This window comes from Schistosoma haematobium, chromosome 2 (genome assembly GCF_000699445.3).
Source record: "Schistosoma haematobium chromosome 2, whole genome shotgun sequence".
NCBI lineage: Eukaryota > Metazoa > Platyhelminthes > Trematoda > Strigeidida > Schistosomatidae > Schistosoma > Schistosoma haematobium.
The window spans coordinates 45,987,540-46,131,718 of record NC_067197.1 but is presented as its reverse complement, the minus strand read 5'-3'; the positions used below and the strand labels follow the sequence as shown (position 1 = coordinate 46,131,718).

The following is a 144,179-nucleotide window of genomic DNA, read 5'->3' as shown; positions in this document are numbered from 1 at the left end:
AAAATATCAAATTATGAAATACTGATATCATTATGAAAAGAAAGGATTGAAGAGATGGGTTACCAAACAGACGTTTCGTGCTCAGTATTCAACCATTATTAAAACAACTAACAGTAACATGTGATTATCAGGAGGGAGTTTTGTGGAGATCTTAGTAGTTTAATGATTGAATTCATGAGTCAATGAAAGCTAGACCACCATGGTCAACTTGGAAGCGCTGGATGGCCGTTTCGTCTTAGTATGGAACTCCTCAGTGGTGCATACCCAAGATCTGTTCACTAGTGACTATCTTTAAGAGGTATTTCCTGGAGTTCTATTGAGAAGTCGTGACCAGTGGAGTTCAATCAGGTCTATTGTGAGGCGGTGACGCACTGAAGACAATGGTAGACGGTGGCGCCATTTCGTAGACGTTGACAACGTTGGATGCCGGCCGGTTCAGTGTTTTAAAGGTGAAGCATTTGCACGCGAGACCGATATGTCCCAGGTTCGAGTCCCACGAGCAGTATCGTGGGTACACACTGTTGAGGAGTTCCATGCTAGGACGAAACGGCCATCCAGTGTTTCCAGGTTTTCCATGGTGGCCTAGCTTTAATCGGCGCATGAACTCAAATATTAAATAATAGGGAAAACTTGGAAGCACTGAACAGCCGTTTCGTCCCAGTATGCGACTCCTCAGCGGTGCGCATCCACTATCCCGCCCCCCTGCGAGATTTGAACCCAGGACCTAACAATCTCGAACGCGATATTAACTAACATATATTGTCCATCTTAAGTCATCTAAATTTAATGATGAAAATCTGCGACTGTTCATATTCGGTGAACAGTCTACCTATACAGAAAAATATGATCGTATAGTTCATATATCTATTGTATAACATAAAGTGACAATTGAATTAAATCACATAATTGATGAACAAATAACTAAAGAATCCCTATTCACAATAGTAAATACTTCATATTTATTTCTATATAATATACATTGTACTTTTAATAAATCATCTGGTTAGTTATTCAATTCATGATTGTATGTATATGTAATTTGAGATCATTGAATTTTGCAACAAACAAAATTAAACATCTTTATATAAATATCATTCAAGTCAGATAAATAATAATAAACGAATGACCTTGAACCTATTTACAACAAAAAGTACATTTAAATGTTTTAAATGTCTGAATGTGCAATAAGAAAGAAATTTACATATTTACAAAGATGGATAGTGACTAGTAGTGGATTCCAGGACACAAGTTTTGTCCTATTTGATACTCGTCAACATAATATACCTGCATCTCAGAGTTGATGTTCACTCTGGAATAACGCGATGGAGTTTGGAGCTGACAGTACTGTGTTCAAGCTCCTGAGTGAACGTCAAATTTGAGATGAAGGTACATCCGTTTGATGAGTTCCAAATAGGACGAAACGTGCGTCAAACTGGATTCCACTGCTAGTCACTATCCATCTTTGCTTATGAAGCTTGTGACTTCAAGCAATATCGAGGCAGACAGCACTGGATGCAAATATGGCAACAGGAAACTGATCAAATGCAATTCTAAACAACAAAGGAAAGATGAAAGCAAACAACACCAAATGAATTTAATCCTTAATTTTGTTTAAACAAAAATTATAATTTGGATTATACACATTCCCATCTGAGAATATTCAAATTTCTCCACATGTGGTTCACATCCTGTCCTGTAGAACTTGATGTTGATTGGTTCTTATTGACCTTAAATATTAAACAATGATAGGTTTAAGATCAGTAAGAACCAATCATGATTGAGGTCTACTGGACAAGCTATGAACCATATGTGGAGAAATTCGAACACTTTACTTCTACCTGAAGTTTGTACTGATGATGTCATTCAGAAGAACGATGAAAGCTCTACGATCAAATCATCCATTTCAGAGAACAAAACTTCATTAATAACTATCAATTAGTAATTTACTTTATGGAAGATAGAAAAGATTACTCTACTTACTTAGATAGTTAGTTATAAACAATATAGAGTTTAGTGGATATATTCATCAGAGAAGATAAATAAGATTCACAGTTGATTGATCACTGGATGGTGATCAACGTCATGTATGCCAAGTCCTTCTAAGTGCAGATCAAATCCTTTCGACCAAGTTGAAATGTGGACACTAGACTAGATGACTCGACATTGCTACATCGCGGTCCTACAGGAGGTCTGTCGCGGCCCGTATAGCCCAGTGGTGACGTCTCTATCTGTGAAGCTTTATGACACGGGATCGAATCCGTCAAGGAGCACCAGCTCCCTCAAGACTACAGGTACACCTTGTTGACGAGTGTCAAATAGCACGAAACCCGGGTCCAGGGTTTCCTGTCGACTGCCTCCAAACACCATCTTATCTCAAAATTAATCTCAACCTTCACGATATGAATTCTGTATTTCAAATATACTGGGTTAATATACAAACTAAACAGATTACATCATATCATAAAATAGGAAACAACATTTGTACAAGATCAAGCCAAAAGTGGCCGTGAATGTGGTAGACTGTAACGAATAGACTGGGCAGAACTTAAGAATGGTAAATCGTATAATAACAGACTGTAGGTCAAAATAAAGCTTATAATAAGAGGAACATGAATATGCATAGTTTACTTACTTAACGATGATACGGTAGAAATATATGTATCGTATTGTCTCATAAATAGATCCCATCAGTTACCATTCATTATTCTCATCGGGATATAACACAATCAGATACTGGTTAGCTAACTTTGAAATCCAATACACATGTCTAATCCCATTTAGAACTTACCAGTGGCAACATTTAAAATAATCCTTACAGATTCATTAAGAGTAACATGGTTAATAAAAACACCACAACATCAAAAATATTGGTTGATGATCAGAATTCATTGAGAGCGTGGTGTGTGCTAAGGATACTACCCCTAACTCAGGGTCTGAAAAGTCGGAAAAATGAAAATTTCGCATATGTGATAAAAATGATCTTGATGGTCTAGTTATAGTATTCCGACACCAGACAATGGATTTTAAGCGTTATTTAAGCCCTAAAGCTTCAGGTTGGGCTATTTCGCTTACTACCCTATATATGTATTGTATGAAGTACAAGCTATAAGCTAAGTTAATATGGCTATGTAGAGCTGAAGGTCTCATATGAGACTGGAGGTTCGCCATTGATATTGTGGATGGTTCGGCATTGCTTTGACAAGTTTTGCTGAACGTTCATGCACAAAATTGGTTTGCTGGTTAACCGATTTCATTCATACTGGTGGTTGATTTTCAGTGTTCTTAAGCGCCATTGTCATTGGGACATTGTAAGGCATGTCACCATTGCTAACATTAATGAGTTTGACTGTTCTGTAAGCGAAATAGGTCAAGTTTGACCTGTTCATGCAGTGCATAAATGATTCACGCGATCATTGATCGGGATAACTATACATGTGACGTGAATGTATATATGAATGGTGCGAATGGTCCACCAGGTTGCTTGGTACCTGTGTGGTTGCGCCACAGGATTGAGCTGTACTATTCTGACTGTAGCGTTAAAGTCTATATTGTATCTGGTTCTCTTGTGAAGTGGGATTGAGCTGTACTGTTTGGGTTATCACGTGAAAGTCTGGATGGTGTCTGGTTTTCCTGAAAACCAATGTAAAATTACCCTGGCCCACAAGGGTATATTGTATAACTATAACTATGTGGTGCGTGCTACTGATGTCGGCAGACATAATTAGTATGTATCCTCAATCGAAGATGAAATACCTAGAGGTAAAAGGTTAAGAAGATCAAAGAGAAGAGAACGAGAAAATAGAGTGATTGGTGTGGAAACGAAGGAACAGTGAAGCCTGACACCATTGATTGACATATTGCAGAATCAGCTGTCAAGTTTAATACAATTGATTGAAATTTTGATATATTCTTGGCGACCACGATTTCCATGTCAGAATAACAAAATATAAAATGAACTATGTGCTCAGATTTAAAATGGAAGAATGTATTTACATATGAATAGTGAAGTAAAACTATGAGGATTGTTAATTTTGTAGACTTGGTGCAATTATTCCATTCTAACAACGATTCTTATCAATATAGCTGATATACTAGATCAAATATGACAAGTATATGTCAGTTTTATCTATTTATTGATTTAAACACATAAACATTAGTATAAGGAGACATTAAGCAGATATGAGTCACATAAATCATTTGATTTTTGTGACGGCTGGGATATTGCCGGGGTGCTCAAACCGAAACAGGTGGTTTGCATAGGAGGCCATACCCCGAGACCTTGACCTAGAGGTTTAATCCATAAGGCAGTGGAGTAACGTCAGGAGATGCAGTCCATGGTAGATGGTGACCAATAATAGGTTCATACGCCATTTGTTTCTCAGTATCCTGGAGCCCACGTACACCAGTTAGATTGTATAAATTCTAATGTAGTTGTGCATAACTCCGCCTGGAGTCCCTCCGAGGGCTACTGCCGGTCCCAAGCCCGGATAAAGGAGGAGGGTTGGGCATGAGGTTAGCGTCCCCATCCCGTAGAAAACCACCTCGCTAAAAAAACGCTAACCAGAATAAATTATTCAAACCTTTTAAACTCTGCCCTGGGAGTCAGAAGGTCTTCATTTAGAAGAATTATGATGCCTCATGATGAAAGCCGAATTCCTTCGGAAGTTACGAGGCCAATGCCCCTTCTGACAACTAGAGCGACCATTTATTAAGTTACATGAAATGTTCGTACAATGTGGGACACCGGGAGAGCCTTCCAAATTGCTGCAGAAATGAGGAGATACAACCTAGAGGTACTTGGGATCAGGGAAACACATTGGACACAAGTTGGACAACAACGACTAACTACAGGAGAGCGTGGACAGAACAACACTATGGAAGCTTCTTCGACACTACGGCGTGCCTCAGAAGATAGTCAATATCATACGGAATTCCTATGATGGATTAAACTGTAAAATTATGCATGGACGACAGTTGACAAAGTCGTTCGAAGTGAAGACCGGTGTCAGGCAAGGTTGCTTAGTCTCATCCTTTCTCTTTCTCCTGGTGATCGACTGGATCATGAAGACATCAACATCTGAAGGGAAGCACGAGATACAATGGACATCTAGGATGCAGTTGGACGATCTGGACTTCACAGATGATCTGGCCCTTCTATCCCAAATGCAACAACAGATGCAGGAGAAGACGACCAGTGTGGCAGCAGCCTCAGCAGCAACAGGTCTCAATATACACAAAGGGAAAAGCAGGATTCTCCGATACAACACAGCATGCAACAATCCAATCAAAATTGACGGAGAAGATTTGCAAGATGTGAAAACCTTTACGTATTTGGGCAGCATCATTGATGAACATGGTGGGTCTGATGCAGATGTGAAGGCGCGGATCGGCAAAGCAAGAGCAGCATATTTACAACTGAGGAACATCTGGAACTCAAAGCAACTGTCAACCAACACCAAGGTCAGGATTTTCAATACAAATGTCGAGACAATTCTACTGTATGGGGCAGAAACCTGGAGAACTACAAAAGCCATCATCCAGAAAATACAGGTGTTTATTAACAGTTGTCTACGCACAATACTTCAGATCCGTTGGCCGGACACTATTAGCAGCAACGTACTGTGGGAGAGAACAAACCAGATCCCAGCGGAGGAAGAAATCAGGAAGAAGCGCTGGAAGTGGATAGGACACACATTGAGGAAAGCACCCAACTGCGTCACAAGACAAGCCCTCACATGGAATCCTGAAGGTCAAAGGAAAAGAGGAAGACCAAAGAACAAATTACGCCGGGAAATGGAAACAGACATGAGAAAAATGAACAAGAATTGGATGGAACTAGAAAAGAAGGCCGAGGACAGAGTGGGTTGGAGAATGCTGGTCAGCGGCCTATGCTCCATTGGGAGTAACAGGTGTAAGTAAGTAAGCAAGTTGTGCATATTCTATCAGAGTATAGGTAAAAGGTACATTATTAATTGTCTGAATAGTTCGAGTCCTGCGAGGCGAGATCGTGGATGAGCACTGCTGAGGAGTCCCACAGTAGGACGAAACGACCGTCCAGTGCTCTCAGGTTTTCGATTTTGATCTATCTTCAACTGAATCATGATCTTAACCATCGAGTAGTTTGTATTCAAACCATTGGTGATACATTTCATTATCAGTATTTTGGTTGCTTGAACTTTCTCATTGGTGTTTAACAGTGCGAATGATCAGGATCTTTTTGGCATATGTACTGCCAGGGTGGACTGCTTCAATATTGACATTAAGTTAGAAGCACTATGAATAGAGATATAATTCGACTACCATACACTATCACTAATTTATAAACATTCATCACATTTAGTCAAGTCATGAAATATTTTGGTTTGAATGTCCCTAACGTTTACCTTCATAAACGTTTGACAAATTGATGGACATGTTAACCGTAGTGAACTATATACATTGTATATTGAGTGTAATGATATGGTGGTAATCGATAATATGAAGTCAGGGAGAAGGGATAGGTGAGTTTTCTGAAAGAATTCCGGTAGTTATGAATAGTATAGAAGAAACAAAAATCAGGAAAACAACAAGAACAATGTAGAATATTTTAATGTTAACTATCTATCAGTTCAAGTTGATCTATAGGTCGATGATATCACAAACAGAACGAGAGAAGACCAAAGAGAATTAGAAAGTATTCTATGAGAAGTGATGGAATAATTTGATGATAAGTGAATTATACCAACCAAAGGAATAAGGATTATGTAGACAAAACTCTAGAATGTAAAGTTCATCTGATGTCAAATGCATCAATCAATGAGATCTACAAGTTTGTGTCGAGAATATTCCATAACACAAAGTACAAATATCCATACATTTGTCTTCTTCATCAATTAACCATCTACAAATTAATGTGAATCAATGAGTTGAACAAAATTGGAGCATATCCACTGCACAAAACTGTACAACATCATTAACATCAACAAACATAACGAATGAAAATACAACGAATAAGAGTGGACGATAATGATTGAATAGTTTTGTTACCAATCTCATTCGAGTGAGAAGGTCAGTTGACTGAGTGAGTTGTGTATATTTAATCAGAGTGTAGATATTTGTGCGAACATCTGCTGTCATTTTATAACTGTAGTAACATCAACAAACGAATATCATCATCATCCACTTCCTTTAAACGAATACTCATTACATCATCAAACCAACAATACAATGATACATGTGTTATTCCATTCTTTACAAATACATCGAATTGTTCAATGGTCTAGATACTAAAAGTTTACACGAGACTGAATATCATGTGTTCGATTCCCACGTGCACGATCATGGATGCGCATTGCTGAAAAGTCAATTACTAGAACTTAATGGTCATCCAGTTCTTCTAAATTTTCAATGGTAGTCTAACCTTGATTGACTTGATGGTGAAGTAAACATTTATAAGTTTGCTCTATTTAAACATTGTGAGATAGTGGACGTGATGAATTTTACATGCATCTACGAATGATATGAATCAAAATTGGTCAGTGTGAATAAAGCCATTGCTGAGCATGATTGTGTCCGGATTCAGCTTATAGTTTCACCTTCTTTTATTGAATGACGAGTAAACTTGAAACTGGGCGTATTAATTTAAAAAAATTCTGAGGAAAGTGAACGAGAACACAAGTGGGAACAATCGACTGTATTTGAATACAAAATTGCAGAACATTTTTAGTAAACTCTGTGAACTATACAGTTAATCCTTCATTTCTAAAATGTCAATCTCAGACTTCATTGTTCCTTCGTTTTCATACCAATCTTTCTCTGTTCTAACGTCTTCTTTTCTTTGATCTTCTTAACCTTCTGTAATCAGGTGTTTTACTTTCTATTGATGATACATACTTGTGTCTGTCGACATCAGTAGCATAATTTGTTTAAATACTTCAGTTTCAGCATTTAAACACCAATTTTAACGTACACTTTTAATGATATTAGTGTTTAATAGGTGCATTCATGAGTCAATTAAAGCTAAACCACCATGGGAAACCTGGAAGCACTGGATGGCGGGATCATGGATGTATTCCCTGTTTTCGTTCTATTTTCTTCGATCTTCTTAACCTTCTGCTATCAGGCATCCCACTTTTGGTTGATGATACATACTACATCAGTAGGATAAACCACAGTGTGATTAATTACATTTTCTGGTGGAGATCTATTAAAGAGGATCATATAAATTGTTTTGAGACACCATATACTTATCAGCTGTTAAAGCATTATAGAATATTATTTCTGAATTTTAGATGGTCAACAGGACTCCTGGAACTTAATTTCTCACTAGTTGGGTTTCATTAACAAAGCACATCTGTAATAATGATGGCACTGTTGTCCTATTTTAGCTTGAACCCACCCCATAAAAATACTGCACGATTGATGTATTTTTGGGAAGAGACTGATCGGGTTCCTATCAGTCAGTTATAATTTGGACACTAACTCAAATGACTAGATGTCATATATTCAAAGTACTGATAACGGACTTACTATTCTTTTGACTTTCTCAGCTGTCTTGAACCTAGTAGGCAATTTTATTTGTAGTTGGTTCCCATCATAACCCTAAACTAAATAAAACCGACAGTGTTATGTTCGCTACTTGATTAACACGGAATGAGGCATACAACTATGACACATGAACGTATAGAGCCCCAAATGCCCTGGTATGGCCTAGAGTGGGTAGAATCAGATCTCTCTCTCTCTCTCGAAATGCTCCCACATGGCCACATGCATACAGTCACTGCCAGGGAAGTCATACTCACTGCCTTCTTGTGGCAATACTGTTGACTACGAAATTGAGAGAACGAGAAGCGAATGTCCGGTGCTTTAACTGGGTCGTTGGATACGGTGAATCCACCTAGGAGAGTTGGAAAACCCTTATTCCAAACTAATGATGCACATGGGTTGCAGCATCCTGACGGTAAAATGGCTTATGAATCTATGAATTGTCACTGGCTACCATGAGAATGCATCTCTTTACGTTGCTCCACTGTTTTATGGATCAGATCTTTAGGTCGAAGGCTCCATATGTGACCCCCTAAGTAAACCAGCTGCCTCAGTTTGGGCACCGGGCAGTATTCTAGCCCTCACTTAAATCGAAAGAATATTTTTGTTGCCTCTTTATACCAATGTTTATGTTTTTAAATAAATAAATGCAGTCACAAATCAGAAGGCTGGAGAAATGTTTGTTGGGTAAGAACCAAAATGTACAGAAAATCATGGGTATTTATAGATATTAGCGTTTTTTATATCAACATTATAATCCAGCCAATACACAAAGTGGCATGTTATGCTACTATCTAATAGTAGCATGCCATGTTGATATTCCAGAAAACTCAATCACGTTGTGATTGGATGGAAACTCTTCGGTTCCTTTAGGGCCTCCAGAGTTTCCGTCGTCATTCTCGGAAGCTGTCGCAACAGACAGCATTTATAGAATACGACGAATTCATGTTTTATTTCGCTAACTTCTCATAATCTACGTAATAAATTGGTTTATTTAAAGTATCAACTGAATGTTAAATTTTTATAATGTGAGTTGTCGATCAGTAATGAATGACTTGTTTGGTATGTAAATCAAATCTGATCCCGCGAGCGGGATATTGGATGCTCACTGCTGAGGAGTCACATGCTGGGACGAAACGGCCGTCCAGTGCTTCCATGTTTTCAATGGTGGTCTAACATCAATCGATTCATGATCTCAATTAAAAATTGGATTTTTAACGGGGTTTTTAAAATCGTTTAAGATTGTAGTTCTAGAACACTTAGAACAATATTTATTACGTAATGTAACAAAAACGTTTAGGAAATTCAGAAACAAAGATCTATTAACATATGCCCAGAGATCTGAGCCTTTTAAGGACAAGATGGCATTCTCACTTCGATAGCTAACCGATAAAATATGGATACAATGAATGCATTAAAAGTGAGCATCAAATAGACTATCTCTAGCTTATTAAGATTTGATGAAGCTATACAAGTTAGAAGAGTTAATCCTGACTTTTGTATATCTAGAGCTTAGATTCTTGATATATCGCGTACAACTAGAGCACTCGAACACTAGAACCTTTCAAGTCGCAAATGAGAAAACGGAAAACAAGTAAAAGGTATGCTATTCCAAACAGTGTCAAATATAATACAAAATTTTCAGATATTTATAAATTTTAGTAAAAATGAAATCATCATTATTGTCATCCAATCCGCATACAGTGGGTTTTTAACATTTGTCGTATAAGGAAGCGACATATAGGGATTCTGGAATATTCTTCCAGAAAATGATTGGATAGAATACCTTTGGCTCTATCTGAGCTTCTTAGAGCTTCCTCGATTTCACCCGTGGGCCGTTCTCAAAGAATATGAGTCAGTAGTTAATCTTTTTCTGTTTTGGCAACAGAATCGAATTAAACGTTTGTACATTTCTTTTGTACTTCCAATAATCTTAACCACAATCTAATCACTTTAACTCATATGTTTGTCTCTATTGATAAACCTCACATATTTTCGTTATATTATGTTATAAAAGTATTCTAAACATCCTAAAACTATCATCCTATGCAACTATAAAAACCCTGTTTAAACATTCCAAACAACTTATTCTGAGACCGATAGGTCCTGGGTTCGAATCTCGCGAGGCGGGATCGTGAATGCGCACTGTACGAAAGCTCTCCTGACAATAATAATAGGAATCATGTATTCATTATTAGATAACCTTAAGATTCAACTCTTGGAATTCCAGTGAGAAGCTATGACAAGTGAAATTCAACCACGTCGTGTATGACATATATTTATCCACTATGGGAGATGGATGAAGGCTGCATAATGTTATGAATTGATTGAATTTAGAAACTAACACTATTAGACACCATCTGAGTGATCTAAGGTCAATTGCTCGCATATAACACCAAAAGTCTTGAATTCAGTTCTGGAATGCGAGTTTGTGGCTGAGGAGTCTCACACTAGGACGAAATGTCCGTCGACTGCACTCAGGTTTTTATTGGTTGTTCAGCTAGGATCATGTTGTGATTTTAAAATAATGTAATCAATTATGAGAAGAGAAAAAAATACAACATGAATTCATCATATTTTTGTTATATCCAAATCTCTTATTACGGTGCTGGATTGGTTGAAGTTAGACATTAACACCACAGGACGTCGGTTCAGTGGTCTACAGGTTATGTGTCCGCGCGCACCACCGACAGGTCCTGGGTTCGAGTCTTGCGAGCGGGATCGTGGATGCGCACTGTTGAAGAGTCCCGTACTAGGACGAAAAGGTCTTTCAGTGCTTCAGAGTTTCCCATGTTAGTCTAGCTTTAATTGACTCATGAATTCAACTATTTTATTATTTATACTTGAAAACGATGAATCAATACAGTTCTCATGATACAAAGTAAGAACATAAAGCACTGGTATAAATGAAGATTTATTCATTTGAAACACGACAACTTAAGCCGATTTGTATACTCACTTGATCATTCATTTTAAAAAGTCAAATATATAAAACCCTATTCTGTATCTAATGATGAATATGATTCACGTTAATTTGATACGAACATTAATCACACTGGATTAAAATCATAATGAAAATGATACGAATCAAATGTTAAACAAACTATTATTACACTGGAAATAAAACGAATATCATACTTAATTTAAAGTAAGGAGGTAATATTCAGCGACGTTGGAAGTGGGTAGAACATACATTAATTAAATCATCAAACTGCATCACGAGACAAGTATTAACTTGGAATCCTGAAGGGAAACGGAAAAGTAGAACGTCAAAGAATACACTACGTCGGGAAATGGAAGCAGGTATGAAAGAGATGAATAGAAACTGGAAAGGACTGACCAGGACAAGGTTGAATGAAGAATGCTGGCGGGTGGACGATGCTCCTCCATGAGGGGTAACAAAAGTAACAAGCTAAGTTCTAATCCCGTTATATCACCACTGTGAATAGTAACATTTTTATAAGGAAAGAGGGATGATGGTGGCTAGCAATGGAATTCATTTTGACACGTGTTTCGACATATTCGTGACTCATCAACTGGATGTGCCCTGATCTGAGTTGATGTCCACTCGGGGACTCGAACCCAGTACCGTTTGCTCCAAACGCCATCACGTTACCCACTAAACCACTTACTTGTGTGTCGGGGTGAAGTTTAAATTCATGTGATGTTGTTTTGCTTGTACCTTCCCATTAATGTTTAAGACTCCAATTGATTAGTCTTTTATTGGCATATGTGCATACTGTGCGTAATGCCTCGATATTGCCTTAATTCACAAGCTTTATAAGCAAAGATGGATAGTGGCTAGTAGTGAAATCCAGGATGCGCATTTAATCCTATTTGGGACTCGTCAGCTGGATGTACCTTCATCTCAGAGTACTCTAATTGATCAGTCTCTTATTGGCATATATGCATCCTGTACAGATTGTCTCTATATTATCTCAATTCATAAGCTTTCTAAGCAAAGATGTCTATTGTAACACTTCTGTTTTAATCAAATCTTGTTTATCTTACTTGTTTGATAATAACAATCATCATTCATCTACATATTTTACTACCATAAAATAATGATAATAGTAAATATAGAAATGAAATAATGATAGAAAATCAATATATTCTTATAGATCAGCTGATAATGACGACTTCGAAATGACCTTGAGCAGAAGGTTAGTCACGTGATCTTTTTTCTTATTTGATAATATCATTTTATTTTTAGTAATGAATATGATTAAATTCAATGTATTAGATTATTTGCATTTGTTATTATCCCTAACGAGAATGATGGATTGTAACTGATGGGATCTATTAATGGAATAATATGATGCATATTCAGTAACTAAACTATGTATATTCATATAGCTCTTATTATAAGCTTTCATTTGATCTATAGACTATTATGATACGATTGACCATTCTTCAGTTATGTCCAATCTATTCATCACTATCTCCCATATTCACAGCCACTTTTGACTTGATCTTGTACAAACGTTGTTTTCTATTTTATGATATGATGTGGTCTGTTTAGATTGTATATAGACGCAGTATGTTTGAAATATAGGATTCATACTGCAGAGGTTGAGGTTAGTGTTCTGGACTTAACAGGTAGGCAGAACTTGTCAAGACGAAGGATCGTTGAAGACTTTAGACTGCTTGTACGGATTTATGTGTCATTAGTTCGGTCGATAAATCACTGTTCTCTAATTGACGAGATCATTACATTTATATGTTAATAGAGCACAAAGCCATAAGTTATAACACCAACAAACTACTAAGTGATAGGATTTTGGATATTTTGATGTCCAACAAACTCAGATTTAAATCTTGTATGCATCAACTTTCAAGTTGAAATTAAATAAGGCATTGAAACAAAGCATTTCTTTATATACATATGTCTTAATTTGCCATTTTCTTCAACATTCAAGGCAATAAAATAGAAAAAAAATGACTTCTGTTGCTAAGGGATACCATACAAGAAAAAGTATGTTAGATCAATATACTTTGGGTGGTTACCTACTTACTTATGCCTGTTACCCCTCATGGAAGAGCATAGGTCGCTCACCAGCATTCTCCACCCAATTCTTTCCTCAAAAATCCTTTCTAGTTCTTTCTAGTTGTTATTCATCCTTTTCATATCTGCTTCAAATTCTCGACTCAGTTTGTTCTTCATCTTCTTTTCTGTTTACCTTAAGGATACCGGTCGTAACTGTAAAAGAGCTTCCCGCGGAGTTGAGTAGTTACTTTTAGGTTTTATTTAAGTGAAAATATTAACTAATCTTGTGTTATATAATTCTGATTAAGTTAGATGGTCAGTAATTCACAATGACAACCCATTTAGTGTTGATATAAAGTAGGCCAATTTGAACAGTTACATATTTGTTCCAGTTGTTATGGTACGGTTTATTCCTGACTGACTGGCTGAGAATCTCATCAGATATACACTGAACCGAAACGTTTGTATAATTATATGCAGTATTGATAGATTTCCCGGTTTGAAGATATTATAATATGATTTGTAACAATGTTATGAAATTTTTAGTATAATATGTTACAAAGATTGTGTCGACCATTCGGATTGGATGTAGCTAGATAACCGTTGAAAATAGGAAGTATTGGATAGTTGTTTTGCCCTGGTATGGACTTTCTCTGCGATGGACATACGTAGCCCTAACAGAGCCCGAACCTATGAACTTCAAACGTCACGAAGAGCGCTAAAATTTCTTACCATTGATTCATCATCCAATACTGTATATTTCTAACTTGAGTCAGTTTGGGGTATCAAGTAACCGTTATCCACTACAACTGATTGGTAACTACTTTACTCCAAACAGAGTTCGACCCTAACGGTATAGACTTCTAACCACATGTCTGAGAATTATCTTCCGTAGTTGGTTACTAGTAAAACGTCAATGAGTTTTTCACACAGTAAGTTACGGAGATTGATGAGCATTACAATATTACATTAAATCCTGTGCTAGGAAAAAACATCTGTTTAGTTTAATGCTTATATAAATAAGGTTGTTTTTTGATATGAAATTATATGCAGATCACCAACGTAGATTATCTCTATCGAATGATTAGGGGCCGAATCGACTTAGATGGGAATGATGTGACCAACAGCTAACGTCAAAGTCACACCACACGGTCAGCACACTAACGTAGATTAAACCTTCGTCGTATCAACGTACCATAGATGCTTTGAAGACCGTATAACACAAAAGACGTTATTACAGAAATACATTAGTTAAGGTAGGCACAAGCGAAAGTGTGACCACCACGTCAAGGACCAGTCCATGACGTACGATTAACTGATGTATGTTGGTTGTCGTTGACCTAGACGATGATCAAAGAACTGTTCAATATTGAGTTACCCAACTGTAGAATGATTTTACCAGGGCTCAGTGAGATTTCACTGACCCTACAGCTCCTTCAACTCTACTACATAGCGTTATATTCGATAACGAACTTTCATGGACATCCATACTGTATTCTATAGCTTACTGAGATTTGCAAACATATGGGGCTATGCTCAAAAGTCCCATCTCATAGTAATGAGAACACCTGCATCAGATACTAGTTACAAACAAATTGAGTGTCATTCGGATAATCAATGAAAACAAATAATCAATGAACAAGTTCATTCTAAGTGAGGAAATAGGATAAAATCAACTTTTCGAATAAACGAAAATTATTCAATCAGTAATGAAAAGAAGTATTTCATAAAAATGAAGAGTTCTCTCAGAATGAAATCACTTAGAAAAGATCTCTTAGCTGGACCATATTCTTGATTTTATGTTTATTATCCTGTAGACTTTTGGAAAGCTTTTAGATGAAAACTTAGAATCTTAAAATAGTAAAACGAAATGTTTGGGAAAGTATTATTATCTAAGTCATAGCTTTTTTCTTGAAACGGATTGAAAATATCCATGAATTGAATCCAATAGCTACTGTGCTCATATTTTTCGTGAGACGTTTGCCTACTTATAAGTAGTATAAATTGAATAGCTAAATAAGGTTACTTTCTTTTGAGTCATGCGGTAGTAATCATGAATTTTATTATTATTATTATTATTATTATTATTATTATTATTATTAGCTTTATTCAATATTATATTATTGGTACAATATAGAATTCTCAGCGTAAAGCATTTCAACAAGTTTCCGTTTCTTTCTTCTTGGTCGGTTCTGGCGATAAATATTGAGTGATCGCCAGTTAGATGTTAGCAGTTCACTAAACGAACATCTGAATAATGTGCATTCTTTCCGTTGTATATTGCCAGCAACTACATTGTCTCTTATTGAGTATTTTGTAACTTTGACAACGAAAGGTTGTACACTTTTCAGAAACGCAGCAGAATAGGTTATGCGATTAATAAACATAGTGATATATTAAAACAAACAAAAATAGATAACTTGTTGAAATATCTAGATGGCAGGAACAGGTAGCCCAGATGATCAAGCAGGCCGCAAATGTTTTCGGTGAATTATTATCCTGAATTATGTGATAATCTTACCGTCATGTTTCAATTTATACCCATAAACACGTTAATAACTGCAAGAATAGATTTCATCGAAACAAAGTAAAAGGATTTACAATATTTGCATTTTTGTATTAATCGATATCTAACAGCTGTTATCATCATTTTAGGTTGTAAATCGCATATACCAAAGGGTTGTCTTCTATTAAAGTTCCAGCATCAATAACTAAGATTTATATATATCGGATTCTGAAAGAATTTTGAACGCTGAACATGAAAAAAGTCTACCCCATCATTTGAAATGTGAATATTATATAAAAAGAAAAGTTACCCAATTAAGTGGTATATATATAGTACAGTTATAAAGAAATCAACATGTGGCCCCAGTGAAGTATCACTGAGCCCTGGTAAAATCATTCTACAGTTGGGTAACTCAATATTGAACAGTTCTTTGATCATCGTCTAGGTCAACGACAACCAACATACATCAGTTAATCGTACGTCATGGACTGGTCCTTGACGTGGTGGTCACACTTTCGCTTGTGCCTACCTTAACTAATGTATTTCTGTAATAACGTCTTTTGTGTTATACGGTCTTCAAAGCATCTATGGTACGTTGATACGACGAAGGTTTAATCTACGTTAGTGTGCTGACCGTGTGGTGTGACTTTGACGTTAGCTGTTGGTCACATCATTCCCATCTAAGTCGATTCGGCCCCCAATCATTCAACAGAGATCACCAACGTTGATGACCTGCAGTGCACACTGTCTGAAACCATAGCGCAAACCTAATGTTTCTACAATATTTTAACTATTGTCAGGTATTGATAATATGTCTCCATTTCTTTGAGTCGGTTAGATGTGTTTTAGTCTTCCGTAACTAATTCTGTCACTAGCAACTTCCATCCTGTAATGGAGGATATAAAACATTATAGATACTTTAATGACACATCACCTTTTACTTCAGATCTTTTATATCTAGTCAATACTCATTGAAAATAGTTGCTCGAATGATTAACAACTTGTTGGAAGAACCATTCAGAATAAATCTCGTTTAGAAAAGTAACACTTTGATGGTGTACAAAGTCAACACAGAAATTGTCGAATTATAAGTTGTCCAGACAGTGAAAATATATCATAGCAAACACTGTAGCTCACTTTGTTGACACAAATCGAACTAGTTAACATTTATCAATGGAGTAATTTTTGCTATCCCAGGACAGGTTTGGATGGAGAATGCTGGTGAGTGGCCTATGCTCCTTCACGAGGAAAAACAGTCATAATTAAGCAAGTAAGTAAGTAAGTAAGTAAGTAAGTAAGTAAGTAAGTAAGTAAGTAAGTAAGTAAGTAAGTAAGGAATTCTACCCAATGTCTTAAATCTTGGATCATATATTCTATTATAGCTGAGCACTGATTTCTGAATGTCAAAACGTTGTTTATGATTTTTGTTTTTGTATAATTTATCCCTTAATATCAATATGTAATCAATGACGTTATTCATGATTGAATTTTTCAACTAAACCGTTATCATAATCATATTATTAAAAAAGCTGTATCGTTATGGGCGATCAGCAATAATGATCTCTACTTTTCGACCTAAATTAAATGTAGTTTATGAGTTAACATTAGCATAAAATATTTTAAGTATGAACAAGACTAATAACCATTTGTAGATCATCAACGTTGATGATCCCTGTTGAATGATTGGGGGCCTACTCGACTTAGATGGAAATGATGTGACCAACAGCTAACGTGAAGGTCACATCACGCGGTCAGCACCTAACGTAGATTAACCCTTCGTCGTATCAAAATACTATGGATGCTTCGAAGACCGTATAACACAAAAGACGTTATTACAGAAATATATTAGTTAGAGTAGGTTTAAGCGACAGTTTGACCATGATACAGTCTATGGCGTACGATTAACAGATGCACGTTGGTTGTCCTTGACCTAGATGGGTATCGATGATCTGCTTGATATTCTGTGACCCAGTTGTCCGATGATTTGCGCAGGCCTCAGTGAAATTTCACTGACCCTACACATTCTAAGTGTAGGAACGTATACAATACATAAATCTCAGTTTCAATTACTGGTACCCGGAAGAATTAGTCAATTTACAAATAAATCCTACGAAGGTCTGGTTAGTACGAATTCTACGCTTAGGATCTTGTATCACTTATTTCCAACCAGTTATTACTAAACCGAACTGTAATCACGATTTCAAATCATTTAGTGAAAATTTCCATTTTGCCATTTGGTAAATAAAGAAGGAACGAATTGAGCGAAGAAATTTCTTTTCTCTTGAAAAGAAATTTCTTCGCTCAATTCGTTCCTTCTTTATTTATCAAATCATTTAGACTAGCTGACATACTGGAACTTGATCGATAGAATGTAATAAATGTTAAAGAGTTCTAAACATAAAAACATTGATTACTACTGTAGTGTGTGCTACTGATGTCGATAGATATAAGTAGTATGTATCATCAAACGAAAGTGAAATGCCTGGTGGCAGAAGCTAAAGAAGATCGGAGAAAAGACAGCGAAAACAGAGGATGATTGCTGTGGGAGCGAAGAAACAATGAAGTCTGAGAAGATTGTTTGACATTTTGCAAATGAAGTATTCACTGTATTGTTCTCAGATTTTACAATTCCGCCAGGAGCCCCTCTGGGGCTACTGCCGGTCCCAAGCCCGGATAAATAAGGAGGGTATAGCATGGTGTCAGCAACCTTATCCCGTAGAAAATTAACTCGCTAAGAGGAAAACGCTAACCAGAAAAAATGATTCAGATCACTTAAACTCTGCTGTGGGAGTCAGAAGGTCTTCATTTAGAAGAGTTATGACTCCTCATGGTGAAAGCCGAGTTCCTTCGGAGGCCATGAGGCTGATGCTCCTTCTGACAACCAGAGCAACCATTTATTTTGGTACATAGAATGCTCGTACAATGTGGAAGAGCGGGAGAGTTTTGCAAATTGCTGCAGAAATGAGAAGATACATCATGGATAAAACACTAACCAGAAAAAACTATTCAAACCATTATCAAATATGGTTACGTAATAATCAAGGGGGTAAGAGAAAAATAGAAGATTGGAAATAATTTACAACTAAAGTACATGATTTCATTGATTCAATGATAAAATTATATTATCAGAAAGGGAGGTTTTGTGAAGATTATAGTAATTATGATAGTTGAATTCATAAGTCGATTAAAGTTAGACCACCATGAAAAACCTTAGAAACACTGGACAGCTGTTTCGTTCTAGTATGGTGTTCCTCAGCAGTGTACATCCAAGATGTCCTGCGTGAGACTTTAAAAACGCTAATTATCAATTTTTTTAAGAAAATAAGCTTGCTTTTATTTACTTGTATCGTCTCATTGATGTTTACGACCGCAATTGATCAGTCACTTGTTGGCATATGTGCATACTTTACGCATTGCATCGATATTGCCTTAATTCACAAGCATTAAAAACGAAGATGGATGGTGGATATCAGTGGAATACAGGAAAAGCGTTTCGTCCTATTTGAAACTCGTCATTCGGATGTATCTGCATCCCAATACTTGACGTTTACTCTGGGATGCAGGTATATTCAGCTGATGTGTCTCAAACAGGATGAAATGCGCGTCAGACTGGATTCCACTGATAGCCACCATCCATCTTTGCATTTTAAGATAATAGTTTGGAAATGCGTAGACGATGTATGTAAGTAAGCAATTGATTGAAAATAACTTCATGACGAATGTAATCGCTCATAAATACTGGATTTATTTTAATTCTCGAGTAATTCCAAGCCTTAACGTTGGTGTAAAACATGGAATCATTTGTAAAAATAAGTTTGCTTTTGTATTCTCGAGTTACATTATTGTGGTGTGTGCTACTTATGTCAACATAAGTAGTATATAACGACAATTAGAAATAGAATACCTGACAACAGAAGGTTGAGAAGATCGAAAAGGAAAGAACGGGAACAGAGAGTAATTAGTATGAAAATGCGGGAACAATGAAATTTGAAACAATTAATGAACATTTTGCAAATGAAGTATCGGAGTATGGTTTTTCTATTTTATCAAGTAACTCTGTAGTGTTGAACAGGATTTGAGTCGGTTGTCCTCAACTACATTATCATCTATACTGTTCTATTCTCCGCCTTAGTGTCATTGCCTTTTATCACTCAAACTTTGTATAGTGAAACTATATCACCCCGAACATAGAAACTCCTTATATAATTTATAGAGCATCGTTCTTGCGGTGGTTCTGCTCACCATGCTACTTTTTACTTTTCTGAAGTCTTTGCCACACTCTCCGTCAAAATATCGAGTTTTCGAGGAGCTAACCTTCATCGCTTCGTCGACCTGTCTGGCCATCAAAATCCGACGTAAACCCAGCACCCGGGACGTTCAACACATGCGCTCCAGCGACATACTCAGATATTCATATCCTATGTACGCCCAGTAGCCTCACATCCCACCGCTTCTCTTCGTCAACGGCATCCGCCACAGCCAACGCTGCCCAGCCAGAACATTTCATTTGACGTTACCTCTCAGCTGCAGGTCCTCAACGGCTCCCCCAGGACAGCACCTTCGATCTTCGATCTTCTTAACCTACTAACAACAGACACTTCATTTCCTTTTGGTGAAACATACTACTTATATCTGTCGATATCAGTTACACATTCCACAATACTAACCATTCAATTTATTATGAATAATTTATTTTGCACTAACTCTTAATCGCATGTGTTTTTCATAAGAATTTTCAATCACATTTATCACATTGTAGATGTTTTTTTTTCATAACTGAATTAATTGACGCTGTGGATAAATGCAAATTTAAAGACAACATTTGTTGCTATGACAACGTAGATTAAACATACTAGATAGAACATTTTTCTCATATAACGACCCTATGAAGATTGTTGTATTGTTTATCTTACATCATTATGAACTGATTCTAGTTAAGTAATGATTAGAAACCAGGAAGTACTGGGAAGCTATCACAATCCTAATATGGTGTGCACTAGTTGTATGAACAGTCATTAGTAGTATGTTAGATGGTGGTTGGAGGTAGTCAACAGGAAACCCTGGACCCGGGTTTCGTGCTACTTGGCACTCGTCAGCAAGGTGTACCTGTAATCTTGAGGGAACTGGTGCTCCCTGGCGGATCCGATCTCGTGTCACCCAGCTTCATATTTTACAAATACAGTGTAGGATGTTTTGTAGCACTTCGTACAAGTATATTAATGACCCTTTGTGTGACTGAACTTAGTATCTTCAGGTTTCATAGTGAGCGTATCATCTTCATACCATTTATTTAGAATCTGGTGAGTTACATTTCCGACTTTTACCCATCCATAATATTCCACAACTATATTCCGATGCCATTTGTGGATAGCTGTACTGTCATAAGTCGTTGATCCCCTCTGGTGACAGCTTCATAATAAAGCTGTGGAAATCCTTTTTTGAAGTCATTCGTTAGTTACTACAATGTTATTATTATTTAGGGTTTGTATTATTAACTTCTGAATAGTCCCATGGTAGCATGAAACATCTGTCTAGTTCTTTATGATTTTCAGAGATTGTTTAACCAAAGTCAGTTCGTGACGTTAACTGTAAAAAAACCAATAAATATATTTTTTGTGGTGTCTCAATGATTATTAGAAGAGGTTTTGTGAAGATTTTAGTAACTTCAATAGTTCTAGTGAGAAGCCGTGACCAGTAGAGTTCAACCAGGTCTGTCGTGAGATGTCAACTCGCTGAAGACAGTGGTGTACGGTGGCGCAATTTCGTGGATTACTTGAAGTTAGACATTAACGCCGTTGGAAGCCGGCCAGCCTAGTGGTCTAATGGTTAAGCGCTCGAGCACAAGACTAATAGGTCCTGGGTTCGAACCTCACGAGGCAGGACTGTGGATGGGCACTGTTGAGGAGTCCCATACTAGGACGAAACGGTTGTCCAGTGCTTCCAGATTTTCCATGATGGTCTAGCTTCAATTGACTCATAATTTCAACTATATCTCGATGAAAAGAAAATTGTATTTCTGACGTTTTGTGACTCAGTCTATGCCGCTTTTTCAGAGAAAATAAATAACCTAAATCAAATTAGCTTAAGCTTGAATTTATGTTAATTTTCTAATTATCCAATGCCTCTATAATGTCGTTTCCATATATAGCATAACCAGATGATGGTTCTGGGAAATGTCAGCTTTTATCTTTGTTTGGTAATATTTCATTAACCTTCTGAACTTTGTCTTTGTAGTATGATCCGGTAAGAATCATGTAGCTTAATGTATTCACATGTAGTAGAATACAGTGGCACCTAGAAATATTTTTGTTGAATGTACATAAGTTTGCATTCCTGGACAGCGGTTTTTAACCAGGTTGTTTTTTACAGTGCCAGGAAAGGTTTTCAACAGTGTTGCTGAAGAGGATGAAAAATTCAGTAGACGTTGAGCTTCGAGATCTATGAGCTGGATTCAGTAAGGATCAGTTGTGCACAAACTAAATCAAGACACTACGGATCATTGTTCAGCAACAGAGTGAATGAAATTCATCACTGTACATCAACTTCCTTGATAATGAGAAAGCCTTTATCAGTGTGGACAGCAGAAACTAATGGAACCTTCTTTGACACCATGGTGTACCTGAGATCATGTCCAATATCCAATGGGTTTTACTTATTCGGAGCACCGTCAAGTTGTATCTCCTCATCACCGTATCTACTTGATTGGTGCTCCCGGTATTTCACATTGTTCGAACATTCCAAAATACTGTTGCAGTGAATGAGAACACAAAGGGGGACAATCGAATGTACCTCAACACAAAATTACAGATCGTCTTTGTAAAATTTGAGAACCATACAGTGAATCCTTCATTTACAAAATGTCAATCAATTGTCTCAGACTTGACTGTCCCTTCGTTTATACACCAATTATTCTTCCTTTTCTCCTTTCTTCGATCTTCTTATCTTTCTGTCACTAGGTATTACACTTTCAATTCATGATACATACTACTTATATCTGTCTATATCAGTAGTACACACAATAATAATATTAAATCAAACTTGTTAATTCAAAAATTGATATAAATTGTTACATCGAATAGATGAATGAACGTTAATTACTATGTGATGTATTAAAAGCTATGCACATTGTACTTAATCATGTATTACCAATGTAACTCCAACACAAATTATCATACGAAATCCACATGATCTCTTATTTAACATGATTGAAACAACAAAAGCTGACATAACTATGATTCTCGTTGAGAAGAAAAAAGAGTGAAAGATCCTCGAGATGTATAAATTACAATTGTACAGATTAATTCAAATATAGAACCTCTCAACTCCGCCTGTAGCTCTTCTAGAGTTACTGCCGGTCCCAAGCCCGGGTAAACGAGGAGGGTTGGGCATGGGGTTAGCGTCCCCATCCCGTAGAAAACTAACTCGCTAAAAAAACGCTTACCAGAAAAAATAATTCAAACCATTTTAACTCTGCCCTGAGAGTTAGAAGGTCTTCATTTAGAAGATTTATGACGCTTCATGGTGAAAGCCGAGTTCCTTCGGAAGCCACGAGGCCGATGCCCCTTCTAACAACCAGAGCAAAAATTTTTATAGGTACATGGAACGTTAGAACAATGTGGGAGACCGGGAAGACCAGTCAAATAGCAATGGAAATGAGGAGATACAACTTAGCAGTATTGGGAATCAGCGAAACACACTGGACCCAAGCTGGACAGAAAAGGCTAAATACGGGAGAGATGCTGCTATACTCCGGTCACGAAGAGGAAAATGCTCCACACACTCAGGGAGTTGCTCTAATGCTGTCCAAAGTAGCACGAAATGCACTTGTAGGATGGGAATCCCACGGATCCAGAATCATCAAAGCATCATTCAAAACAAAGAAGGAGGGGATCACAATGAATATTATCCAATGTTATGCACCCACCAATGATAGTAACGACGACACTAAAGATCAATTCTACGAGCGGCTGCAGTCAATCATAGAGAAATGCTCAAGAAAGGACCTCACCATTCTGATGGGAGATCTAAATGCCAAGGTCGGAATAGACAACACTGGATATGAAGATATTATGGGACGACATGGACTGGGAGAGAGGAACGAAAATGGAGAAAGATTTGCAAATTTGTGTGCATTCAACAAATTAGTCATAGGAGGCACAATATTTCCACACAAACGTATACACAAGGCTACATGGATCTCAACGGACCACACTACAGAGAACCAGATAGACCATATTTGCATCAACAAAAAATTCCGAAGGACAATGGAAGATGTGAGAACCAGGAGAGGTGCTGACGTAGCTTCAGATCACCACCTAGTTGTAGCCAATTTAAAACTGAAGCTAAAAAAGAACTGGACAAGTGGACAAACAGCACTACAAAGGTTCAATACAGCCTTCCTTCGAGATACTGACAAACTCAATGAATTCAAGATAGCTCTCAACAACAGATTCCAAGCCTTTCAAGATCTACTGAAGGAAGTGGAAACTACCATGGAGGACAACTGGAAAGGCATCAAAGAAACATTGACTTCAACGTGTCAAGAGGTTCTGGGCCTAAAGAAACACCATCATAAGGAATGGATCTCTATAGAAACACTGGACAAGATCAAAGAAAGGAAGAACAAGAAGGCAGCAATAAACAACAGCCGAACACGAGCAGAGAAAGTCCAAGCACAAGCTGAATACATAGAAGCAAACAAACAAGTGAAGAGGAGCATTAGAGCCGACAGGAAGAAATACGTGGAAGAATTAGCAACGACGGCAGAAAAAGCTGCTAGAGAAGGAAATATGAAACAGCTCTACGATACAACGAAGAAACTAGCAGGGAAATACAGTAAACCAGAGAGGCCGGTCAAAGACAAAGAAGGCAAGCTAATCACTGAAATTCAACAACAGCGAAACAGATGGGTAGAATACTTCGAGGAACTCCTGAATAGGCCGGCTCCAATGAATCCACCGGACATCGAAGCAGCACACACAGATCTTCCTATAGATGTCAACCCACCAACGACGGAAGAAATTAGAATGGCCGTCAGACAAATCAAGAACGGGAAAGCAGCAGGACCCGACAACATACCAGCTGAAGCACTGAAATCAGACGTCGAAGTAACCACAAGCATGCTTTACCCTCTATTCAAAAAGATTTGGGAGGAAGAACAAGTGCCGATGGACTGGAAAGAAGGACACCTCGTTAAGATTCCAAAGAAAGGAGATCTGAGCAAATGTGAAAACTACAGAGGCATTACACTACTGTCAATACCAGGGAAAGTCTTCAACAGAGTGTTGCTGAACCGGATGAAGGATGCAGTAGATGCCCAACTTCGAGATCAACAAGCTGGATTCCGAAAGGATCGGTCGTGCACAGACCAAATTGCAACACTACGGATCATCGTCGAACAATCAGTTGAGTGGAACTCATCACTATACATCAACTTCATTGATTATGAAAAGGCATTCGACAGTGTAGATAGGAGGACATTATGGAAACTTCTTCGACAATACGGAGTTCCTGAGAAGATTGTCAACATTATCCGGAACTCATACGACGGACTACAGTGCAAGGTCGTGCATGGAGGACAGGAGTCAGACAAGGCTGTTTACTCTCTCCCTTCCTCTTTCTTCTGGTGGTCGACTGGATTATGAAGACCTCGACATCTGAAGGAAAACACGGAATACAATGGACAGCTCAGAACCAATTAGACGATCTGGACTTCGCAGACGACCTAGCCATCCTATCACGTACACGTGAACAGATTCAGATAAAGACAGCCAATGTAGCAGCAGTCTCTGCATCAGTAGGCCTCAGTATACACAAAGGGAAAACCAAGGTCCTCAAATTCAAAGCAGAGAACAGCAATTCAATCACCCTTGATGGCGAAACTCTGGAAGATGTAGAATCCTTCACATATCTGGGAAGCATCGTCGATAGACATGGAGGTTCAGATGCAGACGTAAAGGCGAGGATTGGCAAAGCAAGGGCCGCATTCCTACAATTGAAGAACATATGGAACTCAAAACAACTTTCAACCAATATCAAAGTGAGAATCTTCAATACGAACGTCGAGGCAGTTCTACTGTACGGAGCTGAAACTTGGAGAACTACAACAACCACAATCAAGAAAGTACAAGTATTTATAAATAGCTGTCTACGCAAGATACTCAACATCCATTGGCCGGGTATCATCAGCAATAGCCTTCTGTGGGAGAGAACAAACCAACTTCCAGCTGAAGAAGAAATTAGGAAAAGACGATGGAAATGGATAGGACATACATTACGCAAATCGTCAAACTGCATCACGAGGCAAGCTCTAACTTGGAATCCTGAAGGGAAGCGTAGAAGAGGAAGGCCAAAGAACACATTGCGTCGGATAATAGAAGCAGATATGAAAACGATGAATTACAACTGGAAGGAGCTGGAAAGGATTGCCCAGGACAGGGTTGGATGGAGAATGCTGGTGAGCGACCTATGCTCCTTCACGAGGAGTAACAGGTGTAAGTAATAGAACCTCTCAAATTATTGTTTACTTACTTAGTTACGCCAGTTACCCCTCCTCGAGAAGAATAGTTCATCCACCAGTATTCGCCAATCAACTCTGTCCTTCACAATCCTTTCCAGTTGCTATTCATCCTCTTCATGTCTGTTTCAGATTCCTGACTCACTGCGTTCTTTGACGCTTCTCTTTTCTGGCTTCAATTCAGGATTCCAAGTTAGCACTTGCTTCAAGATGCAGTTTGACGATTTCCTCAATGTATATCCTATCCACTTCCAACATCTTTTCCTAATGTCCTCTTCAAATGGAAGTTGATTTACTTTCGCTTCCACAGTAGGCTGGTGATGATTTCATCCGTTCAACCGATATTGAGTATCTCACGTAGACAATTGTTTATAAATACTTGTACACTGTTGATGATGGTTGTAGTAGTTCTCCAAGTTTCAGCTCCCTACAATATAACTAACTGTGTTGACGTTTGTATTGAAGATTGTGACTTTGATGTATATATATATAAACAATTCTCTCATTAGGGTATATCAAAGAACCATCAATTTTCTCAATGAAGGCTCAAATTTTGTACCAGTTGGCCAGGATTCAATTGTTTACGTATTTAACTCTAAGTCTATTTACGATATTGTATAGTCATGAGTCATTCTCATTGGTGGATAACTGCTTCATATAAGAAATGGTCAAACCCCCTCTTCATATTCGTAATAAAAAAATTGAGTAACAAGTTTATCAGTTTTTTGACGACGTTTTGTCCTCTGAGTTGAATGGTTTGGTTATGGAGCTTTCATCGTTGTTCTTCTTAACGACATCATCAGCACAAACTTCTAATTGAAGTTTATCGGTTGATTGTAGTATATAAAAACCAAAGGTTAACACATCAAATGGATGAATTAATTATGTAATAGATAATATACACTATTTGTTTATCTATTTGAAAACGCAGATATTGGTACAAGAAGGCACCAAATACATATGCGCCACGCAAATCTCATTTGATTTGTATGAGGGATGTGATACCCCCCGGGTGCCCAAATAGAAACAGGTGGTTTCTTTAGAGGGCCACATACAGAGCCTTTGACCTAAAGGTCTAATCCACAAGGCAGTGGAGCGTGGTAAGTTGATGCAGTCACATGGTAGCCGGTGACCAACGATTAGTTCATACGCCATATGTCCCCTCAGGATACTGCAGTCCATGTGCACCATTGGTTTGGAATCAGGGTTTTCCAACTCCCCTAGGTGGACTCTCCGTCTCCATCAACCAGGTTATAGCGCCGGACATTTGCTTTTCATCCTCTCAATTTCGAAAACGACATCCACACCACGAGAAGGCAATGAGTAGGACTTTCCTGGCATTGGGTTGTATGTTTGTGCCTATGTGGGAGCATTTGGAGAGGGAGAGCGGACTCTCCACACTCTCGGCCGTACCAGGGCATTTGAGGGCAAAATATATACACTAAAAGTATGCAAACGGATCCTCTTAAAAATGGCTTCCAGAGTTCCACATTTTCTTCTATTTGATCATTATTAACAATGTCATTTAACAATTCACTTGAATGTACACTGCTGAGGAGTCCCATACTAGGACGAAATGCCTGTCTAATATTTTTAGGTTATCCATAGTGGTCTAGCTTTAATTGATTGAACCCGCAAACAGGATCGTGGATACGCACTGTTGATGAGTCCCATACAAAGACGAAATGACCGCCCAGTACTACCAGGTTTTCAATGGTGCTCTAACGTCAATCGATTCATGATCTCAATCAAACACTTCATAATCTCCACAACGTCATACTATAAAATTCACATTGATATTGCGATTTGTATAATGTTAATAGCTCATTATCCTTTACTCAGATCTGTTTCTCCATAGAAATATATTTAGTACAGTGTTATTTACTTTCAAATACTTTAATAGGTTATGCAACTTGAAATTCTATTTTGAAATATTCTAATAAGTACATGGTTACGTAATCTCATCTAGAGAAGTGCTATTTACTTTATTCATTAAGAGAATGATTTCCACAAAGGTAACATGACATAAGCTAATATCTGGCATCTAAATTTGACTGATTGGTTGATAAAATAGAGCTACGTTATAAAATAGGAGAACTGTCCAACAGTATACTGTAACATAAGTGCTTTATGAACCGGAAGTTTGGGGAACATTCCATAATACCGATAGCGTGCTAATCAGTCCGGGTAAGAGATCAAAAAACAGTTTTGTGACCACTGGTCAATAAATGTCAGTGTATAACTAACAAAGGGAAGGTTGTGAACGAATTCAGTCTAATAGAAAATTGTTAGTCATTCAGTTCAAGTGAATTGTTTCTACCTTTTCTTCAAGGGTAGAAACGAAATTCTTATCAGATACTGATTGGATTATTTGAAAACATATAGTGAACTGCATGGGTTTCTTTACTTTAGAACGTTACCATTTTCATATCAATCTTCATAAAGCAAGAAAGAAATACAGATGATAATCATAAGGTATGTTTGTCTTTGTATCATATTGAAAAATGAGAACTGAATTGGAATGACCATTTCAAGTTCGTCCAACTTGTAATATATTAATCTGGTTCTCATTCTCCATCAACTGCTTGTTTATGGTCATAGATATCAAAAGTGAGGTACACTTGTGTTCGCCGATATAGAAGATGTGTTTAACTCATCTATTATGACCTTGATCTGTCTACTCTAGATTAAGACCTTGACGCAATAGGCTGGTCGGTTTAACCTTGAGGATAGTACGCGTGAGTTCGATGTGGAGTAGAGAGAAGAAAACTATTCTAGCACCTGATTGGCTGACAAGCACGGTAATTAGAGAAGACAAGACAGTTGGGACACTACTGGCTGTATTGCGATATCCTGATTTTCTGGAAAATCTCTGAATTCAGATTAGTGCGACAAGGTACATGAATAAATAGATGATTTACCCGACCACAACGTACAATAATTTGGGAAAATACACTTATGTCCAAAACTGGGAATTAGGGTAGAAAAATAAAGTGCAAAATATTATGCTTAAATTACACCAGCTTCGGAACAAAAAGGGGTATGGCAATGAATGATACATCGAATGAAAGCTCATGCTCTGTAGAATAAAATAGGGACAAAAATAAATGTCTGTGTTTTACAAGCTTTGAATAAAATGAAATAACGTCCCGAAAAATAGCTTTCGTAGTTTGTCAGCGTTTCTTGTTTCCCTGTTCACATCATCATCGAACAACAATATCTTCTGAAACTATTCACCGGTTGAATAGCAAGATAAACAAAAAAACGTCAATATTGAATGCCCATGTATAAATTAAAGTAGAACATTCTAATAGTTGAGTTAATGAGTCATTTAAGGCTAGATCACCATGCAAAACCTAGAATCACTGGACGGTCTTGTATGGGACTCCTCAACAATGCACATCCACGATCCTGTTCGCGGGATCAATTAATTAAAGCTAGACCACTATGGGAAACCTGTTGTCTTGGATAACTGCTTCGTCCTTGGATGGGACTCCTCGACAGCGTGTATCCACAATCCCGCTCATTGGATCCGAACCCAAATTCCTTCATATCATACAAATATTACACACATTTAATGTTTGTATTTAAAAAAATTTATTTGACTTAGTAACTATGACAATCCAAACCATAAATGAAAATTAATATTCATCCAGTACTTGTAACTAGAATAAAACATGATTGTTTAAGTCTAAACAACAACAAAAACAAAAATAGAATGAGAACATTTACTGTTTATCTCATAGACAAAGATCAAAATACATTTCTAACTATATGATTGATATGATCATAAGTTTAAGGACTAAACAATAACCATATAAGAATGACCTTGTGATGCTATTGAAACTATTTCAATCAATCAACAGATAGTTCTATATAAATCATATATATTTTATAACAGAGTGAACATTAACTCCGTGATGCAAGTACATCTAACTGACGAGTCTCAAATAGGACGAAACACGAGTCAAACTGGATTCCATTGCTAGCCACTATACACCATTGCTAATAATATAATCTGTTGACTTGTAATGGATTTTAGGAAATTGACTAGTTGTTCAAAGCTTATTTCTGTTGGAGATATCCGGAAATTTCCTTGAGAAAAAAAAAACAAAACGGCTCTGAAAACACTGAGAATCATCTTATCCAATCAGCATTCAATAGAAGTCTTGCCAGAAACATCTAGATAGTGAAGAATCATATATCTCCTTTCTGATTGGATTATTACCTATAATGCTACTTCGTTTAGTAATGTTCTAGAATATCATAAATACACTAAAGTTTCTGTACATAAACAAACCTTGGAATAAAGGGTTACTTGCATATTTCGCGCCTTTTCTTTCGTGTTCAAGACGCTGTGTAGATTTAACCTGGGGGTTACTAGAACAGCTTAGAAACTGAATCTAGCGTTCAATTAGAAAACTTGTCAACTACCAGTTATTCGATGTTAATATTGTGTATATATTGTAACATAACTTCATGTGTCCAGGTATGGTAGTATAATGACGAGTTTGAAATAATCATGACCAGTTTCCAGTCACTCTTCCATAACTCTCGTAAGGATCGGAAATAAACTTCTAAGAGTCCCTAAATAGTTCATAGAGTATGAATTCAAAAGAACGACTATCTAAGGGGTAATTGACAAGTAGTATATAACACCAATCTGAAGTGAGATGCCTAGTAGTGGACGATTGAATTAAAGTGAATAGAAAGAGAAACACAGAGGAATTGAAAGAATAATCGAATTTAAAGAGTGGAGAAGAGTGTACAAGAAGACTGATAAAAGACGTGAAAGATAATTATCCACTTAAGGAATATGAAGAAGATGAAGAGTTAATTAAAAACATGAAGTTGGTAGTAACGAATGACTAAAAATTAAAAACATTATTATTAAAGCATCAAGCATCCGCATGCAAAACCGAAGGTCCTGGGTTCAAGTCCCATGTGAGGAATGGTGAATGCGTACTGCTGAGGATTCCTATACTAGGACAAAATGGACGTCTAGTGCTTCCAGATTTTCAATGGTGGTCTAACATCAATCAATTTATGATTTCAGTTACGGTAAAGGAACAATGAATGACTGAGTGTGTGTTTGTGTGTGTGAAAAACTAGGTATTAGAGTCATGGTATGATAACATCTTGACTCAACACTTTTGAACAATTAGCTCACGTTTGAAATGATGAACATCTGCCGCTTCTACGGCGTAATCATTTATAAGATATTGCTGTCAGGTTGTTAGATTTGTAATTCAAGCTAACCATTATGAAGAACGGTTTGAACGTTTCTGCCTGTCAAACGTAAATCTCAACCTGATTTTAACTTGACAAAATGACACTATGATCCTATATATATATACCTAATAATCAAATGTTGGTAAAAATGATTGTATAAGGTCAACCTAATATGTTCCACCTGTCCATTTAATTAATACTCCTATTATCACGGTTGTCAATAATCGACATAAAGAAAGTTCATTAGGTTGGAAACATCCCTCCAAATATACCATCCCTAAGCTTTCTAAGCAAAGATGGATAGTGGCTGGCAGTAGAATCCAGGATGCGCATTTTGTTCTATTTGGATGTTCACTCTGAGACTCCAAACTAGTATCGTTCACTTCAAATGCCATCGCGTTATCCACTTATCTACTGAATCCTGATAGCCACTTGCTTGTGCAATGAGGTAAAGTTTAAATTCACTTGGTATTGTTTTAGTTGAATCTTCCCATTGATGTTCAGCACTGCAAATGACCAGTTTCATATTGGCATATGTACATGCTGTGTATCTGTGTTTTTCATGCTTGGGAATTAAAGCAATATCGAGGCAACCCGTACACGGTGCACATATACTAATAAGAGACTGGTCAATTGCAGTGCTAAACATCAATGAGAAGTTTCAAGCAAACAAAAATATCAAGTGAATTCATCACAATACAACATGAAAAGGGTAATAAGAAAGTTTCAAGAATTACAGTATTTATTGAAAGTAACCTCTTCATTAAACGTTACGAAAACTACTCTTTTGATTGGTTGTGGGGCAAAGGGGTAAAGGGCAAATGGGATATATTTCACATCATTATGTATCATTCCACCTTTCAATGCTCATCTTTATTACTGTGTATCTTTTCGATTTTCATCTTTTTGATAATCACACTTATTATTGCGCTCCCTTTTTCGTTTACCCTCTCGATAATTGACTTTTCGCTTGTGCAATATAAAAATGCTTGACAGCCATATAGATGAATGAATGAAATATTATCAAGCAGTCAAAAGGTTCTATCTTAAATCCGGTTAATCTGTCGTCAAAATGTAGGATTACCAGATTAATTTGCTGTTGATAACCGATGGTTATAATTAAGGGTCATTGCTGATTTACTTGTTATACAAAATCTACATAGAAAACATCGACCATTTGATGTGTTTAACATTGCTATTTCTATGCAATAATGACAGAAAAAGAATTACTCATTTTCACTTTAAAACGTTCTGAGTACTATCTTCACTTCTAATTTCTGAACTTCACGCTAACACTTTAATATCATTTATTCGACTCTGATTGGTTCAAGAGGTATTTCCTGGATTTCTACTGATAAGCAGTGACCAGTGAAGATCATCCGGGTCAGTTGTGAGATAGTAACTCACTGAAGACATTGGTGGGTGTGTCGCTCAATTTCGTGGATTAGTTGAAGTCATTGGTCTAATGGTTAAGCGCTCACGCGCGAGACTGATAGGTCTTGTGTTTGAATCTCGAGAATCGGGATAGTGGTTGCACATCGCTGAAGAGTCCCACAATAGGACGAGACGGCCGTCCAGTGCTTCCATGTTTTCCATGTTGGTCTAACTTCAATTAATTCATGATCTCAATTATTAAAATTACTACAATCTTCACAAAACCCCTTCTGATACTCTGAATTTTATTTATATAAAGCTACGTTGACATACTTATTAAGAAAAATTAATCAAACAAAATAATAACTGAATTATTTATAAGTAAATATGGATAGTGGCTAGCAATGGAATCCAGTTTAACGCGTGTTTCTCACGCATATTTCTATTAGACTGATATTATTAGATATTAATAGTTGAATTCATGAGTTTATATATGCTAGACCACCACTGAAAACAGCCGTTTCGTGCCACTATAGGAGTCGTCAGTAGTACTCGACTACGATCCCACAGGAGTGATTCGAACCCAGGAACTTCGGTCTCTCGCATGAACGCTTAACCTCAACCAATCCACAAAATTGCGCAACCGTCTTTCGTTTTACTTAGATACCTGTCTCTATCTGACATAGATTAACTCAACTGGTCACGGCTTCTCCCTAGAACTCCGACAATTCCATCACGAAACAAGTCATTGATGAGCACATTTCCATTCGTTTAGTAAGTGAGTGTTGCATGTTGAAGTGTATTATTTTTATCAAGAACTTTATTACAAAGCCGTAAGTTTCGTTATATTTATGATTATTTTATCCAACATATCTAGTTGCTCTGAGAAATAACCGGAATCGTTTGAAATGGTACATTTATGTCAATAGTATATTCAGTGGTTAATGGTTATACTGAATCATCCACCAAATTAATAAGAAAATGACTAAAAGTAGGAAATAAAACAGATACCATCAGTACCAGCCTACTGTGGAAGAGAAAGTAAACTAACTTCCATTTGAAAAGGATATAAGGAAAACATTTTGAAAGTAGATAAGACATTCATTGCAGAAATTATCAAACTGTATCACTAGGCAAGTGATAACTTGGAATCCTGAATGGAAACAAAAAGAAGGATGGCCAATAGACATTCTGCGTCGAGAATTGGAAGCAGACAACGAAAGGATGAATAAGAACTGGGAACAAGTGTAAAGGATTGTGGAGGATAGAGTTGTATGGTGAATACTCATGAGCAACCTGTGTTCCTCCATGAGTAGTAACAAGCGTATGTAAGTAAAGTAAATAAATAAAAGACTTTTATTTTTAAACATTTAATGCATTACAGATAATCACAACCTACATTATTTAAGAAATTATAGATCAAATAACAAAATACCATATGATCATTCTATTAATATAACATGAGATTAAATCACGTAGAATTAGTTTTATCACAATGATATAAAGGTGATAGTTAATTTCATTGTATATAAATATGTATGTCCATATGATCGGAATGATAAATGAGAAGAAGAAAAAGACAAAAGGTTAATCAAATATAACCTCATTCTTATCAAACAATAAATCAATAAAAATCAACCATCCAATCAATTAGTTAGTTAAAAAAAATACCTTTTTTTCATTAATTATTTAACAATGCTGATTGATCAAAATTAGACATAAAGATCGTTGGATATCAGATCGGTCAATAGTCTAGTGGTTAAACATCCATGAACGAGATAGATAGAGTCTGGGTTCGAATCCCGCGTGTGGGATTCATCGATATATATTGTTAAAGAGTTTCATACTAGGATAAAACGATCGCTTAGTAATTCTAGGTTTTCAATGATAGTCTAGTATATATTGACTTATGAATTCAACGATTAGATTATCAACGTTTAGTTAGATTCTGACTTGTCATAAAACACCTTGCAGTACAAAGAACTTTCAGGAATAGAAATGCTATCAATAATTAACATATATAATCTTACAATCATTAAAGATCAAGAAATCTTAGTTTCTTAAATTCATAATGTCCTCCCGACTACCTCTAATTGTATTACAATATTTAAAACATATTAAATATAATGTTGAGTCACATGGACTAGTGACCGCACTGTAACCACATTCCGACCAGCATTTATTACTTACTTACTTATGCCTATTACATCTGACGGAGGAACACAAGTCGCTCAGGAGTATTCGCCATACAACTCTATCCTCCACAATCCTTTACACTTGTTCCCAGTTCTTATTCATCCTTTTCTTGTCTGCTTCCAATTCTCGACACAGAGTGTCCATTGGCCATCCTTCTTTTTGTTTCCATTCAGGATTCCAAGTTATCACTTGCCTAGTGATACAGTTTGATAATTTCTGCAAACTTTGTACCAACTATTTCCAACGTCTTTTCCTAATTTCCTCTTCAAATGGAAGTTGGTTTGCCTTCTCTTTCACAGTAGGCTGGTGATGATTTCATCCGTTCAACCGATATTGAGTATCTCACGTAGACAATTGTTTATAAATACTTGTACATTGTTGATGATGGTTGTAGTAGTTCTCCAAGTTTCAGCTCCCTACAATATAACTAGCTGTGTTGACGTTCGTATTGAAGATTTTGACTTTGATATTGGCTTGAAGACAGTTGTTTTGAATTCCATATGTTGTTCAATTGTAGGGATGCTGTCCTCGCTTTGTCAATCCTCACTTTTACATCTACATCATATCCTCCATGTTCATCGATGATACTGTCCTGATACGTGAATGTTTCCACCTGTTCCAGAATTTCTCCATCAAGTATGATTGTATTGGTGTTCTCCGTGTTGTATTTGAGGATCTTGTTATTTTACCTGGTGTATGCTTAGACCTACTGATGCAGAGGCTGCTTGTAGCTCTTCTAGAGTTACTGCCGGTCCCAAGCCCGGGAAAAGGAGGAGGGTTACGCATGGGGTCGGCAACCCCATCCCGTAGAAAAACATCTTACTAAAAATAACGCCAACCAGAGCATTTTACAGGGTTATTATTGGTAACTGCTCACTGATCAACTAATGTAAATATCTACCTAGTCAGTAAGAAATATTTTATAGTTAGACTTTGAAGAAAACACTAAAACCTATGACTAAAATGAAACAAACTTTAAATAGGATGAAATACACTTTTTTCGTTTCTGTTTGTCCTAAACCACCATCTACCAGATGGACATCAACCCCACTGTATGTCTATCCAAACATCTAGTTTATCACTTATTAATAAAGACTGTTGTTGAATCGTTCTTTTGAAAACATTCGATTTTCTTCACTTGATATTGTTTACTTGAATCTTCCCATTGATGTTTAGCACTTCAGTTGATCAGTCTCTCATATTGGCATATATACATACTGTGCGTATTACCAAGATATCGTCTCAGTTCACAAGCATTCTAAGCAAAGATGGATAGTGGCTAGAATTGGAATCCAGTTTGACGCATGTTTCGTCCCATTTGGGTCTCGTCAGCTGGATTTCAATACGAGGCTGATCAATTACAGTCCTAAAAGCCAATGGGAAAATTCAATTAAACAATACTGATTGAATTTAAACTTCACCCATTCCATAAAAAGGAAATCCCAATCTGTACATAAGTAGGTTATTTATAAAGTGAAAGTGCATAACAGGATCATAACTAATTAATCGTAAGTTATGAAAGACAACATTTAGTTCAACAGCCAATAACTCAAATGTAATCTAGCATTTAGGGCAATATAAAAATGTCGTAAACTAAATACTTATTAAATACCCAACAGAAATATATCTCATAATCCATTGTATAATATTCCCTACAGTTTCAACTTTTGTCAATTACTCAAACATCTCTAACATCTTTATCAATAATGAAGACACTCTGTAAGTACGGATGTATTTAGCAGATAATATGTGAAAACTAGAATGACACTCGTGTTGTTAATTCAAGTGTTTTAATAGTTGAATTCATGAGTCGATGTAAGCTAGATCACCAATGGTAAACCTGGAAGCACTGAATGGCTGTTTCGTCTTAGCATACATCGATTCATGAATTCAACTATTAAAATTACTACAATCTCCACAAAATACCCCATTCTAATCATAATCATCATGTGTTCACCAGTAACTGGTTTCAAGATGATTTCTTGAAGTGGAATTCAGTTCGTATTTGGTAGAAACACGTATCTACCTCAGACAGTGGATAAATGGATCGATGGGAGTTAGACAATAACACTGTTGAATGTAGGCTCAGCAATCTAGAGATTAATCGTTCATGTTCGAGACCGAAGCTCCTTGGTTCGAATCCCACGTGCAAGATCGTGGATGCGTACCTCTGAGGATTCCCATACTAGAACGAAACAGCCATCCAATGCTTCCATGTTTCTAATGGTGGTCTACCTTAGATTACTACAATATTCACAAACCTCATTCTGATCATAATTCGAATGTTGACCATCATCTCAAAATACTATCAACATGTATATACAGATAACATAAATAACATCTGTCTACCCAGTTAGTCCATATGCCAACAGGCACTGATTACATTCATTGTGAATTAATACATTAAACTAATGAAATTATGAATGATTCAATGGTTCATATATATATTAATCAATGCACTATATGCTTCGACCAAACTATACGACCTCATTAGAAATTTTTATTGAAAACAAATAAATTTTTGTTTAAAAATGATCTCAACTGAAATAAGAAAGTTGATAAATCGGTAAGATATACATAGATATTGAAAATCTTTAACTTGTTAACTTTTGAATTATTTTTTCAATGGGATACAGTGAACAGATAGGATACAGCTGGACGACCTAGACATCTCAGGTGGTCTGGCTCTTCTATCGTACACGCGACAACAAATGTAGGAGAAGAAAACCAGTGTAGCAGCAGCTTCAGCAGCAGTAGATCTCAACATACACAAAGGGAAAAGCAAGATTCTCAGATACAATACAGCATGCATCAATCCAGTCACAGCTGACGGAGAACATTTGGAAGATGTGAAAACCTTTACAACATATATGAGATGCATAACTGATGAACACGGTGGATCTGATGAAGACGTGAAGGGACGAATCGGTAAAGCAAGAGCAGTATATCTATAACTGAAGAACATCCGGAAATCAAAACAATTGTCAACCAACACCAAGGTCAGAATTCTCAATAGAAATATCAAGACAGTTCTGCTGTATGGGGAGAACCACGAAAGTCATCATGCAGAAGATACAGGTGTTTAATAACAGTTGTCTAAGCGAAATACTTCGGATCCGTTGGCCAGACAATATCAGCAGCAACGTACTATGGGAAAGAACAAAGCAGATTTTATCGGAGGAAGAATACAGGAAGAAGCTCTGGAGTTGGGTAGGACAGACATTGAGAAAATCGCTCAAACCCTCACTTGGAATCCTCAAGGTCAAAGAAGAGGAAGACCAAAGAACACATTATGCCAAGAAACGGAGACAGACATCAGGAAAATTAACAACAATTGGATAGAACTAGAAAGGAAGGCCGAAAACATAGTGGGCTGCGAGTAACAGATGTAAGTAAGTAGGTTTAACTTGTTAAACTAAAGGTTTGTGAAGATTTCACTCATTTCAAAACTATTTCATATGGATGTAAAATCAATTTCTAATACTTATTGACTGGTCAGTGTTTTCTTTTTTCAGCAAGGTTGTTTTCTACAGGATAGGGTGGACGATCCCACACCCAACCCACCTTGTTTACCTAGTCTTGAGACCGACAGTCGCCCTAGACGAGCTACAGGTAGAGTTACCTATAAACTAAGTTATATCACAGTTATATAATATACCCTTGTGGGTCAGGGTAATTTTACATTGGTTTTCAGGAGAACCAGACACAATCCAGTTTTTCACGTGACAACCCAAACAGTACAGCTCAATCCCGTTTAACAGGAAAGTCAGACACCACCCAGGCTTAGATTTTATAATCGAATTAGCTTATAGCTTATACTTCATACAACACACATATAGGGTAGTAAGCGAAATGGCCAAACCTGAAGCTTTAGGGCTTAAATAACGCTTAAAATTCATTGTCTGGTGTCGGAATACTATAACTATACCACCAAGATCATTTTTATCACATATGCGAAATTTTCATTTTTCCGACTTTTCAGATCCCGAGTTAGGTGTGGTAGTATCCCTACTTATGAACTAAGTCAATTTAAAACATCATTAAAGCTACTATATATGAAACATTTTGTAAGTTTACAAAAAATTATTGATAACTTTAGCATCTTCTCCTTAATTCTCTATACAATGTTTTCATCTATTACTATATTCAGCAACTTTAAATTAACGTTTATCTATAAGAGAGATTTTATTGTATCAATTAGATTCATATTTTATTAGAATCATACAGTGCTTGCTAATTACTAATTTGGATAAGTGATCATATGATCAATGTTACAGAAAAGAATACTGTTGAGTTTACTCTGTTTAGTTAGGATCATCATATTTCAATTTTGTGCAAGTATGCTATACTTTACAATACATAAGTTCCATATTAATAGTTAAATTCATGAGTCGATGTAAGCTAGACAAACATTGGAAACATGGAAGCGTTGAACTCCTCAGCAGTGTGTTTACAAGCTCCCGCATGTGGGATTCAAGTCCAAGACATTTAGTCTCACTCACGAATGCTTAACCTTTAGACCACTGAACCCACATCCAATCGTGTTAATGCCTAACTTCCATAGATTCATGAGTGGTTGTGCGACCATACACCCATTGTTTGAGGTAGATACCTGTCTCTACCCTATACAAATAGGACTCAAATGGTTATACCTTTTTATCATCATTATCATCATCATCATTATAGTCAAGATTGCGAACGCGAACTGCTGAGGATTCATATACTAAGACGAAACGGCTTTCTAATGCTTCCCGGTTATAAATGGTGGTGTAGCTTACATCGACACATGAATTCAACTATTAAATTACCACAATATCTACAAAAAACCCCATTCTAACCATAATATCTTCTATCGCTGTCATTTTCCACTCCTTTACTATTAACTGACACATCCTTTTGTTACCATACACCAATAGCTTTGTTTTAAACGTTTAGATTCTATGATATTGATCTTTCTTATAATTGACTGATTTTCACTTAATATGTATGACCTAAACGGCCATAAAATTTAATTAGGATTAATTTAGTTCTTCAAAGTTTATAGATTTCTTGATTCAGTTGTTTCATTTAATTTGGCTTATCGTCATCCGCCATTTTTTATTATTTTTCCGGATTATGTTGGATCCCTCAGGCAGTAGGCAGTTCCCTGACCAAAGGTTATTAATTTATTTCTACTGTAACTATTCTTTTTTTATTTTGTATACTACTGCATTTTCATACCAAAGCTTCACTGCTATGGGATTAGATATAGCCAAATGTATTCAGCTTGTAAAAATTACTCCGTTTAAAATATATGAAAGCAAAAGGATAGAATGGGAATGAGTTTGAGGAATTCTTCAAGAAATCTCGTAATTTCAAAACATTTTTTCAACTGATCAACAAAGAATGGGTATAAACCAAAAGTACTTCTCAACATAAGTGATCAAATCTGTTGAAGTTTGGTGATTTACCGTCTACTCACAGGATTACTGCTGTTTATGATATTGAAAGGATGAAAAGCGAATGTCCGGTGCTTTAATAGGTTTGGTGGAAACAAAGGAGTCACCTAGATGAGTTGGAAAACTTGAATTACAAAACAATGGTGCAAATGAGCTCCAGGATCCTGAGGAAACAAATGGCGTATGAACCTATTGTTGGTCACTGGCTACTATGGGACTGCATCTCCTTGCGTTGCTCCACTGCCTTGTGGATTAGACTTTTGGGTCGAAGGATTTGCTTGCGGTCCCTTAAGAAAACCACCTGCTTCGGTTCGGGCACCCGAGCAGTATCACAGCCCACACACAAATCAAGTGATTTTTAATGGTTGGAAAACCCTGAATTTGTCCTTATCAATTAAGAAGACATATCATCGATTGAGTTAGTTTAGTTATCCTCAAAAAGTGTTATATATCTCATACTTAATACAAGACATATATATATACCTCTTGTAAATCTTTTGATGCAAGCTCACTTATGTGTAACATGAGTTTAGCTACTCATTAAAGTAAGTAGATACTCTGAAGGATTGCTTAGGTAATATAACCATTATTTTGATTAGAAAAGGGGATTTTATGGAGATTGTATTAATTTTAATGGTTGAATTCATGAGTCGATCTAAGCTAGACAAACATGGAAAACCTGAAAGCACTAGAAGCCCGTTTCGTCCTTGTATGAGGCTCCTCAAAAATGCACATCCACGATTCCGCACGTAAGGCTCGAACCCAGGACCTTTAATCACATGTACGAACGCTTAACCTCTAGAACAATAAAACGGACGTTATCCGACCGTGTTAATGTCTAACTTTAAACAATCCATGGGACTGCACCACTGTCTTCAGTGAGTAACTACCTCTACAACAGACACGACTGAACTCCACCGACCTCAGCTTCTCACTAGAACTCCAGTAAATACCTCATGGAGCCAGCCAATAAAGAGTACATGGTGATTATTATTCGAAAGGGTGTTTTTTGGATGTGCTCTGCTAAGAAGTTCCATACTCAGCCATCAAGTGCTTCCAGGTTTTCCATCGTTGTTTGGCTTTAATTGACTCATGAATTCAACCATTATTTTGACATCAATCCTTGACCAAAATCAACTTTAACAGAAGATAATCCACTGAAATTCTGAAGTTACAGATATTTATTGCATACAATTGCTTAACAGCTTTCCATCGGTTATTTTCCATTGCCTAACAAAGTGCACCATGGTATTCGGTCAAATCAATTCACTTGTTAATGTTTACTTGAATATTCCCATTGATGTTTAGGACTGCAATTGATCACTTTCTCTTATTGGCGATGTGTATACTGTGTGTATTGCCTCGATATTGCCTTACGTAACAAACATGATAAACAAAGATGGATAGTGGCTAGCAGTGGAATCTAGATTGATGCGCATCTCATCCTATTTGAGACTCGTCAGCTGGATTTATCTGCATCTTAGAGTTGATGTCCACCCTGGGATTCGAACCCAGTATCATTCGCTTCAAACAACATCGCGCTATCCACTTAGTTACTGAGTTCAGTGTGAACATTAATTCCGAGATGCACGAAGACCTCGAAACCTGACGAAAAGCACGGAATACAATGAACAGATTGGAAGCAACTAGACGATTTCGACTTTGCAGATGACCTGACCCTTCTATCCTATACACATCAACAGATGCAGGTGATGGCTAACAGTGTAGCGGCAGTCTCTGTAACAGTAGATCTCAACATACACAACAGAAAAAGCAACATCCTCAGATGCAACATAGAGAACACAAACACAATCACACTTGATGAAGAAATTCTGGAACAGGTGGAAACATTCACGTATCAGGACAGTATCATCGATGAACAAGGAGGATATGATGTAGATGTAAAGGTGAGGATTGACAAAGCGAGGACAGCATCCCTACAATTGAACAACATATGGAATTCAAAACAACTGTCTTCAAGCCAATATCAAAGTCAAAATCTTCAATACGAACGTCAACACAGCTAGTTATATTGTAGGGAGCTGAAACTTGGAGAACTACTACAACCATCATCAACAATGTACAAGTATTTATAAACAATTGTCTACGTGAGATACTCAATATCGGTTGAACGGATGAAATCATCACCAGCCTACTGTGAAAGAGAAGGCAAACCAACTTCCATTTGAAGAGGAAATTAGGAAAAGACGTTGGAAATAGTTGGTACAAAGTTTGCAGAAATTATCAAACTGTATCACTAGGCAAGTGATAACTTGGAATCCCTAATGGAAATGGAAAAGTGAATGGGCAAATAACACAGTAAGCCGAGAATTGGAAGCATACATGGAAATGATGCATAGAGACTGGGAACAAGTTTAAAGGATGGTGGTGAACAGAGTTGGATGGAGAATGCTGGTGAGGGACTTCTGCTCATCCATTAGTGGTAACGGGCACACGTAACTTGGTATGTAGAACCAGTATGTCATATCTGACATCTTGTTGTTTGTTTAGTGGATAAACGCTGCATTTAAAGAATTACTTTTGATAAAACTTATCCATCAAGCATTAAGGTCCATGATATACTTTTTTTATATCTCACATGCTTAAATGAGTTACTCTGGCTACCTCCTTAGCCTGTCTGTGTTCAATTGAACCAATCATAGATTAGAGTTATTTACAGTCAATTTTTTAACAATTTGATGTCAGTTTAAGTAGTTTTGAAACTATGTCTCATCTAGTTCTTTTAATACTACACTTTCATAATTGACTGATTACTGTATGGTGAGCAAAGTCGTGTGTGACATTATTCTTAGTGCAAATCAAATCCTATCGAACAAGTTATAATGCGGCCAATAGTCTAAGTGACTAGACATGGTGTGCACTATGTTGAGATAAAATGGCAACGTCTCTGGCTACGAAGCTGGATGACACGGGATTAAATCCGTCAGGGAGTATCAGTTCCATGAAAATTAAAGGCACACCTAGCTGATGAGTGCCAAATAACACGAAACATAGGTTCGAGGTTTCCTTAAGACTACCTCGAACCACCATCTTATACTACACTTTCATCTGTCAAAATGAATCAAGGCATTTAAGAATTATTCTTCTAAGAACAATTCGTTAAACAAAATTTGTCAATCATATAGCGGTAATGGCAAAAATGCTTCCTTTATCCGTAACTGAACCAGCTATTTAAATGAGAAACCAAAAGAGAGTAAAAAGCTTTCATTGTTCAACCGAATTGAGAAAACACATTTATCAACATGTATCTTTCTTACTTAGAAAACAAAAGGAAATTTTCTTTCCTTAGAAACTGAAATCGAATATTGCCTGTTAGCAATTCTTAGAGTATCAACTCTATAACAGCTTCTACAACTAAGATGTAATCCATGTAACAAGCTTAATGAACTTTATCAAAATATCTCTTATAGGTTAGAAAGATTCATGGTACAATGGTATATTACGCCGATTTCAATCTCCCTAGGAATAATGAGTTTCAACAAAGATCGTTAAGTACGTGTATGACATAATAGAGAAGTTGGAGATTACGACTGTTCGTAAGAAACCTTTATACATGAAACTACAATTCAATGGGGATGTGGCTAGTGATACTGTGAAATATAGGTTAACGAAAGTAATCACCAGGACATTCTACGCAGTCAATCTTGCGTTGGCTTTCTCTTGTGGATCAGCGATTTTTACCCAAACGAAGGATAAGTTACTTGAGTTGGCCTCCTCAATGTGCATTTACAAATTCAACTGCTCCTGTTGAGATAGCTATGTCGGGCGTATTACCAGGCAACTTAACCAAAGATCGTCATATGTCATGGTATCATGAGTTTTCAATATTATCGAAGTAATCAATGAATGAAGTGATCTTAGCAAATCAATTCAATATATTTTTCTAATGTAAGCTCAAAAATGTCTTGAAATGAGAAAATCATGGTGAAAAAAAGAAAAAAATTTATTGATACCCATCAAAACGATCACAGTGTTTTTGTTTTACACATTGACAAATATTATCTCAAGCACCTAGTTACAATTAAACTTCATTTAAACAAATTTTGTGGAAATGTATACCATCATATGACTGATAGTTTTAATAAATAAGAACAAACATTCATCAAATCATCTGGATCCATCACTATTTTTACGTTTGGAATAGAAAACATTAGGAAAATCTTCTAGGTTTATTTCAAGTAAATCTTATTATTATTAATTTCAATGTTTGAGATCATGAGTCAATGGAAGCTAGACCATTATGGAAAACCCAGAATCATGGGACTTCTCAGTAGTGCACATCCACGATCCTGTCTTGTGAGATTCGAACCCAGAATCTATCAGTTTCGCGCGCGAGCGCTTAACCATTAGATCATTGAGCGGAAATTCAACGGTGTTAACGTCTAACTCCAACTAATCCACGAAATTGCGCTACCATCCAGCATTGTCGTCAGTCATTTACTATCTCACAACTGACTCGGTTGAACTCCACTGGTCACGGCTTCTCACTAGAACTCTAGGAAATACCTCTTGGTAACCGTCACAAGTGAGTATATGATGATTATAATCAGAGAAGGGTTTTTGTGGATATCATAGTAATTTGATTGTTGAATTCATGAGTCGAATAAACCTAGACCACTATGGAAAACCTGAAAGCACTGGACTGTCGTTTCGTCCTTGTATAAGAATCCTCAACAGTGCACATCCACGATCCTTCTCACGGGATTCAAACGCAGGACCTTCAGTCTCGACTCATGAATTCAACTCTTAAAAATTACTACAATACACAACAACTCCATTCTGATATTAATCATCATGTGCTCACTTGTGATTGGTTTCATGAGGTATTTCCTGGAGTTTTAGTGAGAAACAGTGGTCAGTGGAAGTCAACCGTGTCTGTTGTAAAGGCAGTTACTCACTGAAGACAATGGTGGACGGTGGCACAATGTCGTGGATTGTTTGAATTTAGACATTAACACGATTGGATCCGGTCAGCTCATTATTCTGAGGTTAAGCGTCCGAGAACAGTAATAACAAAGGATCAACAAACAACAGTATGAAAATAATAATACAATGATTCTTTTCAATTTGTTTCTTATACAACACACAACACATCATCCCAGGACCTTCGGTTCTAGATTCGAATCCGGCACGATGGACCGTGGATGCGCACTGCTGATGAGTCCCATACAAGGACGAAACGGCCGTCTAGCCCTGGATAATTATCAATAATTCGATCTGGCACACGAATTGGCCTTAATTACTCCGTTAATAAATCAACAGGCTATCCATTTAAGAAATATTAAAAATTCCCCGCTGATGCATTGGATCTCTGTAATTTATGTACTACTTAAACAACTACTGAACTAGTATACTTAAAACTTTCTTTTATCACATTTTTGTTCCGCACGTCTAAGGTTACTGTTTATATCAGATTGATCATGCCTGTAACCTGGTTTGCATTCTGTAATTATTATTTTCAGAATATAAGAAATTGTTATATATAATTATAACCACTTCTATGGACTCGCTGTTCATCTTGCTGTGCTATTACGGTATGGAAACCTGAACGATGCATATATGTGCCTGGTCCTACGTTCTGAATGACTGACGGACTGAATTCATGTAACAAAAAAACCGGTCGGAATCCGTTCCAGCTCTAATCACTCTTAGCCAACAGCTAAGCTGATGATCCTTTAGTTTCTCATTGCCTTGGGTTTGAGTCCAGAAATCAATAGACGGCTCCCATCATGTTTGTATTTTAGAATGACATAGTCTACACACAAACAGACTAGACCATATCACACCCTAAAATAAAAACAAAACGATTATAAGTGATCAAACCAAAAACTGTCTGCAAGTAGCAGAGATTGTGAATAATAAACTGGCAACCGATTCGGAATAGCAAATCATGCAATCTGTTTAATAATTATACAATAAAAATATTGTGGTGTGTGCTACTTATATCGACATAAGTAGTTTATAACGCTATCCAAGAATAGAATGTCTGGTAGCAGAAAGTCGAGAAGATCGACCATGAAAGAACAAGAACAGAAAGCTATTGGTATGGAAATACAGGAACAATGAAGTCTGAGACAATTAATGAATATTTAGCAAATGAAGTATTTATTATATATTTCTCAGATTTTACCAAGACATACCGGCGAGACTATAATTTATAGACGAAATTCACTCATCCATTTGGATAAATAGAGTTTTAGCACTATAATTGATGTTAGTTCATAACCCTCATTTGGTCCTAGTTATCTAAGTGGACACTCACATGGTCAGTCTAACGTCGCTCAAAGGTCGTTCATAAATTATAATTTCACTAGACATCCCTACTTATATTCTCGTTCACTACAAGGTATATATATATAATAGTTCATGGATTAGTCCTGAAAGTGACTAGTCGTTTCAGTGTTCATTCGGATATAACAGAAACATTTAGAGTATTAAGTAACATGAGGAATGTTAATTGAATATTAAACTTGCCAATAAGATTCAAATTGGCAAATAAATAAATTTTAGTTACCATGAGTTATTGATAAAAATAGTTTCATATTCACTTGATCATCCACCCACATATGAGATGTTTATGTTTAAATCTAATTTCGAACTATTTTTAGTATGATATTTATGTAATGTTAATTTATCTTATAAGCAAAGATGCATAGTGACTAGTAGTGGAATCTAGTTTGATGAACAATACCAAGTAAATTTAAATTTCACCCTATTGTACAAGCAAGTGGCTATCAGGACTCAATAACTAAGTGGATAACGCGATCGCGTTTGAAACGAATGATACTTGGTTCGAGTCCCAGAGTGAACATCAACTCTAAGATGCAGATAAATCCAGCTGACCAGTCTCAAATAGGAAGAAACGCCCGTCAATCAGGATTCCACTGCTAGACACTATCCACCTTTGCTTAGAATGCTTGTAAATTAAGGCAATATCTAGGCAATCCGTACAGTACGCGCATAGGCCAATAAATGACTGATCATTTGCAGTGCTGAATATCAATGGGAAGATTTATGTAAAAAAATACCATGTGTAGTTAATTTATCTTTAGTACACATATATGTCCTACTATGGGAGAGAACAAACCAGATCCCAACGGAGGAAGAAATCAGGAAGAAGCTATTGGAAGTGGATAGGACACACATTGAGGAAATCAACCAAACTCCCACTTGGAATCCTCAACGTCAAACGAAAAGAGGAAGACCAAAGAACCCATTACACCGATTATTGGAGACAGACATGAGAAAAATGAACAAAATTGAATAGAAATGGAAAGGAAGGGCCAGGACAGAGTGGGTTGGAGAATGTTGTTCGGCTGCTTATGCTCTATTGGGAGCAACAGTAAGTAACACATATATGTATAACCAATAAACATGTCTGTGTGTATCAGTGTGAACATGACAATTTCTATTTTCGAATATGAAGTTGTGGAAATCGTTACGTTTTTGATTGAGATCATGAACCGATGAATATTAGACCACCATTGAAAACCCAGAAGCACTAGAAAGCCGTTTCGTTCTTGTATGGGACTCTTCAGTCGTGCGCATCCACGATCCCACACGTGGGATTCGAACCCAGGACCTTCGTTCTGACAAACAAAATCTTAGTCTTTAGACCACTGAGCTGGCCTGCACCCAACGATGTTAATGTCTAACTTCAAACAATCCACGAAACTTCGCTGAGGTGGATACATGCCTCTACTTGACACGAATTAACTCCACTGGTCATGTAAGGAACAAAATTATTTAAATTAATTAGATAACACACTAACTTGCTGTGCTCTTATTTAATATATCAATGTTAACATCACCTCTACAATGGGTGGTGATTCTAATCAAATTCGAACTTTTTAATACAAACACACATGTGAATAACATAATTGACGTGAATTTCTGAAGTGGTACTAGTGTTCGTGCATATATTTTTCTTATTATTAAGGTCGTCCTGTACTTATGTGTTGTATTAGTTAAATCCAAATAGGTATATAAATCTTATTAATTAATAATAATTTTTTGATTGAGATCATGAATCGATTGACGTTAGACCACCATTAAAAACCTGGAAGGGCTAAATGGCCGTTTCGTCCTTGTATGGGACTCATCAGCAGTGCGCATCCACGGTCCATCGTGCCGGATTCGAATCTAGAACCGAAGGTCCTGGGATGATGTGTTGTGTGTTGTATAAGAAACAAATTGAAAAGAATCATTGTATTATTATTTTCATACTGTTGTTTGTTGATCCTTTGTTATTACTGTTCTCGGACGCTTAACCTCAGAATAATGAGCTGACCGGATCCAATCGTGTTGATGTCTAAATTCAAACAATCCACGACATTGTGCCACCGTCCACCATTGTCTTCAGTGAGTAACTGCCTTTACAACAGACACGGTTGACTTCCACTGACCACTGTTTCTCACTAAAACTCCAGGAAATACCTCATGAAACCAATCACAAGTGAGCACATGATGATTAATATCAGAATGGAGTTGTTGTGTATTGTAGTAATTTTTAAGAGTTGAATTCATGAGTCGAGACTGAAGGTCCTGCGTTTGAATCCCGTGAGAAGGATCGTGGATGTGCACTGTTGAGGATTCTTATACAAGGACGAAACGACAGTCCAGTGCTTTCAGGTTTTCCATAGTGGTCTAGGTTTATTCGACTCATGAATTCAACAATCAAATTACTATGATATCCACAAAAACCCTTCTCTGATTATAATCATCATATACTCACTTGTGACGGTTACCAAGAGGTATTTCCTAGAGTTCTAGTGAGAAGCCGTGACCAGTGGAGTTCAACCGAGTCAGTTGTGAGATAGTAAATGACTGACGACAATGCTGGATGGTAGCGCAATTTCGTGGATTAGTTGGAGTTAGACGTTAACACCGTTGAATTTCCGCTCAATGATCTAATGGTTAAGCGCTCGCGCGCGAAACTGATAGATTCTGGGTTCGAATCTCACAAGACAGGATCGTGGATGTGCACTACTGAGAAGTCCCATGATTCTGGGTTTTCCATAATGGTCTAGCTTCCATTGACTCATGATCTCAAACATTGAAATTAATAATAATAAGATTTACTTGAAATAAACCTAGAAGATTTTCCTAATGTTTTCTATTCCAAACGTAAAAATAGTGATGGATCCAGATGATTTGATGAATGTTTGTTCTTATTTATTAAAACTATCAGTCATATGATGGTATACATTTCCACAAAATTTGTTTAAATGAAGTTTAATTGTAACTAGGTGCTTGAGATAATATTTGTCAATGTGTAAAACAAAAACACTGTGATCGTTTTGATGGGTATCAATAAATTTTTTTCTTTTTTTTCACCATGATTTTCTCATTTCAAGACATTTTTGAGCTTACATTAGAAAAATATATTGAATTGATTTGCTAAGATCACTTCATTCATTGATTACTTCGATAATATTGAAAACTCATGATACCATGACATATGACGATCTTTGGTTAAGTTGCCTGGTAATACGCCCGACATAGCTATCTCAACAGGAGCAGTTGAATTTGTAAATGCACATTGAGGAGGCCAACTCAAGTAACTTATCCTTCGTTTGGGTAAAAATCGCTGATCCACAAGAGAAAGCCAACGCAAGATTGACTGCGTAGAATGTCCTGGTGATTACTTTCGTTAACCTATATTTCACAGTATCACTAGCCACATCCCCATTGAATTGTAGTTTCATGTATAAAGGTTTCTTACGAACAGTCGTAATCTCCAACTTCTCTATTATGTCATACACGTACTTAACGATCTTTGTTGAAACTCATTATTCCTAGGGAGATTGAAATCGGCGTAATATACCATTGTACCATGAATCTTTCTAACCTATAAGAGATATTTTGATAAAGTTCATTAAGCTTGTTACATGGATTACATCTTAGTTGTAGAAGCTGTTATAGAGTTGATACTCTAAGAATTGCTAACAGGCAATATTCGATTTCAGTTTCTAAGGAAAGAAAAATTCCTTTTGTTTTCTAAGTAAGAAAGATACATGTTGATAAATGTGTTTTCTCAATTCGGTTGAACAATGAAAGCTTTTTACTCTCTTTTGGTTTCTCATTTAAATAGCTGGTTCAGTTACGGATAAAGGAAGCATTTTTGCCATTACCGCTATATGATTGACAAATTTTGTTTAACGAATTGTTCTTAGAAGAATAATTCTTCAATGCCTTGATTCATTTTGACAGATGAAAGTGTAGTATAAGATGGTGGTTCGAGGTAGTCGACAGGAAATTTTGAACCTATGATTCTTCTTCTTAAATCAAATTGATTCACGTCATTGGATAGTGGCTGGCTCATTAATTTAGAGGTTAAGCGTTGGGACACGAAACCGAAAGCCCTGGACTCGAGTCCCAGGTGCGAGATAGTGTCTGCATACTGCTGAGGAGTCCCACACTAGAACGAAATGGCTTTCCTGTGCTTCTAAGTTTTCAATGGTGTTCTAACATTGATCCATTCATGATTTTAATTGAGATCGAACAATCTTCATAACCCTATATTGATTAATTTTATAAAACTGTAATTGACTGAAAATATATTTCATTTTATTACACGTTTGTCAATTCATTTATTTAGATGGAATTAGGCGATTTGATTGACATGCAATTTAGAAGTTTTTTTACATAACCAACCGTAACTGTTCAGTGGCATGTTTCCATTTTTTATTTGCTTCTTTAGAGACTATCATACACAAAGAGAATTTCAAACTATACTTGTAAGGGAAATCTATCTCATTTTTGTTCTTAAACTAATCCTTAACTATAAGCAAAGATGCGTAGTGGCTAGCAGTGGAATCCAGATTGATGCGCGTTTCGTTCTATTTGAGACTCGTCAGCTGGATGTATCTGCATCTCATAGTTGATGTTCACCCTGGGATGCGGGCACATCCAGCTGACGAATCCCAAATAGAACGAAACGTGCATCAAACTGGATTCCAATTCTAGCCACTATCCATCTTTGCTTAGAATGCTTGTGAATTGAGACGATATCTTGACAATACGCACAGTATGTATATATGCCAATATGAGAGACTGATCAATTGCAGTACTAAACATTAATGGGAAGATTCAAGTAAATAATGCCACGTGAATCTGATCCTTAGCTATAGTTTCATGAATCATCAACTTTATCTAATCATTTTACTTACATCTATATAGCTTAATTTAAAAGCAATCTCTTCAATGAATTACCTTTTATCTTCTGTTCTGTTCCTATTTCTCTTAGAATAATAGCCAAAAAGTAATTAGTCCAGTGATTTATTAAGAAATAATGGTAAATATTTATGATAAGTGCTAGATGCTTACTATGACATTATTATTATTATTATTATTACTATTATTATTGTTTAAACACATAAACATAGGTAAAAGGAGGCACCAAATATATATGAGCCACACAAATCATGCGATGTATTAAGGCTGGAAAACTGTCCGGGTGCCCAAACCGAAGCAGGTGCTTTTCTTGGGGGTCACACCCCGAACCTTTGACCTGAAGGTTTAATCCACAACTTAGTGGAGCAGCATTAAGAGATGTAGTCCCATAGTAGTCGGTGACCAATAGTTAATTCATATGCCATTTTCCCCTTCAGGATCCTGGAGCCCATGTGCACTATTGGTTTGGAATGAGGGTTTTTCAACTCCCCTAGTTGAATCCTCCGTGTCCACCAACCCGGTTAAAGCACCGGACATTTACTTTTCGTCCTCTCGATTTCATAGAAAACAGTAATGCTACGAAAAGCTAGTGAGTAAAACTTCCCTGACAGTGGTTGTATGCACGTGGTCATGTGAGTCAGGGTGAATGGACTCTCCCCACTCTCGGCCGTACCAGGGCATACTGGATACTCATGCAAATAGTCACCGAAGTGATCTGAACACTGGACGTTTGTGTTTTCATTCATTTTGAAGTGATTCCATCATCAGTGTAATTAATGAGTCTAGTAAGAAGACAGTGTATTAATGCGTTGATAAACTTCGATTGTGTCTGCCTATTCGAACATTTGCCTAACATAGGAGATACAAGATGATACAGACAATTTAATATGACCAGGCACTTGGTCAAAGTAAAATGTACATGAATAGTCTGTAACTGTCAAAATGTCAAAAAGTAAAAATTAGACAACTACAACTCAATCTTATTACCCTCTAGTTTAACTCGTAATTGATCGAAGATTGAGCTTATGAAATGCAATGTGTCTTTCCAAATCCTAGTATACTAATGAAACTTTATGACACATTCAACAATCACAATTTAAAATCAGCCAAATCATCCCAAACAAATGTTCTAGTGTAGGGGATGGTTGGAAGTAAGTTAGAGGCGGCCAAACCAAAATGTGGCATCAGTGCTTGAAGTCACTAACTTCTGGTTTGAGCCATGTTGGTCGATGAAGACTACTTGGTTGGGGTTCGCGTGACTATCATAATCAATGGTTGGAGACTCTAGGTGACATGGCTCAGAATGACCACAATGGCGTCGGTGTACACGCTCTTTGTCTTCCCTTAAACTATGAGATTAAAGTCGCTTCATATCTTTCTTTCTACGAACTATTTCTTTCTACCTGTACTATGTCCTTATATGCAATCTTTCTTTTATATATTATCACAACTGAATTAACTACTTTTATGAATCCGGTGTTCATCGTGTTGTATTAATGAGGTATGGCATCTTAGACCGATGCATATAAGTGCCTGGTACTACGTTGTAGCTGACTGACTGTTCAAAACTTTGTGGGATTTAATTTGTTCTATAGATATTCTACCCGGACCGTAAATGCGATACTGCCAACCGAGAGTTTATGTGAAAGCTATGGTCGGGGCAAGGATAATTTGGCTTTACATTTTACCTGTTTATACCCGCCAGTGTTGCGTGTCTTATCTAAATGAATAATATGAGCTTTAGTCACACTGTAGTGAACGAGAACATAAGTGGGTACAATCGAATGTATTTGACCACAAAATTACAGAATTTGTTAGTAAAATCTAGGAACCATACATAAATACTTCATTTGCAAAATTTCAATCAATTGTCTCAGACCTAACTGTTCCTTCATTTCTACAACATTCATTCTTTGTTCTCGCTCTCTTTTCTTCGATCTTCTCAACCTTCTGCCTCCAGGCATTTCACTCTTGGTTGATGATACACACTACTTAAATCTATAGATGTCAGTAGCTCACATCTCAACACTAATATAATAGAATAATCTTGTCCTTCAATTGGCAGGTAAAATGAAGCAGGAATAGCCTGGATGTGCCTGCATCCCAGGGTGAACATCAACTATGAGATGCAGATACATCCAGCTGACGAGTCTCAAATAGAACGAAACGCGCATCAATCTGGATTCCACTGCTAGCCACTACGCATCTTTGCTTATAGTTAAGGATTAGTTTAAGAACAAAAATGAGATAGATTTCCCTTACAAGTATAGTTTGAAATTCTCTTTGTGTATGATAGTCTCTAAAGAAGCAAATAAAAAATGGAAACATGCCACTGAACAGTTACGGTTGGTTATGTAAAAAAACTTCTAAATTGCATGTCAATCAAATCGCCTAATTCCATCTAAATAAATGAATTGACAAACGTGTAATAAAATGAAATATATTTTCAGTCAATTACAGTTTTATAAAATTAATCAATATAGGGTTATGAAGATTGTTCGATCTCAATTAAAATCATGAATGGATCAATGTTAGAACACCATTGAAAACTTAGAAGCACAGGAAAGCCATTTCGTTCTAGTGTGGGACTACTCAGCAGTATGCAGACACTATCTCGCACCTGGGACTCGAGTCCAGGGCTTTCGGTTTCGTGTCCCAACGCTTAACCTCTAAATTAATGAGCCAGCCACTATCCAATGACGTGAATCAATTTGACTTTAGAAGAAAAAAAATCAATTGAATATTTCTCTTTTCATTTTGTCAAAATGAACTTATTGTCTTGATTTTACGTAAAAAAAATCGCTTATTTTTGGTGTATTGATGAAACATTCTTTAAGTTATTTAAAAGTTGAAATAATTGTACCTTTTTTGGCATTCTTTAGGTTATTCAATATACCCTGCATTTTGTATAGTATTTTATAAGTACTGTCTTCTCTCTTTGTCTCTCGCTCGCTTAGAAATAACCTAGACGGTAATGAGACACTTTGATTGATCATTTAGTTGTTTATACTCAGATCATGTAAAGATTATGTTCGACCTGGATAGTTTGCTTTTGATTTATGGCCCTTCTGTCTTGTATATATCAGCAAATACAGATAATGACAAATAGTGTAACAGTAGTCTCTGTGGCTGTAGAACTCAACATACACAAGGGAAAAAACAACATCCTCAAATACAACATAGAAACATCAATTCAATCACATTTGATTGAGAAACTCTGGAACAGATGAGAGCATTCATGTATCTGAGTAGCATCATCGATTAATGTGGAGGATCTTATGCACATGTACAGGTGAGGATCGGCAAATCAAGGGAGGCACTTCTATGACTGAAGAACATATGGAACTCAAAACAACTGTCTTCAAGCCAATATCAAAGTTTGAATCTTCAATATGAACGTCAACACAGTTAGCTATATTGTAGGGAGCTGAAACTTCGAGAACTACTACAACCATCATCAACAATGTACAAGTATTTATAAACAATTGTCTGGACAAGGTACCAAATATTTATCAGCAACTGCCTACTGTGGGAGAAAACAAACCGATTTCCAGCTGAAGAGGAAATTAGGAAAAGATGTTGGAAGTGGATAAGACATACACTGTAGAAAATTATCAAACTGCATCACGAGACAAGCACTAACTTGAATTCCTGAATGGAAATGGAAGATTAGAAGACCAGCGAACACACTGTGTCGGGAATTGCAAGCAGATATGAAGAGTGAATAGCAACTAGGAGCAAGTGGGAAGGATTTTCGAGAACAGAGTTTGATGAGGAATGCTGGTGAGCGACCTATGCTTCTCGACGAGGGATAACAGTCGTAAGTAAATAACTAAGTAAAATTTTGCTTTAACTATTCATCTGACTATGTTCAGTTCTCTGAAACAATTTAGATTCCTTTGTGTTAGACAATTTTGAAACAGTAAAAGTTGTTAATACACTTATGGTATTTATATTTAAAGTGAAGTATTTGGAACATTTTGTGACCTTTGAACCTTTAGAATACTCTAAATATTGGATTTAATTTGAATAAATATCAATTTGTTGTACTTGTCATGCGAATCTCAGTCCTTCACTTACACTGATTAGAAATATCCGACCTTATTAACAGTGGTTAGTAATGAGATCCAAGACACAGTTGACACTCGTAAGCTGAATATAATTGTCAAATACCAGTGTTAGGGTTTGCATTAATACTCAAACCAAGTGTCTAAAATTTCAAACACCGATGAATTATCCTTAATATCAACAGTAGTGTAATACAAGTCCTTACGAATACCATTACTTTTCCATCAATGTATGGTTTTACTGATGCAGTCAGTATCAGATAATAGTTGCAGCAATGGTGACATGTTTACAGATTAAGGATTCCTACGTGGTTCGTATTTTATTTGTATCCATGGGAATGAAGTAAATAATGCTTTATTCACAAACCTCCTTTTTAGACAGATAAATCGATAATCGTATGTGTTCATCAGTGTATAAGCTCGATGTAAATTCTCGAAGTACTGATTAATAGTTTTGACTGCTTGGGTCCAACCAATTAGGGAATGAATGAGACTGGATACTCGTCATTGTCTATCACGAATTGATCAAAGCTGGGAATATAGAACGCTGTATTCCAATTTAATGGTCACTGTGATAGTTTGGTGGTCATATACACTTCTATAGTTTACCTACTCATTAAATCTCAAGCGATAAAATTGTCTTGAGAAGTTGAAAGGTAAAAGCGGAGATCCGGAGCTTAAATCAGATAGATAGAAACTTTATTAACAGTACATGGAAACGCCTGATTTCAAACCAATGGTGATTCAGGATAATAAAGGAGTTAACTATATATAGACTCACGCTGGCCATCAGCTATCATGATAAAACGACCAGCATTGACCAACCACTTCATTTTAAGCACTGAATGGGGATCATGACTCTTATGCGAACGAAAGAAAATAGTTTTTTGCCTTAATACTTATGGTTTTTGTTAGTCGTCGATAATTATTTACGGAATTTTCCTGAGGCCTAGAAAATCGACAAACGTATTCTGTGGAATTAACTTTCTTCGAAAACCCCCGAGAGAAATCCAGGAAAGTACTCAGCATACCTTTCCAGTTAATAAATATCCTAACAATTTAAGAATCTTATTCCTCAAGATCACCTACTATAAATATCTTTGTTTCTTGTACATATATAACAATCTTCGAAGTAAAGCTGTCTCCTTATAATCTTCCATCTTTCTTCTGTTCGCCGTTTAAGAGTCAGAGTTTTTGAAATAATATGGTTAGTGTTTAAAGCATCCATATAACAAAACCTACCAGTTACTTACACATTATCATCCTTATTATAAATTGAAAGAACGTTTTACACTCAGTTATATTATATATTGTGAAAATCTTACAACATATACACTATTTGATGAATAATTTAGTAGAGAATAAGATGGTGATTGGAGGTAGTAAACAGGAAACCCTGGACCAAGGTTTCGTGCTACTTGGCACTCATCAACAAGGTGTACCTATAATCTTGAGGGGATTGATGCCCCCTGACGGATTCGATCCCGTGTATTTATAATTGACTGATCACTTGGTGGTGATCACCGTCATCTCAGTCTTACAGATCAGTCGCGGACCAGATAACCCAGTGGTAACGTCTCTGGGTGAAACGGGATCTCATCCGCCAGGGTGCATCAGTTCCATCAAGATTATAGATACACCTTGTTGACGAGTGCCAAGTAGCATAAAACCTAGGTCCAGGGTTTCCTGTCGACTACCTCAACATATTGCATGTAATGTCGAGTCACCTAGACTAGTGGCCACATTTCAACTTGGTTGATAGGATTCGATCTGCACTAAAAAAGACCTGATATACATGACATTGATTACCACCCAGAGATAAATCAATTGCAAAGAGAGACCATATATATAACAAAGATAAATATAACTGTCTAGTCAATTCCTATATAAAAAAACAACAAAATTATGTAACGTACATTTGGGCAGACTGCTCACTTAATATTTACCCAGCTCACACCTTCCACTTAAGAAGAGAGGAAAACAATTGATGAAAACAAGATGAACAGTGTTCTGAAGACAAAATTGTCCTGAAGTTTGAATACATATTTAAAACAAGAATATTACTGATATACTCTATATATGGCTACTATAATCATATCAGAATAAATGTGCACAAAATTATTTTTATATATGAACCGAAGAAAAAGAGGGAGTAGCAATGATGATATAAAGTATATGGTATAATTAGTCAACCAATAGGATATAAAGTAGTTAACCAATGGACAACTGAGATATGAACAACAAAGAAAAAAATAGTGCTAATACAGAAATATAAACAATATGAAGGAATGATGATGTTGGTATAAAATGTTAGGAATGTTTAGAGTGATAGATGAATATTTAACATATTGGTGATTTATATACATGTGTAAACAAGCTGTATGTGCGTATATATGTGTAGAAAGAGAGAGAGGGGGAGGGAGGGAGGAAGATATATAAAAATCATTTGTGTATAAACTTATAACATGTATGTTTTACTTCATGTTTTGAAAAGAAGTAAACAGTACTAGAACTCATCCAAAACACATCATTATCAGTTAGTCAGTAACAACGTAGAACTTCGTACGTTCGTACATCAGTTCAGATTGCCTTACAACATTAGCATAGAGATACAATTGTCGATTCAAATCCCATAGTGGTAGAGGTAGTAAGAGTATAAGCAGTTATCGGAAAAATCAGGGTTCAATGATGTTATTCAAGGAGTATGATCCAGTGAAATAAATTTGGAAAGAGAAAAAAAAGAAAGAGATATAAAGGATTCAGATGATTAAAATTTGGGAGAACACAAAGATTGGATGCGCCTGAGCCATTACAAACGATTTTGAACCATGTTACATTCAAGATCTCTAACCATCGGTTACTATCATCTCATGGATCCCAACATCATTATAAACTATTACAAATATGAGAATATATGATATATTAATTTTCCAGATTAGAAAAACAAAAGAAATCAAGAAATTATGAAGATAAACGATATAGATATGTTTTTAGATAACGGAGCTTGAGAGTGGAATTCATCTTTCATTAAAGTAAATAGATGTTCATTGTTAATAGATGATGAATTAATGTGAGTTTGATGAAATGAGAGCTTTAAAGAATATGAATCTATTTTGATATTTTACATAAGAATCACAGTATTATATGAATGAGCAAGATACTGTACAATATTACATAATACTACATTTAGCATTTGTTGAAGTATTTGTACTTGTTGCTACAGTAGTAGGAGTAATAGGAATAGTATTAGATACATCTGAATGTAACGTTGTTGCACAATTTACACCACGACGTTGTAAAGGTGAAGTGATACGTGGTCCATTTTGTATTGAGGGAAGATGTGATGTTGTAGCATGTCCTGATTTATTATGTGGAAATGATCCAGTTTGACAACTATACATTAAACGTGAATTGATCATTTTTGTATTTGCATGCAACTCTGGATGACATTGAAGTGAACCACTGAAGGGTGCATATTTTGTAGAATTCTTACTGGATGGTTTTGTGGTTGAATAAATACTGTTAGTGTTGATATTAGTCACTATATCATTGCTTTTAGATTCATATTTACAAAGTGGCAAATATTTTGGAGCACTTGTTGGTTGTATTTGTTTTGCTCCTGGAACATTATCTTCTTCTTCTGCAGCTATTTCATCATCGTCATCGTCATCGTCTTCCTGCTCATCCGCTTCTTTTTCTTTTTTTACAGCATTATTACTATTTGTAGTACCATTGGACGTGATTATCTGAGTTGATTTTCCTGAAATTTTGTGCAGCTGTTGTGTATCGTTTGAATAGCATTGTTGTTGATAATGATGATTAGGTAAGTGAGCAGTACGTTTATCGTTTGCGATCCCTTGAGTTGATACATGATTAGACGATTGATGCATCACAGGCTTTTGTCGATAGTCTGCACTAAAATCATGGAAATCATTTAATTCCGGTTGAATCTGTAATGGAATATTATGTACGACAATATCTTCAGGAATTCGATTAGGTGCAGTCAAATGACCGAAACCAATACGTCTTAAACGTCCAGCAGACATAGCGCCACGTAAACTATACAAGAATAAAAGTAAAACAAAGTTTGAAAAGGATTAAATAGAAAAATATAAGCAAAACTGCATGTTGCAACGTGAAATCTTGTTATAGATCAATGGGTGATTAACTTAGATTGGTCCGTGATGTCAATAAAAGTGAACGATCTCTACTAAACTAAACTGATAAAAATAATGTGGTCGAAGAGCTCAACTAAACTAGGAGTAGCATCATTGATGCGAACACCTCTACAGGTTTTTGGATAACTGTGACATATCTATATTCGAATGTCATACATTACTATCACTTAAAAAAATTCCATTCTAGATTAATAAAGTGAATGTGGTGTGGAAACAGCACCTTAGTAGTAAAAGTATTCAACTTTTCGGTTTAAAAATCGTACGTTCAATTTACTCTTCACATACTTCAGTTTTGAGAGGATAATAGAATCATCAATCGTTTCATTAAATCCCGCATACAATTCTTGGATAATATTAAAGAGATTCAAGTCAACAACGACAAACTAATGGTGTTCATCTATGTAACAGCCTTATTCAACTTTGCCTGTAGCTTTTCTAGGACTACTGTCGGTCCCAAGCCCAGGCAAAAGAGGAGAGTTAGGCGTATGGGACGGGAACCCCATCACGTAAAAAAAACAAGCTTGCTAAAGAAACGCCAACCAGCATAAACAATTCAAACCATTTAAACTCTGCCTTCCAAGTTCAAAAAACAATTATGATACTTCAACATGAAAGCTGAGATTCTTCGGAAGTCACGAGGCTCATTTCCCTTCTAACAACCAGAGCAACAATTTTTATAGGTACATGGAACGTCCAGACAATGTGGGAGACCGGGAAGATCAGTCAAATAGCAACGGAAATAAGAAGATACAATTTGGAAGTGCTCAGGGTCAGCGAAACCCATTGGACACAATCTGAACAGCAAAGGCTAGACACCGGAGAGATTCTGCTGTACTCCGGTCACGAAGAGAAAAATGCTCAACACACTCAGAGAGTTGCTCTGAAGCTGCCCAAAGAGGCACAAATGCACTTATATGACGGCAATCTCATAGATCCAGGGAGGGAATTACAATGAATTTCATCCATTGTTATGCACTCACCAACCATAGCAATAGTGACAATAGAGATCAGTTCTACAAGTGGCTGCAATCAGCCATACCGGAGTGCGCAGGAAAGAACCTGACAATCCTGATGGGAGATCTAAACGCCAAAGTCGGGGTGGATAACAACGGTTATTAAGATACCATGGGACGACATGAACTGACTGGGAGAAAGGAAAGATAATGGTGAGAGATTTTCAAACCAATGTGCATTCAACAAATTGGTTATAGGCTGCACAATATTTACACACAAACGCATACACAAAGCTACATAGATCCCACCGGATCATACCACGGAGAACCAGATATATCATATTTGCATCAGTAAAAAAAAATCACAAGGTCAACGGAAGACATGAAAACCATGAGGAGCTGACATAGCTGTGACCTAGATGAAACTGAAGCTAAAGAAACACCGGACAACTGGACAAACAGCATTACAAAGGTTCAATACAGCCTTGCTTCGATATACTGACAAACTTAACCAATCCAAGATAACTCTCGAAAACAGGTTCCAAGCCTAACAGGATCTACTGAAAGAAGAAACTGCTGTGGAAGACAACTGGAAAGAGATCGAAGAAGCATTAACTTCAACGTGTCAGGAGGTTCTGGGCTGCAAGAACCACCATCATAAGGAATAGATCTCTATCGAAACGCTGGACAAGATTCAAGAAAGGAAGAATAAAAGACAGTAATTAACAGTCGAACAAGAACAGTGAAAGTCAAGGCACAAACTGAGTACATTGAAGCAAACAAGCAAGTGAAGAAGAACATTAGAGCCGACAAGCAGAAATACGTGGAAGACCTAGCAACGGCAGCGAAAAAAGCTTCAAGAGGAGGAAATATGGAACAACTATATGACTCGACGAAGGTGGTAGGAAAATCTAGCAAACCAGAGAAATCGGTCAAGGACAAAGAAGGCAAGCCAATAATAACAGAGGAGCACATGAGTGGAACACTTTGAGGAAATCATGAATAAACCAGCTCCATTGAAACCACCAGATATCGAAGCAGCACCTACGGACTTTTCTTTAGATGTCACTCCACTAACGATCGAAGAAATTAAGATGTCCATCAGAAAAGTCAAGAGTTGGAAAGAGGCTGGACATGACAATATACCAGCCGAAGCACTAAAGTAAGATATAGAAGTAACTGCAAGTATTCTTCACGTTCTATTCAGGAAGATTTGGGGGGAAAAACAAGTGCCCACGGACCGGAAAGAAGGATGCCTTTTCAAGATACCGAAGAAAGGAGATCTCGGCGAATGTGAGAACCAGAGAGGCATCACATTAGTGTAAATACCAGGAGAGGGTTTCAACAGACTGTTGCTGAACAGAATGAAAGACTCGATGGACGCCCAGTTTCGATCAAGAAACCGGATTCCGTAAGTATCGGGCGTGCACAGAACAAATCGCGACACAATGGACCAACTTTGAAAAATCAATTGGATTTGATTCGTCACTACACATCAACTTCATTGATTATGAAAAAGAATTTGACAGTATGGAGACCATGATGGAAACTTCCTCGACACTATAGAATACCTAAGAAGATCGTCAACATCATACAGAATTCATACGACGGAATATAGTGCAAAGTCGTGCATAGAGGACAGATGACAGACGCATTTCAAGCGAGGACCGAAGTCAGACAAGACTGCCTACTTTTCCCCTTTCTCTTTCTTCTGGTGGTTGACTGAATTATGAAGACCTCCACATCTGACGGGAAGCATGGAATAAAGTGGACAGTTTGGATGCAACTAGATGATTAGGATTTCGCAGATGATTTGGTCCTTCTATCCCATACACATCAATAAATGCAGGTCAAGACAAACAGTGTAGCAGCAGTCTCTCAGAATCTTCAATACGAACGTCAACACAGTTAGCTATATTGTAGAGATCTGAAACGTGGAGAACTACAACCATCATCAGCAATGTACAAGTATTTATAAATAGTTGTCTACGCGGGATACTCAAAATCCATTGGCCGGATACCATCATTAACAGCCTACTCTGAAAGTGAACAAACAAATTTCCAGCTGAAGAGAAAATTAGGAGAAGATGTTGGGAGTGTATAGGACACAAATTGAGGGAATTATCAAGCTGCATCACGAGACAAGCACTAACTTGAGATCCTGAGTTGAAATGGAAAAGAGGAAGGCCAAATAATTGGAAGTAGACATGAAAAAGATGAATAGCAACTGGAAGCAAGTAGGAAAGATTGTCGAAGACAGATTTTGATGGAGAATGCTGGTGAGCGACCTATGCTTCTTGACAAGGGGTAACAGGCGTAGGTAAGTAACAGCTTTATTCTCCTCAACTGAACCAAGCTTAGCAAAGGAAACTCTATATCTGCTTTTCACAAACGACACAAATGTCCTAAAGTATAGGAAGCTTCGGAGATAAAGTTTACTAGAACCCATCGATTTATGCTTAACAACATACTTTCAATTCTGCAATGAAATCTACGAACAAATGAAAGGAACGCCAGAGGAATTACCAATACCAGGACTTATTGTAGAAGTAGTGATGAAGAGACTGAAAGCCTCGATCTCACCAGTGATCAAGCCAAAAATGTGGATTCGCCATGTGGGCGATATAATCGTTACCATTAAAACGGACCAGCTGAAAATCAACTACAATCTGATTAACGTCTTTGATGACATAAAATTCACAATGGAAAAGTAGTTGAACAACAAACTAAGTTTTGGATGTACTAATCACCGGAACCAACATAGGAAAACTGGAGACTTAAGTACATCGGAAGCCTACCCACACGGATCAGATTCTCAATTACAGTAGCAACAACTCAAGAAATCACAAGATCAACTGCGTACAAACTTGTCCAAGGAGGCGAGAACACACTGCGGCACGCTTGCAGCGCGTAAAAACATCTAATGACTATCCTTCGAAAGAACAGCTACCTATGAAACTTTATCGAAAAAAATCAACCCAACACATCAGCAGAAACGAAAAAACAACGAAACGATTATCCCATCATATACAAAAGACATCAAAAGTTATAAAGGGACTAATGGGGCCGTTTGGAATAGATTTATCACACAAACAAGCAAAACCACTCCAATCAATCCGTAGCAAATTAAAGGACGAAATGACAAAAGAATAAAAACCGAGCACCATTTACAGAACAACCCCCAAAAGCCCTGACACGGCCGAGGGTGGGGAGAGTCCGCTCTCCACTCGAAGTGCTCTCACATGGCCACGCGTATACAGCCATTGACAGGAAAGTCCTACTCATTTCTTCACAGCATTATTGTTTAGGAAATTAAGAGTAAGAAAAGGGAGTTGGTGGACACGGAGCATCAACCTAGGGGAGTTGGGAAACCCTGATTCCAAACCAATTGTGCACATGGGTTCCAGGATCCTAACGGAACAAATGGCGTATGAACCAATTATTGGTCACCGGCTACCATGAGACTGTAACTCCTGACGCTGTCCACTACCTTGTGGATCAGACCTTAAGGTAGGAGGCTCTGTGGTCTGGTGGTTAAGTGCTCGAGCGCGAAACAAGTAGGTCGTGGCTTCGAATCTCGCAGGGGACGAGGTCGTGGATGCGCACTGCTGAGGAGTCCCACAATGGGAAGAAACGGCCGTCTAGTGCTTCCAGGTTTTCAATGGTGGTCTAGCTTCAACTGACTCATGATCTTAACCACTGAAAATAAATAAATAATAAACAAATAAACATCTACAAAACAAACTGTTCCGATTGCGAAAAACACTACATCGGAAAAAGTGAACGTCACCTTCACCTTCGCCTGAACAAACATCAATTATTTATTTATTTGAACACATAAATACTGGTACAAGGGGGCACCAGATACACATGCGTCACACTTCATCCGATTTGCATTGGAGCTGAGATACTGGCCAGGTGCCCAAATCGAAGCAGGTGGTTTTCTTAGGGGGCCACATCAGGAGCCTTCGACCTAAAGGTCTGATCCACAAGGCAGTGGAGCATTGTAAAGAGATGCAGTCACATGGTAGCCGGTGACCAATGATCGGTTCATACGCCATTTGTTCCCTCAGCATACTGGAGCCCTTGTGCACCATTGGTTTGGAATCAGGGTTCCCCAACTCCATTAGTTGGACTCTCCGTCTCCACCAGCCCGGTTAAAGCGCCGGATATTCGCTTTTCGTCCTCGCAATTTCGTAAACAACACCCCCACCACGAGGAGGCAGTGAGTAGGACTTCCCTGGCAGAGGCTATATACGCGTGGCCGTGTGAGAGCATTTCGAGAGGGACTCTCACCAGTCTCGGCCGTATCAGGGCATTTGGGGGCTAACAAACATCAATTAACGGTCAAACGCCATGACATATCCTCGCTTATATCAATGCATGTGGACACATATTCGACTGGAAAAATGTTGAGATCTTGGATGGAGGAAATACTAAAAACACTAGAGAATTTTTAGAAGCTTGGCACTCAGGTTAATCAACAATCAATAAGCACATCGAAATCAACCCAGCCTATCAACAAGTTCGAAAAATCATGGACAAATATAGGACCAAGAATCAAATCAAAGGGAGATACAATCAAAATAAAGAGGTAGACAACGCCAAGTTAAAGGTCAACAATAACCAATCAAGATCGAGGTCGACAGAACAAGCTGTGAGTCATATGTGGAGAAATTCCAACACTTCACTTCAACCTGAAGTTCGTACTAATAATGTTGTTCAGAAGAACAGTGAAAGCTCTACGGCTGAACCATCCAGATCAGAGAACAAAACTCCACGTAAACCACTAGTCCTCATAAAAAAATGCTTCTGAAGTCTGACTAAATAAACTTTTATTTTGTAGATGAGTTGTATTATAATTATGAATAGTATTACCAGGTACAATAAAAAGGCAACCAGTAAACCGACAAGCAAATTATGAGATTAGATTTACGAGATTATGGAAATAAACAATTAAGAGTAAAAAAAATCTACTTACCCATGTCTTCGATGACGACTTGGTAAGTTATCTGTCCAATTATCTCGTAAACTATCCTCACAGACACTCGGTGCCACATACGAAAAGCCCTGGTAGGACAAATAGAGATGAGTAGATGGATGTGTGGATGTTTTTTGTGTATATGCATGTTTATTTATGTCAGATTACCATCACTAAAGAATTTAGAAATTAAGTAAAAATATTAATTAAAATTGTAAATCACTACGTGATGCATATACAGTAGTTTGATTTTTCAATGGATGGCGTTATTTAAAGCCTTTTGTTTTTGTTAGCTCCCGATAAGCATAATGAATGGTAACTTTGGAATCCATTTATGCACCAGTACTAAACGTATACTTTTATCGTATAATTGTTAAAAAACTAAACTATTCATATTCATATTCCTCTTATTATAAGCTTTATTTTGACCTATGGACCATTATTATAAGACTTATCATTCTTGAATTATGCCCTGTCTATTAGTCACTGCCTCCCACATTCACAGCCACATTTGGCCAAATCTTGTATAAATGTTGTTTTCTATTTTATGGTACGCTGTGGTCTGTTTGATTGGTATATGAACTCAGTATGTTTGAAATATAATGATTCATGTTGCAGAGACTGAGATTGGTGTTCTGAACTTAACTGGCTGGGGTAGGCATGAAGCAGGACCTATAAGTACTTTAGACTGCTCATACGGGTTTACACGTTATTGATCCGATCGATAAGTCATTGCACATTAATTGGCGGTCAAAAGTATAACAGTTTTATAATGTTCATCGGTGATTTGGAGAAATGAATATTTCATTAATACATTTAAGTATATGTGGTTAAGACTGAAGATGTGGTCTTAATCATAGGAAATATCAGTGAACTATGATAAAATATATAAACATACTGAATGAGATTTTCGAAACAACAGTGTGTTTTGATTTGTTGAAAATAATACATAGTTTACAGACCGATTATGGTCCAGTTATCATAAGACACACTAACTCTGAATAGGGGACAATAAAGCATACATTTTTCTCTATAATGATTTTAATGAGCTACGGTTGAACAGCTAGAGCTGGTTTAACGCACACTTTGGTCTCATGGTTTTGGTACTAGTGAGTGGAAACGCCACAAACTGAAGAGTGGTGAAACAGTGAAGTCAGATTAGGTATCTTTTAGCTATTTGATAAATGGCGAACGAACCGTATGATTTCTTAGTATTATTAACCCCTAGTTAAGTAAACTCACTTGTTATTACCTCAACTGACGGCAAAAAGTGGACAGTAGTTACACAAGAGCAACAACCTAATGTTACAATCTAACTTGCTCATCAGAGGTCGGATAAAAGTAGTGTATTGTAACGAAAACCAGTGCTAGTGATTTCGCTGTAGTTCAACTGACTTTTTACCACCAGCTGCTATTTAGTATTGGATTTCCCTTAAATGATTTTTAAATAGCAATAATACTGAGTATATTGAGATTAGTTTATGACTATGTATGACACTAATTAATGGATTACTTTGGGGATTTATATCAACTAGTAGAATTCCTTTCTTTTATGCATAATCATCGATTACCAGCCCCATTAGAATGCTTTTACGCTATACGTTGAATTCTTGATGGCTACAACTGATTCACATCATTGGTACCACAAAATGGAAAACAACAAACTAGGCTTAGTTGAAACTAAAAAGTAGGTAAAGCTTTTACACACTCATGAATCAAAAGAAATCTCTGAATAGGGTGATTTAAGTCGATACAATCAAACGATCAGGTGTGGGTTCCTGACATATTAGGAAGAACCTTTTGACGGCTAACTTTTAGTAATGTCCTGCCTTAGCAAAGAAGTACATTCAATGTTATAGTGTCTTATATCATAACAAATTAGTGGTCACTTAAAGACTTGTTCTTTTTGAAAATCTTATTCATAGAAGTATTCATTACAACTTATTGTGAGTTTAACCATCAACTTTTAATTAATGAAAAACTAACTTGGAACATATCCGGAGGAATGGATGCACCACCATCGACAGGACTAACAACTGGTTGTAAACGGGTAAACGATGGATCAAACATCGACACATCATTCTCAGCAGTTAGTTTAGGACGGAAAGGTGGTTTCAAACGTCGGTTATAGACATCAGACCAATTTATTTCCTAAAAAATAAATAACCTTGCAATATACCAGTTTAAGGCCTGTTTTCAACTGTAAAGTTGGATTACACAATCAGTAACAAAACCTTACAACCATATGCAATTTAGTACATTAAATTGTCAACCTTATTTAAAATACAAAAACTAGGCTACCAATTGAGTTAACTAAACCAAAGTAAGTAATTTCAAGTTTACAACGTCAACTTTAAGGGTATGCTATGGAATGATACCGAATATAAAAGCACTGCATGCTTAAACCAAAAGTTGAGCACAAACGTGGTAGCAGCCGTGTTACATGTACTCTAGAATATCTAACCAAACGGTTGTATATCGTCTTTATCAGTATTGTTTGCCCCATGAGGGGTCAAAATATTCCTACATACTTGACTTTCGGAACCTTAGACAGTAGTTTTCCGTCTCGTCTCCTAATTTGACCTGTTCAAAATACATTTTTCTGTAACACCTAGTATTTCGAATTTTGCTTCCAAACCACTGAAAAACATTGGAGAAACAGTGTTTGTCGTCTAATGATACAAAGTTATACAGGATAGTTCCGTACTGGTCAGGTTTTGTTATTAAAACGTACAATCAGTCTATGAAAAATTTATCTCTTACACTTTGCGGTTGAAGTAATTTTATGTGAAACTCCAAGAAAGAAAGCGTCATAACTACTGCCCCATAGTCTCTAATGTAGCTATCTATAGGGAAAACAAAGCCAGATTAGCTTTCTGGCTGTCGCTGTTCTTAGATGAAGAATCATCGAACGTGCGTTAGTAGCTTTTATAAAATTTCATTAATTAAGCATTCTTAAATAGAGCAAGAACAAAGATTGGTGCAGAATAATATGAATTCATTTTATTTCGTTAGGTTCTCATCAGCTGCTTACAAACTAAATTATTTTAAATTCAAATTATTACAGATATTGACATATTTATTAAGGAACAATACATGTGTATGATGATGCAAGGAGATTCAGATAGAGTTAATGAGCTCATAAAATGTTTGATTCGTGTAAATAAAAAAAAGTTAGAGAGGGAAAGTTCTGGAACATTGAAATAGTGATTAGAACTCATGAAAACAGACTAATGGTAATAAAGAAAATATGAATTGAAATCAATCAGTTATGTATGATGTCATTTATATTTCAGAAAGAGTTGCAATAATGACGTAATAAATAAATAAATAGGAGCAAATTAATAGAAAAAGTGGGGGTTATTGTTACCAGGGTAAAGAAAGATTTATTACTGTCTCTTTTTGTATACATAGATCTGGTTTTAAACGTTAGATTGCTAACGCTTCAGCGAATTTCAAAAGGTTCGAGTTTGATTGTTTGTTAATCACCTTGAAGGACTTTAGTATATCAGCTTTATGTCCTGTATCAAGGAGATGTCTTGCGACAGCACTGTTGAATGCGTTCAATCCATTTAACCTTAAACTTTTCGGAATATGTTCTTTGAATCGGACGTCGGCTCTCCTTTCTGTTCTACCAATGTAACTGCTTTGGCAGGTACATGTAAATTTGTATACACAGTTGGTGGTAACATGAAAGGGATACCTGTCGACCTTTGATTGTGTCAAAGAACATGTTGTTTTGGACAGGACAAAGGTGACAATGTCACAGGATCAATCAATATGAGACTAAAAACTGCATTGACAAGAACTTATCCTGCAGCGAAATTGATAGTCAGATGAGCAATAGGTTAAGAGGTTAAAATAAATGAAACCCAACTATCGGGTTTCATGTTCGAATTTAATTTCACTTACTACAATTCGGGCAGTAGGGTAGTATTGCTTAGTTACACATGCGTACTATGGCTACAAGAATACAATGTAAACTTGCACTAGTTATTTGTTAACTTATATCATCACTGAGAAATTGGAAAGTGTCTTACATTTAGTTGAAAACAATGGCAATTAGGTTGATATATGCTAGATGACCTGGTTTCTTTAATGCAGATGAACTATGGAAAGCATCAGTGTAGACTAAAAACCACCTTACAAATGAAGTATGTACACTTGACTTTTACATATATTAATACATATTAATAAAAAAAGACTAAAGAAATGTAAGGTTGAGCCAATATAGAGATTTGTGGCAGATTTAGTTAGGTAACTGAAGTGGATGAACGTTCTTTCACAAGCTAACGCACAGCGTAAATTCCAGTCTCAGTTGTAAACAACTGGTCAGAAAAATTCGATAGTTACAAATTGAAAGATTTTAGAAACAAATTATTAATTATACATTTTAGAAGACTCACATGTCTTTTGAAAAATTTGTGCCGTTTAATTTCCTCCATATCTTCTTTGCTTCCTAGTCTTTCATTCGGGTCACGTTTCAACAAGCCACGTATGAGACTGGTAACTTCTGATGAGAATGATGGTGGAAATTTTAAAGGAGCTGTGAGTATCTACAACAAATAATCAATCTAAATTAATGCCTACTTTGCGTGTGGTAGCTTCACGACTTTCCTCCTGGCTAAATGGTGGCTACATTATTAGTCACATTAAGTAAAAGAACTTACCGCGCCAGATAGCATATCGTAGATTAAAGTTCCAAGACTCCACCAGTCTACTGCTTTTCCATGACCTTCACATCGAATTATTTCAGGGGCCCTGAACCATGAGTAAAGATTTGAACTTACATATACTCAATCGTTCCGCAGAATGTATTGGTAGTGCACACACCCTCTTTTGAAAGCCCAAAGTCAGTAAGCTTTACGTGACCCTGGCGGTCCAACAACACATTTTCAGACTTTAAATCCCTGTATATTATACCCAACGAATGCAGATGCCCAATAGCTAGAACAATTTCAGAAGCGTAAAAACTATTTCCAACATAGAGCTGAACGTATTTCTTACCACGCAGCATTTTCTAACAAAGCTCCTTCACGTTCCAAGTAGTTAAACAGTTCTCCTCCGTGGCAATATTCTAGCACAATGTACAAGTTGGAGTGATTTTGAAAAGCATAATGAAGTTTCACCAGGAAAGGGTGCTAAGACTATTAAACAAATGAAACTGATACCTGTAACATTTCAAGGATATTCCTTTCAGAAACAGTGTGTGCCTTATCCTTTTCATTGCACACTAGTCTGGCCTTCTTTAAAACCTTCATGGCATAGAGTTTTCCTTGATCAATGCCATCAACCTTCTGAACTAGAAAAACCTGCACACTAAGGCAGAGAAGCTCCACGAACCTTTCCGTAGCCTCCTTTGCCAATGACACGTTGAATTTTGAAGTTTTCTGCATTAACACGATTATTCGGATTGACAGTCTTCTGACAAATCTCGACAGTTTCTTGAGTCGTTATCTCTCTGAAACCCGAATGACAAGTTTTAAAGGGACTCACTCTTTTTTCTCCGAACAGATCCATTCCTTTGACTGTTATGAAAAGTAAGAATTGGAAATATGACTTACCGATTGATCTGAAGACTTGGTATTATTTTTTTCCGGAGACGATAGGTTAGATCTTTCTGCTTCATCGTCTCTACACTCATCATCATTTTCAAGTTCAGCAGATAAAAAGTCAATCTCTGCCATCCACTACAAGAGGGAAAACTGAAGAGCTGCTCAGTGACAAATGCACATCTTCAAACACGCGCTGTTAGTAGAATTAAGCGGCAGTTGCGTATTAATTTATTTATGACGGCAGCTAGACATCAATTATTTGATCATTTCTAGAGAGCAATCGATTCGTATTTGAAAAAACAGACAGCTCGCGTTTTTATTTTGCCTTTATTTTGTTGCGTGATCTTTGTCATTTTTCCAATATGATGGTTCCAACGCTCCAACTTTGCTTGACAGAATTTGTGAACTGTTTACCCCTTGGATTCTGTATTTGTGTAGTTAAATTGCGTTCTTCCTGTAAATTTTAACGACCAAGTTCACGAATCGGTTTTAAATCTACAGGCGGCAAACGGAAAGCCTATCGCCACATACGGTAAAAAGTACGTTTACCTGAACGTGGGTTTACGCAAACCCATTCACTGGATCTTCGTTGTTGCAGATGTTTCTATGCCAATGATTGGTATAGACCCTTGTTATAATCTCTTTCTTACGGTTATGACCCCCAGCTATTCCTATTGCTTAGTATTCTTGGACACCAAATCACTCGACAAGACCCCATATCTGAACACGGTTGAACAGGAGAGAGATTATATTCCAAATAACAAGATTAGATGGAAGTAAGAAGCACAATAGGGAAAACGTCAGTATATTTATAGTTTTTACATGAGAAAATTCTAGAGTATTCTCAAACTATCGACTAGTGCTAATTGGATAAGAATTAGCCAATCAGCGTGCACCAAAGCAGTCGTGCATTGAGCATGCTTTAATCCAGTCTATGTCCCGCTAACAACCTTCTACAACACCATAATCTAATCATCGATACGCGCAAACGGGGACTAGTAGACGGAAACACTAATTTATCCGTTTGCGTAACTTCTTTTTCTTGTTGCAGATTATCTCCAGTCACAATTAAGCACATGATAGACCTATTCTATCACCCACTACTCGATAAGTATTCTGGGATACACCAAACGCAACCGAAATTTCCGTGTGTAACCAGCAACGTTACACACCACATCCCGAGTACAGGACCTATTGTATTCTCGAAAGCACGCCGACTAGTCCTCGAAAAGCTAAGGTTTGCGAAAAACGAATTCGACCACATGATAGACCTTGGGCATCATAAGACCGTCAAACAGCCCATGGGCATCTCCGTTACACATGGTCCCCAAAAAGAGCAGCAACGACTGACGTCCAACTGGTGACTATCGGCGATTGAATGCAAAAAACATTCCCCGTCGTTCCCTGTTGCCTCACACTCACGAATTGACAGCTACTCTGAAAGGTCAACTGCCTTTTCGAAAATCGACTTGGTAAAAGCGTATAACCAAATCCCTATGGCTACTGACGATATTCTGAAAACCGCTGCCATAACGTCCTCGGACTCTACGAACTTTTGCGAATTCCTTTCGGTCTAAGAAACGCTGCCAAACTTTCCAAAGGTCTGTAGCTATGCTCTGTAAGTTTTCAACATTGGATGCTGACCATGTACTTTAGTGGACTCATCTAGCTGAAGACGCCCGGCCATGCATCCTCATCAGATCACGTGTGGTAACGCTGTGCTCAACATCTACCGCAATCGCTAGCCAGATAAGATCAGAGAATTCCGATATATTGGTTATCACCAAATACACTCTTCCGATCTTCTCGACTCTGTCTTTTGATTTCTCTTGGTGTGTACGAATTATATTAGAAGGTGTTGCTGGTAAAAGCGTTGTCAAACACTATATACCTGTGTCATCTTCAGGTTCATAGACGACGTTTTTCGAGGTCTCAACGTCGTACATGCGTATGTTGATCTAAGATTCATGTTGCACACCTTTTTAGAATACACTGTTTTTACTAGTTCCATGTTACAAGCACTCTACCTAAGACTCAAACACCAGTTTACTACACTCCTAAAATCTAATGTGTAGGCTTCACCGGCTTGTCCAAATGCAAACCAGGAAATCACACTCGGTTATTCAAAATGCACCATTGTCAATCTAACGTGCGAGGAAAAATTGATTCTACATAAGGTTTCCGTCATTTGCACAGGTCGCCAGTTGGATTACGTGAAACAGACACAACAAGCCACCCTATTTATGAGTAAAATGGATTTCCAGAAGACTACTGGACACAATGTAAACTAATAGTGTACTCGAACCCTGCAGCTTCTAAAGATGCACCAGGCCTGATGTAGGTGTAAAATAATGTCATATGACACTTTACTATGTTAATGCAAGGCCAGTTATCCCCCTTATAAATTTTTTAATAGCATTTGTTCGTAATTTATCCTAAACTATATGAAAACGTACAGTGTCTTAGACTGATAACTTATCAACTTCAGAAAGGCAGGATAATTAAGTAAATATATACTTCATTGGCAAACCATTAAAAAACCATTTAAAAAATATGATAACAGTATGTAGAATTATGGTCCACTTCGACATTAGTACTGCTCTAATAATAAGCCTAATCCTAAAATTATAGATTTGTCATGATATAACTGCCTAATCTATAAGATTTTAAGTGGAAGTCACATCATCGTCTATCCTGGCTCATCGTATTGTAACAGTCGTCGATATATGATGTAGAACCCATTTAGTCTGGAGGTAGAACAATTTCTTTCATATGGATTACAATTACTTTATATAAATATGACTACGCCTGCATGGCCGAGCCATGCCATCCGATCAATCAACTAATTCCATTCATTCTTCCCGCCTTCTCCATCGTTGGGTTTTTCTCCGCGTTAAATATTGAGTGTCTATCTTCCGAGTTGTCTCGTGTTCAGCTTTGAGGATTTTGTGGTTAAGGCTCAATGCCGCTACACTACTCTCCCGCCAGAATCAACGTGACGTTGGTTTGATACCAAATTGAGTGGGATTGTGGTGCGCCGGAGGTCATCAAGAATAATTAGAATCCTCTGGATATCGGTAAACTGAGAAATACATATAATATTTCAAAATGTCTTTCTTAATACTTAACACACTTAAAATGAAAAGTTGGGTGAAGATTATTTGAGCTAAAAAAAGTGGGATAATAATAAGAAAATGATTCCGTATAGGGATATTTTAATAAGTCGCCGTAAGACACGTATTATTAGGCGATGGGTAACAACTTAACTTATGCGCAGTAAGTATTTTGAGTTTAGAAATATTAAAAGCAATCAATATTGTAGAAATGTTAATAATGGTATTAGTTTTGGTTTGAATTATAACGATTATAACGATTATGTCGGTAACCGTATGTGTTGATTTCCAATTGCATCTGCATTAGTAGGTTAACTGATAGAACAAAAGTGTTACCGTGGAGAAGAGTTCCAAGTAGTGTTACAGTTAGTTTGATACAGTTTATTTAGTTACGGAGAGATTTTCTCGACCTCATTTTTACTTGACCTCGATAGAATTTAGCAATACTACTAATACATATGAAGGGTCATCAAAAAAAGTTTAAATACATGAAAAGTGATAATTATGTAAATTTTGGACAGATAGCTAACAACAATTCGTTAAACATGAGTGTATTCGTAGGAGACTCAATGTTCTGATTTGCCATATACTATTTATCTATATTTATATCTACTGGTCGATGGTGTATTGAAGTTAATCGCAAGTATGCAGTTTAGTATAAGGCGTAATACGATTTCATTGAGATATAGTGATTATACGTTGTTGGAATCAACTAAGCTTATGTGTTGCATTTCTAGGTTATGTGGTGCTGCAAAATGTTTTCGGTTAAATAAGTCTTTACAAAGTGATTAACAATGAGTAATGCTCATGTGATTATCAGGGGAAACACAAGTTGTAACCAAGGGGGTACACTCCCAACTAACGTCTATGATAATGGCTTGAATCTTATTCAGTGTTGTGGTAAATTCGACAGTGTTTTCAGTTTGCTGGAGATTTGCTCGACTGCTCATACTTATGATTTGCATGCATGAATTTGTCGCTAAACCTCCAATTAGACTGATAAAGAACTAAGATATTTACTGAGTGAGCAACTGATAGAGTAACATTGCAATCATCTGTATTGGATGAAAATAACAAGAAAACAACACTATTTAATGATAATGATGCGTCAATTTGTTGGCCAATTTTGTCAGTAGTTTCACCAATTTTATCAATCATATAACGTGATTGTCAAGTCATGACAACGCTTTATGACGATATCCTGAAACCAGTATGTTTAACTAGTTGTAGTGCTGCTTGATAATAGGTATTGTTGTTTGAGGTGATTCAAAATTATCAGAAATTCGTAGCGTTAACGAATCCTAATTTTATTACTAAATGTAATTTAGAAATATTCATCTACATAATGTCAATTTTAATAGTCGACTACAGAGTTATAATTTTTAATATTTGCTTAGCCAGCAACTACATGATGCTTTAGTTATTATTTTAGTCCAGCACTCTAGTACCTAAATTCAAAGACCTTATTATCTAAACTATGTTCGTCATCTTAGGCTATTAGTGTGATAGACAAATTCATGAACCCAAATACGTATAGCAATAACGACTATGATTGAAAAATGTTAAAGGCGATCCGAATTATTTTTAAATTGGAAACACATAGATATATAATGCAACTCATTGACGGATCAGGTTAACATACAGATTGATGAGGTATATGACAATTTAAAAATAATGAACATAGCTGTTATGACCTTGGTGTCTGGCTTTTCTATCACACGAATTATTCACCAATCCGAATACGACTTATACGAATCTTCACACTAGGTCAACCAATGTCGTTCAACCGGTGTGGGCAGTCTAGCGCCTTATTAGTCCTAGGTCCTCCTAGCCCGTCTATTTGAGTCCAAAACACAATACCAGCTTCCGCAGTATGAACCGAATCGGATCGAATAATGTATTTCGAACATACTCTGTTTATATACCTATCAAGCAGACTACATCGTACCATAAAATAGAAAATAACATTTGCACAATATTTGACAAGTGAAATAAATATTGACCAATGGGAAATGTCCACTTAAAGTCCAAGGACACCATTAGACTTAACAAAATAATTGCTGAATAGTTATACAATAAGAATATTTAAAGAATATTAGTCCATCAATAGTCCTCGTAAGTTACCCGTAATTTAATCTTTACTCGGATATAACACACCACTTTTTTGAGAAGATCCCAAGTTTAGATTGATTTTTAAAAAAATTATATGTAACCTTAAATTCTCCGACAGTCTCCTCGGCGAAACAATGTTGGGTCCTTATGTCTCCAAATTACAATCAATAGGACTTTGTTTAAACCATGTTTCTCGTATTGAATGGAGAATCCACTATAAAATGACTAGATGATAATGAACGACCTTTGATTTGAGGTCAGATTTTGGTTCTTTTGAAGCATTATTTTCAAATTCATTAGTAGATAATGAGTCATTAAGAAAATAAGCATCTAACAAAATTAAATTAGATTTTTGACCATCATTTGACTCAGTCGATATACTTTCCTCATTTTTATAAGGAATCTCATCAAGATTATGTGCATGGATCTCACCGAACCACACTACAGAGAACCAAATAGATCATATTTGCATCAACAAAAAATTCCGAAGGACAATGGAAGATGTGAGAATCAGGAGAGGTGCTGACGTAGCTTCAGATCACCACCTAGTTGTAGCCAATTTGAAACTGAAGCTAAAAAAGAACTGGACAGGTGGACAAACAGCAATACAAAGGTTCAATACAGCCTTCCTTCGAGATACTGTCAAACTCAATGAATTCAGGATAGCTCTCAACAACAGGTTCCAAGCCTTACGAGATCTACTGAAAGAAGAAGAAACTACTATGGAGGACAACTGGAAAGGCATCAAGGAAGCATTAACTTCAACGTGTCAAGAGGTTCTGGGTCTAAAGAAATACCATCATAAGGAATGGATCTCTACAGAAACAGTGGACAAGATCAAAGAAAGGAAGAACAAGAAGGCAGCAATAAACAATAGCCGAACACGAGCAGAGAAAGTCCAAGGACAAGCTGAATACATAGAAGCAAACAAACAAGTGAAGAGAAGCATTAGAGCCGACAAGAAGAAATACGTGGAAGAACTAGCAACGACGGCAGAAAAAGCTGCTAGAGAAGGAAACATGAAACAGCTTTACGATACAACGAAGAAGCTATCAGGGAAATACAGTAAATCAGAGAGGCCGGTCAAAGACAAAGAAGGCAAGCCAATCACCGAAATTCAACGACAGCGTAACAGATGGGTAGAATACTTCGAGGAATTCCTGAATAGACCGGCTCCAATGAATCCACCGAACATCGAAGCAGCACACATAGATCTTCCTATAAATGTCAATCCACCAACTACGGAAGAAATTAGAATGGCCGTCAGACAAATCAAGAACGGGAAAGCAGCAGGACCCGACAACATACCAGCTGAAGCACTGAAATCAGACATCGAAACAACCACAAGCATGCTTTATCTTCTATTCAAAAAGATTTGGGAGGAGGAACAAGTGCCGATGGACTGGAAAGAAGGACACCTCGTCAAGATTCCAAAGAAAGGAGATCTGAGCAAATGTGAAAACTACAGAGGCATAACACTACTGTCAATACCAGGGAAAGTCTTCAACAGAGTGTTGCTGAAGGATGCAGTAGACGCCCAACTTCGAGATCAACAAGCTGGATTCCGTAAGGATCGGTCGTGCACAGACCAAATTGCAACACTACGGATCATCGTCGAACAATCAGTTGAGTGGAACTCATCATTATACATCAACTTCATTGATTATGAAAAGGCATTCGACAGTGTAGACAGGAGGACGTTATGGAAACTTCTTCGATACTACGGAATTCCTGAGAAGATTGTCAATATAATCCGGAACTCATACGACGGACTACAGTGCAAAGTAGTGCATGGAGGACAGCTGACAGATGCATTCCAAGTAAGGACCGGAGTCAGACAAGGCTGTCTACTCTCCCCCTTCCTCTTTCTTCTGGTGGTCGACTGGATTATAAAGACCTCAACATCTGAAGGAAAACACGGAATACAATGGACAGCTCAGAATCAATTAGACGATTTGGACTTCGCAGATGACCTAGCCCTCCTATCACGTACACACGAACAGATGCAGATGAAGACAGCCAGTGTAGCAGCAGTCTCTGCATCAGTAGGCCTCAGTATACACAAAGGGAAAACCAAGGTCCTCAAATTCAAAGCGGAGAACAGCAATCCAATCACCCTTGATGGCGAAACTCTGGAAGATGTAGAATCCTTCACATACCTGGGAAGCATCATCGATGAACAAGGAGGTTCGGATGCAGACGTAAAGGCGAGGATTGGCAAAGCAAGGGCCGCATTCCTACAATTGAAGAACATATGGAACTCAAAACAACTTTCAACCAATATCAAAGTGAGAATCTTCAATACGAATGTCAAGGCAGTTCTACTGTATGGAGCTGAAACTTGGAGAACTACAACAACCACAATCAAGAAGGTACAAGTATTTATAAATAGCTGTCTACGCAAGATACTCAACATCCATTGGCCGGATACCATCAGCAACAGCCTTCTGTGGGAGAGAACAAACCAACTTCCAGCTGAAGAAGAAATTAGGAAAAGACGATGGAAATGGATAGGACATACATTACGCAAATCGTCAAACTGCATCACGAGGCAAGCCCTAACTTGGAATCCTGAAGGGAAGCGAAAAAGAGGAAGGCCAAAGAACACATTACGTCGGATAATAGAAGCAGATATGAAAACGATGAATTACAACTGGACGGAGCTAGAAAGGATTGCCCAGGACAGGGTTGTATGGAGAACGCTGGTGAGCGGCCTATGCTCCTTCACGAGGAGTAACAGGCGTAAGTAAGTAAGTAAGTAAGCCGTGAGAAATAAAATAATTTGGTTTGATATAGGTTACTGTCTCCCACTGATTTTGATTAACATTAGGGTTTATCGTGTTGCTCCAGTTATTTTCTGATTATGAGTCCCCATAGCTTTCTCGGCTAATATCACGTGGACCATAAATTTGTTCTAGCTGAATTTTATTTTCGGAGCTAGACAGAGCAATTAAGACGTTTCGGAATGATTTTCAGATCATTCTTTTGTGAACACATGGTAGTTGCGTAAACTTATTTTGAATACACGTCGCTGACTGTTATGTATGAATCGCCTAATAATTATACCTGTACAACGATGAACCATCGCAATTCCAACTAGACGAAGTAAGAACATCAAAACTGGTACAAATGACGATTATTAACATCAAAACACGACAACGACGACCTAGTGGAAAATACACTCACTTATATATTGATTTTTCACTCATTTCGATTAATAATTCGGATGAAATCTCATATAGAAAATGCTTGAAGTTATAACAAATCATATGCTGAATGTCATGCTGAGCATTCGTTGCGTTAATTTAATACAAGAATATCGTATCTTGAACAAACACACCACACAAATAAATTAATGCTATGCCGAATAAAATATCACACTAAAAGCAAAAATAAATGCTACTCTGAGTAGTCGTCACACTGAATGAAAACTAAAGTAATGTTTAACAAAACTCACAATGGGTAAAGAAGTTTGATTTTGCTTTTTCATCTTTTCATATCAATCCTAACTGACGTTATGAAACTCATTAACACCCTTCACTTAGCCTTCATTTATACTTGTTAACTAGAATGGTGTGGTTGACTGAACCACTCAATATTTATATCGAATTCATATCATTCAATAACTTTCCCTACCATTCTGGCTTATTTCGATACTCGGGTAGTCTGGTTCTAGGTACCTTCAACAAACAGACAAAATATAACTAGAAATATTGTCTAAACTAGGTAGAAATAAAGAAGGTATATGGTACGGCCGCTGACATATGGAACAAGTCGTAGTGTTGGTTAATCATCTCTCCTTAACCAATCAACGTTCAGCTGTCGGTTTTGAAAGTTAGAGGAACGTCTAATTTGATTGGACAGTTGACCAAAGTTCACTGTTATTTTGTTGAGTTTGAAGCCACACCTTTCCAAAACTACGGTCGTTAATATGTAGGGTCAGTGATATGTCACTAAGCCTCAACCAAACCGTCCGGCATGTGAGTCACTCATTATCGAACAAATCATCGACCCCTGTCAAAGTCAAGGACAGCCAACGCACATCAATCAATCATACGCCATGAACTTGCCCATGTGGTGGTGGTCACGCCTTCGCTTTTACCTACTTTAACTAACAACGTTCTTTGTGTTGTACCGTCTCCAGAATATACATAGGACCTTGATGCAACGAAGGGGTAATCCACGTAAGGTGCTGACTGCCAGGTGTTACTTCGACGTTAGGTGTTGCTTACACCATTCCCGTCTAACACGAGAAGCCCTCAATCCTTCGATAGAAATCATAAACGTTGATCTAAAAATAATCGATTCATACTGATACTGCTGATATTATATCCAATCCCACTTTGAATCGTTTAGGTGATTTATATGTTCTGGTTACGAATTTTCTTATTCGTGTTCAGTTCAATTGTGACTGGGTAACCATAATATCCTTAGCTCCAATATAGCAGCAACTTATTCAGCATTAAGGCAATAAGGTAGTGACATGGTATTCTGATCTTCTTCTGATCTTGTCATTTGGTACAACGTTCCCTTTGTCATAATCTTCGAGTGTTAACTTCAAGGTCCTTTTTGTTGCTTGCCGCCTCCAACCGACCCGTCAAGTGTCATTACGTTAGCATCGTGAACTCATAAAACCTCATTGGTAGTACACTTCTGATTTTAGATTTGTAACGACGTTTGCACACGTCCAACGATAGATAGTAACATAATTTGTGATACCATCCCTTGTACCTATCACACTGCACGTAATCTCTAATAGTGGAGAGAAACATTGGTTGACCGCATCGACGACATTTTTGATCGATGTTATTGAGGACGCGTTATAACCTTTATCACTCGGTTAGATTTCCGCGTTTAAAAACAGACTTTTTTTAAAGTTCATAAGGTCCCGAAACATCACTAGTAAACATACTAGGTGCGACGTACCTGTTGAAATCGCGTGGTAGTGCTTTCGCTATTGCGAGGAATCGTGCAGGTGAATCGTTCACGACGTGCTCGTAGAAGTTAGCTCCTGTGCAGCAGAATCAGACTTCGATGTTGCCGGGCCAGAATGACATTATCTGGAATGAGGGTGATGTAAAAGTCTTGATATTAAGTAACCTAGGAGTCTGTACAGTCATGACGAATATAAAGCGTAGGAATGAACAAGGGGGGAAAATATCCGAACATACGAAAAAACATCAAAATATATAAAAATTAGAGTAAAGCAATGATATTTAAAGTTTCAAAATGGAATAGACACACAATTTACGATCTGGTGAACCAGATCTTACCGAGCTCATCACTGAAGATACCACGTGTATTCGGAGTTTGACAACACATTAAGCAGTAACACCTACAGCTGAAACGTCCTCACCTAATGAAATCTGGAGTCAGAAGCGAAGAGGTTCGAAGAAATACCCGATAGGTTATCAATATGTCAAGAAGTGACTGTTCTAAACTGGTTAGCAGTTGCCGAAGTTGAGCACATCGTTCCCACTCGCTATCTGATATGGGTGCGTGACCGAGCGCCTTCAGTCATGTGAGTCCATTAAAATCAATGTGGTGAGCATCTAATGTCGAAGAATTATGGAGCTATCGATTTCGGGGATTTATTCACTGCAACATATGTTTACAAAGATACGCACCAACCGAAAAACTTCAACCACTCGAGCTCCCAAGTTTAAGGAAATTTTGAGGTATTTTGGGAAAACTCCCGAAGTCAAATGACCTTCATCAATGTTTGGGGGGAATTTGGGGAACTTTGGGGAATTTCCTCAGGTCTGGGGAAATTTTGGGGTTTAAGTGCCATTTCTCCAAAGTTTGCCATAGCGGCTTCCCCAAAGTTTTTCCAGAATGGGTCAAATTTTCCCCGAAATTGGGAGCTTAGGCGGTAAAAGTTGAAATAAAATGGTTTTTGAAAAGTGGATTCAAATAGATCTTGAAGCGTTATGCGTGAATTGTAATCTAACTTCTGGTACGATAAACGCAAGATAAATCTAATGTCTCAACACGTAGAAAATTTTACTTCTTTCTATCAAATTGCGCGCCTAGGTGTTCTAACCCACTATAATTTTTCTTTTACTAGTGAAAATACATATTTTCTACTAGAAGACATCGGTGATACCGTTCTTTTAGATCAGGAATCATTTAAATACAGTATCCCTCTATTCTATTCACAACCATTTGAACTATTTGATGACGCGGTTGGTTAATTGGTACTCTACTGTGGACTCTCACTATGCTATTGTCAAGGCCGATTAGTAGTAAATTCAAAGGATTCGCCAGTTTATTGAGGCAGTTCCGCTCATCGTTTAATTCACATTCTGATTTGGAGAATGGGAAGTTGGTCAACGTTGGTATGTGGGTTTCACGTTCATCGACTTTTAGTCGTTGTTTCCAACTCGAATTCTACTAAAAAATGGCCGAATACTAAACTTGGACCAATAGAAGCTGTCAATCCAAAATATCCGTTGCCTGGGTTTGTAGGGATTCCGTTAGTGAAGGATGAGAAACCTTTGGAAAAGAAATACACACCTGCGGTGCATACATTACCTCCAATGAAGGAGGAGAACTATGCTGCAACTCTTTTGAATGTTTACAATGAAAAAGAGGTAAGCATGTCATTGGTTGTCGCTCATAAATTTTTGGGTGAATGGGGAGGGCTAGGTTAGTGATACATGTATTCTCAAGTTTTTGAGGGAGGTGTGATTTTTAAATTCTTTGCGGGTGTGTATTTCGGCCGTGTTAGTAGATGTTAGTGATTCTAGGCGTTATATGAAGTATTTCACCGTGAGGAAGCTTTTGTAGCTTTTCTCCTTTCAACGGAACCAAATCGTTTATAGGCATGCAAACTATTCGGTACGTGGACAAGATCCAAATTTTATTCGGCTTCACGGTATCGATGTGGTCCGGGATCCGAGAACAAATCGAGGAACTGCATTCACTCTTAATGAGCGACAATTACTCGGTACACACGGGCTACTCCCAACTTCTGTAATAACTCTGGACAAACAGATCTCAAAAATGATGGCCAATCTAAAGAATATGAACGATAATTTGCAGCGCTACGTTTATCTTACTTCATTACAAGACCGAAACGAGGCTTTATTTTATAAGCTTGTTATTGAGCATGTGGAATATTGTATGCCGTTGATATATACACCAACTGTTAGTTTAGCTTGTCAACGTTATAGTGTAGTATTTCGACGACCTCGATCGACATCATATACTCGCGATTCTAAATAACTGGCCTGAACCGATCGTAAAGGCTATCGTATTTACTGATGGTGAGCGTATTCTTGGTTTGGGTGATTTGGGAGCATATGGTATGGGAATACCCATTGGGAAACTGTCGTTATACACAGCACTGGCTGGTGTTCATCCGAAGCATTGTTTACCAATCCTTTTAGATGTCGGGACAGATAATCAAGAATTACTGAGTGATCCTGTATATACGGGTATCAGACATAAGCGTATACGCGATGAACGCTATGATGAGTTAAACCATATGCCTAATCTCCCTATTTTGGGGGAAATTTTGTCCATTTAGGGTAAATTTTTGGGAAGCCACAATGAAGAACTTTACGAAAATGGCAAAAAACCCCAAAATCTCCACAGGTCTGGGGAAAATCCTCAAAGTTTCAGGGGAATACCCAAAATATTCGGGGAGATTTTGGGTTTTCTTCAATATTTCCATAGGATCCTATGACACTTCGGTTTTTTCAAAAACTACCAAATTTCTTACGACTGTGGGGAAACCCTAAAGTAGAGAGACTAGGTAGATATAAAATTAAGTTATATGGTTTAGAATCAGACATATTCGTAAACATTTGTCTATTTCCTATCTTGAAGACAAATATCCGAAGTATTTTATTCCTCAGCACATTCATTTTTGCCAGACTCATGAGTCTGTTTAATTCTTTAGGTATCTTTGGTATTATTGTTCCTTCGATTCACCAAAGTTTAAGATCGTTTGTATGTCGTAGTTCTAGTGTAAAATGTGGCAACTTGGATCGATACGCATTTGTGTTAGGCTTTACGGTATCTATGATTGACTGATCAATAAAATAGCCGGCGACTTGAAAACTTCCGGATTAACAAAGTCCTTATACAAATATCTAAAGGAAATATAACATCAGAAGTTAGGTAACACAATACGCTAGTTCATATGGTGTAGTCTACCCAGGTGCAATTCTAGTCTTGTCGCAGTTCAGGATGATACCAAAGGGAATGCTATCTTAGATTGACTATTGCGTTCTATGTAAAAGCCACAAGAGTTTTCAGTACGGCCATATATAACTTACTATGTATTATTCCACTGTAAAGTAGTTAGTGTATTTGTTTCTTGCGTGAATAGAAAAATGTCAGCATAAAATTGTGAGCATCAAATAAATGCTTCAGACCATAAGTAGTTAGGAAATGTATAATTTAACTTGTTTCTCTTTCTTTCGTTAACATTTCCATGTCTGTCATGTTTTTCTGTTTCTAAGTACCGCTTGGGAGAAGTTTAATTGATTTAGACTTAACCCTTCAAGAAGATTTCCCAAGTTTGATATGACCCCTGTTTGTAAGATTGATAAATTTCGGTTTGAACTTAAGGGGCCCAAACACTTATTAATGGGGCGCATAAAAACATACTAAGTCGGGCAAGCTGGATACTTTTGAAGATACTGTATCTCTAAATGGAACATGCGAGAAATAAAAATAATATATTCATTATATCGATTTAAAGTGATTTTACTTTAGGCATAGCACTTTCGTGGTTCCCCTTCATTAATTTTCACCATTTGTCACGTGTATTTAGTAATTTGATTCTAAATGCATTTTCCTATGATTGTTTGCTTCATATTGATTTTGTATTCAGTGACTTACTTGGTTCATAAAACTAATTAATAACCATAATTGATATGTAACCGGAGTAGGTTGAATGTACACTCAAGCTTTTTTGGTCTTGTCTTGCAAATCTTAACATGATCCGCCTTTTGAAGTAGCTGGGGGGGGCTAAAGCGAGTATAGCAGTTGTATACGGTACCCCATCTGTTATTAGTTACCACTGGATATCCGGTTTCACAACATGAAATGCCAATATATTTCTAATCAAGATACTGACAGACGTCATTGAATAATGAAACTATCATCCGACGATGCATGTTAGTAGCACCAGCTTATCGATGAGATGAGTGCAAGTGCGAGTCACAATGAGGAATCGTTCTGCTTATTATGATGAGTAATACTAATTAGAGATTTGCATCTGAAATGAGGTCTGTGGTTCAAGCTCATACACAAAACCGCCGCTTGTTCATAAGTGTAGGCTGAACCAAAAAGCGAGTATTTCGCATGCAAAATTTCAGATTATGAAACTTATTCTATGTCAACGGCAAACAAAATTCAGTTAGTATTTCTTTTTGAATCGTTCATGTCGGCTATTTACATCTTTCAATTTGATTGGTGTCACATCAATAACATGGTCAACTAACTCATTGTCAGTAAAAGATCGAGTAGCCAACAAAATAAACTGTCATCCAAATGCTATAAAACCTTCGAAATGTCTTCAAAGTATATTATTGGACACCGAAATGTGACAACCTTGGGATATAGTGTGTCTAATGTCGACGAGTAAGCAAAGCCTCTCAGGTTCTTTTGATAGTAAATTTAGTTCGATGTCGAGATCTACCTTTTAAGATTTTACTGCAAAGCATCAGATTTCTAAATATCGATATACAAAATGTGGAAGTCTATGGGATGATATTCGTGCTACATTTCCAAGTCTCCGAAGCCGATATTTCAAGATGACGATACCAAGTGAGTTGTCTTTACTGTGCCTAAACTAGATGTTACCGGGTACCAGCAATCCTCCGGAGACAACGGTGATCGAGCACGGTCACCGAACATCCTCAAATTAGAGACCAGGTTTCGCAAGCATAGAGGAGAACTGGTCACCGAAGCGTTGTAGACCCAACCTTATACAACCAGACTAACACCACAATGGCTTCAAAGATTTCTAAGATTAGTGAAATCCGCTTGAGGTTTCATTATATGTTGATTGGTTTCATTGGACACACCAATACCGTCACACACAGCTACTCAGGTACATAGAGTTTCGACAACTTCTAACGACTCATCATCAAGTATGAATGATGGGATATGCTGCTGTAGACTTTAGTTATTACTAATATCTATTCATTGACTTACTGTAAGTAGTGGTCACGATGTTATCCTTTGTTTATTACTCTAATCACTTTTGACTTGTCTTTTTCAAAACATTCTTGTTACTGTTGTTACCGCTATTATTGTTATTTCCACTTTTTGGATATCCCATTATATTCTCTATAAATTAGAAAACTAGAAGGATACACGTATGCTTCTATCTGTGCCTCTTTGTTTAACTAAAAAGCTGCTTAATCACATTATTTTAGAAATAGCTGTTTTGTCGCATAGCTGCTTTCATGTTTTAATGAAGATTACAGTTCGTCAGACTCTTTTGTTAACTTATCTAAATTTACTTATTTTTTACCAACTAGTTCAGTGAATCTCAGCCCTCAATAATTCCACCGGTATCGGATCAACTTGAATGTACCATACACACCTGTCCAGTGCTAGTTCAGCAAAGTTAGTTGTATCTACTTTGTTTTCTATAAACTCTCTTATACTTAAATATAAATTTTAGCTTTAGCTAATGTGTTCCCATCGAGAAAACTTTCATTAAAACCTTTAACAGCACTAATTCTTAGTCATCACACCAATGAATCGTTAGATGCATGGAGTGAAGAAGCTGCTGATGAACGTGAACAGTTAGCACGATCTGTAAGTGTTTGAAAATATTTTTAAATCATAAAATAATATTCAGTTTATTACTTCAGCAATAGAAATATGCTCGTCTTTAAAAGAATTGGGGTATTGGGCAGATTTTATTGATCCCTTCACTGGGAAACCGGTTTGTTTTTCGTAATAAATTCTAATAAACTTTTTAATAATAATTTTAGTATATTGGATCACATGGTGAAGCTATGCTCACAGAAACCGATGAAACTATGAAACATTTTGGATTTGATCTAGACAATTCTGTTTGTTGTAAAATATTACGTCATCCAAAGTGGAAGAATCATGTATTTGTTGGATTAATATTCACAGATGCACCAGACTATCATCCAGTACTAATGCATATTTAACTAATATCTTTACTAAAAAGTTCTTTTACCTCTATTACTCTTCTTGTTAAATTGTTTTGATCTTTAAGAACAATTGTACTTTAATTCTACTTTTGTGACATTATAGAATATATATCTATATAAAAACTTGAAGTATGTTTTATATATTTTCATTAAACGATTCATTATAAGAAAATTTACTGATGTGTTGAATAATTCAAATGTGTAAATGTTTCACTAGTTGCTTCTTCTTCTTCTTCTTACTGGTAATTATTGATATTATAATATTATTGTTAATAACCCCCGAATTCCCTAGTACAACCGAGAGTGGGAGAGTCCGCTTTCCCTCTTGAAATACTCTCACGTTGCCACGTTCATACAACCACTACCAGGGAAGTCCTACTTGCTGCCTTATCGTGGTGGGGGTGCTGTTTACGAAATTGAGAGGATGAAAAGCGAATGTCCGGCACTTTAACCGGGTTGGTAGATATTGAGGATCCACCTAGGGAAGTTGGAAAGCCCTGATTACAAACCATTAGTGCACATGGGCTCCAGGATCCCGAAGGAACAAATGACGTATGAACCAATCGTTGGTCACCGGCTATCATGTGACTGCATCTCCTCACGATGCTCCACTGCCTTGTGGAACAGACCTTTAGGTCGAAGGCTCCGGTGTGTGGCCCCCTTAGAAAACCACCTGTATCAGTTTGGGCACTCGGCTAGTATTCTAGCCCTCACACATCGAGTGATTTATGTAGCGGATATCTGTTTGGTACATCCTTGTACCAATGTTTATGTGTTTAAATAAATAAGTAATTATTATTATTACATTAAAGTAGTTATTTATCTAATACAATTCTAATTCTTCCTAGGATTATTTCGGTATTGAATATGATCAGAAAGTCGAAGTGATTAAACGTGAAGAAAGTAAACGTAAAGCATCATTATCAACATCAAAAAGTAGTGTGTGTATGTGTATTTGTACATATATCTTATTTCATATTATTTTTTTAAAGATATTATTGATGAACAATATTTTGGTGTACATGATGATGATGATGTCAAGTTACATGCTAGAGAGAGTGTTAAATCTAAGAAGAATTCATCTGAAATAACTGTACTTCATTCAAAGACATCTCATTTAGATGATTTATGTGAGATCGACTCACAATATTTTGGTAATGAACTTTCTTTTTATTATTATTATCATTATGTTTTCATAGTGATATATGTTTGGATTTTATAACGTTATTATTATTACTAAAGGGGTTTATGGACTGATTTTAGTTACACAGTTATTGTCTAATAATTATGCGCTCAGCAGTTACCGATTCCAAGAAATAATTCTCCAAGTTCTTGTCACAAGCAGTGACCAGTAGAGTTCAACCATATCAAGTGTGGGAATGTTACCTACTAATGGAGCTCTCAAATGCCGTAATATGGTCGAGGGTGGGAAGAGTCAGATCTTCCTATGAAAACGCTCGCATATGGCAACGCATATGCAGTCACTGTTAGACAAGCTCCACTCATTGCCTTCTCTCGGCATTACTGTCGTTTACGAAATTGAGAGGATGAGAAGTGACTGTTTAGCGTTTTAACCGGGGTGGTGGACACGGAGGATCTATCCAGGGGATTGGAGGACCCTGATTCCAAACCAATGGTGCACATTGGGCCCCAGGATTTTGAGAGAACAAATGGTATATGGACCTTTTATTGGGCACCGGATACCATGTGACTGCATCTTCTAACGTTGCTCCACTGTCTTGTGGATTAGACCTCTAGGTCGAAGGCTTCGGGTATGGAGAAAACTACCTGCTTCCGTTTGGGCACTCAGGCAGTATCACAGCCCACACACAAATAGAATGAAATAATAAAATGAAAACTAAACCTCAAGCAAATTAACACGGAATAATCATTTAATAAAGTAAATATAACATAAAGGTGCTGGTAGCATATACAAGTGCATATTGTAACAATATGTGTAAAATTGTAACTGCGTTTAGAGAAAACAGTATTTTGGAGCTACATAAATCTAGAATCTGCAATCTCAATATCTCTTGACATCTCCAAAACTTTAACACGGGTCATGCTAACTTATCTGTGTTGATTAGAACTCCTACAAGTATTCATTCCCAAACTGGCTAGTTATTCCCGGTTTCTGTTTTCAAACACATTGCATATTAATTGTCTTTGCTATGAAGAGGGGTTTCAACCACTAAGATGTGCGATTTTTAAGGTGTGTTGAAGCCTTCACCATACAAAGTATCAAACTTGTCTTAGGTGGTCAAAAACAGTTTGTTCTCATTTAGAAACTACCCTGGTAATGCTGATTTATTATCCAGAGCAATGTCCACGTTCTACTAATTATCTTTATTTGCTCTTCAGATTTGTCTAGTTTGACCTTTCATTTTTCAGATATAAATGTTCTTACAAGCAAATATGTCGTCAGATTATCATAAATGTGTTGCGCTAATAAGTCACACATCATGAACATCTTACCCTTGTATGACATAAGTTTATCATCTCATTACTTACTGGTGATGCTATTACTACCTCTATTATTCTGGGATTTAGCCTGAGAGTTTCATCTTTCTGTGCTAATGGGGTATGGCAACTTGAGCCCATGTACATACGTACCAGGTTTTACGTTGTGATTGAATGAATGACTGATAAGTTTATCAAAGAGATTGTTTTGAGTATGGCATTATTTTTTTGGTGAGTGAATCATTCCAGGGTATTTATGTTCTTGCACTAATATATATATCCATAGGACAGAAGGGATTTAGCTAGTCTTTTAATTAAATCCTTTTTTTCTTCACTTATTAATGTACATAGGCTCCACAGGATCTAATACAAATCCAATAGAAAATGTCAGCTCAGTAGTTAACAATACTACTAATCCATTGATAATTTCACAGCCTAAAATTAGTACTGGTAAAAAGCATATTCCTCATCCTGCTACTACTATTACTAATACTAATACACATACTGATATTACTTTGAAAAGCTATGCAAATCTAAGAAAACAGGAAAAATTGGTCCCTGGGACCAAGACTGTTCGGGTTGATAATAATGTACGCCGAAATAATAATGATTCATTGAGACTTAACAAAAATGATAATGATAGTCGTTACGATGATGATGTTGAATATGGATCAGATGCAGTTAGAATTATCCGACAAAGAACCAAGTTAAATCTATACACTGGTACTAGTAAGTTTTTTATTGAGTTTATTGTCATGTGTTATGTAATGATGGATACAGTTTTGCTCGTACATGGATGCATACTTTTATATTTAAATAGCTCAAAATTGGTTTCACTAGGTGCTCAAATGCATTCATTCTTTCTCGATTCTTCTAAACTTTTATATTCCCAACAGATAATCCTGTTTATGTAGTGATAGCAATGACCCTGGAGACGTAAAATCTAAGACCAAAAGCGAGAACATCCTATCAGAATTTAACAGAGGTCAGGGTGGTAATGTAGGTTAGGATTTTTCCAAGGACCTCCTTATTCATCAGTACTACAATTTACTAGTAATAGGGGAAAACTAGGTAATTTTGATAAACGGGTTGTGAGTAGCAGTAGAATCTAGGATACACGTCTCGTCCTACTTGGGACTCTTCATCTGAATCTATCTCCACCCCAGTATTGATGTCCATATTGGAACTCAATGTCCAAATAACCGCTAATTTGTTCAACGGGTATGACACGTATCTTTTTTAGTAAGGACTTGAGTCATTTCGCTGTCAATATCTTCGGTTGAATTCTAATCAGTCTTTATTATAAGGTATTAGTATTTAGAGCGTTAGGTGCTGGGTTCAAGTGTCAATGTGAACATCAACACTAAGACGTGGTACATATAATCATCTGATGAGTCTTATTTAGGATGGGACATGCGTGCTAGATCCTACTCAGATCACAATTCAAATGTATATGTATATTAACCATGATTATACTGTTTTAAAGATAAATACACTCAATTTTCGGGTCACTTTTTAGCCTTAGATATACCATCAAATAAATCGACAGCGTCGGTCCCAGAAAAATTGGATAGTCAAGGATATCGTGTCCCGGATGAAGATCCATATAAATTTGATTTATTAACTGAAGAAGAAGCTGCAACGGTATTGTATAAATCAATTATAGAAATAAGAGGTTTGTCGAAAAATCTCAATTTACAACTAATTTCACTGTTTGTTTTCTCTATTTATAAAGTTATTTATGAGTAATGACGGACTGAGCAACTTCAAGGATGGATTACAGAAAGTATAATAGGAAGCCGTTATTTATTTATTTGAACACAAAAATATTAGTACAAAGGGGCACCGGATACCAATGCGTCACAAAAGTCACTTTACTTATATGTGGGCTATGATACTTCACGGTTGCCCAAACCGAGGCAGGTGGTTCGCTTAGAGGGCCACACCCCGGAGTCTTCGACCTAAAGGTCTGATCCACAAGGCACTGGAGCATCGTGAGGAGATGCAGTCACATGATAGCCGGTGACCAACGATTGGTTCATACGCCATTTGTTCCTTCAGGATACTAGAGCTCATGTGCACTATTGGTTTGTAATCAGGGTTTTCCAACTTCCCTATGTGGACTCTCCATGTCCACCGACCCAGTTAAAACGCCGGACATTCACTTTTCGTCCTCGCAATTTCGTAAACAACACCCCAGCCACTAGGAGGCAATAAGTAGGACTTCCCTGGCAGAGGCTATATACGCGTGGCCATATGAAAGTGTTTCGAGAGGGAGAGCGGGCTCTCCCCACTCTCGGCCGTAACAGGGCATTTGGGTATGAAGTTCAGTCAAGTTGGTTGTTAACAAGGTAGAATTTCATTGGTTGCATATTTAGTGCAACTTTAAACCGAAATATCCTGATTGGTGTATCTCAGCTAATCAGCGCTAATGGATAGGTCGATAATATATCAGAGACTTCTGTTGATTATATAAAAGCCCTTGTGTTTTCTTTAGGCTTTCCGCTTATTTGAGATATTTCTTGTTCCCGTCCCGTCTCTTTTCTGATTCGGGACGAGTCGAATAAGGTTCAATCCCAGTGGGATGACATACAAGGGAGAACATAAGGTCGAATCCGAAACAATTCTTGTCCTTGATGGTCAATGTGTTTATTTATAACCAATTGACCGAAATTTTAAATATGGGTCATTACATTCCAATTCTGTTTTTAAAAGAAGAGGTATTTTTCTTACCGATAATGTGCAGTATATTAGGTAGGAACTTAAGGTACTTCAACTCTCGTTGAAAACAGAAACGTTTAAATTACTACCATAATTCAGTGTGTGTATTCTGATTTTCAAACCTTAGTCAGCTAGTGCGTCATGATAATAGTACCAACAATAATTATAATAATGTTAATAATAATATTCAACCAATGTCATTAATTAGCCTCTCTATCTCACTACCTACTTGACTATGACTAGATACAGCTGTTTCACTGGAGCTCGAAGTCAGCATATGACATTGTCTACGTCATATGATTGGCGGTTGCCTGTCAGAAACCTTACATGACCTAGGTTATGTGTCAGTTAGCGCTCATTAGCAATGTGTACCTAGAATCGTTAGGGAACTGATGTTCCTATAGGAGTGGAATCTACGTCACTCAGCATTACAATTTGAGATGTTATCGTCGAACTATTCGGATATGAAGTGATCTTCTATCTATGCAAATTTTTTTTATAGTTTAGAAATAATCATTTTCCATTTCAAACATTACTTTTTATTCTTTTATCTCCTATGAAATCGGAAATAGAAAATGTGATCACTTTGAATAAACCATATGGAATAGCATCTCAACGTGAGTCCATTTTTCTGTTCATACAAATATCATAGGTGTTTCTTCTCAGATGATACATATTAATTATTTGTCTCATATTTTACATATATTTTACTATGCGATGGAGTTTTCCCACTGTTAAACTCAGTAACTCTTGAGTATTGATAGAAGTGTGTAAGTGGCTGCCACTTCCTAATTGCCTGCACCATTATTCTTCTTAAGGCAGTAGTTGCCCTGGCGATCTGGAAGGTTGACTACAGAATCCAAGAAACAGCTACCTAAAACTAGTTACACACAGATTACACACTCTTTTTCAACATACTCCCTCGCAAGCGAGAATTACATGTTAAGGCAAGGTAGATGGTAATTTGATATACCTAGCATATATCTTGACTACCTAAGTGGATAAACATTTACAACCTCATCAACCATCTCTACGTAGTTCTCTGCGTCTGATTTCAGCATTATTTACTTGGTAGTCCCAAAATACATGAATAATGCGTCAAAGGCATATATATATATATATATCCATTATGCCATCTCAAAACATTACTTATTTGTATATTTTTTAGCTGGAGCTGATTGTAAACATAATATTGTTGATTTATTACCGCGTATTGAATCAATGATAAGAAAACGAAGTCATCATGGCAATCATGGGAAAGGTGAAGAAAAATGCATTGGTGAACTGTCAACTGTTCATCGATTAGACAAAGATTCCAGTGGAATTATATTAATAGCTAGGTAAGGAAAGTATATATATATATATATATATATATATATATATATATATATATATATATATATATTCTCAAATGGTAGATTAGTAAAGTTCACTCATTCAACTTTTAACCATATGGTTAGCGGGGTTGAACCGCCACTAAAACACATCGGTCTGGATAAATAATAGTACTAGTAGTGGTATCACTACCTCATCATTCATACATTGTGGCTCTAAGTAACTTATTTACTTGGTAGACAAGTTACTTCACACTCTGATTTGTGCGTGTTTGTTTAATGTGTTATTAAGATGAATTCTGCACTCATTGGGTTATAGAGTAGTCATTGACTATACAGTTGGTTCGAGCCCATCATGATAATTGAGAAAGTAACGAGGCCTGTAGTAACAACACAATTTCTGTGTGCAACAGAAAGACTATTCTTAAGAAAAGATAAAATGTATAAATAATGGTAGATACTGAACAACAGAGAACAAAACAACCTCATAAACAATTAAGTTATCGAAATGGGGTAAAAAGCAAGTGTGTACATGAAAATACGATTTTCAAGTCGACGAAAAGTAAAATTTTGTATTCGGCAACTTGAAACTTGCCATATTTAATTATTCCTGTTTTATTTCATTTCGTTCCGATAAGTAATTAATATTATTCTGTATGAAATAGGTTTATATACTTAGTGGTTATGTATTACTTACTTAATAATGCCCGTTACCCCTTGTAGTTCATGCCCTGTCGATCAGGTATCTCCAACCGACTCTGTTCTGGTCTTTCTTTTACGGTTGTTCCCAAGTACTGTTCATTCATCTGATGCCTGCTACCGATATCCGACACAATGTGTTCCTTGCTCTTCCTTTTTTCCTTTTCAGTTCAGGATTCCAAGCTAGGACTTGCCTCGTGATGCAGCTTAATGATTTCCGCAACGCGTGTTCTATCCACCTCCAACGTCTTTTCCTAATTTTCTCTTCAGATGGGAGTTGGCTTGTTCTTTGCCATAGTGAGTTGTTGCTAATGGTATCCGACCAACAAATATTAAGTATTTTGAGTAGAAAATTGTTTATAAATACTTGTTCGTTTTTGATGATGGTCGTAGTATTCTCCACGTTTCATCTTCGTACAGTAGAACTATCTTGACGTTCGTATTAAAGATTCTGGCTTTGATATAGACAGTTTTGAGTCTCATATATTTTCCAGCTGTAGGAATGTTACCCTTGCTTTGGGAATCCTCCTCTTTACGTTTGCATCAGGTCCTCCTTCTTCATCGATAGTACTGTCCAGGTACATGAAAGTGTCCACCTATTTCAGAATTTCCCCATCAAGTGTGATTGTGTTTGTGTTCTCTATGTTGTATTTGATGATCTTGCTTTTTCCCTTGTGTATGTTGAGGCCTACTGCTACAGATGCTGCTGTTATACTGGTTCTCCTTACCTGCATTTGTTGGTGTGTATAGGATAAAAGACTTTAGTCCAAATCGTCTAGTTGCATCCAAGCTTTCCGTTAGGTGTCAAGGTCTTCATAACCTAGTCGACCACCAGAAGAAAGTGAAAGGGGAAGATTAGGCAGTCTTGTCACACACCAGTCTTTACTTGGAATGCATTTGTGAGCTGTCCCCCATGCACTGTATTCCGTCGTATGAATTTCGTATGACGTTGACGATGTTTTCAGATACACGTGGCCCGGATAGCTCAGTAGTAAAGTCTCTGGCTGTGAAGCTGGGTGACACGAGATCGAGTCCGTCAGGGAGCACCAGTTCCATCAAGATTACAGGTACACCCTGCTGACGAGTGCCAGGTAGCACGGAACCCGGGTCCAGGGTTTCCTGTCGACTACCTCCAACCACCATCTAATCTCATACTAGTGCCAGCAGTGTCGAGTCACGTAGACTGGTGACCACACTACATCATGGTCGATAGCATTCGAACTGCACTAATAATAAGGACTTGACACACATGACATTGGTCACCACCCAGTGATCAATCAATTGTGACTTTGTAGTGTTGCTTGTCCAATGCTCCAGTTCTTCTTTAGCGTCAGTTCCACCTAGGGTAATGATGAGGATATATCAACTTTTGTCTTTGTTTGCTCATCTTCCATGAATTTTCTGTATTTTTTTATTGATGCAGGTATGATTGATCTTGCTCTGTGTAATATACTCCAGTGAAATTCATGTAATTTTGTGTACGCGTTTGTTAGTCAAAACGATGTCACCTTTAACCATATTGTTGGCGTTTAGATTTCCCAGTCTCTCAACACTCTCGTTCCTTTGTCCCATTCCATGTCGTCCCATGATGTCTTCATACTCGGTGTTATCTATGATGACATTTAAATTTAAATTTCCCATCAGCATGGTCAGGTTCTTTCCTGAGTTTTTCTTTACCCTCGGCCGCAACCCGTCCTAAAACTGGTCTTTATCGTCTCCACTGCTATCATTGGTGAACGCATATCACTGGATAAAATTCATTAATATCCCTTTCTTTGTTTCTAAGGATGCTTTGATGATTCTGGATCCATGAGATTCCAATGCTATAAGTGTTTTAAGTGCTTCTTTTGATAGCAGCATCACTGCTACTCCTTGTGTGTGCGAAGAATTTTCTTCCTCATGATCAGTGTAGGATCTCTCGAAACTATTCTTTTCCGTCCATCTTGTGTCCAATGGGCTTCACTTATTCCGAGAACCGCCAAGTTATCTCTCTTCATTTCCTCAGTTACTCTATTAGTTCTCCTGGTCTCCCATATTGTGCGGATATTCCATGAACTTATATTAATTATTACCCTGATTGTCAGAAAGGGGCATCATCGGCCTCGTGACTTCTTAGCTTTCACCATGAGGCGTCATAAAACTCTTTTAAGTGAAGACTCTTCATTTCCCAATTGAAATTTTAAATGGTTATAGTGATTTTTTCCAGCTAGATTTTTTTGTTTGGGCTGAGATTGTTAACCCTATGCCCAACCTTCCTCATCTGTGTAGGCTTGGGACAAACCGTAACCGCAAAGCAGCTTCAAGTGGAGTTGCATTTATGCGTATTACACTGATTATTAGTATAGATATTACAATTTTATAGGATATTAATTATGAACAGGGTAGCTCTACGGTAACATCTTTGATTATAACATGAGTTCAAATTTCATGAACATCGTTAGTACTCTCATAATTGTAAATGCATCTCGCTAACTGACAACTGCCAGTTAACTTGACATTTATGCTCAGTGCTTCCTGTCGGTTAACTACAACCATTTCGTATCAAACATTTGGATTTAAAATTATAAGTAAACTAGATAAGCATAACGTTTGTCACTACCACTCAGTGGTCAATTAATATAACTATCTCAGTTTTATAGGAGATCAACAGCATTGAGAATTGGTCATTAGTGACAGGTTCATGAAACTGGTTGAACCGGGTTCGAATCCTATATACAACATTAGTCTCCTCAAGATTGTTGGTACATATTGTTGACAAGTACCAACTAGCACGCATATTTTACGGACTAACTCAAATCACCTTATATATAAGACCACATTTTTTAACTGGCCATAGGATTCATGAACGAAATAAATTATTTACTTAGTGTTTAAAGCATTCACTTTTCAATCATACTAAGTTGTAGCACCTTCCACTTAGGTAATTTGATTCATGCGATTATTTCAAATCCCCTTTACACACTGTTTAAAATAATAGTACATTGATAAACTTATATTTGACAAATGACTTGTAATATACAAAAATGCAGGATTATAATCACATGTAAACTTGTAGGTATCATTACCAAGGTTTGACTTGATAATTTCGAATCATTGATTTAGTATACAAAGAACCTCTGGTAAGAATTGTTAGTGATTGGTGAACTGATCAACTGACACTAGAATTGTTTGTTTCATATGAATGCTATAATCATAATCAGTCTATACTGTAAACAGCATGTGGTTTTTGTGTGATCAAATGTATATGGTCCACGTGGTGTTTTTCTTCGAAAAAAAACTCCTGTTTTGTTCATTCGAATTTCTCATACCAGGTTGTCATGATAGTCTCTGCAATAAGACTTTTTTGAACATCCAGCATAACTACACACAAACATATATAACATTTAAATTCACTTGGTATTGTTTGCTTGAGTCTTTTGATTGATGTTTAGGATTGCAATTGATTAGTCTCTTATTGGCATATTTGCATTCTGTGCGTATTGACTCGATATTGCCTTAGGTCATAAGTATTATAAGGTTGGATGAATGGTGGTTAGTAGTGGAATCCAGTTTGACGTGCGTTTCGTCCTATTTGGGACTCGTCAGCTGGCTGTTCTGTAATGCGCACGAGACCCCAGTCGAATATGTGTCCACATGCATTGATATAAGCGAGGATATGTCATGGCGTTTGACCGTTAATTGATGTTTGTTAGCCCCCAAATGCCCTGGTACGGTCGAGAGTGGGGAGAGCCCGCTCTCCCTCTCGAAACACTCTCATATGGCCACGCGTATATTAGCCTCTGCCAGGGAAGTCCTGCTTATTGCCTCCTAGTGGCTGGGGTGCTGTTTACGAAATTGAGAGGACGAAAAGTGAATGTCCGGCACTTTAACTGTGTCGGTGGACATGGAGAGTCCACATAGGGAAGTTGGAAAACCCTGATTCCAAACCAATGGTGTACATGCGCTTCAGGATCCCGAAGGAACAAATGGCGTATGAACCAATCGTTGGTCACCGGCTACTATGTGACTGCATCACCTCACAATGCTCCACTGCCTTGTGGAACAGACCTTTAGGTCGAAGGCTCCGGTGTGTGGCCCCCTTAGAAAACCACCTGTTTCAGTTTGGGCACTCAGGCAGTATCACAGCCCTCACACATCAAATGAGATATGTGTGGCGCATATTTATTTGATGTCTTCTTGTACCAATATCTATGTGTTAAAATAAAATAAAATAAGTCGTAAACATCAGTGGGAAGATTCAAGCAGACAATATCAAGTGAATTAAAACTTCACCCTATTGCACAAGCAAGGGGCTATGAGGACTCAGTAACTAAGTGGAGAACGTATTTAAAGCGAACGGTACTGGATTCGGGTCCCGGAGTGAAAATCAACTCTGATGTGCAAGTACATCCAGCCGACAAGTTCCAACTAGGACAAAACGCGCGTCAAACTGGATTCCGCTGTCAGCCACCATCCATCTTTGCTTATATAAATTTTTTTTTATACAGTGTTACCATTTGAATAAGTGTGATTCTTCAAAGGTAGTGATAATTAAGCAGGCATATCTTATCGAACTTTTTTATCCTGAAAAGACTAAGTTTTACAAATTTAGTGCAGAACTTCGTAGTACATCGTCCAGTTGTACATCTGACTGTTTTATGATTTGATGAACATTGAAACGTATCAGAAGGGGTTTTGTAGAGACTTTAATAATTTCAATAGTTGAGATCATGAGTTAATTGAAGCTAGACCACGATGGAACACCTGGAAGCACTAGATGGCCGTTTCGTCCTAGCATGGGACTCCTCAGCAGTGCGCATCCATAACCCCGCCTCGCGAAATTCAAACCCAGAACTTTTCGGTCTCGCATGCGAACGCGTAACCTCTAGACCACTGAGCTGGTCGACATCCAACAGTGTTAATATCTACCTTCAACTAATACACGAAATTAGGCGACACATCCACCATTGTCATCAGTGAGTTACTATCTCACAACTGACCCGGAGTTCTAGTGAGAAGCCATCACCAGTGAAGTTCACCCAGATCTGTTGTGAGATATCAGCTCACTGAAGACAATGGCGTACGGTGGCGCAATTTCGTGGATTGGTTGAATTTAGATATTAACACAGTTGGATGACGGCTCAGTGGTCTAATGGTTATGCGCTCGCGCGCGAGACCGGTAGATCCTGGGTTCGAATCTCGCAGGAGGCGGAATCGTGGGTGCGCACCGTAGAGGAGTTCTATGCAAGGTTGAAACAGCCGTCTAGTGCTTCCAGATTTTCCATGGTTGTCTATCTTCAAGTGACTTTCGATCTCAACTATTGAAACAGTTTTTAAAGTGTCTTCTATGTATAACAGAAATCATTCTAATGTTCACCAATATTGATTTATCATCATTAATATTCATAGCTATTTATCATTTATATTATGTAATCGTTTTATCAATTTCTCTTGATAAGAAATAAAGATTCTGCATTAAAACTTCAAGAGGCATTTGCAAGACGTTGGATTAAAAAAGATTATTTATGTATTACTGTTGGTATACCAAGATCAGATTATGGTTATATACAATTGCCATTAGTTGAACGAAATTTCAATGGAATTCGTAAAGTAAATTAACGTTGTTGTTTTGTTGTTGTGTGTTTTCTTTTCTATAAAAATAATCTATCCAATTTATTCCATTAATAAAGTATCTTTCTACCAAGTACGAAGGTATCTCCATGAAATGAGCTGTGAAACACTAAAAAAATCACTTCATTTAAAATCTAGTTGACTGTAATCAAGATACATTCCAGAGAGTAGACCAAGATTAGCATTATTTCATGAATTTGCTGATTGTTGGATTGAATCGTGTAGAGAAATACAGACTACTACTTGATTGAGTGGATTACATGAAACTCGCTTAACTAATGATAATTGTAGTACATTAGTTGATATAGCTCAGAATGAATCATAATGCTATAGAGAGATACACTTGTTATCTTCCTTTAGATCTTGAGTTTTAAAATGTTTATTGTTGAGTCGGCTTTCGGAGAACTTCAACGGAGCCTTCAGAGGCCTAAAAGGAGCCGAAGAGTCCTAGCCAATCACAGCACGATGAGAATTCTAGAATTTCAAAGTGGCGTGCTACTATTGGTCAGTAGCATAATATGTCGCTAACGGATTGGCCAAAATATGATGTTGATTTAACAAACGCTAACATCTATAAATCCCCATGATTTTCTGTACAAAAACGAACCTTGGAGTAAAGTATTTTCTCTCATATTTGCATCTTCTCTCTGGTGTTCAAGTCGCTGTGTAGTCTTAGCCTGTGGGTTACCAGAATAGCTTAGGAAAACGAATATAGCGTTCAATCGACAAAACATATCATTTATGCCTTTTATTATGCTACTTGATTGTTTTTTCCCTCTGATCATGTTGTATATAATTAGTGGTTTCTACTATCAGTAATGCTGTAGTGAACGAGAATACATGCGGGGACAATTGAATGTATTTAAACACAAAATTACAGAGCATCTTAGTACAATCTAAGATCCATACATTAAATACTTCCTTTGCAAAATGTCAATCAATTGTCTCAGACTTCATTGTTCTTTCGCTTCCACACCAATTATCCTCTGTTCTCGTTCTCTTTTCTCTGATCTTCTTAAATGCCACCAGGCATTTCACTTTCAATTGATGGTACATACTACTTATATCTGTCGACATCAGTAGCACACATTTGAATACTGTTATTATTCTTACTACTCTAGCATAACTGTCTTGATAATTTCATCTCATTGTACAACTAATATGATGTGACAACTTGAACTGATCCTGATATATGCCACATTTTACACCAATTATGACTAACTAATTAACATATTCCGAAAATTTCTGATATGAATTCGTAACTGGTAAATTTTAACCGGGTTTATATTGAGATGGACGTCATTTTTAACAAGTATTGTCCAATTAAAACCAAATAAACACTTTCACTGTTATGATAATTATTATTAGTTATACAATAAACCCTTATGAACTAGGGTAATTTTATATTGGTTTTCAAGAGAGCTGGACACTTTCCAAACTTTCACGTGACAACCCAAACAGTACACCTCAATCCTGTTAAACAAAAGAACCAAACACTGCCCAGGGTTGAATTTTATAACCCGACCAGTACATCTCAATCCCGCTTCACAGGAGAACCAGACACCATATAAGCTTTAACGCTACAAACTGAATAGTACAGATCAATCCTGTGGCGCAACCACACAGGTACCCAGTAACCTGGCGGACCATTCGCACCATCCATATACACATTATTCACGTCACATGTATAGTTATTCCAATCAATGATCGCATGAATCAATTATGCACATCACGAACAGGTCAGACTTGACCTATTCCGCTTACACGACAGTCAAACTCATTAATGTTAGCAATGGCGACATGCCTTACAATGTCCCAATGATAATGACCCTTGAGAACACTGAAAATCAACCACCAGTATGAATGAAATCGGTTAACCAACAGACCAATTTCATGCATAAACAGTCAGTAAAACTTGCCAAAGTAGTCCTGAACCATCCACAATGCCAATGGCGAACCTCCAGTCTCATATGAGACTTTCAGCTCTAGATAGCCATATAGATTATACTGCATATAACACATGTAGAGTAGTAAACGAAATAGCCCAACCTGAAGCGTTAGGGCTTTAACAACATTTAAAACCCATTGTCTGATGTCAGAATACTATTACTAGACCACCAAGATCATTTTTATCGCATTTACGAAGTTTTCATTTTTCCGACTTTTCAGACCCTGAGTTAGGGATAGTATCCTTAAAATTGTAGAAAGAAACTATCCTAATGTAGCAGTAAGATTTAAGATGGAGATTGTTAGATTGATGTAATTACTTCTATGAATTCGGTGTTCATCTAATGAGTAAGGTGTGGCAATTTGGACCGATGCATATATGTGTCTAGTCCTACGATGTTGTAGCTGACTGACTGTTAGATTGTTGCATGAAATTCAAAACCTAATGACTAACACCTTGTAACTTATTACTATGTAAGAACTGAATAAAACAATACTGGGATCTAGGCGATTATCATCTGTTCTTATCAAGATAACATTAGAAGATGGATCATCGGTTATGATTACCAACAGATATTGTTCAGTAGAAGCAACTAACATGTTTATTTGGTTATGAAGTTGTTCATTATATAATAAGTTCCATTTATTTTCACCATAACTACAATTCGTTAGATTAATTTCAATAAATTATTGTCAAAGTTATAACATGAAGTGAATTCAATGGATAACATTATTGATCGTTTCTTCATTTTTGTTGTTGTTATCTGCTGTCTATTAATGAGTTCAGATTTATTAATGAATGGAATCAGGACATTTAGTTTAGAAAATTGAACAGAATTATCAGTACGTAGTTGTTGATTTTGAATTAGTTATCTGTGTGAATTACCTGATACTCTTGAGTTCACCCTTGGTTACTTATGTCGACATAAGTAGTATATAACATCAATCAGAAATAAAATGACTGGTTGGAAAGATCAAATCGAAAAGAATAAGAACAGAGTGTAGTTGTTACAGTAATGAAGGAACATTGAAGTTTGAACCTATCGATGGGGGATTCGCAAACGTAGTATCGAATGTATAGTTTTCACATTTGACCAAAGAACTGGTTGCTCCCCATTCATGTTCCCGTTCAAAACGTATCAGATTTAAGGCTGTCAAAAAATCGGCAATTATTGGATTACTGAAAAGTAATGAGTCTTTACAACTCCTTCAGTTATCGTACACAGGATTCTTTCATATCTCATACAGTTCACGTTGTCAGTGGACCTTTTTTTTAACCTGAAATCCAATAATTTATACATTCAAACCCAATAACTTTTCGATACAACCAAAAAATCATTCATTAGCCCTGATAGTATTTATCTCAATCTTGACATGATTGAGCTCTACTAGTTATAGATTCTTTCTGGGCATTCGAGAACTCATCTCTTAGTTTAGTCATTTATTGGGTTATATATATACACCGGAAAAGCCTAAATGGATCACATGTCACTCCAAGAGATCATATACTGTCATAAGGCCACAATTTTGGTTAGAAATCCACTCATTGGTGAGTTATTATGAGTAAACAAATTATCCACCCATTCGAAATCACCGCTCACATGTCCCTATCTACAATAATCTTGTTTCTTATATCTATTCATAAATTGTATTCATTATGATCGTAGTTTTGATTCCTGCGCACCCTTAGTCTTTTTACTGGGCGTAGCTGATTGTGAAAGCGTTTTAAAATGCTTGAATAAATCAGAATCTCAAACATAAAATTAGCGTGGAGAGGTTTGTGAAGATCATTCAATTTTCAACTTAGTTTTACACAATTTTTATTAACAATATCCATTGGAAAGTCTAACTCCTCCTCAAAATATTTATCACATACATATGAGCGTACAGTTGAATTCCTTATTTTTAATTATGTGTGTTGAATCCATTAGTCAATTAAAACTAGACCACCATGGGAAACGTGGAAGCACTGGATGACCGTTTCGTCCTAATAAATGACTCCTCAACAGTGCGCATCTACGATCCCGCCCGCGGGATTCGAGCACAGAACTTTTCGGTCTCGCACGCGAACGCGTAACCTCTAGACCACTGAGCTGGGCGACATCCAATGGCACCGTCCATCATTGTCATCAGTGAGTTACTATCTCACAACAGACGTGGTTGAACTCTTGGCCATGGCTTCTCACTAGAACTCCAGGAAATACCTGTTGAAGTCAGTCACTAGTGAGCACATTATTATCAGAAGGGGGGTTTCGCGGAGATTTTAGTAATTCAATAGTTGAATTCATAAAGAGTCCCATACTAGTGCGAAATGGTTGTCCATTGCTCCCATGTTTTCCATGATGGTCTAGCTTTAATTGACTCATGAATTCAGCTATTAAACTACTAAAACCTCCACAAAATCTCTTGATGGTTATGTATATATTAGTTATATTTTTTTCTTTTCATCACCTCTCTTATTTTTTAGATGTGTGCTTCTCAACTAAATCGTCATCTACAAGAATTAACTTGTAAACAAACACAATTAGATATAAATAATGAAGCGAATGAATATGATGTAACAGATGCTTTCTCTGTACTATATGATAAAATGCAAACAAATCATAATCAACCAACTACCTGGTATCATTTAATGGATAGACGAAATGATGCTGCATTAATGCTTTGTTCTACACTGACTGGTTTGTTTTGATTTTTATTGTTTATTATGTTGTTAATTTGCTTAATTCTATAACGTATTGTGTTATATGTTTTTATCTCGTCTTCATGATATTGATTCATCTATATGATATGTTTGGACCAATATCTTATCGTGGGTTCGAATCCTGCGAGCGGGATCATGGATGCGCACTGTTGAGAAGTCCCATACAGCCTTCCAGTGCTTCCAGGTTTTCCATAGGTAGTCTAGCTTTAATTGACTCATGAATTCAACTGTTAAATTATGTTGTATATATTGACTTGATAATGAAATTGTTGAACTATTATACTTCGACTTGATCAGTTAAAAGTAATGGCTATCATTTCGAGACAGGACAATTTTTCAGTGCATGTTAGTGTTCTGGTGATTTCTGGCCTAGATCAAACGAACCTGTTCAATAATGTTCAATTTCCAATTGCTCACCAGTTGTCTATGAACTAATCTTCATAACTTCATTCATTTGACATGATAACATTATCATTAATTTAAGTTTGATCTTAACAACTAACATTCAGTATTTATAGATTATAGCAACAGTTTCCTGCATATACCTGTTATATCAGTATGAATAAATATATACTATTCTGTCTGTTTGTTTTATTTAAATGGTCCCTATATGTTAATTATCAGTGATATAGTATTGAAACATCTATTTGAAGTGATAGTGAGATCACTTAGTTGAGAGTGGATTTCGGATCAACCATTGATCTATACAATCATCATGACCTTCCACTCATTGGATCTCTGAATTTTAAATATCAATTGACTAAGTTATATTATCAAATGGATCAGCAAATTGTACCATTAACGTTGAATGACTTGACAACTGGTCAGAAAACAGCATTTAGTTGATAGAGCAGTGATAAAATCACAATGAATAAACAGTTTCAATATGATGAGTAAATCCCAACATGCTGAATGATTTATTTCAGTAAATGGTAAAGCGTTTATAGTCAGGATATGGGAAGCATTCTGTTTGTGATTATAATAATGAATAATTGCAAATATTTAAATTGGAATCTCAAACACTTTTAAGTTATCTCGTTATACTACCCATTTCTGGATTTCAGTTGTTTTCGTGAATAATTTGATCTTTTTACATACCCTCATTTTACGGTTGACTTGATTTCTTCCCTCCCCCCACGCCGCCTAGATCCCAGTATTGTTTTATTCAGTTCTTACATAGTAATAAGTTACAAGGTGTTAGTCATTAGGTTTTGAATTTCATGCAACAATCTAACAGTCAGTCAGCTACAACGTCGTAGGACTAGACATATATGCGTCGGTCCAAATTGTCACGCCCTTACTTTTCAGTAATCCAATAATTGCCGATTTTTTGACAGCCTTAAATCTGATACGTTTTGAACGGGAACATGAATGGGGAGCAACCAGTTCTTTGGTCAAATGTGAAAACTATACATTCGATACTACGTTTGCGAATCCCCCATCGATAGGTTCAAACTTCAATGTTCCTTCATTACTGTAACAACTACACTCTGTTCTTATTCTTTTCGATTTGATCTTTCCAACCAGTCATTTTATTTCTGATTGATGTTATATACTACTTATGTCGACATAAGTAACCAAGGGTGAACTCAAGAGTATCAGGTAATTCACACAGATAACTAATTCAAAATCAACAACTACGTACTGATAATTCTGTTCAATTTTCTAAACTAAATGTCCTGATTCCATTCATTAATAAATCTGAACTCATTAATAGACAGCAGATAACAACAACAAAAATGAAGAAACGATCAATAATGTTATCCATTGAATTCACTTCATGTTATAACTTTGACAATAATTTATTGAAATTAATCTAACGAATTGTAGTTATGGTGAAAATAAATGGAACTTATTATATAATGAACAACTTCATAACCAAATAAACATGTTAGTTGCTTCTACTGAACAATATCTGTTGGTAATCATAACCGATGATCCATCTTCTAATGTTATCTTGATAAGAACAGATGATAATCGCCTAGATCCCAGTATTGTTTTATTCAGTTCTTACATAGTAATAAGTTACAAGGTGTTAGTCATTAGGTTTTGAATTTCATGCAACAATCTAACAGTCAGTCAGCTACAACATCGTAGGACTAGACACATATATGCATCGGTCCAAATTGCCACACCTTACTCATTAGATGAACACCGAATTCATAGAAGTAATTACATCAATCTAACAATCTCCATCTTAAATCTTACTGCTACATTAGGATAGTTTCTTTCTACAATTTTAAGGATACTATCCCTAACTCAGGGTCTGAAAAGTCGGAAAAATGAAAACTTCGTAAATGCGATAAAAATGATCTTGGTGGTCTAGTAATAGTATTCTGACATCAGACAATGGGTTTTAAATGTTGTTAAAGCCCTAACGCTTCAGGTTGGGCTATTTCGTTTACTACTCTACATGTGTTATATGCAGTATAATCTATATGGCTATCTAGAGCTGAAAGTCTCATATGAGACTGGAGGTTCGCCATTGGCATTGTGGATGGTTCAGGATTACTTTGGCAAGTTTTACTGACTGTTTATGCATGAAATTGGTCTGTTGGTTAACCGATTTCATTCATACTGGTGGTTGATTTTCAGTGTTCTCATGGGTCATTATCATTGGGACATTGTAAGGCATGTCGCCATTGCTAACATTAATGAGTTTAACTGTTGTGTAAGCGGAATAGGTCAAGTTTGACCTGTTCGTGCTGTGCACAATGGATTCATGCGATCATTGATCGGAATAACTATACATGTGACGTGAATGTGTATATGGATGGTGCGAATGGTCCACCAGGTTACTGGGTACCTGTGTGGTTGCGCCACAGGATTGATCTGTACTATTCAGATTGTAGCGTTAAAGTTTATATGGTGTCTGGTTCTCCTGTGAAGCGGGATTGAGCTGTATTGGTCGGGTTATAAAATTTAAGCCTGGGCAGTGTTTGGTTCTTTTGTTTAACAGGATTGAGGTGTACTGTTTTGGTTGTCATGTGATGAAAGTCTGGATCTCCTGAAAACCAATGTAAAAGTACCCTGACCCACAAGGGTATATTATATGACTATGAAATATTGCTTTTAACACATTGTCTCATAATCTTTTCATATGTTTTCTAGGTATAAAACATCAAATTCGAGCTCATTTAGCATTTGGTTTACAAACTCCTATACTTGGTGATCATAAATATTCACATGCTGAATATTTAGCACCTCAACGTTTACCAAAATCTTTATTAGAAGTATTAAATATTAGACAATCGAAAGTTCGATATATTAGTTTACATTTACATGCTTTAAGTTTACATCTTCATGTACCACCATCATCATCATCATCACCATCTTCTTCTTCCAGTAATGAAGGATTTTTTGATTTTGTTCGATCATTTGATAATTCACATAGTAACAATAAGATTACTAATAATAAATTTATAAAAAATCCTTTTAAATTCACTGCTCCATTACCGAATCACTTTCGAGGTAATTTAAAACGTATTGGATTAAAATTACCGCATTATTTAAAGTATTTACATTGATAGTTTGTTTCATATAAATAATGTATAGTATTGCATAGTATTTTGGTATATGTATTTAATAATTCATTTACATCTATTATAAATACACCTATATACAATTAAACTTGTTTTTGTCCTTTAATTTGTGTTTGGGCTGTAATATTATCCGGGTACCCAAACCGGAAACAGGTGGTTTACTTATGGGATGGCACACACACACCCGGAACCTTCAATCTAATAATCTGATCCACAAGGCAGTGAAGCAACATCAGAAGATGCAGTCCGTTGGTAGCCGGTGACCAATAGTTGATTCATATGCCATTTGTTTTCTAAGGACCCTGAAGCCCGCATGCACTATTAGTTTTTCATTCTCTTAATTTTGTAAACAACCGTAATGCCACGAGATGGTAGTGAGTAGGATCCCTGTTCATATTAGATATGATTATTTATGAATTACGAACAATGAGGACCCGAAAGTCAACGTGCTTAAAATGGTCAAGGTTCGTGATGATTTAGTAATTGTCATGATCCTTAAAGACCGCTTTGACCTTCCTCTCAGTTTACAGGACTAGATCGATAGAATGCTATTGGAAAATTTAAAAAGGAAGCTCAAACGTCTCGCTATCGGTCACACGACTTATCTCAATGAAGAACAACAAACACTCAGATCGTTCGAAACTCTCTCGCTTAACGTTTTCTAGCACTTTTGACGTGAATAGTGTTCTACCGGCCAGCCACTTGATGAAAATTTAGGGTGTTTATGGATTTCGAACGAATCTCACGAGGTGATTTTTCTCGGGAGAATTATCATTGTACATGACAGTCCAGAAAACGCGGACCAAATTACTGCAATCGAAGATACCCAAGAGTGGTAGATCACAATGGAGTCCTTGAGGCTGATGATAATATTGTTTCATCAAGTGGTATGATTAGCTAAAATGGACTAGGATTCTAGATCCCAGCAAATAAAGATAACTTTCCGTTCTTTTTAAGAGTGGTGACTGTTACTCTTAAGGCATTTTGTGCCAACATAAGCTGTTTATCAACTAATTTACATGCATCTGGACTGACCATAAAAATAATTTGGTGACATGTGATGAATAGAGTAAGCATTTAACACAGTTAATAAGCAAATAATTGACGAGGTCAAAATGTGACATGAAAAGAATAAATCTGTCTGTCCGGAAGCTAGAAGAACCCGTATGGGTTTGATACACGACTAGGCAATGCAATATGTTCACAATGTCAAATGGTTGGAAACAGTTGGATATGACTAGTGAACTTTTATTTTGTGGTTTGTAGTAGAAAAGATATAAACTGACTTGCCTTCTATCAACATAATTAATCAAGTCGCAGATTGTTTTTTTTTTCAGTGAATAAACTTCCCAAAGTGTAGGTTAGATAAATACATTTATCACTGAATTTGCGATTAATTCCGTGTACCGATTTATAAACTATGACTTTTCATATTTGTTTCTAATGCCGGTCGGTCGTTGTCGCAAATTCACGTCTCTGTAATAAGAAAGTGAAATAGTTTACTGTCAAATAAATCGCTAGTAATTCGCGACCAAAGGCTCTATAGCTTCTTGCACTGGTGACAGAAATTTGAGAAAAAAACAGTTATAGGTGTGATGTGGACCTGCTTATTGCTTCATATGTGTTGAGAGTTGTGAAGATTTCTTATCCTCCAGATCACACGCTGTTAGTAGCTGTTGTAATCTATTTTGTTGGACACTGATATGCGTTGTATGACTGTTGCCTTCAGTGTATCATATAGATCGATTAAATCGCCAACTTCTGCCGTAATTTTGATAGGCAAAGCGCCTACGACGTATGCATATTATTTTGCCTGTGACGATGATATGATGAAGAAAGATCTAGTTTCAACCTGTTGATTTTATGACGGTTTGTTTACTCGCTAAATACTTTACGATGAATTTGTGCTAGTAGACATTCTTACACAAGACGGATGAGATGAGTTACTTTAACCTTTTGTGTATTGAGAATGGTTCAATGAGTTTAGGTTTACGTGTAACGCATCTTTCACATACCTCATCTTATGAACCGTTTGATTTACTGCTGTTGTTACTTGGTATTTGATCAGCGTCATAAACTTTTCAGTTTACTTGAATTTTCAATTTCCCTAATGAAAAAAGCCTTCTTCTCTCATATATTTGTTGTCAGGGTTTTTATTGTTGTTCATCTCACTAGAGGATAATGAATGTATCAAATATGTGACATATTCAAGTCTTCGGTTCGTTGTTGTGACTGACTGAAACAATGTTTGCAAGACTTTGTATCATTCTGTAGTTGTTGTTGCTAAAGATTGTAATTGACTAGTCTCTCCTAACATCTGTATATTATAGGCTTTTGTCCCCATGTTGAAAGTTCGGACATGTCTAATCTAAGTAGCTCAGTGAATAGTAGTCTCACATTCGAAAAGGGAAGGGCTCAGTGTATCCATCGGTATTAGGATACAATTGTGTCCAGCTAACGGTTCTCCAATATGAAGAAACCCACTTCCTGTATTCTTATACGATGTACATTAACTAGTAGAGGCTGATGCAGAGATGGTAGAGATTCGTAGCTCAAGTGGGTGATTTTGATTCAATTTTTTTTTCTGCGGTGGACGTTTTAATCAAGAAGCTTTCATTTTCCCTCTCAATAACATCACCAAGATTATAAAGGCCGTTTAGATTAGGTGTAGCACATAAACCAGCGAAATTACTTCAACCAAACTTATACAAATCAAACGATAAACTAACAGTTACGTCCCGATGAGAATAATGAATAGTAACTTCTGGGACCACCATGGAAAGCCTGGAAGCACTGGACGACCATTTCGTCCCATTGTGGGACTACTCGGCAGTGCGCATCCACGACACCACCTCGCGGGACTCGAGCACAGGACCAATCGGTCTCGCGCCAAGCGCCTAACCAATTAGACCACTGGGCCGGCATCCAATAGAACAAAACGGCTGTTCAGTGCTTCCAGGTTTTTAATGGCGGTCTAGCTTCAATTGACTCATGATCTCAACTGTTGAAATTACTACAATCTCCACAAAACCCCGTTTGATACAATTGTGTAAACATTGACAGGTTAAAGATTAGCACTAACTAATGAGGATCAAGGTCGACAGGACAAGCCTTCAGTCATATGTGGAGAAATTTGAACATATAATTTCTACCGGAAGCTTGTCCTAGTGAATTTGTCCAGAAGAACCATGGAAGTTTCCCAAGTGAACCATTCAGCTCAGTTGACGAAACTTCACCAAAAGAGACCAACCATTCTGAGTTCATAGAATTAAAAAACAATCACGTATAAATAATTTTAAAACCAGTTAGTACGTTAGTATCTTTTTGGACCGAGTTAATGAATATAACACTACTTGGCCTTTGAAGCGATATGTAGTAGATTCGAATTTCTGTAACAACGTCCTTTGTGTTGTACAGTCTTCAAAGCATCTACAGTACCTTGATACGTCTATGGGGCAATCCACGTAAGGTACTGTAAGCGACGCGTGACTTCGACGTTAGCTGATTCGTCGCACCATCCCCGTATAACTATAGTGGACCTTCAGTCGTTCAACATAGATCATTTACCTTGGTGATCTACAATTACCTCACTGCTGTCACAGCCTCATATTGTCAGTGGCACGACTTCGCCCTCAGGCTTTTTGTGGCTGCTTTTGGTTTCACTGTTCTCCAATCGATCTGCCTGGCCTAGTTAAATTTAAAGGAACACGTGTTCCTGCCAATATATCTTGCTTGATCCATCACGACAGGTATACCTAACCACAACATCAAAGTAACAACTACGGTCATTTTATTGTCTTAAATACATCTTTGTTGAACCAGGCTAAAAACTGTTCTCAAGCATGTATATATAGGTTACTTCATAGAAGTGATTCAATTAATTAACAAAGAATAAGATGAAAATTCTATATAACTCATCCATCAGAATCAGTATCAATATGTAGCAAGTGAGTGACACCAAATATAACCTCACCAGATCAAACAATTTCTGAGTGATATCTTTAACTACTTACTTGATATTTCAGTACTATTTTATCCGTACACTAATTTTTCTTTTATTTACTGTAGAAATGTATATTAAATTCCAGTACTCAAGTATTATTATTATTTTCATCATTATTAAGGGTGACCTTGATTTCAGACGGAATTCACCGCACTTTCATCAAGATGAAATATTTAAACAAAAATAAAATCATAATCCATTAAATTGGTCAACACACCATCTAATACGACTTTAATAAAGAAACTTTAATAAACAGATAGACAGATATTGTAGAAAGATATTCAATCTTGTTTTTCTCTCTTTAAACAAATAGGAGATTATTTTTAGGTAATTCAATATAATGTTGATCACTTTTAATAAGCATTCATTGAAGTCAAGTACATGAATGATGATTCATCATGAAGAACGTAAACATTCACAGTGGAACTAGATCATTACACTATACACACTGTATATTGAATGACATTACTTTAAAAAGAACCATCGACATTGTTATATCTTGAAGGTTGTTCTTGATGTACCGCGTATAACGTGAGCAATAGAACGCCAGAACCCTTCCAAGTCACAATGACAAGACAGAAGACTAATGAAAAGAATATTATTCCCAGACAGTGCCAATTATAGTACAAAATTGTCAGGTATTTATAGTTTTTAGTAAAAACGAAATTATCATTACAGTCCACCAAACCACATACAGGGGGTCATTAGCATTGTCCAATCGGGAAGCTACATGTAGGAATTCTAGAATATTCTCCCAAAAGGTGATTGGATGGAATATCTTCGACTCCTGAGCCTCCTACAGCTTCCTTGAGTTCACCCGTGGTCCATCGTCACAGACATCCATCTGATTCAATCATAATATGGTATATAACGAATGATGTTGTTGAGATATCGAGATTTCACATAAAGGTTTGTAACATTTTGTAAGGTTTTAATGAAGAATGTAACTGCAACGAATAATCAACCATAAAAAAATCGATAAAACTCTTTGAAAATTACAAAAAACTTTCTGGAAATATTTTGATTAACCAACAATTCTGAGTAACATTTCAAGAGAATTACAGAAGACAATGGATAATACATTCGTTTATCTGGTTAAATAATTAATGACTATGATATACAACTGACTCTAAAAAGTATGTACATAATTTCTCAAGTGTCGAACTAGATAAAGAAAAACTAGAGTTATTGTCCCTAGGTCTAAAATTTTGTGTTACTCGTAATAACTGTAACCACATCGATACAGATATACAGTTCGAGAATCTTTATAGTCAGGCAGGTGATTTAGTTGTGAATTCTGATTAGCAATTAAAATATTTTAAATCAACACTTGTAGACTGATATTACCAATATAAGAACAATAAGTTTAGTTACAAAAGCATTCTTACGAAGAAGCTCAGGGAAGCTATCAATACTACTTCTTAAGGATGAGACGTTACTGATTACAAAACCTGACAAAGGTTCAGGTGTCGTTCTTCTTAATAAAAGTGATCATATTGAAAAAATGAGTACAATCTTAAATGACAAATTAAGGTTTCAAAAAATAGCTGACCAGAAAGATTTGAATAATAAGTGTGACGACGGACCACCGGTGAACTCGAGAAAGCTGTAAGAGGCTCATAAGGAGCCGAAGACTTTCCATCCAATCACCTTTCGGAAGAATGTTCTAGAATTCCAACGTGTAGGTTCCCCATTGGATAATGCTAATAACCCCCTGTACGCGGATCGGAAGACTAATGATGATTTCGTTCTCACTAAAAACTATAAATACCTGACAATTTTGTACTATGTTTGACACTGTTTGGAATAATATTCCTTTCGTTAGTCTTCTGTCTTCTTACTACGACTTGGAAGGGGTTTGGTGCTCTAGTGCTCAGTTATACGCGGTAGTATCAAGAAAAATCAGCTTTTTCAAGATATAACATCTGGCGACGGGTTATTGTACCAATATGTCATTTACCTTTGAACAATTTGAAGCCTTATTGGAGCGCCAAGAAAAACGTTTTGAACAGTTCCAGACGCGCATGATAGAGATGCTAACTCAGAAAATGAACCTGGATCAAAAAGAAATTATAGATGATCCCTTCAAATCTCATGTTGACCAGATTGTTAATTCTATCCATGAATTTAATTTTGATGTTTCAGCTGGCATTACTTTTGAAACTTGGTTCAAGAAATATGAAGATTTGTTCAAGGTCGACCTCAAAAAACTTGATGACGCCGCTAAGGTCAGAATACTCTTGCGAAAACTTGGAACTGTTGAACATGAACGTTACAGTAACTTTATCCTTCCAAAGAATCCAAGAGATTTTTCTTTTGATGCAACGATTGAAATTTTGTCGCAAATCTTTGCTGAACAGTCATCCTTGTTTCATATTCGTTATCAATGTCTCAAGATGACAAAAGCAGGTGATGATGACTGGGTGAAACATGCGGGTTTAGTAAACCGTGAATGTGAGCGTTTCAAACTATCAGCAATGACAGAAGACCAGTTTAAGTGTCTCGTATTTGTGTGCAGCCTCCAATCTCCCGAAGATGCCGATATTACAACTAGAATTTTGAGTAAAATTGAACAATGTCCGAATATGACACTACAAGAAGTAACCACAGAGTGCCAGAGATTGGTGTACCTAAAGCATGACACTTCGATGGTCGAAAATAATGGCCAGTTGCCATACGTTCGTGCTGTAAGCGGAAAGAACGATTCTTGCTCAATAAAGGTATCGCACACAGACAACCAGCCTTCATCTCCATGTTGGTCTTGTGGTGGTTGGCATTATAAAAGGTTCTGTCCATATAAAGAACATTGGTTTAGCAAGTGTCATCGCAAGGGACATAAAGAAAACTGCTGCAGAAAAAGAACCCATAAACGACATTCTTTGAAACCCTACTCGAAGAAATACAGATTTAGTGCTCGAACTAACAAAATAGTGGTATCACATAATCGAGCACGAATTTGCCGCCAAAGAAAGTATGTAAACTTGGATATAAATAAAAAGCGTGCCCGCCTGCAACTCGACACCGCTTCTGACATCACACTTATTAGTCGGAGAACTTGGAATCTTATCGGTAAACCACAGGTGCTCCCAACAACCCAGTTCGCTCACAGCGCATCTGGAGGAAAACTAAATATTGTTGGAGAGGTTTGTTGTACAGTCTCGAAGGGAAATGCGAAAACTAATGCAACTTAATATCTTACGCAGAATTCAGGACTAGATTTGCTAGGTCTAGACTTGATAGAAGCACTTCAATTAGCAAATCACCCCATTAACCACATATGCAGCGCAGTGAGAACCAGTAAACCGGTGGAAAAGGATCTGAAGAGTATTGTATTGGAAAGACACAGTCAAGTGTTTACGGAAGAGTTGGGGGAATGCAAAAAGGTAAAAGCACTATTGATTCTTAAACCGGGAGTCACCTCCGTCTTCAGACCAAAACGTCCGGTACCCTATGCAGCACTACCTATTGTTGAACAAGAATTAGAGCGTCTGCAAAGAAGTGGGATAATCGAACCAGTAAACTTTTCTGATTGGGCAGCTCCAATAGTGATTGTTAAAAAGCCTAATGGAAGTATCCGGTTATGTGCAGATTATTCGACTGGATTAAATGAAGCGCTTGAAGCCCATCAATACCCATTGCCGGTACCAGAGGATTTATTTGCGAAACTGAATGGGGGTAAGTATTTTGCGAAATTAGACCTATCAGACGCTTATCTACAGATTCCGGTAGCGGATGAGTGTAAGCACTACTTGACAATAAACACTCACAAGGAATTGTTCCGATATAACCGACTTCCTTTTGGAGTAAAGACTGCCCCTTCAATCTTCCAACAAGTTATGGACACTATGTTACAAGACATTCCTGGTACCGCGGCTTATCACGATGATATATTGATCATGGGTACAGACTATGCTGATTTAGAGAATAAGGTGGATACGGTTCTCAGACGCATAGCAGATTATGGATTAAGACTGCGTGCCGAAAAATGTGATTTTTACATGGAGCAAGTCCGGTATTTGGGATTCATAATTGATAAAAACGGGAGAAAACCTGATCCTGAAAATGTCGAAGCCATTAAGTCCATGCCCCCACCGACGGATGTGTCGACTTTACGTTCTTTCTTGGGAATGGTTAGTCATTATGGAGTTTTTCTGCCAGATCTGCATCGCCATCGTGCTCCTCTTAATTGCTTATTGTAAAAGGATACTAAATGGTTCTGGTCAACTGAATGCCAAGAAGCATTCCTAAAACTGAAGCAGCTTCTATCATCGAATCTTCTCCTTACACACTATGATCCCGATCTTCCAATTATAGTCGCAGCAGATGCGTCGAACTACGGAATTGGAGCAGTAATTTCACATGCCTACCCTGACGGTTCTGAGAAAGCAATCGCTCACGCTGCGAGATCTCTGACTATGACTGAAAGAAACTACAGTCAAATAGAAAAAGAAACCCTCGCGATTATATTTGCTGTAAAAAAGTTCCACAAGATGTTGTTTGGTCGGCAGTTCACCTTACTTACAGACCATAAACCTTTACTGACAGTTTTTGGATCTAGAAAAGGCATCCCGGTATATACAGCAAACCGGCTACAGAGATGGGCTACCACACTGCTGGGTTATGATTTCAAGATAAATTATCAACCAACAACGGATTTCGGACAGGCAGATGCACTCTCAAGATTGATTGGTCTGCATGAAAAACAAGAAGAGGTGCTTGTAGCTGCTATAGATGTCGAGGCCGAGGTTCACAAAATGTTGTCAGACGCAGTTTCCGGACTCCCGGTCACATTTGAAGCCATTAAAGAGGCCAGCAAGAAGGATAATGTATTAAGATTGTTCGCCATTGCATACTCAATAAATGGCCTTCATCTAGATTACACGGAGAACTCTTACAATACTTTCGTAGACGAGAGTCATTAACAGTTGTCGATTCATGTATAATGTTTGGCCATCGTATCGTTATCCCCAGAAATCTTCGACACCAAGTCATTAAACAGTTCCACAGCGGGCATCCGGGGATAAGTAAAATGAAGTCACTAGCTCGTAGCTATGCATACTGGCCGTCAATGGACCATGAGATAGAGCAAAAATGTCGCAGCTGTTGGTCCTGTCAAGAGGCTGCAAAGAATCCAACGAGAGCTGAGCCACAACCATGGCCTAAACCGGACGGGCCTTGGCAAAGAATACATGCTGATTTCGCCGGACCGATACAAGGCAGGAATTACTTAGTTGTTGTAGATGCTTTCACAAAATGGCCGGAAGTATATGACATGCCGAATACGACTTCAGAGAGTACCATAAGAAGATTGTCAGGATTGTTTGCCTGTTTTGGGGTTCCAGAGATCTTAGTGACTGACAATGGTACTCAGTTTATGTCATCTGCCTTCAAACGCTTCTGCAACGAGAATGGCACATTGCATCTACAATCTCGTCCATACCATCCTCAGTCGAATGGCCAGGCAGAAAGATTCGTGTATACAATTAAAAGAGCTCTGGTCAAAGGGGGAGGTGAGGGTGTCCCGGAACAAGTGACTAATAAGTTCTTGATGTCTTACAGAGTTACCCCTAATCCGGCAGTACGAGAAGGAAAGTCTCCGGCCGAGTGTATGTTCGGAAGGAAAATCCGGACAGTTTTTAACAGTATGTTGCCGCCCAGAAAGACAAATAAACCCACGAATGAAAATCGTAAGGTCAATCGTAGCTTCCAGGTGGGTGAAAAGGTACTTGTCAGATCGTATCAAGGTAATAGGAAGTGGGAACCAGGTGTCATAGAACGTCGAATCGGAAATGTGCTGTACCTAGTCCGGAAAGATGTCGGGAAATGCATAAGACATATAAATCAAATGCAAAGAAATGATAGTACAGTGGTCACAGAAAACCGGCTTCCATTTCAATTGCTCGTAGTTTCATCTCAGAAGAACCATCATGAGCGCGAATATCGAAAAGACAAACGACGCAGAGAGAAAGCTGTACAACCCTCGAGAGTAATAGACCGCAAGAGGAATGCGACACCCAAGCTTCAGGTGGATCCAAGGAAAAAATCTTACACAACGGACTTTAAAGAGGGGAGGTGTGACGACGGACCACCGGTGAACTCGAGAAAGCTGTAAGAGGCTCATAAGGAGCCGAAGACTTTCCATCCAATCACCTTTCGGAAGAATGTTCTAGAATTCCAACGTGTAGGTTCCCCATTGGATAATGCTAATAACCCCCTGTACGCGGATCGGAAGACTAATGATGATTTCGTTCTCACTAAAAACTATAAATACCTGACAATTTTGTACTATGTTTGACACTGTTTGGAATAATATTCCTTTCGTTAGTCTTCTGTCTTCTTATTTGCGACTTGGAAGGGTTTGGTGTTCTAGTGCTCAGTTATACGCGGTAGTATCAAGAAAAATCAGCTTTTTCAAGTTATAACAATAAGATAGAGAATGAGCTTACCAGATCTTTGAACACGCTCAGGGACCAACAGGCTATCTCATCGGGTTTACATGAAATGATTAAACCAGTGGGAACCTATCTGCTGAGATCGTATGGATTGTCAAAGGTACACAAACCGCGGATCCCATTAAGACTTCTTTTAGATATATATAACTTTCCTTACCATACTATAGCTAAATGGTTGATAACTGTATTGAAACCTCTACACGAAAAGCTTGTAAAATATAGTGTTAAGGATGTGTTCCAATTTGTTGGTAAAATCAAAAATGCAAATACGTTGGGACTAAGAATGATGTCATTGGATGTAACATAGTTATTCACAAACGTCCCACTCATAGGGACTGTAGAATATATAGGTGAACAGCTGATTGAAAATGAAATTGAAACTACTGTTCCTATTAACGTCGTGAAAGAGTTATTACTCAAATGCACCATGAATGTGAATTTCAAGTTCAGCGGTGAAATATATAGACAGACAGATGGTGTTGCGATGGGTTCACCACTGGGCCCTATACTAGCTGATATTTTTCTAGCCAAACTAAAAAATGTTCCACTAAAAAAGATCATTTAAAACCTAACATTTTACTGTAGATACATGGATGGCACGTTCATCCTCTGTAAAGATAATACGTCGCCGCACGAGGTTCTTGGGCGATTTAATGAAGTGCATCCAGCCATTCAGTTTACATTTGAAGAAGAGAGTGATGGTCGAATAGCCTTTTTGGACGTTCTCTTGACTAAGAGAGCGAATGGATCGTTAAAAAGGAACATAAACGGAAAAAGTACATGGGCTGGGTAGTAGACGAATTTCCTGAACTTTGTACCTCTACAGTACAAACGAAACTTGATCATAAACCTTAGTTACCGTATTCGCACTATATGTTCTGCTGATATAGTTGAACAAGAGCTTAACACCTTGCATAATACTCTCAGGGAGAACGGCTACCCTAGAAAGTTTATAATTAAATATATAGTCACGAAAGCGAAAGTAAGCGAAATACAAACAGTGAAGAAGAAATCCCTGTTCATGAGTCTACAATTCAGATGGGATGTGGCTAGTGAAATGATAACTCAGAGATTACGTAGGACAATACAAAAGTCTTTTAACGCCGGAGAACTGCGATTAGTATTTTCTACGCACCCAATGGTTACACCGAGGCTAAAAGATGAATTACCTAGAATGACCACCTCATTTTGTATTTATCAGTTCAACTGCTCCTGTGGAGCGAGTTATATTGGTCGAAGTTCTAGGAATTTGCATTTTCGTGCTCGTGAACATTTTCCAGCGTGGCTAAACAAAGGTTTGATAAAGAAAGTGAACAGCTCAATATTGGCCCATTTAGTACAAACCGGTCATAGTGCCAATATAAAACAATCTTTTTCAGTTATTTATAAGGTCAGTAATTTTTTGCCAAAACTGGTCAGACTGAATGTCCTTCAAACTGCTGAAGCAGTAGCCATCCGGATGAAGAAACCGGAGCTATGCGCACAAAAGAAATATATTCAGCAACTCCTCCTCCCCATGGCCAACATCAAGGCCAATTAACCAATCGTAATCTTAACTATTGAATGACCTAATTTGACTATGACCTTTCGTAGTCAATTGTAATTGTCCCTGTTATCTTGATTCATAAATCTTTGTATTATTATTATTATTATTATTATTATTATTATTATTATTATTCGTATTATTGGTTAAACATCATTGATCTCCCCTACACATGATTCATTCACTTCGCATTCATCCCTACGTATTAGGTCTAACTTATTTGATCGAATTGTAATTGAACTATTATTTCTCTTTCACCCTATTTGACCCATATTTATCCTGATGATGGATCTTAAAATTTCACTTAACATATACACAGATTCAAGTTAACATTCTGATATGATTCATATTAACATGAACAATTTTTGGTTGAGATCATGAATTAATTGATGTTAGACCACCGTTGGATCGTGGATGCGCACTGCTGAGGAGTCCCACACTAGGACGAAACGGCCGTCCAGTGCTTCCAGGTTTCCAACGGTGGTCTAACATCAATTAATTCATGATCTCAATCAAAAACTTAACAATCTCCACAACCTCTATACTGATAATTAACAATTTTATTGTATTTTGTTTAATATCAGATGGATTTTGTGGAGATTGTAGTAATTTCAATGGTTAAGATCATGAGTCAGTTGAAGCTAGACTCATTGATATCCACTTTCTTAAACAGTGAGATTTAGTTGGATAAAACTTATAAGGAAAGATAAGCAGAAACTGTAATCCTTGTGATAACCATAAAAGTGTTAACATTCAAGTGTACAATGAATGTCTATTTTTATTGAAATTTTCACTACTATCAACAATCGGATGATGTAATCATGACATAAATACTGGGTCTTTTATTTATCGACTCCTTTTCTTGCAAAATATCAGAATGAGAAACTGAAACACACACCCAGTTAGCTCAGATTCAATTAACCGTTACTAAAGATTTATTCATCAATCACATTTCGTACTAACAAGGATATTAGATGAAATATTCAAATGAAGAATACATGGAAATTAATTGGATAAACTCTATATGAATCACTACATTCCTACTCTTTAGAGATAAGTGAAACTTTGTAAAAATCGTAACTTATCGTACTAAGGTAATTTAGTCCGAAGGCATTACTGATAATAAGTCGAACAATAATTATGTTTATGTACATTCTATCAAATTCGTCAGAAACACGTGCAAGCAACAAAAATAAGGCTGATGATAGTGAATACCTCAGGGAAGACGATTCTCTTGAACCGATAAATCAAAAAGTATACCCTTTGACAGATATTGACAGAAAGGTTGTTAAAGGATGTTTCCTGACAACTCGCGCATAACATGTTTTTATATTCAATTTATACACTACCTAATTAGATATCAGTAATTCGAGGGATTTAGCAAAATTATTAATGACACATAAATTGGTCTATATAGATTGTTTGATGAACGCTGATAGAACACATTTTCACATGTTGTCATGAGTTGACTGACTTCATGACTGTCTTTTAAGCATCATCGAATGACAACAGGACAATTTAGTTTCAGGAAATAAGATGATTATCCAAAATATCTGGTCGGTCAGTTGAAACGACCTTCGTTAATTGTCAGTTCATAAAATCCAGTAACAGGAAATGTTCAACTAGTCAACTAATAGACATAAAGTAAAAGAATTCTCACTTACACATTACTGATGAAGTCTGACAGTTCGTTTTTGAAGTCGCAGCCTAACAAATTTGGCATTTCTTCTGATAATTTAATTGATTGAGAAGATGAAATGTTTGTAATCTACTTCGTAAAATAATCCATTGAAAGTTCACTAGGTATTGTTTTACTTGAGTCTTCCCATTGATGTTTAGGACTGAACTTGATCGGTCTCTTATTGGCATATGTGCATACTGTGCGCATTGCCTCGATATTGCCTTAATTTACAAGCATTATAAGCAAAGATAGATAGTGTCTAGCAGTGCGATCCAGGATGCGAGTTCCATCCTATTTGGGACTCGTCAGCTGGATGTATATGCATCTCAGAGTTAATGTTCACTCTGGAACTCTGAACCAGTACCGTTCGCTTCAAACGCCATCGCGTTATCCACTTAACTACTGAATCCTGATAGCCATTTGTTTGTGCAATGGGGTGAAGTTTAATTCACTTGGTATTGTTTTACCTGTATCTTCCAACTGTTATTTAGGATTGCAACTGGTCAATCTCTTGTTTGGTACAGATACATTCAGCTGACAAGTCTCCAATAAGACAAATTTAGAGAACTACAGAATTTGTCAACATTACGAATTTATAATTCAACATGAAATTCAAATAGAACGCGGGATAAGTTAACTGTATATGATATTGGATGATAGTCGCTTTATACTGATTATGGGTTGGAATTTAAAAGGTAGGTCATTTGGATTCATCAAAGTCAATCAATAGTGTTGTGGAACCTTCCATCTTGTAAATGTCCATAAATGTGAAATACTTATAATATATGACAGTTTCTCATAGATGTTTTGTGCTCCTCGGTTTCTTTAACTCAAACGACTACCCTAATCAAATTAATGCTGTTCACGTAGAAACGTAATCATAGTTAACATAAGAATGAGTTGGCAAAAACCTCAGGTTATACAGTGATCCACAGCTATTGATCGCTAAAGTGGTAGGCTTCCTCGATATAATTCAATGATTGAAAGCTTTGAATAATTGGACACTCGCCCGTATTCTATATCTTGCATCGATTCGTTTGAGTCTCATTAGGGTAAAGTGTGATTTCAAAATTTCTTTTATTTAATAACCAGTTTGTTTCTGTGGTCTTGGTGCAGATGAGGTACGAACATATTTCCAGTCACTTAATAATCGTTTGAAAGAAGCAGCTTTCAAACAGACATTACGTTAACGTATCAGAGATCCTCACTTCTTCAAGTATGTGAACTGTAGGCTGTGACTGTCGTGTATCTGTATTATTGAAGAACAGAGGATATTAATGCATGACAATCACAGCGCTACTGGCATATGCCGCTTACACTTGACCTGAGATAAATGTAATTAAGTACTTAGTTAATCGTATGCTGATCATTTAATGTCATATTAATATTTTGGGCATGTAGGTGTTCGGCATAGGGATCACACCAACCATCATTTTCAACCTAGTAGTACGCATAGAAACTGTTTGTACAGTATATATATATATATATATATATATATATATATATATATATATATATATATATATATATATATATATATGCACAATAGGAATGGTGCGAAATGAAAGAAATCAGAATAAAAAGAGTTGATTCAAGATGGAGAATACTGGCGAAACAGTCAATTTTCTGTCTGGGTACTTTATTGAAAATCTTCAGGTAAGTAGCTTCGACAGTATGTATAGTTCTAGTAATGAACACAGGATCTATGGGATTCTTATGAAATTTGGGGAGAAGAACACTCTCAGGACTTTCATACAACTGATGAAAAATATGTAACAAACCATAATACACTCTCACGTAAATTATACCACATTTTAAACAGACAAGTCATTTTATTCTTTCAGGATATCAGTTACATCTCGATTTATTTAATCTTATCAGTATAGTGGTTGTGGAGATCGTTAAGTTTTTGGTTGAGATCATGAGCCAATTGGTGTTAGACCACCATTGAAAACCTGGACGCACTGGACGGCCGTTTCGTTCTATTGTGGGACTCCTCGCGCGCGAGATTGAAGGCCCTTGGTTCGAATCCCGCGAGCGGTATTGTAGATGCGCACTGCTGAGGAGTCCCACAATAGGACGAAATGTCCGTCCAGTGCTTCCAGGTTTTCAATGGTGGTCTAAAATCAGTCGGTTAATGATCACAATCAAAAATATTTAATCTTATCAGCTTTTCTTTTTTAACCTTGAACGTTTATATATTCATCGTTTACTTTACATCTATTTGTTAACTTGTTTTCTGACTGCATATCTTCATTGAGGCTTGTTTGAACTGAATGAGCTGTAACGTCATTCGTTTTGCTGTACCTTTTGTGATCTGTCTTCATAAACATAGGTTTGAGTTATGTGGTATCAAAACACTTTCGTATTCATGGATCAATTGAATTTAGACATTAACATCGTTGGATGCAAACTCATGGATCTAAAGGTTAAGCTTTCGCGCGCGAGACCAAAGGTCCTGTGTGGGAGCTCAGTGTTGAGGAATGTAAATGAGCATTCCTGAGGAGTCCAGCACTAGAACGAAACAGTTCTCTAGTACTTCGATGTATTTACAGGTGGTCTATCTTCGATCGACTCATGAATTCAATCACTACAAATGCATTTGTTGTGCGGGAAGGAAAACAGATTTCTTTCACGAGTTATATCAGCTGTCATTTGAGCAAACTACAATGACAGGAAAGAAGTTGTATTATCTCTCTCTCTCGCTGGTCTGATTATCAGATGATTATACTGAAAGCTGTGGCTGACTATATATATATATATGAACGAAAACAACGAATAGTTCCAATGACTAAATTATGTTTGACTCGATTACCAACTGATAAGAAATGTAAAACCGTGAATACCAATAGTACTGAACTAGCCGTTGCTAGTTTCAAATAGTTCATAACAAATATATATCCGCTGATTGACACGATGACACTGAGCTGACAGCTTCGATTAACATTTCTTCAAAGAATTATAAATTAACAGATCTAACTGAACTGGTTACATCTTTTCTTTTGTTTCAAGTCCATTTCAGTTTGATTGTAGTCCGCTGATTAAATTAAAGTAATAATAAATAAAATGACAAATCAGGATGTATGGCCATCATACATGTGACTGAAGTTGTCTATCAGCAAATTTATAATGAACTGACTATTTTGCTGAGTGAATGATCCAAACCTTCACATAATCGAGAACACTGTGTGAATGACTAAGATTTGATTAACGCAATGACAGAATTATTTACTGGATATGTAATCTAATATACATTGAAACACAAGCTTGTATTGATAGTGTTTTCTTCAAAGTTATCAGTCACTCATCGAACAAGTACAGTTAATCAAGCACGCCAGAACTAATTCTTGCCATAACTTTTTCAATGTTCAATACATTTTTTGCATTCAGTATGTTCAGCCACTTTCGGTTCATCTGTTAAGTTGATACTGGTAATAAGATTTCATTCGAATTCCCAGTACTTGTTATGTTTGTGTTTTCCATCCTGTATGTCCCACATTGCTTAGCTGACAGGTTTTAGTGGCCGTTAATCTGAGAGCAGTTGGATCGGACAAATGATCGTTATTGAATGATCACTGTCAAAATGTACATCCTGTCTATCCTCGTGCCACCTATAACGAAGTTTTTGGATGCACATAGGTTTACAAATTCGTCACCATTTTCGTTTCTCTCACCCAGTCCATGTTGTTCTAAGATATCTCTATAAGTTTTGTTTTCCATTCCGTCACTCTTTGTATTTAATTATCGACTTAAATTGCGCTAGTGAATAACGGGATTAAATAAGTGAAATACAAGAATATATATTGAATACACAATACAATTGTAGATCCAGACAAACAGGAGATCGCATGTGCGCTAACTCGATTCAATCAAGAGTGCATCGATAATTATAGTCGGATAGAAATAAGTTATATATATGTGATGACTAGGATGAGAAGTGCATGCACATACGATCATATCAGACAGTCAAGGTTGATTAGCGAATAATTAATAAGGTCAAAATGTGAGTCATGAAGAATGAATAAATTGGTTAGTTCCGAAGCCTGAATAAACCAAATAGGCTTAACATAGTAACCGATACTACAAGATTACAAAGAACATCAGTGGATTAATATTAATTACTAAATGAAAACATGGCTGTTTCATTTAATGCTCATTTACTAAGTAAACAAAAAAATGACCGAAAAAAGTGCTGAATGAAATAAACTTATTGAACATGAAAAACATTTCAGATAACATTCACTTCTTTATGTCATCGATCAAATTAATGGTTGAATTATTACAATTTCCACAAACCCTCACTCTGACAATACTTACCATGTGCCCACTAGTGACTAGTTTCACGATGTATTTCCTGGTGTTCTGGTGAGTAGACATGTCCATTCAAGTCAAACTGTGTAAGTAGTGAATCAGTTACTCATTGAAGACAATGGTACACAGTGGCACGATTTCGCGTATTGAATGATGTTAGACATTAACAAAATCCGACTCCGGCTCAGTGGTACTCAAGGTGAGGGATTCGAACGTCAGACAAAGGTCCAGAGTCTGGATCCTGTGTGTGAGATCTATAGCCCTATATCTCTTTAGAAGATCTAAAAAGATTATCACATATGAAGAAGATAAACAAAAAGAACGAAAGCATGATATTAGCATTTTACAATTTATTGACTTTTCCATGAAGGTTATTAGAGATGCACTAAAACTGGACGTTTCATTGAGCATCTGGGCTACCTGTTCCTGCCATCCAGATATTTCAACAAGTTATCTATTGTTGTTTGTTTTAATATATCATTATGTTTATTAATCGCATAACCTATTCTGCTGCGTTTCTGAAAAGTGTACAACCTTTCGTTGGGCACACTATGCGTGTTAGTTTACGGGTTTTCGCGCACATGTAACATATTGTCGTGGATTTTATATTTCGTTATTTATCAGCTATTAACAGCCTTTTTTCCATCATACGTGACTTCTCGTAATCTTTGTGATTGGAAGATAGTATTTATTTCAATTTATAAGCAGTTTGACGTATTTTGTGCTCACCACCTAAGTAAACATGCAGTTGGCGTAATATGGTTATTTTTTAATAATACAAGGTCAAACAAGTCAAATCACCATTTTTCTAGTGAAAAATAGAAAACAGATTGACTTTTCATGAAAATAAGCCGTTAAAAGCATTATATATGGTTCACCTCCTTGATTATGGTGACAGCAAACATAGATGTTCGCAGTCGTTTATAAGATGTTATCAGAAAGAAGTAAGCATTAAACTAACTATGGATATTATATAAATTGTTTGTATTTAGCGATAAAAGGTTATTTGCACTAAAGGTAGCATTGTTTGGTATTGAAGTGACATATTATTGTGTAACGTATCAGAGAAAAATTATGTGAGTAAGAATTGATGTTGATAGTCTTTTTTACCGGCTTTCTGAACGTATACAGGAACAGTGTATAACACCACATTAAATAGGCACAAAATCTTCATAAGTGAAACGATGGCTGTCTCTTCTGAGCATGGTGACAAAACCATGTCGTACTTAATATTGATTCATGATGTGTCTGTTATAGGGTTGACGAATAATTTTCTGTAAACGAAATGCACAGTCTCAGACGAAAATGTGAACAAACTTATGATGCATATTGTCGAGTAATATCTAAATGGTACTTACCAATTTTTCTTGCTAATACCAGATGTATGTACGAAATAATACAAGGGTTAGACACTGAATAAATTCCCAGTGCTTGTTACGACACAGACTTGAATAAAAAACAACTATTCATGAGTTAATTCATGAATTCCTACTGTATTACAGACTGACTCGTCCGAAGTAATTCATGCAGACAACGGGACGAAAAGTGAATGAGCAATGGAAGCAGAATCACAAGTTCCTTGTATTCATATCTCGTTTATGCCACATTAATGAATAACATTTTCTTCATAATTCAGACCACGCTTCTTTGTTGTGACGAAACTGATACTTATAACTAGGTCTAATTCTTTATTTCACAACTGATTTGTTTGTTTTTCAGAATTGTATGAATCCAATAAAGTCGTCAAAGGTTTGTGATGTTTACGCCGGTCTACAACTTACAGAATTTGTTAAAAAACGGTTTACATGTTCACGTTAACTGTGTTCCGTATTGCCTAGTAACATTTTTATTCAACTAATGAATTAGTGACATATAAATATAGCAACTACACTTATTGTTTTACTTTATAAACCGTGTCCGTCTTTATTAATAGTCGATATGACGCTAGAACAAATATAGATATAGAATAATATGAACTCCTTATAATCCATGGAGTGAACAAGTAATAAGATGGATTATGTATTAATTCATTTCACTTTTAAAATTTAGTTGCCGATTTATTCCAGCACCCTGTCACTTACATCTGCTCACTTAATCCTCTGTAATTATGTGACCTCTTCAAATTGTAATAAGTTATTACGTGACCCAAGTTTTCAGTTCTTAAATCCACGGATCACTTATAGGCCATAAGATTTTCACACCACTTATCTGTCTGTGAACTCCAGTCCACTATTACACCACCCATTCTTAATGTGTTATTGACTGTAAAAACAAATGACCTTTGACCTTAAACTGCATATATATATATATATATATATATATATATATATATATATATATATATATATAGTCATTATTGATAACCCACGTCATTTCAATTATTCATATTAAGGTATGTCAACTGTTTCCCACATCACTGTTAAATCCTAATGTATATTTAGTTATAACGAATGCATACCATTGTTAATCAACATTTATCCTGGTTTCATTTTAATTCATAAGCGGAACTAATCACATGGAATTAAAATCTTAGCTACTGATACGATTTTAATTATAAACGTAATCCGACGAAGGTGAATATGATATGTGGGTGCCTAATCTGCAAGATTGTACGTGGATGTAGGGTTTCTGAATCATTCTTAATTATTACAAACAGTTACACATGAACGTCATTGCTATTTATTCCCATGAAACTAGGAATAAGATGAAAATTAAAATTATGACAGTTTATTGAATAATCATTGCTGCTAAAGCAGAAAATCAAGTTTACAAGTTGGTATTAAGAATTTTTAAGTAATAATTGTCCACCTTCTTCTCAACTTCCGTTGCGAAACGTTCACCATACTTCTCAATGATGCGTTGCTTATGGATTCTTTGACTTCGTTGAATACTTATATACACTTCACTCCGTCGTGTTAATGCAGTTAATGTATAATTTTGGAAGTTCTGGGTATTATGTAACTTCCATCTGCTACAATACCTAAGAAGTTGATGAGCTATGCAGTTAGTATTTCATAATTGATATAGCTTACCTGCATGTCCGTGTGTCATACGGACAGCCGCGCTTTCACATCTTGCGCAGTCCATCACAAATGTTTCAGTCAACAATGTATCCCCCATTATCTCTTTGAATTGATCTAGAATCCATATAACATCAGCACGTTTTTCCCTTCGAGTCCATGCAAACATTACAGTTCTACCTCGACCGCAATTATCCGTCACTACTAACTGGAATAAGGAATATCTACATAGTAAAATACCTTTGATACCTTTGACATCGGCAGCAGTTACTTGCTTACCAGTTCTCTCCTTAATGCTTTCGATAACTTCATCTGCTGACTCACAGTGAAGTATTACGGGCTTCAAGTTCTCTTTTTCTTCTGACGATAATCTCCTTGTCAATGGATCACATACCATCCATGAACTACTACATGGATGATTGTGGAGCATGTTGTAGGATTTGATGACATATCCTTGCTCCTCTAGTCTTACACGAAATTTAGATCGACAATTACGGAATTTAGACCTTAAACATAAGATATTAGTTACAGATCTTACGATTTTTGACTCACTTTCAAACCTTCCGATTTCCTCTTATGACCAAACGTACAATTAAACGATACAAACAGGTATTTGAACCTGACATCCTTCAGCAATCTGCTTTCTGTGTGGATGTAACGAGTATAAGTAGTCTGAGAAGCGATAAAACTATAATTCCATACTTTTTGGAACTCTTTTAAGGCGCTTTCAAAATCATCCCACAAGACGAAACGCTTATTCAGTATCATACTTCGAAAGGCATCGGTTAGGTCGACTGAAATGTCACTTGAGCATGAAGCACTAAAAACAGAAATGACTAATTATTAAAAGGTTATTCCTTGTGACAATAATAACCCAAGAAAATACTACAAATACTTAGGATTTACCTGTGACTTGACATTTCGTTGAGCTTTACTACAGTTGTTGGGATCAAAGATCAAATTACAAAGCAACAACAGAGCCAACGTGTACACTACAAAACAGAGAACGCTAAATTAATGGTTTTGGTATTAATTTCGTGCTTTTTTATGTAGCATAAGATGACTTATATATGAAAAAACTTGGTACTCATGCAATCCAACCAACCCACGGCAATTGAAATACGGAATGACCGCCTCTAATCAAGCCGTTCAAGGTCGTTGAAACGAAAGGGCGGGCACATTTCAAAAGGACCTAACGTTTAAACCTTGCCCTTTCGTTGTCAAAGTTACAGAAAACTCAATAAGAGACAATATGGTTGCTGGCAATGTACAACGAAAAGAATGCACATTATTCAGATGTTCATTCACTGAAGTGCTAACATCCAACTGGCGTTTCCTCAATATTTATCGCCAGGACCGACCAAGAAGAAAGAAACGGAAACTTGTTGAAATACTTTGAGCTGAGAATTCTATATTGTACCAAAATTATAATATTGAATAAAGCTAATAATAATATAATATAATAATATAATAATTTGAATACAATGGAGTGATACTGCAGTTTAACCATATTGTCAAAGGAAAACAGAAGATCTCCACAAAATTTTAAAACAACATAGAATTGTGGCGTATCACAAAACACTTAATACACTTCAAAATACTTTCGTTCGCTTGTAGGAAAAAGTCCCCTTTAATTCAATACAGATTAGTAAGTGTCGATTGTTGATGCTCAATGCTGAGGAGTCCCACAATAGGACGAAACGGCCATCCAGTGCTTCCAGGTTATCCATGGTGATATAGCTCCAACTGACTCATGATCGTAACCATTGAAATTATTATATTATTCCTTGATTGCCTATGCTGAAATCAGCTCAAAAACTATTTTAATAAGCAATTCGTTTAGGTGATATCTGCTTCTCATTGCGTTATGTTCCAGCATCTAGTGGATTGAATGTTTGTATATTAGAAGCAAGAAATTTGAAGATTGATCTCGGTTGACTTTCATGTAGTTTACTGGGTGAAATGGTTGTTATAAGCAGTATGTATCAATGTTTTCAAATCATATCTCACACACTTGTTATGGTCAAAGCAAACATCATTAATCATTATCACAGAATCAGAATACGGATTTTATTAGTATTGTGCAATTTATTATCTGAACTAGGGTTTGTGGATATTGTAGTAATTTTCAGTAGTTCAATTCATGAGTCGATCCAAACTAGATCACCGTTCAAAAACCTGGAAGCAATGAACAATCCTTTATTTATAATATGTAACTCGCTGGAAATGAGCGTCCACAATCTCGAGTTCTGGACTTGAACCCAGAACCGTCGGTTCGGTGCGCGAGTGCCTAACATTTAAACTGCTTAACTGATTTTCGACGGTGTAAATTCCTAACTCCAACCACCCCATGATATTGACCGACCTTCCATCATTGTTTTCAGTGAGTAACTGCCTCTACAACAAACGCGGTTGGAATCCATTGGCCCCAACTCATTGTCGAATATCTCAAACTAATTCAAAACCACATATTGATGTAAATCAAATTAGAGAAATTCTAGATTTACAACGTAAGTGAACACGACAGACTGCGAGACTGACACAACACTTCAACTTTACTCCTTATTGTCTCTATGCATACAGAAACGCAAAATGGTTTAGAAACCTTCGTTCGGTAAATTGGAATACTAAGAGTGCAACCAGTAAAACCTCAAACAGTGAATTTATATGCAGAAACATGAACTTGGAAAATGCCATCACGACTATTGATTCTCAAAACAATCATAATTTATTCACTGAAGGCTGACTGACCTTAGCAACATCCTCCGAACTTTCACGGTTTTTAGCTTCTTCTTCAAATATGTATTCAACGATTTGTACTTTTCCGTTGTTTATATTAAGGACTGCAATTAGTCAGTCGGAAAGCACTTCACCACTGCTAGTCACTTTCGAAATGCATTAAAAAATTTAAATGTCACGTTTTGAGAAATGCTTATGTGCTAGAATTGGAGATTAAAAATGATTACACACACTATATTGCCAGTTGAACTGGTAAACTATTCGAAAATTTACACACTGATCAAAGAATAGTAATCAAGGCCTAACCGATAATCAGTTATCAGGTTCCTTTCTACTCAGTAGTCCATTAGAAGTTGACCCGAAATTTGAGATTAACCCTCTGTTGTACCTAACTCGATCATGATTCATGATTCATACAATATATAGTTGAAATATCTGATCGCATAGAACACCAAATAAGGAAACCCATTTTAAATATGATCATTATATAAGTGTTAGAAGATGCAGCTAACAGTACATAACTAGCTAGCAATAATTAGATGGTATAACGTATAACGTATAACAATAGTCAATAGATTCACTGAGAGTCCACAACCAGGGGAAGACAGAATTTCTGTGATGATAACGTTATCAACTAATTACACAACAAAAGTGCAAATAACAATGAATCGAATAATAGTTCCGAGAGTTTCAACTTTCCGAATAATCGTTCTGTTGTAAAAGTAATTAAAAGGCAATATTGAAGAAATACCCTTACGATGCACATTAGCTAATCAGGATCAAGGTTGACAGGACAAGCCTTCAGTCATATGTGGAGAAATTCGAATATCTAATTTCCATCTGGATTTTGTTTTAATAAGTTTGTTCAGAAGAACGATGAAAACTTCCCAAGTGAACCATTCAGCTCAGAGAACGAATCTTCACCAAAAGAGGATAACCACCATCAAGTCATCATCCAGGTATTTACAATTCTTGTTCTTTTCAACTACTAACCATTACTCCTAATCCTAGATCCTAATCCACTTTACAGCATTAACCATTCTCCATACTATTATTTAATAAGTTATTGATTTATATCACCTACGTTACGAATATAGCATGGATTTCAATCAATAAATTTGCACCCAACAATATGAGTAACCTCACATGTCACTAAGTTTGATGTGTCAGAATTGTGTTGAGGTCTACTCAACCAGATCGTTTGGCTAACCTTCCCTACAATTACCAGTATTTCATATTTCTGTGGGCTGCACCTAGGTATAACTATTACATTTTTAAATTATCACAATCGATGAAGATTGGCTGTCACTCCAATCGACTTGCCGTTTGTACTTAGTACCCTTACCATAACTTAATTGTTAACTATCATCAATTTCTAGAGGTCTACTCAAATCCTACATTTCATAAGCTATCTTTCACAATGGTAGGGTAATATTAATGGAGCATCGAGTCTCGGTAAAATAATATTTTGAAATCTCATTGTGATGTATGCTACTTATGTCTGCGACATAAGTAGTATATGAGACCAATCAGTATGGAATGCATATAATCAGAAGGTTGGATAGATCGATCAGTTTCAACGGATTATTGAATAAACCGGTATTTTCTTTCTTGATAAATATGAAACTAGTCAACATTGAAATGAACTTCTGTTGATCCTATCTCTATTGATTTTTAATATCGTGCTATCATCATCTGAAGTGGTTGAAATCAACTTGTTACTGTTTGTTAACTGTATTCCATTGAAATATTCAGACAATTTGTAAAAAATGTTTCCCTGAACTATTACTCGCTTTCCATTTGCACCATAATTGGTATACACTTTATGCAATAATCGATTTCATAGGGTGTATATATAGCAGAAATGAATCATCTTAAATCAAGGTTTTATTCTAGTTCAAGATCTATTAAAATCAATGAACACATTATTATAAACAAGACTGAGTCCATGACATTTACACCTCATGTAGCCACTAATAATTGGATCCATGTGGTAACACATAGAGTTCTAATGATTTGCCTTGATCTCTAGAGTACAACAATTTCGAGTGAGATAGTTACATCACGTTTGCAAGTTTAAAAATGTACCATCATTTTATTCCGTCTGAGTAAGTGGTTCAATGCTAGTTTTGATTTGAATGAATTGAAATTAGTTATTGACCTCGTCCGTCATCTTGCTATCAACGATATACTCCTCAAGAAAGGTGGTCATGGCATTAACTAACCGAAAGTGATTGGTTCTAATATTGGCGATCTATGCTGATAGAACAGAACTAGGACAAGATCATACAATCGCACATTAAATCACAAATGGATAACATGAGTTCTAACACAAATCTACAATCTATTTTTGTTTTGTTATGTACTGTATATTGTCCTAACCGCAACAATCCATTTAACTTAGAGACCATTGATTTTTGTTGCACTATTCTTATTACCGAATTTTCTATCATATATACGACTTAATGATGAACAAACTATACAAATCGCGTATCTATGTCGAATTCAGTCGACTAAATTGAAACGTAATCGCTCAGATTAATGACATGCTGTTATATCCCGATAAAAATATTGAATGGTAATTTTTGCGATCCATTTATGGACCAATACTATGAGTATATTTTTATCGTGTAATTGTTATGTAACTAAACTGTTCATATTCATATCCCTGTTATTTTGAGTTTTATTTTGATCTATGAACAATTATTATACGATTTATCACTCTTGAATTATTCTCTGCCCGTTAATCGCTACCTCCTTCATTCATAGCCACTTTCGACCAAATATTGTACAAATGTTATTTCCTATTTTATGCTACGTTGTGGTCTGTCTGGTTAATATATAAACCCAGTATGCTTGAAATAAATGATTCATATTGCAGAGGCTGAGACTGGTGTTCTGGACTCAACTGGCTGGGTTAGACGGAAAGTAGGATCAATCAGGACTGTAGGCTGCTCGCACGTGTTTTATGCGTCACTGGTTCGATCGATAATTCGTTGCTCTCTGATTGGCGATGTCGTTACGTTATACAGTAAACAGGGCACACATGTTCACAAGTTATAACACATGCAATAGTAGTATAGGACATTATCTGATATGTGATGATATTGTGAATCGCGAGTTGGCTACTCTAAATTCTATCGATTGACTAGCTTCAGATATCCCAGTTCGACCCCAATACTGTTCCCAATCTCCAATATATCAGAACACGAACCGTAGATGAAAAATCGTTTATGGGGTCAGGAGCAGCAGAATAATGACTTACAAACAAATGCATATTTATACAGTTAGGATTACTATAAATATTGACCAACAGAAAGATGACACGTTAAATAATATTGACCAATAGGAAAATGACACGCGAAATAAATATTGATCAGTGGGGAAACGACCAATAGGGAAATGACACCATTTAACGTTCAAGGGTAGCGTTAGACTTAACCGGATAATTGTTTCTGGGATATTTTTCTGAGTATCCCAACACCTCCCCTTTGGAAAAGTTAATAGCGATGTAACCAAGGGTTTACTTGAAGTTTCTTTGGGTGTCTTCTTTTGCGATCCGACCTCCGAGGCAACCACACAGAACCAGAAGGATGTTCTACTTGAGTAGATGACTTAGTCGTCTCTGTTGGAGGTATTGGCGGAGGTTGAAACGTGTCCAACAGCAAGTCGAGTGGGACATGTTTTTTAATTGCTTCTTTCTCCTTCGCTTTCCTTGACCTGAGTTGATTGTGGTGCCTGGTCCAGATTTCTTGGTTCACCTTGACATCATACATGACGTTCCCATGTTTTTGTGTGATTTCACCCTCTACCCATTTATCACATCCATGTCTATAATCTCGCGCATACACTTTTGCACCAACTTCGTAGGGAATTCGAGTATTCTTCATCTGGGGGCTTTGCTGGGCCACTTGCTTGGGTTTCATCGCACCATGAACTGTCCGTAGCTTTCGCCCCATAAGCATCTCAGCAGGGGATTTGGAGTTTGGCAGTAAGTCATGCGGGGTCGTCCGGTACGCAACTAGAAATCGTTCTATGATATCTTCTGTGGTCCCCTCCCCTCGTGCTTTAAGCATGGCTCATTTAAATGTATCAACGAAACTTTCAGCTTGTCCATCAGATTGCGGGTGATATGGCGGAGAACGAACATGGTTGATCGAATTTTGCAGGCAAAATTCTCGGAATTGGCTAGATGTGAATTGTGAACCATTGTCTGTTACTGTTGTTTCTGGAAGACCATGCTGAGCGAAGATCCGATTAAGGAGTTTGATGGTTCGAGTTGTAGAGGGTGGCGCAATCGGCAGTATCTCCGGCCATTTGGAGTATGAGTCAACCAGTATCAGATATGTGGTACCATCTAGGGGTCCGGTGAAGTCAATATGCACTCGCGACCAGGGTTTTTCTGACTTCGGCCAGGGTACTGGAGGCAACTTAGGAGGATTTTTCGCGGCTTTTTGGCAATGTGAACATCTTTTGACGAAGTCGACAATCTGTTTGTCCATATTTAGCCAATATGCATAGCTTCGAGCGATGGATTTCATACGGTTTATCCCTTGGTGCCCAGAGTGGAATTGGCGTAGGACTTTGGAACGTAGGGTTGTTGGAATTACTACGCGAATACCGAACATCAGACAATCGTTAACAATACAGAGAGCGCTGCGACGATTCGCTAATTGTTGCATATCACCACTCAGCTGCTTAACTGGCCATCTGCTCTGAACATAGGTGATCGCTTCTTGGATAATCGGGTCTTCTCTGGTAGCTTCCCGAACATCTTCAGCGGTAACAGGCATTGCTCGAACGGCATTCGCCAATAGTGTAGCACCGGAATCCTCTTCGGTTGATACTATGGCTATGAGTGTGTCCTCATCAGTGGTAGAATGGTTACTGATAAGTCTGGACAGTGCATCCGCTTGACCAAAATCTTCGGAACGTCGATACTGGATGTCGAAGTCGTACCCCAATAACGCCAACGCCCATCGTTGAAGACGTTTAGCCGAATGGGCAGGAATGCCTTTCTTTGATCCAAAGATTGATAACAACGGCTTGTGGTCTGTGAGCAAGGTGAAACGGCGCCCATAAATGAATTTGTGGAATCGCCGGACAGCAAAAATTAGGGCTAACGCTTCCTTCTCTATCTGGCCGTAGCGTTTCTCAGCAGGTGTTAGTGTTCTCGAAGCGTGCATCACCGCTTTCTCTGACCCGTCGGGAAAGACATGTGAGATTACGGCACCCAGTCCATGTGTTGAAGCGTCAGCAGCAACCACAATGGGTAGTTTCGGATTGTAGTGGGTTAGCAGAAGATTGGAACTTAGCATGGCTTTAAGTTTTGAAAAAGCTGATTCACATTTCGTTGACCAATTCCAAGTAGCATTCTTTACTAGCAGACGATTTAATGGATATCGTACGTCATGCAGTGATGGAAGAAATGCTGAATAGTAGCTAATCATCCCCAAAAATGATCGCAGTGAGGAGACATCAGTGGGAGCAGGCATTTGTTGGATTGCGTAAGTATTCTGAGGATCAGGGTGTCGTCCGGAAGCATCAAAGATAAACTCCAGGTACTTAACGAAACGTAAGAAGAATTGGCATTTTTCTGGGCGAAGGTGAAAACCATTATCCTGGAGGCGTTGCAGAACTAAGTGGGTTCTGGTATGCAATTCATCAACAGTTGAGCCGACAATGAGCACATCGTCAAGGTATGTAGCAACACCCGGAACATCTGCCAGAATAGTGTCCATGATCTGCTGGAAGATCGCTGGAGCAGTTTTGATACCGAAGGGTAACCGGGTATACTGAAAAAGTCCTCGGTGAGTGTTGATTGTCAACAACTCTCTGGATTCTAGAGCGACTGGAATTTGAAGGTAAGCGTCTGCCAGATCCAGCTTAGCAAAATAGGTACCACCATTTAAAATAGTAAATAAGTCATCTGGGATCGGCAGCGGATAGTGATGCTGTTGTAGAGCCGCGTTGAGTCCTGTAGAAAAGTCTGCACAGATGCGTATGGAACCATTGGATTTTTTTACAACCACAATTGGTGCAGCCCATCATGAATAAGAAACAGGTACTAGGACACCCTCAGTTTCCAAACGATGAAGTTCAGCGTCAACCAGAGGTAAAGATGCATATGGGACTGGACGCTTTGGGCGAAAAACTGGCGTAGCTTCTGGCTGCAGTTTTAAAACAGCTTCAGTTGTGGAAAAAAGTCCGAGACCAGGCTTAAATAGTTCAATAAATCGTTTTCGAAGGTCTTCAGTATGCTGTTGTGTAGAAGCAGTAGTTTGGACTTGATTGCAGACAGCGCTAATAGGAAGATCAGCGAGACCAAGTTCTTCGAACCAATCTAAACCTAAAAGGTTGAGCGGAGAATCGGTGATGTAACATGTCCCATTGAAGGTTGTACCTCTGAATGAAATACAGCAACAGAGTTCACCATGAAGGCGGAGATGACCCCCACAAGCACTGACGGCTGTTTGAGAGGATGGTTTGATGGGAGGTTGACCCAAGGTTCGCCAAGTCTTTTTCGACGAAATGGTGATATCTGATGCAGTGTCCAACTGCAAACGAACAGGCTGACCATGGATTGAGAGGGTCAGAAATTTGCGTCGAGTCGCGGCATGAGTATGGAAGACTGCTGCTAAACTCCTTGATGAGGTAATCGGCTTTTTGTGAAAACGACGCTGCGTCTGTGCATTTCGACGGTTATTGAATCGGTTGGATTTGCAAAAGCCGCTTTTGTGACCAACTTTCTGACAGCGATCGCACACATGCTGTTTGAATGGACAGAACTTCACATAATGCCAGGCTCCACAGTGCCAACATGGCGAGGGGGGTTTCTTCTGAACCGGTTTAGAGTGATTAGAGATAGAAACAGCGCTGGCGTTCGAAGGACTCGAGTTTGTCGATCTCGAAGATTTTTTCTGGTGCTGAACAGCATGAACTTCGGAACCACCCTGGCCCCCAGATTGAACCAAAGTGGTGTCACGCTGCAGATTGATGATACGCTGGTATTCGTCTATGATCGCATTAAGTGTCAGTGTTGGATCTTGCTCAAGGCGGTTGAGCAACCGAGTTCTGATGTCGGAGAATTTGGGTGACTGAAGACTGCATATGAGTATTAGGGACTTGAATTGGTCTTCAGTGAGGGATCTGAGCTTGAACCGTTCGCACTCACGGTTAACAACGCCGACGTAGGTCAGGAAGTCATCAGATTCATTCATGACCAGTTTTAAGCAGCGATATCGGGTACTGAAGAGTGAGTGATGATCACCAAAAAGTTGGCTAAGGGACTGAATAGTGGCGTCGAATGAACGGTCGCGTGGGTTCTGCGGTAGAATGAAGTTGCAATACTTATCCAGCTCGGATGGATCAAGTTTACGGAGAAGAAGACGCACCTTCCACGAATCATCTCTGTCAACAAAGTCAACTTTGAAAAGGTCTTCATAACTTCTGAACCAGGTATCAAATGTAATGTTGGCATCAGGATCATAAAGAAATTCTGAAATACCACTGGTAATACCATCAACTGATTCAGGAATTGTCGGTGCAGTTGGGACTCGAGAAGATATGTGCGTCTGAGTAATCATCTCCATCAGCTTCAGCTGCTGTTCGAACAATTTTTCTAATTTGGCTGGATCCATAGTTAATCACCAACTTGTTGCTCAATCTCCGTCGCCAAATTTATTGTGAATCGCGAGTTGGCTACTCTAAATTCTATCGATTGACTAGCTTCAGATATCCCAGTTCGACCCCAATACTGTTCCCAATCTCCAATATATCAGAACACGAACCGTAGATGAAAAATCGTTTATGGGGTCAGGAGCAGCAGAATAATGACTTACAAACAAATGCATATTTATACAGTTAGGATTACTATAAATATTGACCAACAGAAAGATGACACGTTAAATAATATTGACCAATAGGAAAATGACACGCGAAATAAATATTGATCAGTGGGGAAACGACCAATAGGGAAATGACACCATTTAACGTTCAAGGGTAGCGTTAGACTTAACCGGATAATTGTTTCTGGGATATTTTTCTGAGTATCCCAACAGATGACTGAATTTAATTAGCTGTAACAATTAAAATAATGTTTAGTGACCATTTTACTGAACAAGATAATCACTCACTATAGGATCATGATCAAACTCTTCTTCCATACACATTTATTGCTATTTACTCCAAGTTTAACACTTTTCTCAGTGTACGAATTGTTTGAAGCCAGCATTATTTCTCCAGATCTGTATACTAATCGTAGTCAACAACAGCGACATTGAGGTTTCGTTCAAATAAAAAAAGAAATAAATAAGCAGTAGAAATGATATTATCACATTTTAAGTTGTATTAAAGCCTAGCCATTCCATAGGCATATCACCTACCTGTGGTTTCATATGGTCTAAAGCTTAAACGGTTGGTGAGATTATAAACAAGAATCTATATTAGGATACGCCATTCAATCATCACCAAATCCTAATGCACTGCTATTTAAACACATAGACATTGGAACAAGAAAGTACACAATATATATGTGAGCTACGCAAATCAATCGAATTGTGTGAGAGCTGGGATACTGCGTAGGTACCTAAACCAAATCAGCTGGTTTTCTTAGCAGGCCACACCTTAAGGACTGTAAGGAGAACTAAAAACAGAACCTGAGGGAATCGAGGAAATTATAAGAAAAATGTTTATAGAATGCTTAAACAAATTATGTAATTTTAAAATCAGCATGAAACTTAGTAAACATGTACATTGGCCTATGCTGAAATGCTATTTTGGTGCTTGAACGATTGTTGTATACTCTCTTGAATTCTTTAAAAGCTGGAAGAAACATACTTGGTTCAATCAGCCTTCAACTCTAATAATCACGGCCTTGTCAGGCAGAACATTTCGTGTTTTTTAGAAACTCATTATGTTTTCCCTTAGTTCCAGATTCAGAATAGTATATTCAGGCCTACTTTCTCCACCTCTGTGACATGGAAGATAAACGTGGAGTTGACTGTCTGATATACGTTCAGGATTGATTCACACATGATAACATGGAAATAGTATTCTCAGCAGTCCAACAGATTAGGTCTGAAAACAAGTTAACATCTCAATCGGTAGTTCACCCAATGTCTGCATATGCAGTTTCACAGGCACTTTTGCTACTGTGAACTATCTCGTTGTTAATAGATTCGAACAAGCTTTTCTCAAACGCAGTGTACTCGTCATCATATGATCCTTAACTTACCCTGATACAAAATAGAATATCAGTAAATGTCAGTCATGTGATGATGATTTCTTCACAAAACAAGTGACGCACTGCCAGTTACAGTGAGTTCGCACTCCCAGCAGGACATGATAGTAAATTCGAACTTTCTACATAGTTACACAAATACTTTGAAGTAACAACCATAGAAATGATGTTGATTTTCATCCTACCAAACGTCTTAACATTGCTGTCATAAAATATGGTGATCTAAAACGTGCAGATTTGGTAGGACACTCAGATACTGTTTCAGAACATTAATCACATGGATGCCATATATACATTTTGTTAAGTCACTAACTTGTACCAGAAATCATTCGCACCCCTAAAAGCATAGAAAACTGTTACGTCTATCGGATTATTTATGCTAGTCAGATTGTTATACTGACGACATCTACAGAAACGGTACTTTAAAATGAATACATTCAAGGTAGCCTCACAATAACTCGTTGGTTTATTCGAACTAGATAGTTTTGTAAGCTGTGAGGTATTATTTACTAGTTATCACCAACTGATAGCGACTCGAAAGTTCGAAATCAACTTCTCTGTTAACGCTTTGCAGCGCCTGAAACTACAGATATCTACTCAAGTATGATTATCGACTGTATTACCATCACAAAGGTTATATAAACTCAAGTATAATCGGCTCCAGGGTCAGATATATGATTAATCATTCCAAAAACTTTAATTCATTCACTTATTTACGAATAAGTAAAACCACAACTTCCATTATGGTCGTTTCATTTTTTTTATTATCTGATCACGTTCAATACATAAGCTTGATATTTAAGAGGTTCACTTACTCTCTGTGTCTATTTTATGAATACAGTCTGACGTTTACCTAAAATTAATATTGGAAAAGTCACTATTTCAAGTCCAAATAATTCTATGAGACTACCGAATTCACATCCTTTTGAAGGGAAAATGGCCGGAAATCTGATGTATGAGCCGTAGACTACAAATCCTCATATCGGTTAACACTGAGTGAAGTGCTCCTATATATTATAGATCGTTGACATCGTTATTTCTAGTGAATATGAAATGTTCCATTTCATTCGCGATTTGGAGTTTACACGTATTCTAATTCGCGCAGACCTCAATGCACAACACTTTTTCCGAACTCTGATGGATGGATGACGGGAATAAGCGTCGAAGACACACAAAAATCGATTTGATGGAGAACGCTTATTTTTCCTTAAAATTCTTGATCAACTGATAGAGGGTCGAAAGACAATAACAACAGAACTGATGAAAGATAATAGGAATTCATGTAAACCTTAAACTGCTCACACAGCCTTTGGAATCATCTTAACGGTTACTGATTATTACTAACGTTAACATACTCTTTTCAATTTCTACTTCTAATTGATACTCTCCATTTCGAAACTAAAGTGGCTATTAGTTATCCATAATAAGTGTCACATTTCTGACCAGTTGTTAATTCAACTTCACTAGCTTTCTTACTCGTACTTTTGATCAAGTGATACATTTCCTTTAAGCTGGATCCACGGTATGACTTTGTAACAATTAACGGCCTAATAATAAGAAACAAAGCAGTAGTAAATAATTCGAAGGTCATCACCCACTCGTCTGTGAAGTTAACTGGACTGGACAAAATTGAATCATTTTATTATTGCGAAAACAAGATACAGGCATTTGAAAGAACTTTAAAAACTATCTACAAAACTGAGACAATCCTTAATAGCATATTGTTAGAATGTGAAAACATTCCTGTTAACCGAATACCTCTCGATGATAAGAGCGTTTGAACCTAATGCATGAGAGTCTATTTTTGTTTGGTGAAGGCCTATTAACAAATTTAATAATGTTTCTGTTATTTCCCGATAATAATAATGGGCTGTACTTCAAACGAAACAGAATTCATTCTAGATCCGCTCCAGTACTCTCCATTCCAGAAATATGCTCGTAATGGATTCAAACTCCATGATCCCCGAACCAGCATGTACAGACAGTGGCGTATCCAGCTCACAAAAAGATTCCTTGTTTAATGTTCATGGAATTGTCGCAGTACCGCCCACGAAACAGAAAGCAAATCGAGCAGTATATTGAATGCAGTTGC

The 144,179-nt window shown here is 37.0% G+C and overlaps 2 protein-coding genes across 4 annotated transcripts; one reads left to right on the top strand and one right to left on the bottom strand.

The window, feature by feature from the left end:
* Window positions 1-35,891: 35,891 nt before the first annotated feature.
* On the bottom strand, window positions 35,892-72,472 carry RPS6KB2 (Ribosomal protein S6 kinase beta-2). Of its 2 annotated transcripts, XM_051215364.1 has the most exons (13): window positions 71,712-72,472; window positions 71,644-71,675; window positions 71,491-71,608; window positions 71,319-71,459; window positions 71,155-71,288; window positions 70,938-71,120; window positions 70,818-70,908; window positions 70,738-70,782; window positions 70,554-70,703; window positions 68,134-68,298; window positions 66,148-66,236; window positions 57,952-60,094; window positions 35,892-36,700 (listed from the first exon to the last, which is right to left on the bottom strand). In XM_051215364.1, the coding sequence occupies exons 1-12, from the start codon at window positions 71,832-71,834 to the stop codon at window positions 59,206-59,208; spliced, it is 2,160 nt and encodes a 719-aa protein (XP_051068579.1). In that variant the 5' UTR covers window positions 71,835-72,472; the 3' UTR covers window positions 35,892-36,700; window positions 57,952-59,205. The 2 variants fall into 2 exon arrangements, with proteins under 2 accessions (XP_051068579.1, XP_051068578.1); XM_051215365.1 differs by lacking the exon at window positions 35,892-36,700 and having other exon boundaries at window positions 54,770-60,094; window positions 66,148-66,320; window positions 70,818-71,120; window positions 71,319-71,608.
* Window positions 72,473-82,902: 10,430 nt separating this feature from the next.
* On the top strand, window positions 82,903-112,066 carry RPUSD4_1 (Mitochondrial RNA pseudouridine synthase rpusd4). Of its 2 annotated transcripts, XM_051215362.1 has the most exons (11): window positions 82,903-83,520; window positions 87,430-87,517; window positions 87,576-87,712; window positions 87,756-87,842; window positions 87,892-89,019; window positions 89,073-89,234; window positions 90,892-91,269; window positions 92,060-92,215; window positions 93,834-93,878; window positions 94,430-94,601; window positions 95,464-112,066. In XM_051215362.1, the coding sequence occupies exons 1-5, from the start codon at window positions 83,245-83,247 to the stop codon at window positions 88,075-88,077; spliced, it is 774 nt and encodes a 257-aa protein (XP_051068576.1). In that variant the 5' UTR covers window positions 82,903-83,244; the 3' UTR covers window positions 88,078-89,019; window positions 89,073-89,234; window positions 90,892-91,269; window positions 92,060-92,215; window positions 93,834-93,878; window positions 94,430-94,601; window positions 95,464-112,066. The 2 variants fall into 2 exon arrangements, with proteins under 2 accessions (XP_051068576.1, XP_051068577.1); XM_051215363.1 differs by lacking the exons at window positions 82,903-83,520; window positions 87,430-87,517; window positions 87,576-87,712; window positions 87,756-87,842 and having other exon boundaries at window positions 88,297-89,016; window positions 100,733-100,883; window positions 105,319-105,532; window positions 108,667-109,185.
* The last annotated feature ends 32,113 nt before the right edge of the window (window positions 112,067-144,179 follow it).

What these genes read in the sequence shown, in the direction of transcription:
- RPS6KB2 (XM_051215364.1), bottom strand. Translation starts at nt 71,834, where the DNA reads ATGGCAGAGATTGACTTTTTATCTGCTGAACTTGAAAATGATGATGAG. An exon ending in GCAAAGGAGGCTACGGAAAG is followed by an intron (nt 71,460 to 71,490) that starts GTTCGTGGAGCT and finishes CTTAGTGTGCAG; the next exon opens with GTTTTTCTAGTTCAGAAGGT. An exon ending in GTGAAGCTACCACACGCAAA is followed by an intron (nt 70,704 to 70,737) that starts GTAGGCATTAAT and finishes TATTTGTTGTAG; the next exon opens with ATACTCACAGCTCCTTTAAA.
- RPUSD4_1 (XM_051215363.1), top strand. Translation starts at nt 94,483, where the DNA reads ATGATAAGAAAACGAAGTCATCATGGCAATCATGGGAAAGGTGAAGAA. An exon ending in GGAATTATATTAATAGCTAG is followed by an intron (nt 94,602 to 100,732) that starts GTAAGGAAAGTA and finishes TCTCTTGATAAG; the next exon opens with AAATAAAGATTCTGCATTAA. An exon ending in ATTTCAATGGAATTCGTAAA is followed by an intron (nt 100,884 to 105,318) that starts GTAAATTAACGT and finishes CTTATTTTTTAG; the next exon opens with ATGTGTGCTTCTCAACTAAA.